Below are 144,179 nucleotides of genomic sequence, written 5' to 3' on the forward strand. Positions count from 1 at the left end.
GAAGACAAGAAGCCAGGAGCCCACACTGCTGGCCCTTAGGAGTGAGACAATGCTATAGATGTGGATTCTAATTTCCTCACAGAGGTGAGTGCCCAGCCATAGGGCAAATGTGTATGAGGCATGGCCAAGAGAACCCTTCCAAGCGATGTGCAGGGAAAAAGCACCCCTGTTCGCTGCCTACAGTTCGCCGCCACTGTCCAGCCCCGCCAGGAGACATGAGCAGAGTAGAGGGCCCAGCCACCACCCATACCAGGACGGGCAACCCCGCCAACGCCTCAAGAAAAACAAGTGCTGCCCACACCCGCTGAATGAGGGTTCATAAGAGCAGTCGAATAACTCCACCTGGAACCGCCAACACGTAACTCCAACGCGTATGACTACGCAACCCACCCAGCAATAGACTGCACTCATGAGCAAGGGTCCAATCCAGAATGGAACAGAAATGCATATGCAACACCGTACTACCCTCACAAGCCCTATAAGAACCCACGACAAACGAAGGGGCACATCAAGTAGATGACCAATACGACATCTACGACAGATACAGCAAGGAATATGTCAGGCTCATCAGTGACACATCGGATGACAGTGCAACACCAAAAGTGGCAGTCCGGATAGGTGACCTAGATAACCTTTTTGTAATAGACACCAGAGCGATGGTCAACGTCATGAACGAGAACGCCTACCATGCTATTGTGTGGGCCTACCCCTTATTTCCATCCCAGGCCCACATATTCCAGTGGGGAGCGGCACACCCGCTCCTAACCAAGGGTCCATTTCGATGAGACTTACCGCACAGAGGGCGAAGAGTATCCACCACCATTCATGTCATAGATAGCCCGATGACGAGGCGATGCCTCTTCAGCTATCGAACTGCCAGCACGCTAGGACTGATCGACATACAATATGACACGTCAGAAGTAATACAGGGACCGACACCAGGAACACACAGAGTAAGCTCGATCTCCTGCCGTGAGATGGACATTGAAGGGCTCAAATGCATGTTCCCGAAACTATTCAAAGGGATTGGCATGCTAAAAGACACGTCATATCCCTCCACATCAACCCAAGTGTTCGAACGGTGCCTCAGTACCCCTGCAGAGTTGGTTTCCAACTACAACCCCAAGTCACACATGAACAGCAGCTCCTACTCGACAATAACATCATCGAGAGGGTCGAAGACCCCACACTGTGGGTATCCCTGCTCGTGGTGGTGCCAAAAGACAACGGCCACCTGCGACTGTGCATAGACATGCGTATTCCAAACACTGCAATCCAGAGGGAATGACAGACAGGACCCAACATCGAGGATATGCTAGTGAGACTTAACCAGGCCACCTGCTTCTCTAATCTAGACTTAAATTAAGTGTATTACCAGCTGGTAATAGACCCTGCCTCCAGACCCATCACCGCCTTTGTAAACCACGAAGGACTGTTCCACTATAAGCAACTTAATTTCGGGATTTCCTCTGCCGAAGAAATATTTCCAGAGACAATCCACAGGCTGATATCCCCAGTGCCTAATGCCTTTAACTACAGCAATGACATTTACATTTTTGGCATCAATCAAGAACAACATGACACCGAAACTGAGATGGGTATGCGACATCCTCCAAGAAGCTGGACTCACACTCAACGGCCCGCAATGCGACGTTAACAGATGAAGCCTATGCTTATTTGGTGACATCGTCTCAGACTAAGGAATCACAGCCGACCCTGACAAAATGAGATAAGTGCCATTGACAGACTTGCCACTCCCACCGCGGTCACCAAGCTGCAATTGTTCCTGGGGATGGGCGGCTACTGTGCTCACTAGCTGCCAAACTATGCCACCCTCACAGACCAACTCCGAAGACTTGTCAAAAAAGATACCCCATTCATATTGAACGCACGCTGCCAGGAAGCCTTGAGCACCATCAGGGAAGAATTAGCCAACAACCGTCAACTCGCCTTCTTCAATCCGGAGTGGAACACATAACTCACAGTTGACGGCAGGCTGGTGGGCCTAGGTGCCATACTCGACCAGACGGACCCCACAGAGTCCCACAGAACATGCAATAGTTGTATACGCCAGCAGAGCCCTGTCACCCACAGAACAGGCGTACTCACAAGCCGAACGAGAAAGCCTTGCCACAGTGTGGGCATGTGAGAGGTTCCACCACTTCATAATTGGCAGAAGGTTCATGCTCATCACGGACCACCAAGCGGTACTCTCCCTATTCGGCAACTCCAAAATTAAGATGCCCCATGCATAGAAAGATGCATGCCTATCACATAACGCCTTGCCGCCAGCTGTCACGACGGAGACCTTCGTCAACAGAAGCAGAGCCGACCTCATGATACAAGCAGCAATATGCCTCATCAAAGAGAACAGATGGAAGCACATCAACACGGAACGGTTCGTCAACTGGGAGGTGGACATGAAAGACCTGCACAGGATGGCAAAAGTTCCGAAAGAACTGTCCACGACCGATCAAGGATATTACTACGAGGAAATTGCCTAGTAGTCCTGAAAGGCCTCAGGAAAGCACTAGTGAGAGTCACCGGGGGGTCGCAAACACTAAGAAAATACTGAAGAATCAAGTATGGTTCCCATACCTGGACGCAATTGTAGGGGACACCCTCGCCCATCGCATACCCTGACAGAAAACAGCGACGAACAGTCCCCCATGCCCACTTCAAATGGTACCATTACCCAATGGACCCTGACAAGGAATGGCCATGGACTTTTACGACCCTTTTGAAGGAGGGCACCTCCTAGTAATAGATGAGTAATCATGATTTCCCCTCATAAAACACATGCAATCCATGTCATTCCACCATGTGGTAGGGGTAGTCGACAAACTCTTCAGTGAGTGGGGGATTCCTAATGCGTGAAGACCGACAACGGCCCACCATTCCAAGGACAAGACTTCCATAAATTTGCAGCACATTTAGGTTTTCACCAGCCGAAGATCACACCACTTTGGCCACAAGCCAATGGCATGGTGGAGCGATTCATGGCCACCATCAAACGAAATCGATAGAAAGCCACCACGGATCAAGCGTCTCTTCCTCAACCCACGTGTCAAATGTTAAGAAGCTACCGGAACACACCACATGAGGTCACAGGGCGGACACCAATAGAGTTAATGATCAAATACAAGCCGTGAACCCGACTCCCCCAAATTGAGGACTATACACCAGAACCAGATGCAGAAATTCGGGAGAAGGACAGGGAAGAGAAAAGTAAGGCAAAGGAATGGGCAGACCACAAGAGGATAGCAAAGGAACCTCAACTACCAGTGGGCGAAGTTGTTCTCGTAAGACAAAGACAACAAAAGAAAACTGATCCGAGGTACAACCTGTAGCCACTCTTAATCACTGAAGTGAAAGGCCTGATGATTACTGCAACAGGAGAGACGGGTGAAATAACCCGGAATGTCTCATTCTTCGGCAAACTACACCAGGAAGAACTAGAAAAAATGGAGGAGACAACAGAAAAAGGGATACCCTGGAGTGGGGAAGCAAGTGACCCATCAGACAGGGCGGACTCTGGGGAGACCCACGAATCACCAGGACGGCCCCAGAGAACCATGCAGAAACCAGAAGCCTCATCGAGCAGATGTAACGGCGAACTCCCCTGATAAGCAAGGGGGAGGTGTTGTGGCTGGGAAAATGACAGAGCCCCTTTAAGAAGGAAGGAGCCAGGGGGCGGGAGGAAGGGGAGGTACAAGAGGGAAAGGAGTTAGTTCTTAGTAGAGTAATTATAAAGGAGATTGGACTTGGCATGAATTGAATAGGCTCTTGCTATTCTGTGAGAGGGCGGGAAGAGGCCCAACAGTGTTAATCCTGGTCGATCTCTCATCCCTCTGTTTAGTTGTCTGTTCAGTCGAATTCGGGATTAGTACATTTTCAATTACTGGTCTAGCTGAACACGGAAGTGAAAACTGCTCTGCATTTCCTGTATGTCAGTTGGTGCCTCTGTGTAAAATTCACCTTGAATTTATCTCCTGCTTGTAAAGATAAGGGAGTAAGGATGGGGAGAGGGAGTTGAGGGATGTGCTCCCCATCCACATAGGTTTACATGGAGGAGGGCTGAGTGGAAGGTCAAATATGCGGCAGATTTTGAAAGATGTGCCAAGTCCCGGCTGTTTCATTTGTGTGCTCGCCAGCAATTCAAAATGTTATTAACTAAAATTTGGCTGAACAGAAATCTAAATAAATGGCCCCACGCAGATCGCTTTAGGGGGGAAGAAACACAATTCGCTGCTGTGACTTGAAAGGCATGGGGCCCTGGCCCTGCTACCTTATGGGTTGTAACTAACATGGAGCATATGTTAACACAAAACGAGGGCATCTTTTGGGGTGGGGGAGAGGGGGCTGTGATTATCCACTGATGGGCACGTGCATATAATGCAAGGCTTCCTGACCTTGGCCATTGCTTCTGCCTGCTTTGCATTCATATCCAAATCAACTCTAATATTGACTTACTCCCCAAGCCAAATGCAAAAAAGGGAGTCAACAAAGAAAGCAATAGGAATGCTGCTCGGTCCCAGCAACAAAGGGGTATGGAAGGGAATACACAAAGTGTTGGGGGCTCTTACCACGCATTCATAGCGCTACGCAACAGACAGACGGAGCCATTTAGACTATGAACCTTCTTTATTTATGTCTCCAACATAACTGCCTCTCTCCCCTCCCTTTCCGCCCTCCTCCCGCTTGTGAGCCCTAAGGTTTGTTTTGGCTCTTGTGCTCATGTGGGGCTGTTGGGCCCTGGGGTTTGGCCTTTAGTTGCAATGTCCCGCCAATGTTTATTGTGCACTTTTCTTTTCTTTCTTTTTTTTTTGAGTGTCACTGGGCAGGAGACGCGGGGTTAATATTGCTAGGCCATACGTTACAGTTTTAATATTTTTTTTTTTAATGTCACATTGTGGGAGACACAGTGTTTCCCTTATTTGCGGCTTGTTTCCTTCCCGATCCCCGGCTGAGTACCTTACTTGGTGGGGTTGTGGCCGCAGCGGTCCGTTGTCTCCTCTCTTCCTGCTGCCGATGGTGGAATGAAGCGGTGGATCAGCTGGGCCTGCTGCGCTCACGCGGGTGCCGCAGGCGCAGTCTTCTCTTTTCTTGTTCGGTGACTCTGCAGCCGCTGGTCCTTCCCTCCGGAGGTGCACGGGCCTCTTTGGTGGATGCCGGGCACACAGGCCCGCGCGGTCGTGCACTCCGGATCGTTGGGCACTCGGGCTCGTCCCGACGTGCAGGCACACAGTTCTTAGGTGACTGCAGGGCACACGGGCCTCTGCTTTATCGTAGGGTGCACGGGCCTCTACTCTCTCGTAGGGCGCACGGGCCTCTACACTGCTGCAGGGCACACGGGCCTCTGCTCCCTCGTAGGGCACACAGGCCTCTACTCTGCTGCAGGGCATAGGGGCCCACCTTGGTAGCTGGGCGCACGGGCCCCTTCAGCTGCGTTGGCTACGCAAGCTCACCCACGTGGGTCTTTCCTCTACAGCAGGGCACAAGGGCCCACTCAAACTGCTGGGCGCACGGGCCCTCCTGAGCTGCTGGGCACACGGGCCCTACTAACCTGCTGGGCGCACAGGCCTTCCCGATCTGCTGCCGTCACACGAAGGTTTGTGTTGGCCTCGTCGCCAGTTGTTGGGGGCTCTTACCACGCATAGGCTGAGTAGTGTTGGTTCCCCCCCTGCTCTAGCACTTGAAACCTGTCCCCTGTGATAGCGAAATAGTGAAATGATAGCACAGACCATACCTTGTTGTGTGGAAAAATTTGTGGCCGTAGGCCTTTTTATTTTTACAGCAATCATGTCACACAATAATCATGACATCAAAATATCCTTATAATCGCTTTTGGGCACCTCGTGTCCAGGTTATGGATGCCGAGCCTTTCCTTAGGCTATCTTTTGTTGCCCTGAGGCATCCCTTCCTGGACACGTGCCGCCGCCTACGACATTTCTTCTTCTTTTACCATGTACCGTTGCAGAGTACTTGGCGTTCCTGATCCTGCTCGCCTGCGACTTTTTCTACTTCTACCAAGTACCGATGAAGAGTACTAGGCGTTTTTTGATCCTGTTCCTTATCCTTTTGCCGGGTGGGTTGGGTGGTAAAAACGTTTCTTTCTGCAAGGTCCGGGGAGCCTACCCGAGCGAGGTGAGCTCCGGACCCGTTTGTGCCTCCTTGGCTTTTGCAGGGGTATTTATACTCCCTATCTCCTTTGATGTGTTGCTGGGGGGGCGGGCTTCTTCCTGCCCCCCCCTGCTGCTTCCTTCACACCTTTGGTGGACTCCTGGCCGCACCGAGGGTGGAGGCGCCGGTTTGGCTGCCCCTCCCTCTTTGTTTCCCGCCGTTTGTCTCCCCCACCCTGCGCCTAAACCCCCAGGCCCTCCATCGTTTTATACTCTGTATGACACGGGGCCTGGGGCATAGGCTGAGTAGTGTTGGTTCCCCCCCTGCTCTTGCACTTGAAACCTGTCCCCTGTGATAGCGAAATAGTGAAATGATAGCACAGACCATACCTTGTTGTGTGGAAAAATGTGTGGCCTTAGGCCTTTTTATTTTTACAGCAATCATGTCACACAATAATCATGACATCAAAATATCCTTATAATCGCTTTTGGGCACCTCGTGTCCAGGTTATGGATGCCGAGCCTTTCCTTAGGCTATTTTTTGTTGCCCTGAGGCATCCCTTCCTGGACACGTGCCGCCACGCCTGAGTGGGTGCTGTCAACCCCCTCAGGTCCCCCCAAACAGCGAACCTATTTGCATCCACGTGCTGCTAATGCTTGAAAAATGTTGTCCGTAAATTTACCCATCCCTTTATTGGATAAATGCACCCCGTCCTGATGAAACCACTCTTGGTCATTTTGTGACAGCCCATGCCTTATGAAATGGAGACCCGTGCTCCTACAGTATTTTTCTACAGCTTTGTTCAGTTTTTTACGCGCTGTTTCAATGGCCTGCCGTCTGCGTGCCCCATACCAAATTCTGCGGGTAATTATCTCTGACATGAAAATTTCGGTTTTCCACCAACAGTGGGCTATTGCCCTTAATGATTCGCAAATGCTGCGCATCAGCGCACCCCTATTTGTCTTGACCAAATCGTTTCCCCCTAAATGGATAACCAGGTATTCGGGTGGGTCCCTAAAACCGATCAGGTCCGATAGCCGATCGTGGATGTCCTCCCAGTGCATTCCTGGGAGGCCCCACCAGGACGTTATTGTCCGTTTAAAATGTAAACCTTCTCTGAAATCCTCGATCCATCTGCCTGCTCTTGTCACGAATGAATGGCCGACTATCCATGCCGATTTGTAGGGGGTCTCATCTGTGTGGATGGATGGGAGATGAATTATATCAAATACTCTCGCACATACCTCTTGAAACATTGTGACTTCCAACCCCCAATCTTCTTTACCCCTTTTGACCCTAGCCCTCCTGCCCATGCAGAGGTGGCTGCCCCTATCCGAAAGGAGTGGGTCCCAAACTCTGCTGCATCCCACCCCGCTTTTGCTATGGTCTTCTTTAGCACAGCTTGGAATTGATACCTGCTGAGGGCCTTGCCATCCCTATGTATTAGAAGCTGCCCCCCGACGTTAGGCCGAACCTTGAGAAACTGTTTGGTAATACACCTGGGGCAGTGATCCTTTTCCCTAATGCAATTGAGCTCAATTGTCCTCCCCTTCCCTCCTTGGTTTGTTTTTGATCTTCTTAGAAATAATGACATACCCTTAGACCCTACGCTGACATCGCTCCTCGCTAGCCCGTCTCCTGCCAACGTGTTACTTGCTACGAGCTCCCCGACCCTTAATGCACCGTAGTATGCCAATGCGAATGCTGCCCTGAACAACCTACTCTCATAGTTGTCACTACATGTACTATGCAATAATTGTAACAATTTTATTACTTTCAAAAAATTCAAGGGCCTCCTGTTGTCTGGTTTCTTACCTTCTAGCCTAGCCCACCCCTTCATTATGTATTTTAACCGTTGGCTCGTTGTTGGGTCTGCCAACCCAGCAACTTTTGCCTTATATGCGACTGCGGCCAAATGTGCTGCCGCCCAGCTTTTCTTCCTCCCTTGTGTGAATGCATTCCCCAAAAAGTCACTCAACTTGGAAACTGTGATTTCACCCACATCCTTCACTTTTGATTCTCTCAACACATTATTCACATGCTTTTTATATTGCTCACCAGTTTTGTACGTTATGGCATTCCTGGCCAATCTCTCCACTACTTGCTCTTGCGGCTTTTTCTCCTCTTCTGAGTCAACCTTGTGGCTAACCGACCTCTTTGCCAAGCTTCCAGTGGTACCCATGCCTTCTTTGGCGTGGGCGTTTTGATCCTTCTTGCATCCGGCCGCAACTCTCTGAACCTGTCCCACTGAAAACGAGACAAGGCATCAGCGACCATATTTGCTTCCCCGGCGATGTGTCTCGCCCTTATGCTAACATTGTTATTCAGACAAGCCAAAGTTATCGCCCTCATTAGTTCCAGCACCAGCGGGCAGGCAGCGTTCCCATTATTTATCACATGCACTACTGCCATGTTATCTGACCACACATTTAAATCCGTGCTGTTCAGCTTTGTTTCCCATGCACATAATGCTACCCAGATCGGGAATAACTCCAATAGTGTAATGTTATTTGTCCATGCAGCCTCATGCCATGCCTCCGGCCATCTTTCCGCGCACCATTCTGTACCCAATATTGCACCAAAGCCGAAGCCTCCCGCTGCGTCTGTGAACAGCACCCTTTCGCTTTCTTCGTTTACCGGTGTGCGCCAGATCACTGCTCCATTGAATGATTTTAAGAATTCCTCCCAAACCTCCAAATCTTTCTTTACCACTCCCCCGATCCGCACCCTGTGGTGTCCCATCTTGGCGCCTTTTGTTCTTTGCTCAACCCTTCTCTGAAATATCCTCCCTTGCGGAATGACCCTCCCTGCAAAGTTCAACTTCCCCGCTAATGATTGCAACTCTCTCACTGTGGCTTTGTTTCTCCCTTTCAGCTCAGTTATTGTTTTTAGCAATTCTGTCACCTTTTCTTCCGGGATCCTGCACACCCCTACTTGGGAGTCAATTTCGATGCCCAGAAATTGTATTACTTGGGTTGGCCCCACCGTTTTCTCTTCTGCAAGCGGAAAACCCCACTCCTCTGTTAGTGTCTTGAATTTCAGCAACGTATTCATACACAGCTCTGAACCTTTTGGACCCACAAATAGAAAATCGTCTAGGTAATGGATTACCTGCGCCCCCTTCAATTCCTTTGAAAGAGCCCATTGCAGGAAGGAGCTCACCTTCTCAAAGTACGCACACGAAATGGCGCAGCCCATGGGGAGACATTTATCAACGTAATATTTGCCCTCCCAGTGCATGCATAACCATCTCTGTGACTCGCTCCTTACTGGCAATAGGCGAAATGCTGATTTAATGTCTGCTTTTGCCATCCAAGCCCCCTGCCCTGCTTTCCTCACCAACTGTACGGCTTCCAGAAAATCTGAGTAGTTTACCGACGACGCCTCTTGCGTGATGCCGTCGTTAACCGAGGCCCCCGGCGGGTATGAAAGATGGTGAATTAGCCAAAACTCGCCCGCCTCCTTTTTTGGTACCAAGCCCAAGGGTGAACATATGTACTCTTTAAAAGGGAGGTGATCATAGGGGCCCCCCATCCTCCCCAGCTCAATCTCTTTTCTGATTTTTTTGCCTACCAACTCTCTATTCTCCAATGCAGATTTCAAGTTTTTTGGAGTGTCCTGGGAACCCTGTCCCCTAAATGGAATTGTGAAACCTTCCTGGAAACCTTGTCTTATGGTTTCTGCACCTTCCTGGTCTGGAAACACCCTTAGCCACCTCTCCATGCTCTTGATTTTCACTGGTGTTGACCCCTTTTCTTCTGCGCTCTTAAATCCGTTTCTCTGGGACCCTGTACTTGCTGGAAGCCGCTCTGGTACATTTGGCGGTGATATGTTCTCCTCCGCAATTCTCGCATCTGTGATTGAATTTACATTTTTTTCCCCAACTGCATGATATTCCCTTCTCAAAATTACGGCATTGTGCTGGCTCTGACCTTGCTGTCCCGTTACTCCCTCTACCACCCCCCTGTGCTGTCGGGGGTATGTTGCTCTGCCACCCTCTCTGTGCTTCGTATTGCCTAGTCCGAAAATTCTGTTCCCTTGATCTGTCATATGGGTAATCGTATCTCCTGTTGTACCTATACTCGTTTCTATATTCGCTCTGACCATATTGTTTCCTATAATAGCTCCCTGAACTATACTGATCCCTGGCATCCCATTTTTCCTTAAGTACGTTAAAAATGTATAGATTGTAATTTTCTTCATCCCACCCTATGTCTGGGAAGCAATCCATTTCTTTCCTGAATTCATGGTCGTATTCCTTCCAGGCGTCCCCACCAAATGCCTTGTACACGCTTAAAACGCGCTGTTGATATGTTACAAGTGATGGGCCGTCTTCGGGAAATTTCTGCAAGATGATCGATGACATTATCTGGAAAGCTGCTGTCCAATTGTCAAAATTCCTTGATACAGCCGGTCTCTTTAATAGACTCTTCTCGTCCTCTTTTATGTCTTCCTTTGATATACCGTGGCCCCTTTTCTGTACCTCCAGTAGGGAGAAGATATCTATTAGCTCCTTTCTCCATATCTTCTCTTTCACTTTGTCACTGATGTGCCAAGCTTGTGCCTTCAAGGACCGACCTTGCACATCCTTGCCCATTGTTGGCCCGCCATACTTAGTCATAACTGTGTTAGGCTCTGTTATCTTCGGTGCGGGGGGCTCTGTCGTATCTACTGCTGTATTGGTATTTGACCCCTGGGTTTCGGGATTTCGGGGAATCCCCTGTGTTATGGGGGCCCCGTTGTCTGCTTGACCTCCTGCCCCATGACCTATACCTGCCTTATCATCTTTTCCCTTTTCTTTCCTTATCACCCCCTTTGTTTTCACCCAGGCCTGCAAATGATCCCTCTCCTCGTCTTCACTACTATCTGTATCCGATGCCACATTTTTGTATTCATTCATTCCCCCTTTGCCGGCTCTGGGCGACCTACCCTGGGCCGTGATGCATGCATTTAACACTTTTACCATTTTGTTAATGTTGTTATTTAATTTTACGATACCTTTCTTGTTTCCTTTCTTCCGTTTTATTTTAGGCATCTCTGGCTCTTGTCGTTCCCTTGATATTTCTCTTAACCTTTTTTGGCCTTGCGGTACTGCAGCTTCTTCATCGCTGCCCTCGGATTCCTCTAGCAGCAGAGGCGACATTGCCCTAGCCCTTTCTTCCGACTGTACAACGTCCAGTACCCATTGCGCTCCATATTCTTTTTCGGCCTTTTTGGCCCATGCACTGAATTCCTGTGCTCTTCTCGCTCTTTCATCTGCCATTCTTGCCTTACCGCCTGCTTTTCCTTTCTGGCTGTTGATTCTGAGGTATTTACCCCAGTGTGGAGGTTACCTGGCTTTGAACCGAGGACCTCTTGTTCTGCAGCCCAATTGCTCTTCCAAGAGCTATCTTGCTGCGTGAAAAGATGTCCCAATGCTTTATATTCCTTTCTTTACAACAATGTTGGGTGTTGGGTTTGATTGGACCCCTCAAAAATATATATATATATTTTTTTTTTTAGATGAGCTTCTGCTGGCTAGGCACCCCAGATGGGACCCGAACCCACAATACCTGGCTTAGGAAGCCAGTGCCTTATCCCTTAGGCACTGGGGGACCCGGCGAAAAAATTAAATGCGCGCGCCAAGGATGTTCCGGATGTTGTATTAGAACCCAGGGCTCCAACCCTCCAAGCCCAAGCCTTTAAGTGTTGAGCCGCTGGGCTGGTCCAACTGTGTTCCTTTTTTGGCTATGACTTTAAATCGTAGCCCCGCCTTTATCCGTATTGAGCCCTCTGCCGGCTCGTGTTTTCCTGAAGGCGCTGGGCGGGCGTGACTGTAGCTGTATGCGCCGCGTCCCCGACCCAGCTGGTGTCCTTCTTCCTGATCCGGAGCCGCTTCCAAGACCGCCCACCTCGCGTAGTCTTCGACGCAGCGCTGCTCCTGGCTCAAATCCCGCGGCGCCCCGTCTCCTCCGGCTCCTTCACACAGCCCCGACGTGCATCAGCTGGGATCGATGAGTCGCCTAAAGGAAGGAGGAAAAACACAGAAACGGTAAGCCTGCAGAGGCAAACGTTTCTTTCTGCAAGGTCCGGGGAGCCTACCCGAGCGAGGTGAGCTCCGGACCCTTTTGTGCCTCCTTGGCTTTTGCAGGGGTATTTATACTCCCTGTCTCCTTTGATGTGTTGCTGGGGGGGCGGGCTTCTTCCTGCCACCCCTGCTGCTTCCTTCACACCTTTGGTGGACTCCTGGCCGCACGGAGGGTGGAGGCGCCGGTTTGGCTGCCCCTCCCTCTTTGATTCCCGCCGTTTGTCTCCCCCACCCTGCGCCTAAACCCCCAGGCCCTCCATCGTGTTATACTCTGTATGACACGGGGCCTGGGGCATTCATAGCGCTACGCAACAGACAGACGGAGCCATTTAGACTATCAACCTTCTTTATTCACGTCTCCAACATAACTGCCTCTCTCCCCTTGTCCCCTTCTTTTCCGCCCTCCTCCCGCTTCCTCGTGTGTCTGTTCTTAAAGGGGCTCTGTCCCTGTTAATCACGTACAACACAAAGTAAAATGTAAATAACGCAGGAGAGTACACAACCTCAGAGATGAATCGCATGCCAGACTGCAACAGACTACAAGAAAAAGGCGGGACACATCAAGGGAGACCATGGAAAAATAGATAGGACTACAGATGTAAGAGAGAGCAAGGAGGCCACATAAATCTAAGGGTAAGAAGTAAAGAAAGGGGGGCAATGTGCATAGTTCACAACTCACGCTTTTGGCTGGTGTCACCTGCCTTGTGAACAGCTGAATTACCCACCAAGCCACTGGCACGCCCATTTGTTTCAAAACTAAATCAGGGGTTTTCACCCGCCTTTGCGACACAAATGGTTGAGAGCTATCAATTATGTGTCAAAAATGGGCTTTGGGAGTCAGCAATGAGCAGACGTTGGGAAGGAGTGTAACAGAAAGAGGCAGAAGAGAGTGAGTGAAAAAGCAAGTTAATGCAGGAAGAGCAATGGAAGGTCAGGGGGAAGGGAAGGACAGCGGGATAGGTCGGGAGTGTGGAGGGGAGCCAAGTAAGGAGGTAGCAGAGACTATACAAGTGGCATCACAGAGACAGAGTTGAGAACGAGTTACAAAGAGAGGCAAGGACATACATATATAAACAGGAAGTACCGATAGTAAGCGGGTCTTAGGGCAGTCAAAATGCCAAGTGATAGGCTGAGCAAAGGAGGAATATAAAAGCGGTGCAAAACAAAGGAAGCTAACACAGAACGACGTTCAAGAGGGTTTGGTGTGGAGGGAAGGTCCGAGGCAAGCAAAAAGGAGCAGAAAGCAGGAATAATCATGAACAGCAAGGTCTGAAAGGAACATCCAACCAGATGGAATTTAGTTGGAATGGTGAAACCAAACAGCAATCAGGCAACAAAAGTTCCCCAAACTCTTCCAAGCACAGAAACACATCAAAAAAAAAAAAAAAAGAAACACATTAACGGAGAGCTGCCTGAAAGTGCCTCAGGATGGAGTGTCCAAATAATTAACCATCATATTCCCAGACCCTAATAATAAAACACAAAAACAGATGTAAAGCAGAATACAAGAGTCAGAAATAGAGATCAACACCTTATCACGTCTGTGATAGGGTGCAAAGTACCAGACCCACTCGGAAAATGTGAGGTTACAGGGGTTTATTTGGCAGCCTGTGCAGTGATCGAGCAGAATAATAAATGGGGCAGGCATTACGTGCAACTGAAACATCAGGATCACGCACGCTCATGACTTTAACTAACCATTTGGGGGGAAATGAAAAGCTCCAAATGGGTTTTCATCAGCCTGGGAAGTTCTGGAGTTGCATACCCATGGAGGTGAAGACAACAAAATGTTTGTCCTCAAACGTCTGTATCCAACAAAAAGTCTTTAAATTACAAAGTCGCAGGATTCTCCAGCACATGGGTCTTGCCTTATCCTGGATTCCCAGCACAGTCCTCAGTCAGCATTGGTGTAAAGGGGATGTCTCTCCTTACTTCCTCTTCCCTTCTGAGATGTGTATTTTGTCCCTGTCGATCTGTTCCAAATAGTCAACCACCATAGGCATGTCTGGGTCCTGGGTCAAAGGAAGGGGCCTAGGTCATGGTTGTGGCAACTCTCAGATGCCTGTGAGTGGACTAGGGGAGCAGGGCAGAGTAAAAGACAGGCAAACGACTCTGTGGCCTTGGTTTGTAGCGCCCATCTTTGGTTCCTCTCTCCTGTTCTGTTCATTCTCCCTCTGCCTTTCAGATTCGCAAGTGTTCTGTTCGCTCTTTCTCAAATTCCCTTTCCCAATCTTCAATCATTGCTTCAACAAACTTCACATCTCTCCTATCGAGGGTTCTCTCTTTCTGTAACCACATCTGGTATGTATGCACCCAAAATTACTTCTATTTCCCATCTTCTTCTCCCCTTTGTGCACTACTGCCATTTGCACCACCTTTCTTATTCTCTTTGACACTAAAATGACGATCCTCAACTTCTACACACCTTTGAGCACCACCATACTCTGCTCTACTATCACTTTCAAGATCATCACACTTCTGAGCACCTTCTTGACACCTGTGATCACCACCCTTCTCTAAATCTTCCTTAAGAGCTTCACCCTTCTGGACATCTTCTTCACTCCTCTGAGCAACACCCTTCGCTGTGCTACTATCACCCTCAAGATCTTCACCCCTCTAGTAAAGCCCTTGCACTTGTGACCACAACACGTCTCCTTCAACTGGTGCACTCTATTGCCGCCTCTCTGTCCCTCCTGGTCTCTTGAACCAATACCCTTTTTCAGGCTGTTGGACTCCGACACCAGCCCCTCTCTCGCTCTCTGGGGTTCCTGCTCTGGCCATTCTTTTGAACTCGTAGGCACTACATCCAGCCCACTCCTGGGTCCTTTAGTATCAATGTGGCCCAGCTCCCCAGATCTCTCCTCCAGTCCTCTGGGCGGTGAATAGCATCCAATATCACTATTGTCTGCAGCTCCTTCCATCACCAACACTGACAGAGGCTTTCTGCTTTTGTAGTAATGTGTCCTTGCCTTCCCCCCTTTCTCTCGTGAAAGAGGGTTCAGGTGTGTTAGTTGGGATGGGGGTTGGCTTTCAGCCTGTGCCCCCTGGGATGGCTTACAGGACAGGTAGGAGACTTGGAATTGGCTTGTCCCTCTACTTGGTTGGTCTTGGCCGGTCCTCCTTCTGCTGGCCACATCCTGGCCTTGTATTTCGACCAGTAAGGATCTAAGTTAAGGATTAAAGTGTATCCTTTCAGTTAGCCGGTGTAGGGATTGGCTGGTGGGTCCCACCCCTAAGGATGCCTTCCCGTTCTGATGTAGTACTTGGGGCTGGCTTTTGCCTCCTTTTGAATGGTCCACTAGCGGGCTGTCAAGCCCTTACTCTGCTCCAGACGAGGACTCTCTTGGTAGATCTGTCCTTGGCTGTATGAGAGTAGAGGCCATATGCAATGGATGGCAAACTGTCTCATCTCCCTTCCAACGTCAGGCACTTCTGTTTCCCTGTGTAGATTTAGATGGGATGTCTGCACCCACTGAGGAGAGATGGGTGCACAGGTCTGTCATTTCAATAGGACCTCTATTCCTCGCTTGCCGCCAAAGGTGCAAGAGCTGCGGGTTCCCCCGCTCCAGTGGAATCTGAAATATTGTGCTTCTCCCAGATGGTATATGCAGCTCAGGTGTTTGCCTCTGTGATACAAGTCCTCTGGGCAAGTGCCTGGTTGCTTGGCTACCCTCAGAGTCTACTGTGAGCCAGGTTCCTCCATGGTCAGTCTCCCCTGCACTGCCTCGGGCCTACTGCGCACTTAGGGACTGTAACGGTTACCCACAGCCCCCTGCCTCCTTGCACTTACCCAGAGCTGCGGTGCCCAGGCTGCACTTACTCTGATTGCACTCCCCCCTTCACTATCACTGGCGCTTCCCCCTCCTCCCTTCCCAGTGCACTTTATGTCGTCGCACTTGCATGATCTGAATGACAATAGGCCTAGTAAGATTGTTTGTCTTTGTCATCCCTCTGTCTTCCCTCCCCTGTCTTGTCGTTCCTAGAAACACTTGCGTACAGGCGCGTTATAATTTACATATATCATATCATATCATGGTGACCCTGTGTGGACAGAGAATCCTAACCTCCCTGATCCTGCGTCCCATTAAGTCCCCTTCTCTCCCAAACAGACTAAAACTATTCCAAGGGTGTCAGGATGGAAATACTTACAAATTGTGAAAGCTTCTATCTAAGGGACCACCAGGTCTTCCATTAGTCTCTAATCTCATACACAGTTTTAGGGTAATAATGCCCATCGTCTGTGAGAGCAGTCAAAGTGCAAATTGACATCTGAGAGCAGACATGTAGAGAGGTTCTAGTCACAGCATACACCACCTTCAGTGGGGTATCATGTAAATACTCTCTGGATGGCACTGAGTATAGCTCTGTACCAATTATGTGTTTTCTAACATGCGTCATGCCTTTAGGAGTCAGTTACACAGAAGGAGGGTACAGACGCACTGTTTGCGTGAGGTAAACAGTGTTTTCCTCATGTGACCTCTGTCTGAGATCATGAGAATGACATTGTTGCCCTAGAAACATCGTGTGACCTGCAGTGTGCCTGTGGGAGAGATAGGTGTCAGTGCAGTGCTTCCTGTCTCAGCAGCGGGTGTAGTTGCCTGCTCAGGGGAGTATCATACAAATAAGTAGAGACATACAAGTCAGTTCCCAAAGACAGGTTGCGATCTGATATCATTCAATCGAGAGCTATCCAGATGAGAAGGTCATATGACACAACCTCTAACAGAGTATATCTTGTTTCTAGAGCAGGCAGTTAACCCCCATTCTTTCTGGACTCTGACATCAGATAGCATGACTCTAAATGAGACTCGTATAGCTTCCCAAAAAAAGATACTTTCAGTGCTTGAGCTGGCAGAGTCTCTTGGAAATGGCATAGGTCTTTGACATTAACAGAACTCAAGAGAGACCAAATCAAAGAAGGCAAATGCTGCGGCCACAGACTTTGTGTTATGTTATGTTATGTTATGTTACTTTGCATTTATATAGCGCCTTATGTACCATTGGTATGGTCTCAAGGCGCTGGTAGGTTGAACGCCCTCGGGAACCGAAGTTCAAGTCAGTAGAGAGAATAGAGAGTCAAAGGTGCGTGTGAGCACCGGATATGTGTGCAGCTGGTGTGGCATTTGTGTGATAGCTTCTTCTTAGCGGTAGGTGTGGTGGTTGAGAGATCAAGAGTATGTGTTCGTTCTGGTAGGAGGCCTGAGGAGAACACCTGGATGGAGGGTGTGTAACCAGCAGTGTTTAGTTAGCCAGTCTTGATATAACAATTGATTGGACCGCAGAGAGTCTGTTGGGAAAGGAGAGGTATGGAAAGATGCGCCTAAGAGTTTTAAGGTGGTAGTGGTAGGACTTTGAGACGTTGTTGACTTGTCGCGAGAGTATTCGGTCAGAGTCAAGGGTGCATCCAAGGTTTTTTACTGAATTAGAGGGAGTTGGTGAGTTTCCCATGGCAGATGGCCAGGGTAGTGGGTGTGGAAGAAGTTCGGAGTTGCCACATACCATGATTTCGGTTTTGGAGGGGTTTAGCAAGAGGTGGTTTCTGGTCATCCAGAGCTCTATGTCGAGGAGGCAGGAAGCGAGGTCAGGTCGGCAGTTCGGTTTTGAGTTCAGGAGTTTTAGAATTAGTTGAGTGTCATCAGCGTAGTTGGAACACAGGATGTTGTGTGAATGAATTATTCGTGGGAGGGTGACCAAGTAGAGATTGAACAGGAGGGCTGATAGGCATGCTCTTTGTGGAACTCCCGTGTCGACTGGTCGGGCTTGGGAGGAATAGGTGGAGAGTAGCGTTATTTGGTACCTATTTTTGAGGAACGAAGCTATCCATTTGAGAGCGGTTACACAAATTCCTAGGGAGGGGAGGCGGGAAAGGAGGATTGAGTGATTGATTGTATCGAAGGCGGCGGATAGGTCAAGAAGGATTAACGTGGCGCATCCCGTGGAGTCGGCCGTGATTTTAAGGTCATCCCAGATTGAGGTTAGGGTGCTTTCAGTTCCATGTCGGGCTCTGAAACCTGATTGTGCGGGGTCTAGGAGAGTGTTGGCTTCGACAAAGGCATTTAGTCGGGAGTAGGCGGTTTGGTCAATGAGTTTGGCAAGGAACCTGGTGTTTGCCTTACTCTTACTACACTAAGCTATGTTTCTGAACTGACCCACAGATCTGCAACCTTTGGCAGCTCCGACCCCCAGATCTCCCGCAGAGCTCTGCGCTAAGTCAACTATGTGTTCTTTAAGCCACCCAGGCTTGTATGCAAATTGAGGTCTGACTGCGACTTTGTCTCGCACTTGACCTTTAAGCCTACCAGCCTAGTCCTACTGCAGAGACCCGGTCGCGTCTTTCTCTATCCTACAGTCCCAAAGAGATTGTGGATTCTCTGTACCTTTCCTCCTCCTTTATACCACACATGCAAGTGAGCAGTAGATCCTCAGATCCCCCAATAGAGATTCCAAGATAAGCCCTATTTTGATAGAGGTCAAGTTATGCAGTCATGTAGTGGAATGTAAGAGAACCCAACATAAAGTCAGAAAATGGAATGTACCAAACCAGTATTGACCTTTCTGCTGAGTTCAGGCTTGTATATGGAGCGATGACCGTTAGAAATAACTGTAGAAACACGAATCAAGAAATGAATGCTCTATACAATGTCACTCTCTTGTCTTGCCAATCTGGTCACAAGGTAAATCTGTCTGTGTATGCTGGCGTTTAGTGTATCAGTTAACCTGACCTGGAGTAGTGGGAAAGGGCTGAGGGTTAAGATAAGAAATGCAGAGGTAGATGGCAAGAAGGAAAGGGAAGTAGTACATGAAATCTGGAAAGATGAACAGATTCTTTTTTTTTTTAGCAATTAGAGGATGGAAGCTAAGTGGTCAAGTTCTTAACTTTCAGACAGAGCTAAAAATCAGGGTCTGATCATTTAAACATAGTATGTGATCCTGCCCAAATCATTTAACCCAACCATGTCATGTGTGCCAAAATTGTGCGTCCACAGAAGTGAATAAGTTCACAGACTAAGGCAATAAAAAAACAAGCATTTGTAAAGTCAATAATACTGGCTAGTGTATAGGCATTGTATTCTAATTGTGTGTGTGTGTGCACTCAGAGTGAAGGTGTGCATGTGTGCATTTTGTGGGTGTATGTGGGCTACTAATGGCTATGTGCAATGTGAATGTGCACGTGTAGTTGGGATATACAGAGTTGTAAATCAATGGATCAGGTACCACACAAAGAGGGGATGTTGGGCCCGGGGTGATATAGGTAAGATCCATGCACACCCACCTGAATCTTCCTCTTCTTCAATGGCCTGCTTACCCCATGTTGCACCCTGTCAAGCGGGAGGCGACAATCACATGGCGCGTCATGGTCCAGGGGCTCTGGACTCCCTCCAACATTCATGGCCAGTGGGGCAAACCAACTTGGGGAGATGGGCCGGGGTGCCCTACCCACGCCCCTTATGAAATCCTCCAGGGCATTACTGGCACATCCTTTTCCCTATTGCAAGAACCTAGATCACCCAATAAGTAGATCCAAACCTTCAGCGAGGAAAAACACAGCTTTCGCATTAAGAAAAATCTTTCATTGGTAGCAAGACTTTGTTTCAATTCTGCCTAAGCTAGCAGGAGTCTTGTGTTTGGATAAGGCTGGGCAATGGAGAGAAATGGAAGTTTCAAGGGCTGGATAGACAGAGAAGACTTGACATTTCATTAGTGGACAGCAAAAAGATGAGAGCTAAGAGAGTCAAGGTGAAAGTGATAACACCTGAGCGTGTGAGTGAAGAGAAGCGTGTGGTGGGAGTTAAGAAGCGGAAGGAGGAGGCAACACCCTCAGAGGGTGACTCTGAACAGAAGGGGGTTGTGAGAGTTGAAAAGGTCAAGAATCAGGTGGTAATAAAACAGAGTGAGAGTGGACAAGAGGTGGTAGCCATAGAGGATGTAATAAAAACAATGGGAGAAAAAGAGAAGAAGGAGGTACAGAGAATTAAGGCAATATAGGAGGCCAAGATTGCAATAGAAAGTCAGAAGGGAAATTACAAGTACACTTGGCAACAAGTTAGTTGGACTTCAGTTTCAGTGGTGGCTGTTCATTTGGTGTTCTGTGTCATTTCTGGATTCTTTGACCTTTCACTTGTATTCTTCTGTTCTCCTCTTGAACCCCACTCCAGCTTCGCTCTCTCCCTTCCTTTCACCTTTCACTTCATCCTAGCGCTTCCTCCGGCCCTTGTCTTTGTTTCTTGCGTTTCCACCTATTCCCGACCTCACACTGGGCATGCCTTTTCTCTCTGTCACAGCAGTCCTCGCGGTACCCTTCCATGTACACACAGTGATGTGGATGTTTCCACACTGGTCTCTATCGACATCACTCTCCCGTTATTGGGATGTGAGTGACTGTAACATCTGTGCTATTCTCCCAGGGATACCATTGCTTATCCCAGAGCCACAGCTCTTGTTTATCATTTTTACCAAAGTCATAAAGGCATCTCCCAGCCCTTTGTGACTCTCGAAACGTCTGTTTGAGTCTCTCCCCAGCGGTGGTTGTTCCCCCTTACATTCGATACACCCTGGGAAGGATACATCATCTAGAAATTCCCAGGCAAGTGCATAAGAGTACAGGCTGTGAGTGCGAGAAGGGGGCATCAACCAATACTTCCTCCATAGGTAACAGAGTGGTTCACACTGATTGATTGATTGATACTTTATTTCTATCGCACTCGTACACAAGTGTTTCAGAACGTGAGAACGTGACAAGGCAAGGGAGGGGAACAGGGGAGAACAAAACAGCGATCTTACTAGGCCCAGTGACATTGAGAACACGCAAGTGCATGGGAGAGGGGGGAGGGGAAAAGTGCATTTAAGGGGGAGAGGTGGAAAGTGCGAAGTAGAGGAGGTACAGATAAATAACAATAAATAAATAATAAAGGCAACAAACAGTGGTAATGCAGCCAGCAATTTGCAAGTGCTAGGTTTAAGGCAGCAGACAGGGTAGGTCTGATAAGTGCAGGAAGGAAAAGGGGGGGCTGTATGGGTACAGATACAGACCCCAGTGCAAGGAGTGGCCGGAGGCAGTGCGGGAGGGTGGCAGGATGAGCAGGTACCTAAGCCCGGCCAGGTGCACAGTGCCAAGAGAGAACAGATCAGCAGGGGAGAGGGAGAGCGAAGGCAGAAGAAAAGAGGAAGGTCTTGAGGTGCTTCCGGAACCGGTGGCAGGGAGGCTGTTCCAGAGGGAGGCCCCAGCCGAAGACAGAGATCTACCCCCAGCTCGTTTCTTAGAAAAATGACTGACCCTGAGACAGTTGGAGGTAGAGGAGTGAAGAGCTCGAGAGGTGAGGTATTTGCGGAGGGATAGCTGAAGGTATTTTGGACCCAGGCCCCAGAAAGCCTTGTGGACAATGCAGAGGGTTTTGAATTTAATCCTTGCATCCACTGGGAGCCAGTGGAGAGATTTCAGAGCTGGAGAGATACGATCCCAGGGCTTGAGGCCAAGGACAAGTCTTGCAGTCCTGTTCTGGATTAGTTGCAGTGGGCGGAGAGTAGAGGCAGGTAGATTTAGAAAGAGGCTGTTACAATAGTCCAGCCTAGAGAGAACCAGAGCTTGGGATACCATGAGCTTCTGGGGGAAGGAGAGGAAAGGCCGAGGACCTCTCAAGAGGTGCAGTCGGAAATTTGACTTTTTAGCGACCTGCAGGAACATACTTTTATAAATAGCTAATGTGGGAAGTTGGGAAATCTCCTAATTCTATGTCAAGACAGGAGGCTTTATATTATGCAATCTTTACTACTGACACCACAGCAGCAAAGAAAAACTTTAAGAACACATTTATTCAACTGAAACTGAAACAGTATTTAATGTACTCCAAGGGAAGAATCCCCAAACCAACATGTAGGCCAGGTCATGCCCTGCAGGTAACCAACAGGCAGCGACCCACCCCCATATAAGTCCTTTCCTCAAACATCAAGTCTTCTCTCTTTGCTGCTGATGCCTCAAGCTAAGTACATTTATATTCACTCTTATTCACTCGTATACTTTGTTGCTATTGGTGTCTATGAAGTGTGGAAACGTTTGTTTATTCTATTACATTCTTTGTTGTTACAGTAAGCGCGTGTCGTTACATGGCTGCAGTGGCGTTTGTCCCTCATTTACACCGAAGTGTTACTTTTTATTGTGCGCGACCGCTGCATCAATTTATTCACCCCTCAGCCTGCAGTGGTCGCATTTGCTTGAACGCCGGGCCCAGCGTTCCATTTCCCAGAGCCCGAGTGTTCTGTTTTTCCTTTCCACAAGCGGCCTGTTCGGCAAACGGGTCTGTGTGTGTGAGGGAGTCAGCCCATCCCCCTCTCCTTATCAGACATGCTGCGTCTGTGTGGCCTGCTTGGAATTCAGGCACTGCCTGTTATTTGTAACACTGTGGGTGTTCTGCTTTCATCCCCGGCCTGCTCGGTGTCCAGGCTTTGCCTGCAATGTGATTTAAAGGCACGCTGTCCGCACAACTTGACCTGCCTTACCCTTACAGGGAGGCCATTTAGAGCAACGCTGGCGCAGCGTTTGTGTCACCACCAGTGCTTTGTGCTGGGTTTTTGCCCTACCCTTCTTAACCTGCACCTGCAAGGCTGGGCTTCACAGCATTGTTTCACTAAAAGTTTTTGTTTTGTCTAATTAGTGCTTTATTTCTTTTCCTCCCCTCCCATAATTGTGTTTTTTTTCTGTCATGGTGGCTAATAAAGGGTCTGAGGGCCCCTCTTCAGCCGATGCCAGTACGCAAGTAAGACCTTCTAAGAAAAAGAGAGGAGGGTGATGACACTGTTAACAAAGGTTCAGGGGAGGTTGCCCTACCTACCCAGCCTTCTGTGGCTCAAGTAATTCAAACTTCCCTAGACTCTGTCCTTCAGGACCTTAATTCCACGCTTTCCTCAGCCTTCGATAGGCTTATAAATAAGATTGCAGACTTTCACCCTCCGTCTGAGGAGGGCTCTTCAATGCCTGTACATGTACCCCGTAAGTGTTCCAAGAAATCTAACACTTGGAAGGACAACTCAGTCTGTCTAGCTCTCCAAGTCAAGCCTCCCCCCTCAACCCCCCCAGGTATGGGTCAGAAGCTTAAATTGGCCCAAGAGGGTTCCCTTCAGTCCCAGTCAGCTCCCGCCTGGCCAAGTCATTTGTAGCTTCTCGTTAGTGCCCCTTCAGCTCCCATGTCTTCGCAGCACAGTTCGGAGGATTCTGACTCTCCTCATAAAAGACGTAAAAAAAAGGGGGACCCCGTAGGTCTATCCCATGGGCCACTGTTCGACACTAGTGGGGTTCCATTTTTCGACCTGTCCCTTATTCAACATCCGAGGTTAGCAGAGTGGCACCCCTCGGAGGCGGTTTCTGCCTTTTTGAACCATTGGGTTAGATGTCCTTCACCCAAAGAGGATAGGAACAATCTGCGTTCCGAGTGTCCCAGACTAGTGGTCCCAGACAAAGTAGCCCTTACCCCGGACATCAACAAGTCCATGGTCTCATTCCTATCTCAGAGGGGGAAAGACCCCAAGAAGGGGGTTGATAAGGCCTGGATGTAAGAGTTGGCGGAAGATGCCGCACTATCAAATTCCCCTGTATATGTGCAAGCCCTCTGGGGCTGGGTGCAGAGGGCGGTTTGTCTGCTCGGCAATACCAATGCTGCTATTTCTAAGGAACGATGTACGTCTCTCCTTATGCGCCTCCACTCCAAAATAGCGGATATGGTGGAAGGGGGAGCAGGGCCTAAAGCCCAGGATAATTTATTCAGCGACCGATTTATCAAGGACCTTTCAGTTTATGTACATACCTTCAGTGCCTTGTATAAGGCACATGTCAACATCAAAAAAGGTTTTTGCCCCAACCTTTTTTGACAGGGCCGGAAGAGGTAGAGCCCGCTCTGCTGGCAGTTTCCCTCAGGGCTCTAGCCGTCCCCGTCAGTATGCATCCAGAGGTGAATACAATTCCTCCTCTGCTCAGGGAGCCCAGACTGAGTTCTACCCCTAAAGGGGGTTCCACTGGAAAGGACGTGCCGGCAGAGGTGCTGGTAGAGCACGAACAGCTCCAGGTAATGTCACATGTTTTAAATGTTTATTCCCTCAAAGGTGTAGGGGCCAGGTTGGCCGGGTTTTTTCCCCAATTGGAGGTACTCACATCAGGTCCCTGAGTGTTGCAAATGGTGAGAGGTTTTCAAATAGACTTTTATTCCCCCTTTTGTCAGCTCTCCTTTCCCCTTGCCCTCATGTTTGACAAGGCCAAGCAGAAATTAATAGATGCAGAGGTACGGCACCTCATTTTCAAGGGGGCAGTGGTTCCAGCCTCCTTCAGAGCCTCCTAGTTCCTGATCACAATATTTCTACTCCCGAAGCCCAAGGAGGGGTTTCGCTCAGTCATAAACTTGCGTGCCTTCAACTCATTTGTAGTGTATCAACACTTCAAGGTGGAGGGTATTCATCTCTTCAGGGGCACCCTTCTCCTGGCTTATTGGATGGTCAAGCTAGACCTCAAAGATGCATACTTGGTAGTCCTAGTCTTTCCTCCCCATCAGGAGTTTCTGCAGTTCCAATGGGGGTCTCGCACTTGTCAGTTTGCCTCCCTTCTGTTTGGCCTCTCGTCAGCCCTCTGGTGCTTCACCAAACCAATGAAGCTGGTGATGGCTCACCTCAGGTCCAAAGGGATTCATACCTGGACGACATACTCCTTCCAGCTCAGAGTTTTCAGATTCTTCAGACTCATCTAGGTTTAACAGTTTCTCTGTTACAAGCATTAGGCTTTGTTATAAACGTGAAGAAGTCCATATTCCAGCCTACGCAATGTATCCCATTTTTGGCCTTCAATATAGATTCCAAGCAGTGCATCCTTCTCCTTCCAGACTGCAGGCTCTCCAAAATACAGACGGAAATCTGCCTCCTCCTCAAGAAAGGGAAAGTCTCCCTCAGACAGCTAGCCAGGGTTGTGGGGATGTTGTCACCCTCCATTGAAGCCATCTTTGGCCCACCATTACAGGGCATTGCTGTTGCAGTGTAGTGAAGTTTGTGCTGATTGCTGTGTTTATAGGCTTGTGGTTGTGTTTGGTTAGAGTATGAGAGGTGCAGATGGGTGAAATTGTTAGTGGATTGGGTAATTGGCATAGATAACATTCACATTTCTATCCAAGTGTGGCACATGCTAACATTCACATTTCTATCCAGGCGCGGCACAGGCCGGCATCGACAGCTCAATCCAGGTGTGGCACCTGCCACCATCCACAATTCCAACTAGATGCGACTCTGGCCAATGTTTACAATTCCAACCAAGTGCGGCCCATGCTATCATTCACAATCTCATCTAAGTTTGGCACATGGTGATATTCACGATCCTAACTAGATGCGGCGCAGGTTAATGTCTAAGATTCCATCTAGGTGTGGCACATGCTAACATTCACGTTTCCAACTAAGTGTGGGACATGCTAACATTCACATTTCTATCTAAGTGTGGTACATGCTGACATTCATGATCCTAACTGGATGCGGCGCAGGCCAATGTCCAGGATTCCATCTAGGTGTGGCACATGCCAACATTCACGTTTCCAAGTATGTGCGGCCCATGCTATCATTCACAATATCATCTAAGTCTGGCACATGCTGATATTCACGATGCTAACTAGATGCGGTGCAGGCTAATGTCTAAGATTCCATCTATGTGTGGCACATGCTAACAATCACATTTCTATCTAAATGTGGTACATGCTGACATTCACAATCCTAACCAGACACAACTCTGGCTAATGTTCACAATTCCAACTCAGTGTGGGACATGCCATCTTTCACAATATCAATGCTAAGCACAGCTCTATTTGAGAGTCCCGTATAGTGGGAGAGAGGCCTACGCCTAACAGAAGAATTGAGTACAATGACAAACACATCTTGATTTGAGAGTCAATTGACAAGTTGAGTATGATACTAAGTACAGCTAGATTTGAGAGTGTGGGAGGGGGAGGCAGGGGAGAATAATCACAGTGTTTTAGATTAGTTAGTGGCTTTGTCTCCCGAGGCCAGGTTGGAACTCCTTTGGTGGCTCAGGCACATGGATGCCTGGAATCACAGAGCAATCTTTGAACCCACTCCGGATTTTATTCTGGAGTTTGATGCCAGTTTAGAAGGGTGGGGGGGGCAGAACAGGACAGGTGTCCACAGGCAGAAAGTGGTTGAGTTTAGAGTTTAGAGAAGAGGCTGCATATGAACTGTCTGTAGTTGTTAGCTGGCTTCTTTGCAGTCAAGAGTCTTCTCAAGGATCAGGGGAATTGCTGTGCCCTTCTTTGGATGGACAATATTTAAGCATTTTGGTGCATAAACCATCTTGGGGGAACTCATTCCAAGGCCCTAGCAGAGTTGGCGAGACAGGGTTTTTTAAAAAAAAATGTTGTATTTGTTAAACATGTTGCATGTGGAAAACAAAAATAAAAAACCAGAACATTTTCAACAATAAATTGTTCCCTTAACCTGACCCTGCCCCCGCCTCCTTCCCCCCCCCTCCCTGTGGCATCAAACTTAACACAACACAGGATATTGGGATTCATTACTGTTACATTAGATACAGAATTTAAGTGGGCATTCCGATCGCATACGTTATAACGCCTCTCAGTCTCACAAAGTTCTCTTCTTCTTCTGATGAGGTAGCCGGTCTCCCATGACTGAGCACCACTTTGTATTCCACTCTCTCTGCCTGTATGGCGGGGCTGCCCAGTCGGCTATGCAAGGTGAACCTTTATACATTGTCCATATCCCAGTGTTGACTGAGCGTTCCCCATTCCGTATGGAAGGAGTCCATTTTGTCATTTACCATTGCAGTACGTTTTTCCAAAACGTAAATGTCCTTAAGTTTGAGTGACCAATTTGCTTTAGAGGGGACTGCTGAGCTCTTCAATTTGTGTGCTATTGCCACCCTGGCAGCTCTCAGTGTCATCTCATAGATTTGTGGGAGCCTACCTTAATCTCTGGACTCCTCCAGTAACACCGGTAGCATTTGTAGAGGGTCAGGCGTGAAAACTATGCCCGTCACCTCTTTCATCCAACTGAGGACTTCTGACCAATACACCGGAATCTTGGGACATGTCCACCACATCTGATATGTTGTGCCTCGCTCCCCACACTCCCTAGGACAAAAAGGGGAAACCCCAGCATACATTTTGGGCAATTTCAGGGGGGCTCAGTGCCCGCCATCCAACATTTTGAAGTTGTGCTCCATTATCGCTGTGAACAGGCTCCATATGTATAGCTGCTAATCTGTCCACGGATTTCTTGGACAAGTAGTTATTATTGAGCCTGTGCCTCTGCAATTTTATGGACCTCTTGCTGCGTTTGTGAGGCACCTTTTGAAGAGCAAGATTTACAGAAAATGGTATGAGGTCTGAGTGAGGCACTACAAGTGCAGGGGAATGCAGGGTAACTAGTGAACAGAATCCACCCTAGCATGGTGGAAGCTGGGTATAAGCTTGGGTGCTGCAGGCCCATTAGTGGTCTATGTGCACAGCTGTCCCTGCTTGCAGGCTCTGTAGCTCCATTGGTCTCTTAGATGCTTTTTTGGTGCCTATGTTGATGGCCCCCTTGGATTTGAAAAATAAAGAAGATAGTGTGAGGGCCTTTATGTGTACTGGTTGCTTATTTTTGTTGATCTAGGTCAATGCCTGGACATTGCTTTCCCAGATGCCAAAACACGTACTATTAATTTGTACAGCTACTTCTTTAGAAAACTCTACAAATCCGTCTGCCCTACATCCTACCAACCGTTCCACTTGTCACGATGGCCTCGGAAAACCCCAAAATTAATCAGAGGATCAGGAGTCAGAAAGTCTTGACTCAAATAATGGAAGTAGACAAAGTTAAAGGCAAAACCCAGCTTTATCAATATCCATAAATCAGGGACAGCATATAAGCAAAAAGGTTGGCGCCCTCAGAGCTCCCATTCAAAACAACTTATTTTAAGGTGAACAATTGTCATCACTGCTGTCACGCTACAATCTTAATTACCAAAACCTACGCTCGAAGGGGATTGGTTAGTATGGAAAAATATATATGTGCTTGTTGGGTAACAAAAACATTCTAGAAAATGTTTCCATCTTCTTAGCAGCAAAACATAAAGGCAGCAAATTCCAAAAAAGAAAAGAGATTCCAGATCTCTGGCAATTATTTGAGGATTTGGAAGATCAGGAAGGTGTAAAAGAGATCCAATGTAAGGGGATATACCCCGTAACTCCTAAACTTGCTGCACGGTATACAAACCCAGTCTATAAGCCTCCAGTGGGAGAGAGAGTATCAACAACAGGATTAGCAACTATCTAGGGGAGGGGACTCAAGAACTTTTGCACCTCCGGCTCCATATAACCCACCTACAAACACTGACATGCCCATAGCCTCAATGTACCCAGAGGGTGCACAAGTAGATATAGACAATGGGCCTCATTACAAGTTTTCCGGTATGGAAACAACAGTGCCGGTAAGCTTACCGGCACCATTGTTTTCAAACTGGCAAATTATGAGTTTGCTGGTGGGTGCTGTTTCACCTGCCAGGTAGGACCCTGGCAGGCAGAACGGCACCCGCCAGCAGACTTTGACAGAAGCACCGGAAGCAGACTTTAACGCACAGTGCCGGTGCTTCCATCCTCCCCATTCCTATTGGACTCAATGGGAATGGGGAGTAACAATTGCTGCCACCTGACTTACCGGACCGCTGGGGCTGTAATGCCACGGTTATTCTGGCAGGTCAGGCAGTGGTAATTCATCACGAGTCCGGCAGCAGCTTGACTATTTTACCGGCACGGCTACCGCCAGATTCGTAATGAGGCCCAATGAATTAAGAGTGTTGCAAGGAAATCTTAGATTACAAGAACCTGAAGAAGTATCACCAGAAATAAGGGTACTGGTGCATAAAATAGGGTATTGGAAGTCAGGAGATTTTTTGTTAAGATTCAACCCTGGGGCAATAAGAAATGTTTGTGTTTTAAAAGATGATGGGGAGAGGGTATGGACGGTCCTGGGACAAGAAGTAGAACAAGCAAGGGTAAATGAATGGGAATATCAAGGTGGTAGTAATAATGAAGAGGGAGGGCAAGAAGGAGATCAAGAATAAGAGGCAGCGAGAAACCTGTCCCCGCCACAGGAGGCAGTGAGGAGGGATAGACCAATGAAATGACCAGATTTAATGGTGGTAGTACAAAATCAGAAGAATACTAGAGGGGTAGAAAACATAATAGATATGCAGATGCCTCTTATACATAAAGGAGTAGGGATAACGCGGTATGTGCTACGGCCTCAAATGGACAAAAATAATTTGATTAAAGCTCTTGCAAAGCTTAAAGCCGGTGCCAGTAAATGGATCTATGAAGTTGAAAAACAAACAGTCGGAGTACCTTTAGCACTAGGAGACCTTAAGAGTGTACTGATCGCCACAGTTGGGGACAAGGCTTGGGTCATATAGACAAGGGCTGAGTACCCACCGGTAAGTCTTGCAGATAATGAACATAGTGAAACAGCCATTAGTGAGGTATGGGCAAGGGTATGGTATGGTAAGGCTATGAAGGATGTACCCAGATACCCATGACTTACATTCTTTAATGCAGTGCACAATGGGTGATGATGAGGACCCAGTTAGGTTTATTCTTAAGTTGCAGGAAATGTGGAGAGTTGAGACAGGAGGGCAATGGGATCATTCAGTACACTTTTTCTATTTGATCGTAAATAGGGGACTACCAAAAGAGGTCCAGAAGGCACTAAATAAAATTGTGGGAATTGAAGCCCAAGGGTGGGCAGAGATAAAAAGTATAATAGTCCACCATCTGAAGAGAATCAAGGAGCGGCACAGGGAGACAGCCCAGAAGCGGCAAATGGATGAGGCAAAACTAGTGGAAAAGAAACTAAATAAGGTTGTCGTCCAAGCACCAATGATGGCACCAGTTCAGGGGGAAAGGACAGGAGAAACTCAACAAATTGTGAATGCCACAATTGCGGCACTATGGGGTGAAGGAGGACAGGGGACAGCAATGGAGTGGGGGGATAGTAACCCAACTAACAGTGGCAGTATGAAGGACCACCAAGCGGAAGAGGAGTATTTCGAGGAGCAAGAGCAGGAGGCTTTGGGGGATAGGGCCCCGGGAAGGAGGATTGGGAACATCACAGTGCTGATATTGCAGGAGATGGGAGCATTTTGCAAGGGAATGTAGGAACATGCCTGGGATGGGATTTAATTATGGGCCATCACCTCCATGGGAGGGATTCCAAGGGCCTCAAGGAATGAGACAACAGCAATTTGGGCGGGGGGTCAAAATCACTTCCCTTATGGGGCTGACAGGCAAGGGCAATGTGGGCAACAACTACAGCAGGGTGAGGGAACATAGTTTAACGGTATGGCAGGGGGAACAGGCACCCCATTCCAAGGAGTTACAATGGCAGGGGGCGGCTATTTTTCATTCCCAAGGACAAATACATATTCTGATTAGGACATCTCACAGAGAGCACTTGCGTGTCCAATCCTATTGACAACCAGCCCTTGGTGGAGGTGGAAATAGGAAACAAGCAATTTGGTAGATTCAGGTGCAACTAAAACATGCATTATGGAGGAGAACATTCCATTATCAGATAAAACTCTTGACACACAGAATTCTCTGGGGCTATTTCTATGGTTCCATACACTGAGGAGCTGGATATAAAAGTGGGAAGGAAGGTAGTACGGGCCCCCTTGTTATATTCATAGAGTTCCCCTGTGTACTTGTTGGGTAGGGTTATGCCCAGTAAACTAACTATATCATTCACAGATCAAGGGGTAGTGTGTTCCACTGCAGGGATGTGTGTAGCTCAAGCAATGGTAATAATAAATGCAGTGGCAAGGGAGTCAGTAATTTGTGGGGTTCCTGTAGTCCCAGACATATTTGTCTATGGTATCAAGGTATTAGCAAAAGTAGTGACTCAAATTACGGCAAAATGTTGGTAAGTGCCTGCAGATTTTATTTTCCGACCCAAGGTGCCACCAGAGTTGGTGGCAGGGACAATATTGTCATTAGATTTGCAAGGACTAGTAGTGTCAGACAAAAGAGTAGTCCTGATTGGAACAGACCAAGATGGGTGCAAGTGGCGCACAGTGTTATGTATAGACCCGACAGTACAATTAAAGGAAATGAATGATGAGGAGTTATTTGAGGACAGTGAACAACATGGGGAGATTATTTTGGAAATCTGCATCCCCTGTGATATCATGGTGCAGTATAGGACGGTAGCGTGCCCCCTGATGACAGTGGTGACCCCGTGTTTATTTTTTGAGGAGGACAAGCAATATGTGCCAGCACAATTATGGACTGTTAATCCACATGATGTTGGGTTACTGAGAGATGTGACCCCAGTACAGATTGCATTGAAGTCAGGAACAGTACTCCTGAGGGTGCGGCAGTACCCGTTTTCAAGGGAAGCACAGGAAGGGATAAAAGGCACTTTTCAGGCTCTATTAGAGAAAGGGATCATTGTGCCATCCACGATCCTGTGTAATACGGCCATATATCCAGTCAAGAAAGCAACAGGGGGTAGTTGGAGGATGATCCAGGGTCTATAAGCCTCATTACAAGGTTGCCGGTCCGGTAACAACAGTACTGGTAAGCTTGCCGGTACTGTTGTTACCGGACAGGCAAACTACGAGTACTGCTCATGGCTGCCTTTCCGCCCGAATGTACTGAAGAAATGAATAGTCAATTTGAGGACCTGAAAGAAGCTATTTGCACAGCCCCTGTTTTAGCAACTCCGGATCATACACCGGAGGTTTATTTATTTTCCCACTCTGATGGACAGCTCATGACAGCAGTATTGACCGAAATGAGCACAATGGGCCACAAGCCATTGGCTTATTATAGTAGGACACTCGATTCAATCAAGCAGGGATAGTTTGTTTGCGAACAAGCACTCACAGCGTCTTGCTTTGTAATAGAGAAAAGTACCACGATTGTCATGGGGTGCTCTCTTACCTTATTTGTGGAACATTCACTATTCGCCATTTTGGAAAGATCTAAATCGGCTTTGACAACTCAAAGAGCCCCTGTATATGAGATTATAATATCCAGGCCTCATATTCATATAGTCAGGTGTAGGACGGTGAACCCCACCACATTTTTTGACTGAGGGATCCACTGATGATGACCTGAAAATGCATGACTGTGCTACATATGAGTTTGAAGAAGAGGGTAAATCTAAAGCTAGTGACAGTGCATTGACAGAAGGAGAGACACTATATGTTGATGGGTCATCAACAATTGACCAGGAGACGGGATGGAGGCACACAGTGGCGGCATTGGTGCGCGGTAAAGGGGGGGAGCATGAAGTTCTGATCATGAAAAAATTACCTATGCATTATTCAGCTCAGGCATCAGAACTTGTCTCTCTCATTGAGGCATTTAAAGCCTTTCAAGGGCAGTGTGTCACCATCTACTCCGACTCAGCATATGTCACGACAACAGTGCATGTGGGTCTGTCTCAGTGGAAGAGGAGAGGGTTTCAGATGGCAAATGGCTCGCCAGTGCAGCATCCAAGGTTGTTGGAAGAACTGATTGAAGCCTTATCATGGCCCTCTGCTGTGGCAGTGGTCAAATGCGCTGCCCATAAAAATGCCACAGATGAAATCTCTAAGGGCAACGTGGCTGCAGGTAGCCAAATTGGCAGCATATCTCCCAGATACAATGTTAACAGAGTGTACAGTGACCACCCCTGTAGAAAGTGAGACCACAGTTCCATACACAGAATTACTTATATCACAGATTATAGAGTTGCAAGGGAAAGCGCCCGAGGAGGAAAAGGAGTTATGGTTGCGGAGGGGATGCAAACAGTGTCCCATTGATTTATTGGGGAGACAGGAGAGCTCTGGGAAGGTGGTGATGACCCAAGAATTACTCTCTGTGGCATTTGAGCAACTCCATTTCCCCTCCCACAGCTCCAAACAACATATTGTGACAGATATTCAGGAGGACTGGTTTGTGCCAAACCTCCAGGAGAGCATTTTAAAAAAAACACATTGTCTGACATGCCAAAGTTTTCAGCACAGGATGACATTTCTGACATTAAGAGGTACATTACCTCACCCTACAGGGCCATTCCATGAACTGCATATAGATTATGCAGATATGGGGGACAGGTACAATGGATATAGGTACCTTATTGTGGTGGTTTGCCCCTTTTCAATGTGGGTGGAGGCTGGACCATGTACACACCCAGATGCAAAGTGTCCAGTATGGTTCCTTTTCAGAGAGGTGTTTCCATAATGGGGCGTGTGCGAAGTATTGAGATCAGATAATGACACACATTTCTTTAATGCGCTATTTCAACATGTCGAGGCACTATTGGGCATAAAACATCGAATGTGCTCAATTTACCACCCTCAGGCTAATGGTGTTATGGGGAGGATAAATGGGCTTTTGAAGAGTAAACTGTCAAAATTGTGTTCCACATTGAAGAAAAACTGGATGCATTGTTATCCCTTGCCCCACTTCAGTTTACGAACACAGCCTACTAAGGACTACCATTTGACACCAAATGAAATAGTCACAGGCAGGCGCATGCAGACCCCCATAACCCTTGTGAAGGAAGCATCAGATGCACATCAAGCAGCGACAGTACTAGAAGAGGTATTTAGGGAATATTTAACAGCACTAACACATGCTATCAAATATATCTCTCGACAGATTGCGCCACCCATGAGCGAAGGACAGGACACACCGGAAGGGACAGCAACTGCAAACATATCTGCCACGACTGGACCATTATTACCTGGAAACTTCTTGTGCGTAGATGGAAGAATCCAAGATTTTTTCAAGGCTCCTATGAGGTGGTGTTCTGTACTTCTCTTGCCGTCCGTGTCGAGGAGTTAAAATATTGGGTGCATCTCTCAGATGTTGGAAGAGCACCTGGCACAAGGCAAAGCTCAATAAGGACCTAGCAAAAGAAGAAGACATTTAAAAAAAAAGAGATCCGTGCCAGAGTGGTGTGATTTTTCTTTGCGCAGATGCTGTAGACGAAGTAAACGTCGCTATGGATGTTGTTTCATATGCTCTCACAATCTTTCTTCCCGAGTCTCCTGTAGCATGTCTAAGACATCTCTTGGTTTTCTACCATGTAATAACTCAAAAGGAGAGAAACCAGTGGATGCCTGATGGGTCTTTCGCACTGCAAACAGGGCACAAGGGATCATACAATCCCAGTGTCATGATGCCTGCCCCCGGGCATCTGAACCAAGCCCATCCGCCCCACTAGCAGGCATCCAGACATTTAGTAAAACCTCAGAAGCCCCGGCTAGGGGCTATCTGGGTTCAGTCCTGGCGCCTTAGGCGCCAGGATCATAGTAGGAATCAGTCCTGGCGCCTAAGGTGCCAGGCTCATAGTCATCACTTACCTCAGGTAGACCATGCTGCACATGCATCCAGGCCAACGTGAGACCTGGAAGGGACTATTTTTCTGCAAGGACTATTTTTTTACTCGGGTGTGGCTCTAGGGACTTCTTACCTGGTACTACTTTTGAGGCTATTTAAACCATTCCCGATCTACAACACACGCTTCGCGTTTTTCTGCATTCTGCAGCGTAACGCTCACCGTGCCTGCGAACCTGCATCCAGTCTTCTGCCACGCCCGCCTCGCATCCAGAGCGCCTAGAAGAAAGGGGACCTTAATTGGGGTTTCATGAAACGAGATACGAGGCCGGATGGGGACATAATCTTACTACTAATACGCCAATGCACCTCCAAAGGCTACTGCTGATTTGGGGTTTTGAGGCTGTGGTTGGTCGTTGATTTCCCCGCAATGCCCTCAGCTATTACGAGTTTTCCCCAGTAAAGCTTGTGTACAGGAAGTGGGCATGCATAGCACTGGGGCGTGGGAAACAGCAGAAATAAGTAGGGGCAAAGAAAATACAGGGTGGATCTCCCACTGTGACACCCCCGCCACGCACAGTGTCTAAACTCAAGTGTTGGCCGTTCAGCAACAGCCACGAGAAGATTATTTGTTAAGCACCCTCCCGGAGCCTCACTGAGATGTTGCCGTACCCACGTAATAAATCACGGTCTGAGTGTGCCCTATATCTCGTGTACAGTACTGTCGGATCTAGCATGACCTGTATTTTTGCGCCTAGTGGTGAGTGCTGTGGCGGAATTGACATGGTTTTGAACTTTTAGTGTGCATCTGTGCCAGACGTTTTCAGATATAATTCATTCTCCGGCATGCTCAATTTGAAACGTTATCAACAGTGCTTTGATAGATCATTCACGTGACATCCTGCCTATAGGGAGCTGTGCCCAGATTTCGTAAAGAGCAAGTTAAAGATCTTTGATGGTAGTGGTCAGTTTGAATCCCTTGATATTGCCAATGTCTGTAGTTTGTATATGTTCATTGTTGAGGCCATTACTTTAAGAAATTTCAAAAGCCCTACTGAATGCACTGTTTGAATTATATGTTTTGCCTACATCTTGGCAGGACCTGCTAAGGGTAAGTGGTGTTTGTTTATGTGATTTAGACGTGGCCATTGTGTTGGTTGTGCCAAGGTGTGGTGCTTACTACTGGGTGCATGAAGGTATGCGTAATGATTGATGGAAACCCAGTTACTGAATAAGCCATCCGATGATAAAAAGTTAGGTTAATTTTATGTTTGCCTCAGTTCTGTGGATAGAATTCAAGTGGGCTTTCTGTGTCCTTGCTGATCTGGTAGGCTTTCTGTATGATTGCAGGATATTGAAAGGGATAGGACATTATGGTCCATTTGGTTAATGTACCTGATATGTATATGGCGTCTATGAAAGAACTATTGCAGTTCGCCGGGATGTATGAGTATTACACGTGTTCTCAATTACCAATTACCTCTGCCTTGGTGTATTGGGGCCCTCCGTCTTCCTTTTTGGTCATACATTCTTGCCTCACTGGGGTAATTGGACTTTTTTCCACAATTGTGTGGGGCAGTCGGTTGTGTCAGGTCAACTACGAAAGAGATTACAATGTGAACAGGAGCTTAGTACATGACTAGCTAAACGCCATTTTAGGTTGACTTCGGCGGGGGAGAGAACCTATGGTTCAGGGCAGGAAGGTGTGCCTGCTCGACTCGAATGCGGATGAATATGTCTTTTGCTTAGTAGCTTTCCTGCCATATAGTTCTGTTGGGGTTGACTTGGACTCTTTATTCTGTTGCTGACTGTAGTGGCCATGCTGTAATAATTTGTGGGAGGGGTTAGTCAGAGGATTGGTAATGGTTTATGCTCTGCTTCTTTACTATGGTTGGGTTGTCCATGTTGTACACGGACATTATGTTGTTATGGTTTTTTATACATTGTGTAGGAGTTTTGGGTGGGGGGTGGGGACTTGGGTTTGGAATTTACTGAAAGTTTGGTGTTTTGCGACATTATACCTTTAGTTACCTTGCTGCTGTACCTGTACAGTGTGCCATCTACTTGTTACCGTTGTTAGTATATTCTAGTGGTTTACTGCCCCTTCTGGGCATGTGCTTAACCTTTTATCTTTCCTTTCTTTTCTTTTTTCTGTTCTATCTTCCTATTCTGTTCTTTGACTGTAATTGCATATGCTATAACATGTCTCGTAACTTGAATTGTGCCATGGGTACTAAAATTGTAGATCATCTAAATATTGTCTCGTGGAATGTTAATGGACTCAACAATGTGGTCAAAAGGACTAAAATTCTATCTCACCTGCGTTCAAGCTTTTGTGACATTGCATTCCTCCAGGAGACGCATCTGGAGGACCCTGAAGCTGAAAAATTGAAAAGAGGATGGGTAGGGGATACTTACTTCTCGAATTACTCATCTAGCAGAAGAGGAGTTTCTATTCTTATCCGAAAGAATCTGCCTATATCAGTCATCAAAAGCAAAGGAGACAAAGAAGGACGGATTATTTGTGTTCTGGTGAGGGTTCAAGGTGTGGACATTCTGCTATGCAATCTATATGCACCAAATTTGGATGATCCGATCTTTTTTCATGAAGTGGCTCAAATGCTTCAAGGTTTTAATATGGACTCGATCGTGGTTGGAGGTGATTTTAATCAGGTCTTGGACTCTGCTTTAGATCGATCAAATGGGGATTGTACTAGAACCCCGCACAGGTGTAGACGTTCCTTGGAGAATTTAATGAGGGAGTTTAACTTGGCTGACATCTGGAGGCTGGAACACCCGTCGGACAGAGATTATAGCTTTCATTCACAGTGTCATGACACATATTCTAGAATTGACTTCTTTCTGACCTCTGGTCGGGTGACTTCAAGTTGCTATAATTCATCTATTGGACTTATTGCCCTGTCGGATCACGCACCTGTTTCGTTGCAATTGTCCTTACAGTACTCTCTGATTAAATCACCGAGGTGGAGAATGAACTCTTATATACTGAAAAATGACCAGATTAAGCAAGAGGTGGCAGAGGAAATTGACAACTTCATCCAAATTAATAGAACTGCCGATGTTCGAATATCAACAGTCTGGGAAGCACTGAAATGTTTTGTTAGGGGGGTGCTGATTTCTAAAACTGGCAAGGACAGAAAATTGAGAACTAAAGAAATTCAGAGACTCTCTTCTGAAGCGAAGCGCCTAGATGTTCTGTTTGCGGCAAGCAAAGATGAAAATACAAAAAATGAACTGCGAAAAACTAAATATGAACTAAATAAGCTCATTTCAAGCCAGGTTGAATATGCACTGTTTAGACAAAAGATTAACTATTTTGAGAATGGTGAGAAAGCGGGGAAGTTACTGGCACATCGGCTGAAGGTGGCTGACAGCGATCGCTTCATTGCCGCAATCAGAGGTCTTGATAACTCACTGGAGACACAACAAAAGTCTATTAACAATTCATTCCGTGGCTTCTATGAAAAACTTTACACCTCTGAACTATCCTGTGCAGATGGAGATATTGACAGCTTCCTTGATTCTCATGTTCTCTCTCGTCTGACGGCGGATGAGGCGGCAGGTTTGGAAGGGAAAGTGGAAATAGATGATGTTCAACATGCAATTTCAAGAATGTCAGTGGGTAAATCACCTGGCACGGATGGTCTCCCTAATGAATTTTATAAAGCCCTCCCTGATTCCGCACTACAGCTTCTGTGTGATGTTCTTAATGATGCATTTGAGTCTGGTTCCTTACCAGATACAATGAGACATGCATTGATTACGGTGCTGAGAAAGAAAGGCAGATCTGCTACAAGGTGCGAGAATTATCGGCCGATCAGTCTGATCAACTGCGACTGCAAAATATTGGCCAAAATCCTGGCTGTTCGCCTGAATAAAATCATTTCAACTCTGGTGCATGAGAACCAGGTAGGTTTTGTCTCTGGTAGGGCAGTGGCGGATAACATGAGACGCCTGCTATTGACAATTGAGAAGGGCCATAGTCAACCAGTTGCCAGTGCGGTCATCTCCCTAGATGCGGAAAAGGCATTTGATCGTGTTGAATGGAACTTTTTGTTCGCATGCTTGGGGAAAATGAACTTTGGACACGATTTCCAGCGTTGGGTTAAACTGTTATACAATAATACCTCTGCAAGTGTGCTGACGAATGGACTTATCTCTGATCCATTTGAGCTTCATCGTGGTACAAGGCAGGGTTGCCCTCTTTCACCTCTCTTATTTATTTTGTCTATGGAACCACTTGCAGTGAGCTTGCGGGCAGATGTAAGTCTTCTACCTGTTATTGGAAATGGTCGGGATAATTTGGTTTGGTTGTATGCTGACGATTTGCTGATTGCCCTGCAAGACCCAGCTGTTGGTATTTCGTATTTAATGCAAGATATTCAATCATTTTCCTTGGTGTCAGGATAAAAGATTAATTGGAGCAAATCAGAGATCCTGCCTATCAATGGGTTATGTCAAAGACATACATGTGTTCAGTTTCAATTCAGGTGGTGTGCTGAAAAGTTGAAGTATCTTGGAATATGGATTGGAGCGGATATAGTGAAGTTGCCAGCCATTAATTTTTCTTGGATCCTTCCGATTCTTAGATCGGATTTGGTAAGGTGGAGTCTTTTGAAATTGTCGACCTGGGGCAGAATCAACTGTTTGAAAATGAACCTGGCACCTCGGATAAATTATTTGTTAAGCATGCTCCCCATTAAGATACCTGGAAACATCTTTAAAGAGATCAATAGGATTATGCAGAACTTTATTTGGAATGGGAAACCTCCGAGGCTCGCAATTTGGAAGCTTCAACTCCCATTGAAATTGGGTGGAATGAACTTGCCTAATTTCTCAGACTACCATTTGTCGTTTTCCACTCGTCATTTGTGCAGAGTTATTGACTCTGGAGATGTACAGTCTGAACATTCTGACCTCTTATCCTGGGAATGCAGTGCTGTTTCCCAATTGGACCCGAAAGTGTTGCTGACTACTCAGAAGAACAAATCAAAAAAAGTCAGCTCTCTTACTTCATTCTTGCGAGACTGCTGGTGTGAGCTCTCGAATCGTGTGAGTGCTGACCCATATGTACACCCAGATGCCTCCATATGGAATAATCCAGCCTTGAAATATCAGGGTAAACCTCTGTTTTGGGTTGAGTGGTTTGTGGCTGGCATCAAATATATTGGAGATTTGTTTGAGGGGGACAACTGGTTGACGTACGCTCAGCTTGGCCAGATGTATGACATGTCAGAATGCTCGTTTGCTGAATATAGGAAACTGAAGATTATTATTTCAGCTTGTGTTGAGATGCCACAATTGACTGGTCAGAGTCCTGCTTGGACAGCTCTATCTGTATGCTTGAGTGCCTCACACCCTGCTTCTACCATGTATGGAATTATAAAAGCTGCTCGGAAGGGTGATCCGAGATTGCCTGCAATTTGGGCGGAGGAATTGGGGGAAGATGTTAACTTCAGATGTTGGCGGAGGTGCTGTGAAAACACTCGTTTGGTAAGTTTGGATTGGTCCCTCAGAGCTTCCCAAACTAAGTTGTTGTTCAGGGCCTATTGGACGCCGGAGAAACTATTCAGGAGACGACTTTTAGACAACAATCTTTGCTGGAAGTGTAAATGTTCGAGAGGATCTCTGAGTCATTTAATTTGGTCCTGTCCCAAGACGATGCAATTCTGGGATATGGTTTGGGAGAGGTTGAGTCTGGTCTTAGATGTCACAATCCCCATGAATGCTTCATTACTGGTTTTGGGTGATGACTCTTCTCTGGAGGAAATTGACTTTGGTAAGAGAGTTTGGTTGCTTCGTGCATGCATGGTTGCTAAAAAATTCATATTGAGGTCATGGAAATCAAGTACTTCATTTAACATTGATGACTGGGCGGAGGAGCTACTTACTGTTTCAACATATGAAAAAGCCATTTACAAACTCACTGGTGACATTGAAACATTTTGGGACATTTGGAGCTGCTTTCTTGATGCATATGGATAAACCTGATCTTTGACCTGGGGTATTATGTACTTACCCTTGAACACTCATAATCTGTATAATATCTATAGTTTGTGTGATGGTTTTTGTAATGCCCTTTTGTCTGAGGTATAGTATTTTGCATTGAAATTTTTGGTTTATGTCTTCTACTCCTACGCTCTTATTCTCTTTCTTCCTTTTCTTTTTCTTTTTCTTCTTTTCCTTTCTTCCTTCTTGTTCTATTTTTGATGGTTATATGTTTGGATTGTTCATGGCGAATTGATTACTTTGCTTTCACTTGGTTGATATGTGTGTATCTCATGGACTGCTGTTCATTTATTTATGTTTGCTTAATGTGAAAATAAAAATTTGAATTCCAAAAAGAAAGGGGAAAATAGGAGAAGAGGTTAGGTTACGGACATTAATCTAATTCCTTACCTGATTCAGGATCTTGCACCATTCCGAGCCTGAAGGGACATTACTTCGACATGCGTCGCTTCGCAGCTGCAGCGCCGCTCCATCCTCACCAGTCCACAGCATCTTCGACTCAGCACTGCCTCTATCATTTTCTTCGGCGATCTTCAACACCTGGGGAAAAAAGACAAATGAATAGCGAGGTGAGCCTAGAGAGACTACACGGACAATCATTTTACCACAAGGCTTACCTGATTTACCACCGGAGGCATTATCCTTCAATACTCCGCATCTTCTTACGCCGCATCCATGAAGGGAGGAAAAAACAACAAGTTAAACTCACGCAACTTTACCGGATAGTGTTGGGTAATACAGACTCTTACCTGAACGCCACCAGCAACCTCCAGACAGTATTTATTGCCGCAAAATCACTAAGGGGTGCAAGAGTGAGCATTGGACATATTGAACTCTTTAAACTTGGTAAACTCCAGAGTCAATAATCTTCCAGAACTCCAATACCCCAAACAAGTAAAGTAACTGGTATCTACGCGCCCCTGCAAGCCACGCAGGTTGGAGAGCTCATCCATTAAAAACATAAGGTGAGGGCACTAAGTGGGAATATCGGAGGCGGCCAGCGGGGAGAGCGGGAGCAGTGGGGAGGGGTCTGCACTCAAATCCATGGGACTAAATCCCTTTCTCCATCTACAGGAGAATATTCCTACGAGTCAAGCACACGAGACTAGGCGGGTCAGTCCAGACTGCCATCTTTGCCCTACGCTTCATGTTGGTGGAGGCCGCTGCTGTCCGGGTTCGATCGACGCCCCTGTGGAAACCAGGTGAGCATAACACCCTTTTCCTTTCCATCCTCATCTACTAACTTTCTCAGAATCATTTTGAGGGTCTTATTAAATCCCTCCACTAATCTGTCCATTTGGGGGTGGAAAACTGAGGATCTTAAGGTGGCAATGTGTCGTAATTCCTTCATTTCACCCACGAGCTTACTCATGAAATTGTAGCCCTGATCCGTTAGAATTTCCTTGGGGAAACCAACCCTAGAAAAGAATGGTAGCAGGTGTTTTAAAATGTGCTGGGTTGTGTTGTTTTGCATGGAAAAGGCTTCTCGGTACCGGGTTGCATAATCAACGATTACGGGAACATATTTATGGCCCAGTTTAGAAGTTTCCAATGGTCCAATAATATCCATCCAGATTCTAGAGAAAGGAACTTTTAGCGGTAGTGGGTTTAGAGGGGCAGTTAGGGGAATATGTGAGCTGTTTTTAGGCATATCTCACATTTCTGAATGAAGTTCCTTATGTCAGCATGGATACCTGGCCACTATAATTTCCCACTGATGTGAGCTTGGGTTATAGATTGTCCCAAGTTTCCCCCTGTGAAGTGAGAGTGTGCTATCTCTAGCACAATCTTACAATGGGTTTAGGTTATTACTGATTGAGTTTTACTTAGGCCTTCCCTAGAGGTTTCCCTTCTATATGGTAATCCGTGTTTCAGGAAGAAAAAGGGACTTCCCGTTTCTTGTCCTTCTCCCACAGGAATCACTTGCAAGAAAGCCTCTGCAAGTACTGGATCATTTAGCTGGGTGAAGGCTAAGTCGGGAAGGATGGTAGGTTCACCTTCCCCATTTGCTCCGGCGGTCGGTATCTCATCAGCCTCTCTGAAGCCTAAGTTATCTCTCTCAGCTTCCTCAGGTTCAGTTTCTTCCTCAAAACGGGGAAATAGACCTTTCCCAATAATTCCCTGTGCAATTTTGTCCCCAGGAAGTATTTCAAATGGGGTCTCGCCATAGTTCTGTAAAATAATTTTTATGCTCCCGAAAGTCTGGATCTGTATCGCCTGCTAGGACATCCAGACCAAATTTCCAGGTTAGACCAGACTTTAGCCAGTCTTATACAACAACCCGAAGGGGGTATTAGAACTAAGTCAGTGGGAATCATCCCTCTTTTCCCAGGAGGGATATTGGCCTCTCTGCTGCTATATATATCAGAGCCTATGGATTATTTTGTGGCAGTAGAGGGGTCTGAGGCTCTGTGGCTAAGTTTGTGGAATTTTAGGGTCCACAATTTGGCTCAATTGAGACGTATCCCACTCTGACACCATAAGTAAGGAAGTAATGGTATCACAAGTATGACACACACAGAAAGGTTACACATTTCAAAACCTTTATTAGATTCTTGGGGTTTGGAAAAACTCCTACGTTGCCCTATAGCTATGATGGGAGTAGTCTCTACCATCAAATAATAAAGGTAACCCAGTCCTAGTCAGTCTATGTTAAATCAAAATGGCCTATACTAACAAAACTTAGTGCCTGCCCAATCTCTTATACAAAAAGTGTGTAAAGGAGAATGTGTATGCAGAGAAAAGTCAATGTTATAACATAAAGGAACAATGTGGCTGAGTCAGCTCTCCTGTCCACGTTGGACAGCACGTAGTAAAGTGGCTCCCTAGTAAACAGGATGACACACTCTGGCTCAGGTTATCAAAATAAAGGTAGTTGGGTCGAGGACCGCTTGGCCTTCCACATTAAAGTCACTTATTCCAGCTTTCCAAAAATTCTTTCACAGTTCAATAAACGTTCACATAGGTCTCCCTCAGTCAGGCTCGGACCTATCAACCAAAAAGTACCTGATTCAACGTAGATCTCCCTCAGCCAAGCTCGGATTTCGCAATGACAGCATTTGCAGGGGTTCCCTTCCCCAAGCTTCATTCACATTCTCCAGGGGTTCCCTTGCCCTAACTTATTTCATGATTCCAGTCTCCGTCAACTGGGCTCGTTCCTTTCACTGATGTCAAAGACTTTCGAATGTGCAAGGCTTTTACCATAGACCTCCGCAGGAACACTTCGACTTTCACTTCAGTTTTCCCTTATTGTAATTTGTTGCATTATCTCTTGGTATTGGTAGTTCTATACCTCAATTACAAAGGTTAAAGGAAATCTTCCTCTTCGAGCAATCACCTTTTAACTTCCCCTTTCATCCAGGTTAATCTTGACCTTAGCGCATTTCATAGTTCATTCACTTTGCCACTTTATAACAAGACATCAAACATTTCACGGGGACTTTCAAGTGGGCTATTTCCTTTCGCCGAACCACTGCGCTATTCTATGTCACTGGCTTCCCAGTTATCTGTAATTACAAGTTCATTACTGGTTTACTTTCTTTCGTGTCTCATCAAAATGTGCGCAACCTTCAATCCTGCGATACACTGTTGCAGCTTAAATTGTTCTTGAGACAAACCGGGATTTAATTTTGTTCGCCAAGTCACCAGTTGTGTGCATTTCTTTCTTGTCTTTGCAGCTTTGAATCACGAGTCCAGATTGATACCACAGGTTTGGCCTTGCCTCCTCAACTCTGGCGTTCACCCGGGAGGGTCGCTGGTGTCCTTGAAACACAATGCAGGCTTCTTCTTGTCTAGGATTTGGCTTTGTCTGCTTTTCCTTCCCTGTTTCCTGGAGGCAACAACCTCCTGCAGGGAACTTCAGGGTTTTCCTATCACTCGCTCTGTCCCTTGATCGGTTTACCTGCTCCAGTAGGTTCGCCTTCTCCCGGAAAATCTGCTCCTTCTCGTTTCTCACCTTGCTCAGAGTGTGTCTCTATGTTCCGCTTTTTATCCATGTGGGGGAGCTAATGCGTATCAAATGTATGTGATTAAGGTCAAGTGCCTGACTTTGCCTGACCCAATTAACGGGACATGCCCAAATTAGATATGTAAGGGTTTGCCTCTTTACTCTGTCGCCTTCTTCCTCAGTCCAGTGTTTATGTAGAAAGGGGGGGGAGTTGGGACATTGGAGAATCCTACAAAATAGGATGAGGTATGGGCACGGAAAGGGGGGGATACCGCCTCCCACCATCGGTTGCCTCAGCCCCACTCCCCAAAGATCCCCCACCAAAGTGATCCTCCTGCACTTGTCCACTCCGACGGTCTGGATCCAAAGGCGATGGCCATACCCTGGCCACCTGAGAGAGATCCCTAGAGACCAGCAAGTGAGACACCCTTTGGTTTCTCACAGGTTCCCACACCCTTTAGTGCATTTTTAGGAACTATGGGTTTCAACCTAAGTTACCCAGAGTAATCCAGACGCGGACCCCTTCCTTACTGTGCTTAGAGAGGCACAGCTTCAAATCACTGAAGAGGCAGGCAAGGCCAAAACATGTGTCTGAGGTTGCTGTTGGTACTCTTGTTCAGAGTAAAATTGCCTACCATTTTGGTGCTGGACTGCCCTTTGGGTGGGACAAAGACTGATATGCAAATAGATATTTCTCCTCTGTGAAAGGTACAGTGAGCTAAAACGTTGTTTTATACCCTCCTGAGTGGGCACCTTCCCCTAGAACAGGTTATTTGGGCATGTTCGCTCTCGGTAGAGGGGCTCCCACAACGTTTTGCACATTTTTAGGAACTTTTGGTTTCACCCCAAGCTACCCAGGGTAATCCAGACGTGGACCCCTTCCTTACTGTGCTTAGAGTGGCACAGCTTCACCTCACTGATGAAGCCCGACTAGGCCAAAACACGTGTCTGGGTTGCTGTCGGTACTCTTGTTCAGAGGAGAATTGCCTAGCATTTCGGTGCTGGACTGCCATTTGGGTGGGACAAAGACTGATATGCAAATGGTTATTTCTCCTCTATGAAAGGGCAGTGATCTAAAACATGGTCGTAGACTCTCCTGAGTGGGCATCTTCCCATTGAACAGGTTATTTGTCAGTGTTCATTTTTGGTAGGAACTTTGGATTTCGCCCTAAGTTACCAAGGGTAACCCAGACGTGGACCTTGCTCACTGTGCTTAGAGAGGCACAGATTGACCTCACTGATGAGGCCCGACTAGGCCGAAACACGTGTGATATGATATGATATGATATGGCATTTATAACACGCCTATACACATTGTTTCAAGGTTGGGGTTGCTGTTGGTACTCTTGTTCAGAGGAGAATTGGCTAGCATTTCGGTACTGATCTGCCCTTTGGGTGGGACAAAGACTGATATGCAAATAGATATTTCTCCTATTTCTCCTATGTGAAATGTACAGTGAGCTTAAACGTGGTTGTAGACCCTCCTGAGTGGGCACTTTCCCATAGAACAGGTTATTTGTCAGTGTTCATTCTCGGTAGAGGGGCTCCCATACCTTTTTAGATTTTTTATCACGAGAAGAGGTATAGACCAAGCAGCTATTTGCTCCAAGTTAGGCGAGCATGACAAATTAGAAAGTGGAACCTGCTCCACCTCCGTCACAATAGATTGTCCAATTAATGTATATGGTGCTTTGCCCGTGTCATTCTGCAAACGTAGGCATAGATTTAACAATGAGTTGTTGTTGATCGGCTCCAGCATAGAGGATTTCTCCACTGCCTGTGAGGTGGAGGCAATAGACTCAGGGAAGCGGGGGGTTGGGACTTGGAGCAAATTATAGTGGTGATTTGCTCCTTTGGCTTGAGGAATGCCATGATTTGACCTCGTACTGCATCCGCATAGCACTGCTTTTCGCATACTGTTTGGACAATCCCTGTAGCAGCGGCTTGGGAGTGTAAGTTCTGCATATTTCCCTTTTTCAGCAATCTATGTACCGCCAATGCTCGATTACATGTGGCACGCAGTGCTTCTTAACTGGTATTGTTAGCAGTGGCAGGCATAGTCAACAGTTAATGTATATGGAAAGTGGACATAGACCTTTAACACACTTGTAAATCAGCTCCTCCACTAACTCCCAACTGCTGACCACTGCAGACTACTTTCCTCACCACTTGCTGCACCGTGCTGCCTTGCGAATATGAAGCTTTTAACTTCTTTGCTGGGTTTGGAAGCCGAGAGGGACCACCTCCAACAATCAGTAAAAATAGAAAAAATCTTCTGTGCTCCATGCTGCTGCCCCACTGGAGACTACTTTCCTCACCACTTGCCGCCAGAGTGCATTACAAGGTTCCAAAGTTTAAAAGGTGGACGGTGAAACCGTAGTTACAAAATATTTTCAGGATAGGATAAGAAGATTAGGATAGACAAGCGCAAGCAGATGTGGAGGGGGCTGGATATAGGTGTGGGGAAACATCTATGTTTTAAGGCTCTTTCGGAAAGTGGTGATGGAGCGTGATGTACGAATGTAAAGTGGTAGGGTATTCCATGCTCTGTGTGCCCACTGGGCAAATGCTTGTTTTTGTGTGTATGTTAGTCTGCACAGAGGAATCAGAAGACAAAACAGAATCAGTGCTTGGACTGCCATATGCAAGTCATCAGCAGGAAAAATGTGTCTGATCTTGCATAGGAGGTGTAATTGCCGAGTGCATGTTTTGGTGACAGCAGTTATGTGGTATGTGAATTAAATTTGGGGGTCGATGGCCAGGGATTTGAAAGGTGTGGCTAGGGATATGCATGACTTGTCTGTGGTGAGATCTTTGATCCAAGGGATGGGGTTGGGTTTGTGCCTGGGGGCAGGTCAGGAGGTATTCAATGTTTTAAGGGTTGACTTTGAGGAGGTGATGGGCAATCCAGGTGGTGATGGTGGAGAGACAGCTTTTGAGGGTGTGGAGTTGTGAAGGGGATGCGATTTATATTATAAGTATATTTGTGTGTCGTCTGCATATTGGTGGAAATGGATCTTGTGTTTGCTACGGTTATGTCTGAGAGATAATGCATACAGGTTGAAGAGGATTGGAGAGAGGGAGGAACATTACGGGACCATGACCTTGACTAGGGTGGGGTCTGATAGATAAGGGGGCATGGAGTCAAACTGTATTCGGTTGGTGAACCAGGAGGTGAACCAGTCCAGAAAGGTGCCTCAGAGTTTCATCCTGTGGGATAGGATGATGAGGAGAATGGTGTGGTTGATGGTATCAAAGGCTGAAGGGAGGTTGAAGAGTATGAGTAAGGCTGTATGTCCGTTGTCACTGATGTTGTGTTTCGTGTCTGCCTGTGTAGGTGAAAAACAGGCCCCAGCAGGAAGAGAAGAAAGACAAGTAGCTGAGTAAATGAGGAACCTTCTTTATTCAATTGCATCCTGAGCACCTTTCTCCTTTCTGCGAATGCGTGCCATACCCAGTGCTCATTGGTCACCGTCCATCAAACGCACCCCTCTCCTTCATGCTAGTGTGGAGTTAACCCTGTCGTGTCCAGGACACGACATCTCCCCCAGGCGAACAGAAATGCCCATGTCCCCTCAGTGATTGGCAGTCTCATATTTCTTCAATAAGGCGCTCTGGCCTTTGGGTGCACCTTACTGGTCTAGAATGTGGTTTCGTCTGGTCACCTGCTTCTTGAACGTTCTGACCACTTGCAAACTCTTTGATGAACTGCTCCCTATCATCTTCATCCACTTCTCTCTCACAATACCTCTTGAAGTGAGACACATTCCTTGTTATCACTCGATCAGGTGATTGAGCTGTTACCATCGACTCTTTGACATGTGACACTGTGAGAGGTACTGTATCAAATCGGGAGTCTGATTTTCTCTCTTGCCTGCAACAGATGAGCACTTTGTATTGACGATTCCACAGCATGTCTTTGTAGATGAGCATATATCTTCATCCCATACTTCCTTGCATGATCCACCACTGTCACATCTTGATTTCACACTGATCTGGGGAGATGAGGAAGCCGTGTCCTCAGTTTCCTCCGAACATGATGTCTGCAGGACATCTTTCTGTAGTACCATGCAGTGACAAGGAGTGTAGCTCACTTTGCTGTAATACCTTCTTGAGGCTACTCATGAACCTCTCAATCCTCCCGTTGGCCTGAACCCACAGATGAGAAATCTTCTTGTGATGAATCCCCATGTACTGCATGAATCGAGCACATTCCAGGCCACTGGATGGGGGTCTATTATTAGACTTGAGCACCTCTGGAATTCCCCAAGCTAAGAAGACGGCATACAGTTCCAGAATTATTGTGCTGGCGGCAATAGAGGAAACCAATTTAATGATAGGGAATAGGCAGTATTCGTTCATGACTACAATCCAGTATTTGCCATCTGTGAATGGTCCAAAGAAGTCAACTGAGACATGACTCCATACGGCGTCTGGTAACTCTGACATTCAAAGAGGTTGAGGGTAGTCCATCTGTGTTGTGCTCTGACACATGATCGCAAATGGGGGCTCAAATGGGAATGGGGATGGACCGGGACCGGGTTCCCTGAATGGGGAAATAGCGGGCCCTCCAAGGTCGGAATGGCCCGGTATTTCCCCATTCAGGGAACCCGGACCTGGACCCGAGTTTGGGGGTAGCCATGCCCTTATTAGGGGCATGGCTACCTCCAAACTCATAATGAGGCCCCATGTTTCTTATATACAGACCACCAGGCCCCATTGGCTCTTTCAAGGAGGACCTCTTCATGATCCTCTCTGATAAAATAAAAAATGCATTACAGGCACTCCTACTAGGAGATATGAACTTGGGCTTCAATGATCCTAAAGATGCACAAGCAACATCCATTGCCAATGTCCTTACGGAGCTTGGCTTCTCCCAAAAAATAACACAGCCAACCCATGAGAAGGGCAGAACGCTTGACTGGGTGGCTGACTATAACTTTAGTACTACCATTACCACTATCAGCCCACAGGTATGGACAGACCACTCGCTCATAGCTTTCACCTTAGATGCCAAAATCAACTTGACTCAAAACAACCTCATAGCACCTCCCACGTTAACCAGAAATAAAAAGAATATTACTACCGACAGACTCTTACCGCTCATACTCCCTACCTTAAACTCACTACCAGACACAATAAATCCATCTACCTTAGTCAACAAATTTAATAAAGCTATGACAGAAGCCCTCGACACCATTGCCCCCTTACAAATGAGGAACATTAAACCGAGAGCACACCTAAATGCCTGTTTTACGCCACATCTAAAATCACTAAGAAAAGAAAAACGTAAAAGTGAATCTATCTGGAGGCTAGCACCATCTGAAGTAAACAAAGCTAACCTTATCAAGATCTCCACGAAATACAAAACGGAAATACGGCGATCTCAAAAGGAGAGCTTTGATAACAGGATATTGCAAGCTAAATCAGTTACCAAGGAACTTTTTGCAATACTAAGGGAATTGGAGAACCCAATATCCTGTACCGATAACTGTGTTAAAGATAAGACCTAATGCTTTGACATACGGAAGGCACTCACTGACAAAATTGCTACTCTCCAAGTCAAAATCGCCAAGAAAAGCGACCTCAACCCCACAAAGTGGTAAACTACCTACTCCACCTAAACCAGCACATTGCTTCAACTTCACAAAGGTCTCTATACTGAAGGTTGGAAAAAATAATACTCTTGCTTAAACCATCCAATTGCCGAGGAGATAAATGTCCTGCCCAAATCACAAAAGATGCTGCAAATTACCTATCACCTTTCATCTATAAGCTTATCAACGCGCCATTCACCTCAGGCACTATCCCAAGAAACCTCAAGGAATCTTGGGTCCTCCGTCTCCTTAAGAAACAAACACTGGACCTTGCTATACCTACGAATTATAGGCCAATCACAATGGTGCCATTCCTCTTAAAGATACTAGATAGGGTATCTTATATACAGATTCAGAAATTCTTGGAGCAGAACCAACTTCTTGGCACCCGGCAATCAGGTTTCAGACCACAGCATGGGACTGAAACAGCATTCATTGACCTTAAGGCCCAGGTCGACGAGCTGAGATACCAAGGAAAATGTGCCTTACTACTTCTTCTGGATCTATCAGCAGCGTTTGACCTGGTGGACCATAAGGTACTCTGCAACCACCTAGAGTCCGCAGCGCATTTCTCGCAAAAAAACAAGCTATAGCATGGATTCAATCTTTCTTAAGTGAGAGAACCATGAGAGTCTTCTCCACCTCAGAAGCAGCTGATCCCATTCCCATCACTTGCGGTGTTCGTCAGGGGTCAGGCATCTCCCCTACCATGTATAACATATTTACCAAGCCCCTCTTTGATGATCTGGACTGTCTTGGTGTCACCTACACTAACTATGCAGATGACACCCAGATTCTCATCCCACTTACAGGGGATTGCAATGAGGATTTGGACTTGATGAATAGAATATACCTCATAATCCAGGCATGGATGGCACTCCATTGTCTATGCCTGAATGATGACAAAACGGAACTCATCATTCTGGGGACCACACCCAACATTATAAAACTTAGCCATAATTATACCTCCTTTGATATGGATGGCAACACGATTAAGGTTGCCAAGGAGGTAAAAACCCTCTGGCGAAACAGCCTACACATGTACACATCAGATCAGCTAAACCCTTCCTCTCTACAAGTAGCTGTACCACACTGGCAAGAGCACTTGTGCTGTCCAAGTTGGACTACTGCAACGCCCTATACCTTGGGTCCAATAACCAAATCACCAGGAAAATTCAAATACTTAAAATAACGCCCTGAGAGCAGCGTTAGGAATGACCAAAAGAGAACATATCTCGACAGCAAGGAGACAGTCTAACTGATTCTTCACTATCGACAAAATTAGACTAAAAACTGCCTCACTAACATTCAAGTGCCTTAATACCGCAGCACCTCGCAACTTGACAGAGCGGTTCAATAGAAGACTTACGCTCCGACCTACCAGAGCGGCCTACACCAACTGCCTGACATTCCCCTCCTTCCAAATGATGACAATCGGTGGCAATAACTCCCTCCAACCCATCCTTAGGGCGGACCAAACCTACCCACATTTCAGACTAAATATCATCAACTGGTTTAAAGCTAATGATCTTTAACCCCAGACCCGCTAATCCTTTACACCTCTCTCTTCATGGAAACCACCTAGCTTAAATGCACTGTTTATAGCTATAATTGTACACAATTTATATTCCATCTGCTGCATCTCCCCCGACTTTGCATTTGGTATCCTACATTCTGTATCACGCTTGCGGTGACCCCTATTGTAACCTACATTGTATTTTTGTATTGTATCTGTGTAATCCTGTAAGCTATGCTATATTTTGTATCGCACCTTGTAACTATGTAAGCTGAAAACTTCCTTGTCCTCGTGCCTTGATACCCTTTGGTCTGGTGCGTGCTACAAATAAATAAACACCCAAACAAGCAAACAAACAATACAAACAAACAAAGTATCCAGTAAACACTTTATTTCCTTCTCAACTTGAAATGAAGGTGGATGGGTATTCTCTGAGAGTGTTGTTTCACTGGGGTGACTGATTCATCAATGTGGAGTATCACGGGATCTCCCTTGAGATGTCCCAAAACTTGGAACAGAGAAGGAAACTGTTGAACCATCAGATGAGTGCACTGCATGGCATACATCATTGCTGCAATGTTCATTTCTATAGCAGTTGCACATCCTAGCAGATTGCTTCCTTGTACTTCCTCTTGGAGACCCTGAATCTCTGAGATTACTCGTTTTTCTTTGTATTGGAGCGTAGTGTGAAATATTTCATGATTTCTCAAAGGACCCTTCACAGCCCATTGAAATAATCTTAACTTAAACGGTATCAATGCGGACAAGACATCTTGTTAAACTCTGACACACACACACACACACACACATAATGATCAGTGTGGCCCCTGTGTCAATGACAAATTTGCCCTTGTGCTCTACCACCAACAGATCAGCGTCACTCACAGGGGTGCAACCAGAACAGTCATCAGGTAGGCATAGTCATTCCTGTCCCCACATCTGGGGGCGGAGATGATGGAGACCTCCCCGTTGCTGTCGAACATGATTTACCAGGTCCCTTCTCGCATGCGTATCTTGCCTTATCGCTATAGTGTTGTTTGGAGCAGATCTCATGGGTATCGAGTTGCAAATAGTTGCTAGATGATTTTCCCTGTCACAGCTGCTGCCCCTTTGACCTAATACATCCTTCATCATGCACAACAGGTAGACCACAGCAATAATATCTTCTCCTTGATGAGTATCTTCTCAGGAGAGTTTTGCTGGTATACTTGTTTTTTACCCTGTGAGACACTTGGTACACTTGCTCCCTGGTAGCTTCTTTGCCACTTGCTATCTAAGTTGCTTGGGCTTCGGCCCTGGCTTACGTTCTGGCCATGAGCAGTATTGTGGTGAGAGGAAGAGGTGCCCCCAATATTATTTTTCTAAATCAGGACAATAAACATCCTCCTATGATTCGAAGCCAAATGGCCTCTTTGTTCGAAAACATGTGAAAGTCGGACTGAGTTGCTAGTTTGCACAGACCAGTCAAGAATGCATCCATGGACACACCAGTCAGCTGGCAGGCAGCGTTGAAGCAGTGGTGCTCAGGAACAACATTCTGCAGAGAGTCAAAGCAGTCACTGAGCGCTTCTTTTAGGCTAGTGTAGGAATCCACTTGGTTCGGGGGAAAGTGGGAATGAGATATTCTACTTCGTCTCCCACTAGATTGATCCGGAGCCTTCTGGTGAACTTGTAGGATGCTTTTTCATTTAAAGCTGCAAGATGATTCTCAAATATTTTCAGCCAACACTTCCAGCGCGGGCTCAAGCACTGTTGACCACTCATATCGAAAGTTCCAAGATGACGAAATGCAGCTGTATTAGGGGCGTTTTCTACTGTATTTTCACTGTCTGCCATCTCGCTGCACAGCACTGCACAGTAATGCGCATGTGGACTCCATAGTCAGAGAGTGGTGGGCGAGTGGAGCAGTTTGAGGGAAAATATGATTTCAGTGCAAGCCTGATCTGACTTGTATAACTGCTCTGTCTTCAACAAGAAAGTGTCTTCTGATCACCTGTCTGTGTGAAAGGACTGGTGCAGTATTCAATCAAGCAAACCCCATCCTCGTTGCCAGTTTTTCTTGTCTGCCTGTGTAGGGAAACACGGAGACAAGTAAATGAGGAACCTTCTTTATTATCTTGCATGCTGAACTGCACGCATGGGCGTAATTTTAGGGGGGGACAGGGGTGTTTGTCCCCCCCCCCCCAACTTTCATGGCACACCATTTTGTCTCAATTCATTTGGCTGGGGCACCTTTTCTTCAGATGTCATGTCCCCCCCAACATTTTCAGCAAAGTTACTCCACTGACTGCACACCCTTTTCCAGGGATGTAATTTGGGGGTCGCCAGGGGTCATATCTGAGACCCCTCAGGTCTCCCTTGCTACCCCTGTGGTCTCCCTTGCTACCCCTAAATGGAGAGAAAAAAAAAATATATATATATACATATATATTTTTTTTTTCTTTTTTTTTTTTAAGGGAAGCTCTTGGGGTGTGGCCAGGACCATGTGGCTCTTTGTTTCTGGAGTGGCTGGATTTCTTGTTTAGGCCTCTTAAAAAAACAGGAGGTTCCACAAGTGTAACACTTTGAGCAGTGACTCTAAATAAGAAAGAATAGGAATAACAAATAATTTGTCTTTCTGGAATTCTATACAATAATTGCTAGACTCATTAAAGGTTTATTTCAGGCACACTTCAGGGGGCGAGTCACTAATTTAGTATGTTCTTAAACACCTCAAATTCACAATGCAGACAAACTTCCAAAAAGTATTTAGAGGGGAATAAGCATCCATTCCGGACTCTGTATATTACTTTTCGAACGTTGCAGTCATAGCATGTTTTTTTCTGCCTTGTTTCTGTTACGATCATCACAAGATATTGCGTCTCGGTCGACCTTGCTCACTTGAGTTGATAAAATCCTTGCACCTAAATGCTTGTGTACAGTGTAGAAATGTTTGACCATAGCACATCAAGTGGCCCTTGATTCTGATTGCGCTGTTGTAATGTGTCTATCTTTCCTATCTCCCTAGCATGCTGTTCAGGATGTTTGTTTGCATGTATGCAGTAACAAGTGCCCAGAGTACCGGATGCCGTATGAGTGCGCTGCTTTCCCAGCCCTACTCATAATTCTTTAATACACACTCCCAATGATATGTATATTGCCATCCTCTGAAGCCTGTAAAGTAGATCCATGGAGACTTGACATGTGGCCAACTTTGCACCAGACCTGCAGATGAACTGACCTGCTGTTAAATCTCAGTTACCAGTTTAATGGTATCCACTACAGAGTGTAATTTGCTTTCTGACTTTGAGAACATTCAGACATGTAATTGCTCATTTTACTATAGCCTGTAAGATAGATATAGATGGTAAAATAGCTCAGTGAGTTGAGCACTCACTGCTGCGATGTGTGTGAGATCTGCAGGTTAAAAGCCTGGCATGGCCAACTGTGCCTTTCATCTGTCTGAGGTCGATAAATGAGTACCAACACAGGTTGGGTGGTATTGTATGTATATTTGTTGTAGATAAACCGGTTAAGTGTAAGTGCTATATATTAACACATCATTATCATTTCGCCTTGGACGTCTGCTTGCACTCACAGTAATTTGGTAATATGGGCCTATACACACTGTTATTAACGATACAGATGGTGATCCATTCTTGTATGAAATGTATATCACATTACAGTGATATCGTAACCATAATTTTCGTAGTGTACTTAGGAGCAATGCTATGTGATGTAACGTCCTGTTTTTTCAAGGGGTGAACGGTCGCGTTCCATCACTTCCACTGATTTCACTTTGGTGTGGGGTTCGGAGGTCAAGGGCTGTGTTATGTCACTTCCAGTACCCCTGGCATTTTGGGGAAATTAAGTCTCTGCCTTTTCCTTTTTGGCTTACTGCACAAAAACCCAGACTCATTTAAAAGTGGAAAAGGTTGCTTTAATTGTAAGCCAAAGCTTACAATTAAACGCTTACCTGGCTCCATGGCCTTACAGACTAACAAAATATTTAAACAACCAATTAACTAATTACACATTTTCATTTCCCCCCAACAATTAAATAATTAAATAAAGCCATTTCCTCCCTAACTGTCCCTTGGACCCTACCATCTCCTTACCCCTTTTCCAGGCGTCCTGCTTTCTCCCTGGGGCCATGCCCCTCCAGGCTCAATGCCTGTTCCCCTGGGGTGGCCCGCTTGTGCAGACAGCACCACCCCATCCTTTCCCGTATCATTCCCCCATTGTGCTTCCCTCCCCCCACATCAAAAGGGGCCATGCCCCCGGCACCAGAAAAACCCTCCCCCGAGGTGTTCTTTCTGCCCCACCCCCCCCCAACAATATTCCTTTATTTCCAACTCTTTAACTAATCTCCCAGCCAAGAGCACAGGTACGCCAAATAGTGATTGTTCCCATAAACCGACAAGTGTACCCCATCCTCCCTAAAGATCATAAAGCCCTCATACACTATTTCCTTATGTTCCATCACCTGCACCGCCACAGAGGCACAAAACTTCACCATTTCTCTGTTTATCCCCTTTCTAGCCCGCTCTATCGCTCCCTCGCTCCTCGCTCCCCTCCACACTCTGCGCGGCAACAACTTAGTCCACAACACCTCCGCTTGAGGCCACATTTCCCGCACCCAAACTAAATCCCTTTTCATTTTCCTTAGCAGGGCCACCCCCGTATCCCTAACGAGGTCATTCTCCCCAGCGTGAATAATCAACACCTCCGGCACCACGTAGCGTTCCCGCAACCCCGCCAGCATAGGCAGCAACTGGTCCCAGCGCAGGCTCCCCAACCCTTGCCTTCTTACCACCAAATCCTTATAGCTACACCCCAGTTGCCTGCCCATACCCCTTTTCTCCGCTTCTTTCCCAACCCATTTAACAATTGAATGGCCGACAATCCACACTTGCGCCAACTCCCCCTCGTTTTGCACAGCATCTGAAAAAGAAATTACAAAATTACCACCACAATACATACAACCCCCACGCTGTTGTCAGCCAACTTCTACCCCCTTCCTTAAAATTCCCCTTTTTGAAACTCCCTGACATACCCCTTGTATCTCCCAGACCTCCAACGCCCCAAACTTTTCAACTTATCCTCCGTGAAACCCAACCTATTACCCTCCGATGCTGCGCCCATCCTGAATGAATGTGTACCAAAATCCTCGCCCTTTTCTCCTACCACCAGCAGAGCCTTCCACAATACCCCCAAAACTTGTGCCGCTGAAACCGGCGACCCATCCTCATGCTTAAACACCAAGCCTGTCTTCCCCCCACACCGCTCCTTCCACAACCTGCCTGCCAGCACTGGGCATAAATCCTTGCTTCCCTGCCCCAACAAAACCCAGGAACCCTTCCCCTTCTGGTCCGTTTTAGACTTCTTAATCCTGATGTCCAAACCCAATTCTGTAATTTGCACATCCTCCCACCGCAATCCCCCAGACCCCCCTTTTCCCCCCACCAACTCCGAAACCCGAAAAGCCCTGAAAAATAACCACGTAAAACAGGTCGCAAACAGCTCCCCCTCCCATACCGACCAGCAAACTCCCCCTACTACCTTAACTAACCTCTGCAGCAATTCGGCCGATATTGGCCTCCTCTTGTCCTTGTCCCTCTTACTTTCCCTTGCCCAACCTTCCAACATCCTACTCGCCATTTCCCCCCCACTCGGCTGGAAACCCCAAAACCATTTCCCATAAAAAGCAATTCCTGCTAACTTCCCCACTATAGTTGCTCTTGACCAGCCCTTGTCCATGAACCTCAGGAGGAAATTCATGACATCATCCCTCCTCCTCTCTTCCGCATCCCATCTGCCCTTCCAACTACTTGCTCCCCCCCCAATAAAATCCTCCCAGGCCCTCCTGTAACACTTCTTAGACGCCCCGGCCAATGAACCCTCCACCAAACCCAGCGCTCTCATCTTCCTATCTTCCACAGCTCCTCCGGAATCTGCTGCCCCTCCTGATCCGCATCTGGAGCCAATCCACAGAATCTCTGCCATTGAAAACAAGATAATGCATCAGCGATGCCATTATCCTTCCCTGGCACATGTGTTGCCTTAAACACCACATTCAATTCCATGCATCGCAGCACAAACTCCCTCATGAGTCTTGCCACCCTCTGATCCCTTGCTGACTGCCTGTTTACCACATGGACCACGCATTCATTGTCAACATTGAAATTCACTTTCCTATCCTGCAACTCCTTCCCCCACAACTCCAATGCCACCAGTAATGGGAAAAATTCAAGGAATGCTATACTCCTTCCCTCCTTCAACCACAGATCAGGCCATTTCTCCGCACACCATTTTCCCCCGGCCACCACCTTGCATGCAAAATTCAGATGCCCTACCAATCTCTCTGCATGTCAACCAGCGTCATTTTCTTGGCCCCCACCGCCCTTTCGAGCAACACCACCAGTTTGCTCACCTTGTCGTGCGGCAAGCGTGAGGTCATAGCCACTGAGTCCAGTTCAATTCCCAGAAATGTCAACACCACTGCAGGCCCTTCTGTTTTGTCTTCCACTAACGGCACACCCAACTCCTCCATCAGGTCCTGAAACAACTTTAGCATTCCTTTGCACTCTCCCTCTCTATCTGCCCCGCTAATGAACAGAAAATCGTACAGATAGTGCAGCACACTCTCCCAACCCGAGTTAAATGAAAAAACCCACTGTAGGAAGGAGCTGAATCGTTCAAACAGCGCACAGGAAATTGCGCACCCCATTGGCAAGGCTTTGTCTATGTATATGCGGTCCTCAAACTGCAAACCTAAGAACCAAAAATCCTCCGGGTGCACCGGCAATAATCTGAACGCTGCTTTGATGTCACACTTGGCCATGAAGGCCCCCCGCCCTTCTTTCCTTACCAGCTCCACTGCCTGGTCAACACTTGCATATACCACCCCACATTCTTCCTGGGCAATGAAATCATTTACTGACATGCCCTCCGGCCAAGACAAATGGTGTATTAATCGAAACTCCCCCGGAGCTTTCTTGGGCACCACCCCCAGTGGGGATATAACTAAGTCACCTGGCAGGTCATGAAATGGCCCTACGATCCTTCCCGCCGCTATTTCTTTGCTCAATTTTTGCCTTACCACTTCAACATTTTCTTTGGCTGACTTCAGATTTTCAGCCCACCCTTGGGCCCTGGTACCCCAATCTGAAACCTTGACTAAACCCCTCACTCAAAATCTTCGCCCCTTCCCTGTCTGGATAAAATTGCAACCATTTCTGCAGCACCCCCACTTTAATTGGCGTAAAAGCTTTTCCCCACAACCCCTCTGCCTGAACCTCTCCCCCCCTTCCCCCTGTTGGAAACACTGAGTAAGAGGGTGTTTTCCTCCACACTTGCTACACTCATGCCTGAACCTACACAGGGTCCTTGTGCAGCCATCCTTGTTAAACGCCCAACATAAAAACTCGTGAAAGCCTTCCTAATTACGTCCATATATTTAAGTAGGGCCACACAACGCTCAGGGAATTTTTCACAATAAACACTGGCATAAATGATAAATGCCGACGTCCAATTTTCAATAGTCACCAGTACCCTTGGGCGCGCAGCTAGCTCCCTCCCCCTCCTTAGCTCTCACTTCCCTATGGAGCAATTTAAAAACGTCTACAAATTCCCCCCCCTGAATCTTCTCCCTGGTTGCCGCCATCAAGTGCGCCGCCAACGGTTTCATTATCCCCATGTATGGCAGTTTTTTCTCTTTTCCTTTCACTTCCAACTCCTTTTCTTTCCCAGCTTGCCCCTCGAGCACCAATGGCTCCCCCACCTTGTCCGTTTGGAACTCCACTGAGCAGATGCCCTTCTCGACCCCCAAGTCTCCAATGGCTTGTACCCCCACTTCTTTCCTTAACCCTTACAAACCAGACCCTTCATTTCCCGTCCCCCCTCCTGGGACCCCTCTCTGCCATGCAGATGACCATTCCCTTTCCCGCTCACCTCTTTCCGCACCTGCCGTCTGCTGTCTTGCATCCACACCGATGCTCCTCATCTCCTTCCTTATAGGGCTCCTGCTGCGGGGACAAAACATGTCAGCAGACTCACCCAGCCAACCGTTCCCCCGCCCTCTCGCCCCCCGACCACCTTGCGCCTGCCTTTCCAGATCCCAACACCAACTTCTTCTCTCCTCCCCCTTTTCCCCCACTGTCCTATAACCATCCACCTCCCAATGCCCCCCATAATCCTCAAAACCGACTTCATCACCCGTCAAATACCATTGTGGCTGCAAGCTCGTGCCCCAGTCGAGTTGATCTTCCTCTTGCGAGCCCGGGGTGTCCACCCCGCCACTCCTTTGACGTCTTCTCGGCGGGGCCGTGGAAACCCCTGCCTGGTCCTTTTCTCTCGGGCGAGGCGTTGCGACCTCCACCATGGAGTCTTCATTGCTAGGGGCCATGCTGCACCCTCTAGGCTCTCCGTACGCTGACCGAGGAGGGGTCGTTCTCAAACCCTCTACCTCCACCTGACCAGCGGGGGCTGCGCAGCGCCCTCCGCCCTCACTCATCCTACTCGGGAGGGGCCGTTCCGCGCCCCGCCCTATCCACCTCAATTGATGGGGACCTCTCCCTCCTTCTCCCACCCACACTCTTCCGCAGGTATTTCCCCCCTCTTCCCTGCTGCCCTTGCACCCCCTTCTGTGCCCCATCCCTAGCCCCGCCATGGTTCCTTTGAGCCACCTCCATTTGAGCACTCCCTGCTTCCTTAGTGCTATCCTTCATTCCCTCCACACATGGCTGCCCACCCGAAATCATCTCTTCCCCGGACGCCCTCCTGTCTACCTCCCTCCTCATCTTCCTGCCCCTGCATTCCCACACCTCCCCTCTCCCTGCCGCGGGGGTGCAAGCCACCACAGCCGCGAGAGCCCCATCAGCTGCCGCTCTATGCTGCGGCCTACCCCCACTTGTCTCCCCCTCACCCATGACCTCCCCCACTGCCCCCTCCAGCCGGGCCTTAGTTGCCCTGCTAATTATTGCCAGGGCCTCCCTCAGAGCCCTCGTATTAACCAACCCCTTCCTGCTTGCACCTTGGCCCACCATCGTGCACCAACACTGAATGGCGCACTCAAATATGCCCCTTGTCGCTCACCCGCTACTTAAGCCCCCGAGCCGGGTCCTACCCGTGGAAAGAAGGACCCCTAGTAGCGGGGAAACCCCAAAGAAATTGCGCTAACAACTAATAACAAAAGGAGTTAAATAACTCCCGCTTTGCATCCACCCTTATTATCTCTATTCTATTTATTTTATTTATCTATATATTTTTTTATTTTTTTTATTTGCCCCTCCACCTAAAACTACCCCCCCTACCAACAAACCCTCTCTCCTAACTACCCCACTCCCTACAGTACTAGCAGGCCACAAGCCCCCCCCCAAATGCTGATAATCAACACTATCCCCCAATTCCAAAAACCCTTTGCAGCCAGGTGAAACAATCCCCCAATGCACAGCCCGCCCTGCCCCCTAGTGGCACACGATATGCACCGCAACAAACAGAAAACACCATCCAAATGGAGCGGCCCCTTTAAGGAGCCTGCTCTGCCCCCTCTGGCCGGAGGCTGCCACTGCACACAGAGCCACGCACCCAATATAGGGCCCACTGGTCTCCGCTAACCTCCCCCAGCCGCCACCCCCAGTACCAGGAGGAGCCGTGCAGCGCAGCGCAGCCCCGCGGCCGTGTGCTGCTGGAAGGGAAGTGTCCCCCGGCTCCCTGCCCTAATTACACTACCCGCCCCCTAGCCCGTGCCTGCGCTCCCCTACTAACGAGCGCAGGACCCGACACGCGCGCAGGCCCCGAAAAGCGCAGAGTCCCGCTCAACAAACCCCGCTCCCACACAGACAACCCGGATCCCCCAAAGCCCAACGCCTACAAAAGGAAAAAGCCTACTGAACCCACGCTGCCCACCCAGACGCAGCTAACCCCAGGCGGCAGCTCAGGTAAGGAGGGGGAGGGGGGTAACTTATATACGATACCCCCAACTAGACTGAACTCCCCCCCACCTTTTTATTATTATTTTTTTATTTTTTTTTATTTTTATTTTTTTTAAATTGCCTGCCACTATACCAACCACCACCCAATCTAACTACCCCCACTACCCTACCTCACCTGCTCTAACCACAACAACCTGGGCTCCAAACTCACTCAGGGAAGGCTCGGGAGCAGGCAACGGGACTTGACAATCGCCAAGTCCAACCGTCACCCTCCTCCCGAACCTTCCCTGGCCCCTTAAATACCCCAGAGGGTCGCTCTGCCCCCCACGGCCACTCGTTGGCCGTGTGCAGCGCCAAAAACATTCCCGGGGGAAACGCTTTGCGTTCCCCCCGGTGCCCTCCGTCTGCGCATGTGCGCCATACAACGCTCATTGGCTGCCATCCATCTGATGCGCCTCTTTCCTGCGCTAAGTGCGGATTTAATCCTACCGTGTCCAGGACATGATATTGTGGAGGCCATTGAGGATGTGACCTTCACAGGACCGTTATTTTTGGTTCCAATCTGTATCTGTGCAGGAAGTCCTGAAAATGCGCTTTCTTTGTCCACCTACTGATGCTGAGTACTGGGCTTCTTCCTCCCGCTGTGCAGGGGTGAACTGGCCTATAGGACACTCTGGAGATTTCCTGGTAGGCCTCTGCCCCCTGGGCCTCTTTGGAGTGATATCCTATTTTATTACAACATTTTCTGATAGTAAAAGGGTTGGGCTTGCTGAAAATGTGTAAAATGGGGCCACTTTGAACATTATTTCCGGGCCTCTAGTGGTTCCCAGTCCAACCCTGCTCCTTTGCTCCAGTGCTGAGCATTGTGTTTGTCAATGCTCCCCGCAGTACACGTCTATACAAAACCTATATAATAATACACATAGTCAAATCAATTCATGCTGTATTGTTCAGTCACGCCACTTGTAAGTCTAAATTATCCTAAAAGCAAACAAAACATAATGAATTCTGGTTAATGCCTTGAGTCTTGCTAGCCATGTGCTGTTCTAATGTTACACTAGGTCTCAGGGCCGCTCGCTAAGTGCACCTCGCAGTTTGTTTTGGTGAATACAGGAAGCAGTTTACATGGCTACGTAGGGCTCTGGTTCCTGCGTGGTATTATTGGAAAGGCCTAATACTGATTAGGGACGCTTCCCTGAGGAGAGTGAGCCCTTTGATGGTTGACTCATTTCCCGTCCCTGCTCTGTTTTAATGAGATAATGCTTCTCTCACCACTGACACACGCCCTTCAGTTCTCCCTCACTGAGGCACTGGGAGTGGAATTCCTATGCAAAAACAAGAGAATAGGAAGAATGATTCATACAGCGCAGCAGATCATTTTTGCAGTGTAAACATTTTAATTGTCGAATACTTATTTGATTTGCCACAGTGCAAGAAGTACAATTTAGCTATATGGGTATGCATTTAAAGCATTACTATTGCACTGGTAGGAAAGGTGTAAATGATGTGTGTATGAATAACAAACACCTCCTACACAACACAATTCTGCAGACTTTTTTTTGTTCTGGTACCCAAAGCAGATGGCTGAGGAGGGCGCTTTAGAGTTGCTGGCTGCCCTATCGAGATCTTTGCACTGCACTGATATGGGTCGCTCAACATTGAAAGCGGACTAGAGGGCCTGTTTAAAGAAGGACACAGCGATTACTGTTGTGGTTGGTCGCCCGGAGGATTCCTGCCCAAGCTTGGGCAGAGTCTCTTTTATTTGAAGAGCAATGATGTCAGATGTCACCTGCTTGTGAAGGCGTGCGTGCGTGCGTGCGGCTCCAACAGGAGTCAAGATCGCCCGAATGCATTATGCAAAAAGTCCCTCCACAAGTTCAGATTCATTGTAAATGTCTTAAATTGTGAAGGTGAGTGTGGATGCGGGCACCAGTTCTCACATGAATGAATGAGGTCATAGGGCCTCATTACGAATGTGGCGGAAAGGCAACAATGGCGCTGGTAGTGCTACCGGCGCCGTTGTTACCTCTCCGCCACATTACAAGTTCTCCTTGCCGGTGCCGGACTGCACGCGTGGTCTGACCAGACGTGCAGACTGTCACCTGCAAGCATAATTCGTGATTGCACCGGCACCGTTATTAATGGTGCCGGTGCAACCATGCTCCCGACCCCCATTCTGCCCTATAGGGCAGAATGGGCTTCGGCAGGCCGGCCATACTGGCACCCGGGAATGGCAATTACCGGCCCATTCATCTCATAATGGGCCGGTTAATGGCCCATTCACGAGTGCCAGGGCCGGTAGCGAGTTTGGCAGTAGACGTGCCCTTAACAAGGGCACGTCTACTGCCAAACTCGTAATGAGGCCCATAGTCTTTCAACTTGGCTGGTAAATGTCTGCCTTGTCGGAGGTGGTAGTGAGGCTTTGAGTCTCTCGGGTCACTTTGCCAGGGGGCTGGTGGTTTCACTTCCGCAGGGGGCTGGAGGTTTCGGGTTGGCTCTTCGGGGTGGAACCTCTGGCTTTGTTGGTGGTGTCAAGCTCAGTGCGTAGTCTAGCTGATCATCCTGTGAGGTCCTTCATCACACTGGGGTTCATAAATGGCCTCTTGGGTTCGCGTTAGGGTCTCCGCCATGGAGGCCCTCTTAGTCGTTTCAAGTGATGCACATTGTGAGCTGACAGTCCCTTATTTATCACCTGCGGTCACTAGTGTTCTGTGGTGGTGTCATACAGTTAGTAAAGTAGCATGTCTGTTTTCCCTTTTGGGCACCAGGACAGGGTAGCGTCAGTGGTCATCTATGAGGATGATCAGGTATCTACTGCTTGCCAGGGAACAGAAGTTGACATTCATTTTGCTCCAGGGCTGGGTATCCCTCTCCTGTATCCTGATGGGTGGATTGAGGTGTCCCCTTCCATAAGCAGAGTAGATGCATAATGCGGCTAAATAAAGACACTACAATACTGGTATGACTGTGGAACAAATTATGGTCGTGGGCTTTATTATTTACAACATTATATTACATAATAACACTCAGACTGTGCTATTGGGCATTGCGTGGTCCGGAAGAGTAGTGCCACTTATCGCCAGCCCATCTCCATAACTTCCCAGCACTCATCCCCTTTTGTTGGGTGATTCTTCATCTGGTGGTGGACTCTGTTTACAGGCCCAGGTCCCCTTCAGCGTAGAGCAAGCCGGGCAACGTGGCCTTCCATAAATCTTCAACTTTCCTTCTTTTCTGACTGCTGAACCATCTTTTCCCATGTGGGCTTCCTCTGCTCTGACCCGTACCGCCACACCTGAGTGATTCTGCGGCTGCTCAGGTTCCCTCCAAAAGAACCTTAAACACAACCACTAAGGCCTTGAAAATGTTGTTTGTAAATACATGAATGCCTGCTATAGACAGATGTCTTGATGAAACAGATCTGGGTTGGTCAGTGCTATTTCCCCATGCCTGATGAAACTCAAATGAAGAGGGAAGATCAGAATATCCTTTCCATCCCAAAAGACCCTCCAACCGGTAGAAACACCAAAGACAATATGGCTGCCGATCATATGAGCTCACATCAACACTACCACAAAATATACCCTCTCAGCAGTCCCTACAACTCTGCAGCAGTACAAACTCTACCCAGAGTGGACGAAGATACACAAGAAGGAGCTGGAAACAGTACATGGACAGAATCGACTAAAGCACAGAGAAGCCATACGTCAAGTTGTTAGAGACATCACAACGATATAGCTACGTCAGACATGAAACAAACGTTCCATCTGCACATTTGGGACACTCACACACCCAACTACACGAAGAACATATGTGTACAGCTCTAGGAGTTAGAGGACAGTGACATATACATACTATCTACACATTTATTATTTTGCATTAAACTTGCTGCAGCAACGCAGGAACGCAAGATGCAAGAAGGGCTTGTGTAAATACTTGCAGATGCTTACATGCAAATAACCCCATGGTATGGCAGGAGCACTCGGAACTGATAGCCATGACGCACTAACCTATAGACACTATGAATGACGCATATGGTAGAAGCCAGACCATGGCATAGGAACATCTGGTAGGCCACAATTGTCTTAGAGAAACCTGAAGCCTCACAGAATGCTGTGCAAGCAGAACCACTGTGGCGGGAACAAAGTCACTGCCAAGGCTGCAATGTTGTAAACAGCTTTCCTCACCCTGAACCAAATTAACACCGGCTGCAAGTGAAGGCGCTCTCTGACAAATACAGAATAATTCAGAGCTCCTGTGCTCACAAACGTGGTCTCCAAGGACGTGATCCGGCCGCGCTGATGAGGAGACAAGAATTGGTGGCTGGGAAGAGCCAACCGTCTCACGGATCAGACAATGGTCACAAAAAAGTCGTTACACTCAAGCTACAGTTCTGCGTTGGGAAACGGAGTACTATCATGGCAGCTATGGTTTACACATAGTTATACAGCAGACACCTTGTTGCACATCACCAACACATAGTTGCACATGCACCATGAACAGGTGTCTGCCAGGCTGGGAACTAAGGTTGTCCCAGGCTTGGGGGCCCACGACTCACCAATCAGAAATCATGGCCCTAGGGATGGCTAACAGGGATCACTGACCAATCACAACGTCCTCACACTGTAACAAATAGTATCAGTGACTATGTCACATGTCATCAAAACTGGCCTGCGAGCCAGATTGCAGCGAGATGGGCCTGGACTTCACTCTGCGCATGTGATCCATTCCTGTGGTTTGTTGGCTGTAATAAACCTCAGTTGCACCTTGTGTAGACCTTGCGTTCTTTTGGGCAGAGGAAGGAGTTAGGCCTTCTGTGGGTTCGGCATCCGCAGATTCCTAGAATGGCTTTGCCTGCCTGGGGGTCCACCCTAACACAGACCCATCCCTTTACAAAACATAGCCAATGTTGTGATGAGCTTTCTCCTTGACAATTCTACTACTTTATCCTATACAGGTCCCTGCCAATGCAATATGGGTATCAATTCTGACAGAAATATCTCAGTGTCCCTCCAACAATGTGCACACCTAGGGATGCACACATGGTCATCAACAATTGTCTCCTTCCCAACCGTGGCAAGCCATTCCCTCCCAAATGTGTCACCAGGTACTCTGGTGGTTCCCTGAAACCAATTAAGTCAGACAGCTTATCATGAATTGTCCCCCCACTGCATGTCCAGTGTTCCCCACCATGTGGTGATAGAGCTGCGAAAGTGCAGGCCATGTTGCTTCTCCTCCACCCATCTGCCTGCTTGGAAGGGAGTACCCTACTATTCACACCAATCTGAAAGGGCCGTGACCTGGTGAAGAAAATAGATCGTAACTATTAGATCAATTTTTCCCTTATGTATCTTTTATAACACGCTGACTTCCATCCACCAATCTCTTTCACTCTTTTGATTACCAGCCCGCTGGCCTGAATAACATTGTGTCATGTTTGTTGCTGCAAATTAAGTGGCTCAGAGAGTAGAGCGCTTCCTTTGACATCTGTGCAAGAGCTTGCTAAAGCAGGTTTGTATCCCGGCAGGACCAAAATCAGCCTTTCATCCTTCCTAGGTCGATAAACGAGCACCACACGTGGGTATAAGCAGCCCTCAGATACCTGAGGGTTCGTAGCACTATGCGAAAATATTATTATTAAATGTCTTCTAACAATTCTAATAACCTTATTAACTTTTTCTATATTCAACAGGCGATGTGCATCGGGAGTTGCTCCCTCCATCCCAGTCCAACCCTTCACGGCATATTTTACAAGTGGCTTTTGAGTAGGGTCTACTCCCTCATCTAACTTAAGATATGCCACTGTCGTGAGGTGTGACACTGCCCATGATTTCTTTTTATTTTGTAGAAGGGCCTATTCCAAAAATCTGTTAACATCTACCACACCAATGTTGGACACAATTTCACATTCTACTATCTCTTTAAAAGTTTCTAAGTTCTTAGTTTAATTCCTGCCCATTTGAGGCACACTTGCATTCTATGCCAGCTCCACCAACACCCCAGTGGGCTCATTCTCTTTTCTTCTAAACATGCTGTGCAATGACAAAGACTGATATGCAAATGGATATTTCCCATCTGTGAAAGGCACAGTGAGTAAAAGCAGTGGCTGCGAACTCTCAAGTGGTTAATAACCACTGAACAGGTTATCATGTCTGTTCTTGCGAGAGAGGGGCGCCCGCTACCTTTGTAAAACTATTTTTTAAGGAACCTGGGATTGGTAACCCTAGGTCTCCTGGGGGCAACCAGACGTGGTCTCCCTCTCACTGTGCTTAGAGAGGCATCAGCTTCACCTCACTGATGATCCCCAACAAGGGTGAAACACGTGTATGGGGTTGCTGGTGGTACTCTCGTTCAGATTGGAATTGCCATTGTATTTCGGTGCTGGACTGCCCCTGGGCAGGACAAAGACTGATATGCAAATGGATATTTCCCATCTGTGAAAGGCACAGTGAGTAAAAGCAGTGGCTGCGAACTCTCAAGTGGTTAATAACCACTGAACAGGTTATCATGTCTGTTCTTGCGAGAGAGGGGCGCCCGCTACCTTTGTAAAACTATTTTTTAAGGAACCTGGGATTGGTAACCCTAGGTCTCCTGGGGGCAACCAGACGTGGTCTCCCTCTCACTGTGCTTAGAGAGGCATCAGCTTCACCTCACTGATGATCCCCAACAAGGGTGAAACACGTGTATGGGGTTGCTGGTGGTACTCTCGTTCAGATTGGAATTGCCATTGTATTTCGGAGCTGGACTGCCCCTGGGCAGGACAAAGACTGATATGCAAATGGATATTTCCCATCTGTGAAAGGCACAGTGAGTAAAAGCAGTGGCTGCGAACTCTCAAGTGGTTAATAACCACTGAACAGGTTATCATGTCTGTTCTTGCGAGAGAGGGGCGCCCGCTACCTTTGTAAAACTAATGCTGTGCAATGAGTCTCTTTTTAAAGGGGTTCTTTTCTCTTCGTCACTTTTCTTGCCCAACCCGCCGTCTGGCGTGTTGTGCGTTCTTCCATTATTTACCATACTTTTCTTGACACTGGTGTCATCTCATCTTCTGATTCTGGCATCAAGGCCCTAAACGTTGCGCACTGAGAACGAGATACAGCTTCCTCCACATCATTCCCTTTGCCAGCAATATGCCTGGCCTTCAATTCAATGTTGTTTTCTAATGACCTTTGTTATAGCCCTTAGAACCCCAGTACTTGTTCACATGCTCTAGACTCTTTATTGAACACCCACACCACTGCCATATTTTCAGACCAAATGGCCAACTTCTTATCTTTTAGACACATCTTTCAGAGGCATAACGCGATCCATATAGGACAAATCTACAGTACTGTGATATTCCCAGTCCATCCCAAAGTGTGCCAGGGCGTGGGCCACAGCCCTGCACACCATTTCTTTTCCATTAACTGCCCCAAATCTTCTGCTGCCTGCTCGATCTGTAAACAATACTCTTTTGTTTTCATCGTTTATTGGCGTTCTCCAAACTACTGACCCATTAAAACTCCCCCCATATAGTTAAATCTTCCTTGGCACTTTTTCCCCAAGCATACATGATGACATTCCTTCACTGCTCCTTTTGTTTTAAGCTCAATACTCCTCTGAAAAATTCCCAAGAATGGAATTATGTGTGCTGAGCCAATCGTCTATTCGTGAGCCAGTGGTATTGCCCATTTGCTTGTGATTTGCATAAAGGTTTCCAGCACTCGCTCGCATAAATCAGTGCCCTCTGGCCCTGTGAAAAGGAAGCCTCTAGGTAGTCTATCACTAATGTTGCTGGCGTAATTCTTTTGAAGGTCCATTGTAAGAAAGAGCTAAACTGCTCAAATTATTCACATGATATAGCACAGCCCATCAGTAGGCATTTGTCGAAGTTAAATGTTCCTTCAAATGAAAAGATACCCATGGATGTGAGCTATTGTGTACTGAGAGTAGCCTAAAGCTTGTATCCTAATTGACTTTTTCACAATTGACCGCGGGAGAATTGAGCTCGAGAGAATTGACCTAATTTAGAAGGTCAATTAGGACATATATGCGGGGGAAACCCCAGCAGCCCCCACACAATCCAAAACCCCCTGCAACACCCCACCCAATCCCCTCATATTATTTATAATCCAAAACCAACCCAATACATATATAAAATAACTAAAATAATATAAAGGTCAATTGTGCAGAATGTCAATTAGGACCACTATAATTAGGTCAATTGTAAAAGGTCATTTTGGGTAATACCTAAACGCTGACTGTATATCTGCCTTTGCTAACAATGCCTTACCTCCGGCTCTTTTCACTAGCTCTAAGGCATCCTGGAAGCTGGTGTAAGATACTGCTGCTTCTGTGCTGGAGATCCCATCATTCACTGACCTCCCAAGGGGGTAGGAGAGGTGATGGATCAATCTAAATTCCCCACACTCTTTCTTGGGCACCAACCCCGAATGGTGAACAAATATAATTTTGAAATGGGATGCTGCTATATGGACCTTCTACTCTACCCAATTCGGACTCACTCTGCAGTTTCCTTCTCACCACCTCGGGGGCTATCAATGCTGATTTTGAGTTATTGGGGATCTCTCTTGAACTGGGACCCAGAATGGGATTATGAAACTGTGTGTGAAACCTTCTTCAATGAATCTGACACCATCTTTAAAATGCTTTCAGATTTATTGGAGATTTCACCAGGCTAAATTCGCTTCCCAGGGTTTCTTTTTTCTCTTGTTCTTTGACTACTTCTAGGGGGTTGCCCGTTGTGCATGTGCTACTGCTATGACTTGCTCCACACTTTCCACATTGGTGTCTGAACCTACATTCAGCCTCACCTAAGTACAGAAAGTTTTTTCAAACTTACAGCATATGGCTGTGCTGCTGCTTTGCCCCCCACCCCCTCACCGTTGAGGAGTGTTAGCCTGCGTTTTGCTGCATGGCCAATTGTCTCTGTCCCCAAAATGGCTTCCTCTGAAAAAAGATAATTCCTGTTCTGTTGTTGGTTAGTATTGTTGTATTTGTGTGTATTGTAGCTGCTTTGTCTACCATAATTAGCTGTGGTATGCTGGTTGTATGGTGTGCTGCCCTGCACTGTCTTTGCTTTTAATAATTAAATATGTACAGATGTGTTTCCTCCTCTTCCCATACTGGGTCTGAGTAGCTAATTAAGCCATGCATCGCCCCCAAAAGCTCTGTACACCTCTAGCATCCTGTGCCCCAAAGCTATGAGTGCCAAGTCCTCCTCTGGGAATTTCTCTAACATTATTGTTGCCAAAACATGGAAGGCCGCCAGCCAATTCTGAAAACTCGGCTCAACTGGTGCTTTCTTGGGCCTATTCTTTTCATTTTCTTTCTTATCCTTTTCGTTTATGTCAAAACCCCTTTTTTCACATTCTTAAAGGGAAACATCTCAATAAACTGCTTCCTTCATATCTTCTTTTTAACTTTCCTTTCTATATGTCATGCTAGCATTTTCCTAATCTTTCTGTGTATATCTTTACCAACGGAGTCCCTTCCTTATATTTTGTTCTAAACCTACCTTGCTTTCCTCTGTTCTTCCTTTTCACTGGTTTGCTACTTACTATTCCTTTCTTCCTTATCCATGCCCTTAGATGTTCCTGCTCTTCTTCGCTACTGCTTGTTATCTCATGACTATAGCCTCCTTCTAACTCTCGAGTCAGTAGTCTCTTTCTTCTGTTCTTTCTTTCTTTTCAACTTTTTGTTTAGTAACTTTCTAGCCACTCTATCTTTATTACCCCGCCCATACCGTAGGAGTGCAGGAACTGGCCAAAAGGCCTCTTAAAATCCCCTGGTACAGCACCTGTTATGTCTCAGTCTATGTTTTTCATCTTTGCTACCTTCTTTTCTGCTGCTCCTGATTCTCTATCCTTCTTATCTTTTCCACTGGCAGGTCCCGCACCTCGCTGCCCTCTGAGCCTTTGTCTTTGCTTTCTGGGAACATGCCTCCATCCATGCTCTTGCCTTGCCGCCTTTGGTCTTGCAGCAGTCTCTTTCTTACCCAATCAGCTGCGAATTATTTCTCAGCTGATTTGATCATTTCTATAATCTCTTCTTCTGACTGTTTCTACTTCGACATATCAAACTCGGTAGTACCACCCAGTAGTGCCCTTTCTCTCCTTTCTGAAATATGTCTCACTTCCCAAATGTGTTACCGCCAGATCCCAGTGCCCTGCCGCCATAAGGGGGTCCGGACACTTCCGCAGTGCTGCTTTGACCTTTTCGGGATTATCCGATTTGCCCTGCAGCTCAGTGATCATCACACCTGTCGGCTCTTTGCAGTGGTCGAAGTGTACAAAAAGAAAGAGTGGAAATATGCTCCCAGCTGGCCTGATGCCACTCCCCACAAACCTCATCTCCACGCTCCCTCCCATGCGGAATCCAAACCCCCAAAGAAACGCGCCTACTATTTAAGGGAATGTTCCGTGGGATCTACGTGATTACTGTGCAGCCCGAAATACCGAATCAGAAAATGTCGAATTCGAAAATCGCGCCATGCACTGATCACATAGACCACTTTCTCCTGCTTCCCACATCCCCCTACTTGCCTTTTTCGGCAGCACACTTCTGTGGGGGCCGCCGACACCCCTCTATCCCTTTGGCGTCAGTTCCTTCCCACTAATGTGGGTTGGAGCTGGCGCTACAGGGACCTTACTTCTTTTTTCTTTTTTAGAAAACGTTACTGTTCACCGCTTTCAATGTCATGGAAGCGGGGGATACCCCTGCAACTCCCAAAGCCAATTATTTGACATTATGGGCTTCGCTTTTGTTTCCCATGCCAAATGCGCATTAAACGTGCATTCGGAATTTCTTTTTCGTTTTTTTGGCCTAAAAGTGTTCAGTGCAGTGCACTGAAGTGCAAGTTTCAACCTCTTCCAACACTTTGATTTTAAAAGTAAACCATTCTGGAATGGGTTCTTTTTAAAATAAAAGTTAAGGAACAGTAAAACTTTTCTTTAAAAAATGTAGAGGAGCACTGCTCCAACTGCTCCCGGCCACGTCGACCGCTGGTCATGATGCCTGGACATCATGACTCAATAAAGGGCTTGGCACTGCACTTGTGTGGAGAGAACCCAGTCGTAGCAGCAACCACAAACTCTGCGTCCTGCTTCTCTTGTTCCCAAAACACTGTGCCGCTGCACACTAATTTAATGCGATAGTGAAACCTTAGGACCACAACAACTACTGTGACAAGACAACACAGAACAAGAAGAACCCGAATCCCACGACTATATACTCAACCCGAGAAGATGGAGTAATGGCTCAAGCCTCAGTATCCAAAAACACAGCTGATGGATTAAATCTAACAGCAAGAAGAAGACAGCCAGCGCAGCGTTGTGTGGAGAGGACCACTAATATGAGAGATTGGCGACGAGGATCTCTGAGTCCTACCTCCCCAGCCTGCCCTGTATGGTGACTTCCGCACTGGGCCTTCAAACATGATACATCACAAATCCTGATCACTGCTAAAAGGCACCATTTTCACACTCCTGTTGTGTCATTGTGAACACCACATCTGGAGGTCGCTTGGCTTGCACTCATCATGTCCAACCTGAGTAAGGAAGCCCTTCCGGCCGGTGCTGCTGCAGGTCCTGCCATGAGCATGAGCAGGTATTGAAGTTGACCATGGATAACCAGGGCCAATAACGGCAGTCTCCAGAAAGGGCTCCCGACCCGCGGGCCACCCTGACTAGCCTCAGCCATGCCAACACCTCAGACGGCTGCGTAGCAGAACCGCTGCACATTTACACGGACTGCCTGCAGGTGTCAGCACTTCGGAAGTACTGACATCTGCAGACAGCCAGTCTAACCATAGCTTCGGCTACAGGGCTGCCAGGTGACTCTGAAATCCAAAACAGGAGGAGTGGCGAGTCTCTTTTTTATTTTTATTTTATTTTATTTTTTACATTTGTATAGCGCATAAACAGCCCATGGGCATTTTGGCGCTGCTACTTGCAGGGAGCTTAGTTGCAGGGAGGTACAAAATACATATTTTACATTTTACATATTTTACATTGGTAGCACATTAATACTTCAATACAGTCAGCTAGTTGCAGGTACATTTGCAGGTTTATCAAGAGATGTGGCAAGTAGTCTCCGGGGACTGTGGTGTCGATCAAACAAACAGAGTGGCTTTTATGGCTTTGCGGAAGGCACTGAGTGAGGCTTCGGCACGAAGCGTCATAGGAAGAGCGTTCCAGTGTAGGGAGGCATGGTAGGGGAAACTAGCGCCTCCTGCCCTGGCTCTTTTTACTCTGGGCACAGTGAGCATGTTTGCGTGGGGTGTTCTCGTTGGCCTTGTAGATGTGGCATGGTGTATTCTTTATGATAGGTAAGCCTATCAAAAGTTGTTCCGGGAAAAGAGTCATCATGCAGCACAAATCCTTTGAAACAAGGCGTCATGTTGCGTGATGACTCTTTACTCGAAAACAAAAGGAGAAACTGGGCCCTCCAGCCCTCCTCCTGTTTCAGAGTACAGAGTCATCACGCAGCAGGCTGCATTTCATTCAAGGAGCCTGTGGTTTTTAACCACGCGGCACCTTGAATGAAAGGGCTGCCTGCTGCGTGTGAGAGCTGGGAAACACTGCTGTCACACCTTTGGTGCTCCCAGCTCGAGGAGCTGGGCACACCAAACGTAATAATGCCAGTGTGCCCTGGCTTTGCTGCTTTCACCAGCCTCCCTCTGCCCCCCTGGCAAGGGGGGGCTCTTGTTAGTGTGCATGGCCTAAGTACACACATGCTTAGGCCACACCCCCTAAGGCGAACCCCCTCGATTTAGCATCCCACTGAGCACGATGCCCTACAACAGTAGCCTTCCACCCCTGCCACCGTTCGCCATGATTAAAGATGCATCATCACAAGGTCTCAGGTGGATGTGATGGCTAAACATGGTGAACAATTACTTCAAAGCCACGGGAGACACAGGTCTCAGGTAATGCATTCCACCCTTCTTCACCTAGTTGGCGATTCAGCTCACTCCATAACTTTGGTCCTGACGACTTTCCTGCTGTGAAGGCTGGTCCAACAACCCATGTTCAACCTCAAATTAACATCGCTTCCGAGAGATTCAACCTGCTCCAGTCCAAACAACAGCTTGTTGAATCTCTCAACTTACAGCGAATTTCACACCGAAGTAACACAAGATTGCGCATGTGTGAAATTATACTGTAATATATTACAAAACCTTTCCTACAGAAAATCCAAGAAAAGATGCAAAATGATATCTTGGCTAACTCAAAATCGTATGACATGGACAAAGCATCTGAAAAGCTAATGCCTGAGAGAGTGCATGCAGCTTGAAAAGCCCAAGAAGTCAGGTGGAACATTTTGCCGACAAGTTTCGCCTCGCACATCACACAAGTCCAAGACACAATGGGCACATAAATAAAATCATCCCAACTCCAAATAGCCCTGCTCCCACTGTTCTGGAGACAGAGCCGGGCCCAGGCATGAGCAGTCTATATCTTCGCCCCAGGCCCTGCAATCTTTGGGGCTCCGCAGCTACATGCTGCCATGAGTATATGAAGTAACGAGGGCTGGGCTGCTTTCCGCAAAGGGCTTTTCATTGTGGCTCTTGTAGCGAGGCCGTGGTGTCAGCTCCCAACCCCCTGTGACACGATTCTAGAGACAAATCCCTCCCGTCCAAATTCCCAGCAGCCCATCAGATCCATGGGGCCTCACAGTTAGGGCTTATCATGCGCTATGTTTAAAGTAATGCTCCATGTAATAACCTTTGTTTTTGACAAGGGGCTAAAAAGGGGCATTTTATCCTGAAAGCACATACAGAAAAACTAGTTTTCCGCACAAATCTGACTTCTTTAAAGACAATCAAAATATGTTGACAAAAAAGAGTTGTGCACTACCTCTATAGTATTCATATGTCTGCATTTGGCACTTAAATTCTTTTTTGGGGGAGAATGTCATATTTTACTCGCATCAAATAAACTAAGCATGCCTTTGTCAAACAATACAAAAGGTTACAGTGTCACATTATCTTTTGTTATAATAAAGTCTTGAAAGACAGCCTACAAGTCATTGTTTATAATTTTGTGATATTGCATTCTGGTATTCTTCATGCATTCTTCAAGATGGGGCGAAAATAACGCAACATTTTTACAACATATTTCTATAAGGATTCCTATATTGCTGCAGTACTTTAATTGTGATGTGTGTACATTTCAAGGCCGATTTATAAAAAGAGTATTGTTGGAAACCAAACGTTGTGTTGAGGAGGGGAAAGGATCAGAGGGCAAATTTGATGTGAGGATTTACCAGGTCCATGGATGTGAGAAGAGAGGTTGCTGGACTGAAGATGTTCTACCTGGCCCTGTGCAGATTTTCAGGGTACAAATTGAGATTACATGTGGGTTGACACCCACAAGTAATCTGTGCTATGTACTTTTTTCACTGTGTCGACTCCATCCCCTATGGGTATTTTCAAGGCCAGCATGCAAAAAAGCTTGTATGCTCAAGTTTTCACCCACCAGGATTTGAACACACTAACCCACAATTCCACATTAAATTATCTTCAAAGCACACGTCTTGTATTGGAGTTTTGATTTCCAAAGAATATTTCAATATAGATTTGTGGTTTAAAAGGGTGCACACCTTTTATACTTTGCCAACAGTGTTCTAGGACCATCTCCTCTAGCTGTTTCTTTTAGGGGTATTGATGATTAATTATGTGAAAGACAATGCTCATTTCTATTATGAATTTTCTTCTATTAGGAAAGGCCAGTTGAATTAAATTTGTGTATTTCACTTTAGGATACGTTCAGTCCCTGTGCGTATGTTAATTGTCTCCCAAACTTTTTTCTGGACTTGAGCCCTATTGATGACATTTGAAGACCTGCGGAATTGCTTACTCTGACTGCCTCTGTACCTTTCCGGTAAATATGCTTTGTTATGATTGCACTATCCTGCAGCAAAAACACTTTGCTAGGTCTGGCCCAGGGCCAATCCATTCCCTTAGACCCTTGGAACATGCAGTCGTATTAGCTGTATTTGGATTACCTACTGTTGATCTTCATTACTCTTTGTCCTGCTCTTCCTCGTCACAGTACTTTCTTTTGCGGTACCCATCTCTACAAATGACTCAGCTCACTCGGTTGGCTACTCCATAATTAGCCTCACTCCTGATATTGCTACAGCTGTAATATTAACAGCTACAATTCAGATATTGAATTTCAGTTTATTTGATACCCATGGATAGTAATGACTAATTTTGTGAGATCATTTTCTGAGATGCAAATAAAGGGGCTCCACCAGGGACGTAATTTCACTAAAATGACAGGCGTAAGAGAAGTGACATCACATGACAGTTTGACAGTTTATGATGTCACAGGAAGTGATGTCATTTACCCCACCCCAAGTGACATCATGGGTAGTAATGGCACACAACCTTTCACCCCTTGACAAACAGGAAGTGGCATCACATAGCATTGTTCCTCAGTACACTAAGAAAAATATGGTTAAGATATCACTGTAATATGATATGCATTTCATACAAGAATGGATCACCATATGTAGTGTTAACATCAGTGTGTATAGACCCATATTACGAAATTACTGTGAATGTAAGCAGATGTCCAACACAACAACCTGGATATTGTACATCAGTCGGACTAAACTATAAACAGACAGAGCATCTCCAAGATGCCTAAACCCCAAAGCACAGACATCCAGTGCCTGTCAAGTGTCTGACCACAGACTGGAAACAGCAATTGACCAACACAGTCCAACCAGAAAAATGATGGTCTGGAGGGTTGCCCAGATCTATCTGTGCCAGTGGTTATGAATGATTTGAAATCTTCCAGCCATCACCTTTCTGTTTTGCTTATTTGATAAGTAACCCAGAGTTTTCTTGTTAGATGGAGGGAAAGGATGTGTTGCAGGTCACAGTAATTGCAGTTTATTTAATTATTTTAAAATGTAAAAGCAGCAGCAGCTCCATGACGTCACCCCTAGAAAAGGCCCATTTTATTATTTTCTTTGGTCCTTTATATCTTGCTTAATTCCAGTCTTCTCCAGCTTCTAAGCACTGCAACAATAACTGAAACCATGTTGCACTGCATCCTCTTGTTCCCAAAGCAAGTGTTTTGTCTTTGAGCTATCCTTCCAAACATATTTTCTTCTTGCTTGCGGAAGCCACAGATGGCTTATTTCAAAGGCAGAGGGCAACTTCATGTAAATTAATTATCTCACCTTGCGTCTACCTACAGTGTGCCTGTGATGCAGGTCTGGCAGTTCTGGGCTTCGTAGCAGGATTCGTAGCAGAAGCCACTGGGGCCACCCCTCTCATCACAGTCCCAGTGGCTCACTGGATGGGCAAAGGATGGTATCACATGGGCCACACACTGGTCTTGGAAGCAATACCACGCAGAGCAACAGAGGTTCGAATCCCAGAATCTTGCTTAGAAACCAAAATCAGGTATGGTATTGGGCGTGTTATAAAAAAAGATTAAATAAATAAAGCAGACAACAAGAAACACTGATGAGATTTGTGGTCATGTTGTGCTGTCACTGAGTACTGGAGGCCACATTTACCCATTCCCTGTTAGCTAGACCTAGCCCCCATGCCCTTCCTGTTGCTATAGTACTGGGTATGAGCTGCTCAGAGAGCCCCACCTCTGAACCCACCCATTCAGACGTTCTTCACTAATGGACTGCCATCCTGTTAGTGATGGTGGCTTCATGGTTTTTCCTGCATCCCTGTTATTTCTCTAGCTAATGAGATCGAGATTTCAGGTGAATAATGCTGTCGCACATTTAGCTGCATTTACAGCCGCCTTTTTCAGGTCCAACACAGATATCTGCTCTTGGCACTGCCTCTTTGTCTAGTGGCCCAGTGGTAGCAAGGACAGGTCTAGGGGTAGCAGAGGGGTAGCCACTGTTAGCAGCTGCTACCCCTGCCAACCCCAAAAAGACGTCCCTGTGCCCCACACATCTTTTTCCCGCCTGGGGCACGGCAAATCCTAAGGCCGGCCACAACAAGGGTGAGTCGAATCCCAGCAAATTAAAGCAGTCCAGCGGGAGTGTCCGTATCCCTGATGGTGGCAATGCATTGGATGCACAGCGGGCAGATTGTCGCAAGAAGTATCGGAGCTCAGAAGAAAGCAAAGCACTGTCCTAGAAAGGGGCAAGGATCGATTTTCCTCAGAGCAAACGGGCACAATAGCATAGCAGCAATGCGCATGCTGGATGGTTAGTAGCGGTCAGGATGAGATCGGAAAGTGCCAGTGGTCGAAATGGGTGGGAGCGGTTGGAAGCAGTGCTCCTCTGCTTTTTAAATACATTTTTACTGTTCATATACTTTTATTTTAAAAAGTAACCGTTCTGCAAGGGTTTCATTTTAAAATACAAGTGTAGGAAGAAGTTGAAACTTTCACTTTTAGTGCACTGCACTGAATGTTCCCTCAAACAGCAGGCACATGTGTTTGGGGGTTTGTATTGTGCATGGAAGGGGTTGTGGTGATGGGGTTTGTGAGGAAGCAGGGCAGGCCAGTAGGGAACATAGTTCCACTACTTCCTTTTGCATACTTTGACCATATACGGGGCCTGGGGTTCCAACAACATATTTTTCAAGCTACTCTTAATGGAGGTAGGACACTGGACTGGGTGGTTAGACATGGGTTAGTACGGGACAGTGCAGAGGTAAGTCCTTTTCCCTGGTCAGACCATTCTTTTTTTCAATTCTTATTAGCCCGGTCAACGCCAAATAAAAAAGTCAGAGACCCGCCAACTAAGGTGTTCTGCTGCAATTTGCGAAAACTCACTCCTGATGCCATGTCTCCTTTTTTGCCCCAATACTTAATAATCCTTCCAGCTACAATTCATCTACTAAGTTGCCAATGGCATATGAAGAAGTGATGACTTGGGCTGTCAATACTCTTGCACCATTAAAACAAAGACTAGTGAAGTCCCAATCATCTAAGATATGGTATACACCGGAAAATAAGACCCTCAAATGCCGAAGAAATCAAGCATTTAAGAGATGGAGGAAGTCGCTATCTCCAGAAGACAAAATCATCTATTCGGCAGCAGTCAAGGCACATAGAAATTCCATCTGTGAGGCCAAGAAATGCTTGAATAGAGAAAGAATCAAAGGGGCATTGTCGAGCTCTAAGGAACTTTACAAGATCTTAAGGGAACTGGAGGAGTGCTGCTGCCCCGTCTCCTCAGTTTTGAAGGACATTGACTGGTGTACGAACAGCCCAAATTATATGAGGCAAAAGATTGAGAGGATCAAGAGGACACGGTTAACAATCGCTGCCCCTTACAGGGTTTTCCCCTTCAAAGTAAAATTGTCAAATTAGATGTCTCTCTGCCCCTTTTTGAGTTCTCAAAGACAACAGAATCTGATATGCTCGATCTTCTGTTAAAAATAAAGCCCACAATTTGTAAAGGCGATAGTTTCCCTGGGACCTTTGTGAAGTCCTGTGCGTCCCTACTAAAGTCACTGATCACAAAATTCGTCAACCTTTCTTTCAGGGAGAATTTGGTGCCAACAGTTATCAAACAGGCATTGGTCTCGCCGCTCTTGAAAATACCATTGCTCAACCCTATTATGCCAGGTAACTACTGCCTTATAACGAATTCACCATTTCTTTTGAAGATCCTGGACAAGGTGGCGCACCACCAAATTCAACACTTTCTAGGACTGCATGACAACCTTGGTTGGAAGCAATCGGGTTTCAGAAGCTATCACAGCACGGAATCCACCCTCCTGTATATATAAGCACCCATCCTTCAGCATTTTGATAAGGGCAAAGTTCCCTCCTAATGTTGCTTGATCTCACAGAGGCGTTCGATCTTGTGGATCACACCATCCTGGCTGCCACACTGCAAGACTCAGCCTATTTTTCAAGAGAGGCTTCTACCGGGGTTCTCTCATTTCTATCTAATCGAACAACAAGAGTTTTCCATGAGCATATCATGGAAGAGGGATATGAGTTAGCATGTGGGGTACTGCAGGGATCCTGTCTGTCCCCAACACTGTTCAATATATTTACTCTTCCCCTCTTTGATTTACCATATTCAGAAGGCATTCTGTAAACAAACTATGCAGATGACACCCAGTGCCTTATTATTCTTGCTGGTAATCATGTGCTTGGCTTGATGACTCTAACAAATACCTAAAATTTAATTCAGAGGTGGATGATGCTAAATGGTCCAGTCTTCAACAATGCAGAGACTGAAATTATGATGGTAGGGACATCCCCAAAGGTTCGTAAATGGACTCTGCTTATTGCGCCTTTCAAGTTGCAGAGTGTGAGCTGGCAACGCTACCCAAAGTAAAAACCTTGGATGTGATAATGGATCAAGAGCTTACAATGAAAGCACATATTAGCAATCGTGTGTCTCCTTAACCCTACTACATTAAGGTATTGGCACAAATCAGGCAATTTTTGGACACAGCGGATACTGCAACACTAGCTTGTGCCATAATAGGGTCTCGCCTTGACTATTGTTCCAGTCTTCTGCAGGGCATACGTAAGGGAGAGCTTAACCGACTGCACGTTGTTCAGAATAATGCAGTATGAATAGTCAATGGCCTCCGAAGAACGGATCACGTGTCTCTGGCAAGAAGATCAGTTCACTAGCCTCCTATTAAAAAACACATTTTGTTCCAGACATTATGCATCACCCATGCATGCCTTTACGGGAAGTCCAGTGTAACTGGCAAAACATCTAGCATGGCTTCCTGCAAGGTGATCCTTAGGATCAAATAATTTGGGCTGTTGCAAGTGTCCATAGTCAAGCTATTGCAGGTAGTAGAGGGCTGCTTTTCTGTAGCAGTCCCACAGCTCTGGAATGCTCTGCCCCAGCATCTAAGAATATGCAGCACCATAGCCAACTTTAAATGCAGATTAAAGACTCTTCTCTTTGAGTGATGTTCATGGATACTCTTTTGCTGATTCCTTATATTTAATTGCTGCGTCTATGTTTTTTGTCATTTTTGTCTTGTCCTTGCGCTTTATGTCTTAGGGCTGCATTCCAACCCGTTGAAAAAAAAAATAATAAACCACTGGACTCTGAAGCATAATGCCTCTGCAGCAACAAAACAAATACCCTCTCAGAGACAGTGGATGACCCATGAGTGATTGACAGTGTGAATACTCCTCTGAGCGGGATTGGTCTCTTGTTTCCAACGGTGAAGATCTTTACATCGGTCTACTGGAGGGACGGACATTCCAAAATGTGTTGAAACCTCAGAGACCGTAGCCCATTCACATGGATTTTGCATCTAGGACCATTGGTTTTGCTTTTCCCCAGTTCATGTTGAATTTCGTGCACAAAGAAGACTTTATCATGCTTTCTCTCTTCGGATGCATGTGTTGTTTGAGCTCTGTTCCTTGTCCTTACCTTTGAATGACAGTTTTTCTGTTGGGGTCTTACAAGTAGTGTCCTTAAAGCAACATACTTTTGAAAGTGGTTCCATTTTTTGTAGTTTTTGCATGTTGCTGGGCAATCTCTTAGGCCATAGGTATCTCCACTCAGGACCGGCTCCCACTGTGGTGGAGACAGGGCTGGCCCGAGGCATTTGGGATTTGCGGTGCCTCAGCTGGGGAAAAGATGTGTGTGCCCCAGGGATGTCTTTTGGGGGATGCCAGGGGTAGAGGCTGCTACCCCTGGCTAGCCCTCCACTATCCCGTAGACCTGTCCTTGCTATCACTGGGCCACTGGACAAAGAGGCAGTGCCAAGAGCAGATATCTGTGTTGCACCTGACGAAGGCGGTTGTAATTGCAGCTAAATGTGCAACAGCTTTATTCACCTGTAATCTCAATCTCATTAGCTGGAGAAATAACAGGGATGCAGGAAAAACCATGAAGCCACCATCACTAACAGGTTGGGAGTCCATTAGTGAAGAATGCCAGAATGGGTGGGTTCAGAGGTGGTGCTGTCTGTGCAGCTCATACCCTGTACTGTAGCAACAGGAAGGGTATGGGGGCTAGGTCTAGCTAGCTGGGAATGGGTAAAAGGAGCCTGCAGTACTCAGTAACAGCACAACATGAACGCAAATCCCATCAATGTTTCTCGCTGTCTGCTTTGCACATCCAGTGAGCCATTGGGCCTGTGATGAGAGGGGTGTGCCCCAGTGACTTCTGCTACGAATCCTGCCTGGGCACTGTGTGACCTGACCCAGTTCTGCCAGATCTGCATAACAGGCACACTGTGGATAGACTCAAGGAGAGACAATTAATTTACATGACGTTGCCCTCACCCTTTGAAACAAACCATCTGTTGCATCCTCAAGCAAAAAGTAAAATTATTTGAAAGGATAGCTAATGGGCAATACTCTTGCTTTGGGAACAAGAGGATGGAGTACAACATGGGTTCAGTTCCTGTTCCAGTGCTTAGAAGCTGGATGAGGCTGGAATTAAGCAAGACATAAAGGACCAAAGCAAATAATAAAATGTACCTTTTCTGGGGGTGATGTCATGGAGCTGCTGCTGTTTATATTTTAAAGTACTTTTAAAAACTGCAATTAATGTGGCCTGCAACACATCCTTCCCCGCTATCTCCCATCTAACAAAAACAACTGTGGGTTACTTACCAAATAAGCAAAACAGAAAGGTGATGGCTGGATGTTTTCAAATCATTCATAACCACTGGCACAGCTCTGGGCAACCCTCTAGACCATTGTTTTTCCGCCTGCCAAGACACTACAGAAGGGGAAAGTCCATATGCAAATTATGCTTGATCTGACCCCAAAAGGGCCACTCTTGCCCGAACTACAAGGTTACATCACTTCTGCACGAGACCTCAAGCATCCCCAGACAAGTTCCGGTCTCATTGGGCATCATGAGTGAGGAGTAGTCTAGGTCTCTAGGCCCAGTAGGCTTTTCTAGGGGTGATGTTGTGGAGCTTCTGCTCACATTTTAAAATGTAAAAAAAACGGTGACCCGAAACACATCCTCCAACATGTCCCCTCTGACTCCCATCTAACAAAAATACATGTGGGTTATTTACCAAATAAGCAAAACAGAAAGGTGATGGCTGGAAGGTTGCAAATCATTCATAACCACTGGCACAGCTCTTGGCAAACCTCCAGACCAACTGACACAGCTCTGGGCAAGCCTGCAGACCATTGTTTTTCAGCCTGCCAAGCCACTACAGTAGGGTAAAGACCATATGCAAATTAGGCTTGGTCCCACCTAAAAAGGGGCAGTCAAGCCCGAACTGCTAGAAAACCACAAGCATCCCCAGACTTGTTTCAGCCTCTTTGGGCATCATCAGTTAGGAGTAGCCTAGGTCTCTAGGCCCAACAGGCTTTTCTAGGGGTGATGTTGTGGAGCTGCTGCTGCTGTTTACATTACCAAATAAGCAAAACAGAAAGGTGATGACTGGAAGGTTTCAAATTATTCATAACCAGTGACGCAGATCTGGGCAACCCTCCAGACCATCATTTTTCTGGTTGGACTTCTGTTGGTCAATTGCTATTTCCAGTCTGTGGCCAGATACTTGGCAGGCACTGGATTTCTGTGCTTTGGGGTTTAGGCCTCTTGGAGATGCTCTGTCTGTTTACAGTTTAGCCTGAGTGATGTACAATAGTCGAAGGTTGTTGTGTTGGACATCTGTTTACATTCACAGTAGTTTCGTAATATGAGCCTATACTCACTGATATTAACGCGAAATATGGTGATCCATTCTTGTATGAAATTCATATCATAATACAGTGATATCGTAACCATATTCTTCTTAGCGTACTGCGGAACAATGCTATGTGATGCCACTTCCTGTTTTGTCAAGGGGTGAAAGGTTGTGTGCCATTACTACCCATAATGTCACTTGAGGTGGGGCAAATGCCATCACTTCCTGTGACATCATGAGCGGTCAACTGTCATGTGATGTCACTTCTGTTACCCCTGTCATTTTTGTGAAATTACGTCCCTGGTGGAGCCCCTTTATTTGCGTCACAGAAAATGATGTCACAAAATGAATCATTACTATCCATGGGCATCAAATAAACTGACGTTCAGTATCTGAATTGTAACTGTAAATATTACAGTTGTAGCAATATCAGAAGTGGGGCTTATTTTGGAGTAGCCGACCGAGTGAGCTGAATCATTTGTAAAGATGGGTATCGCAAAAGAAAGTACTGTGACGAGGAAGACCAGGACAACAAGTAATGAAGATCGCTGGTAAGTAATCCAAATATAGCTAATGTGACTGCATGTTCCAAGGATTTAAGGGAAGGGATTGGCCCTGGGCCAGGCAGGGCAAAGTGCTTTTGCTGCAGGATAGTGCAATCATAACAAAGTCTATTTAACAGAAAGGTACTGAAGCAGTCAGAGTTAGCAATTCTGCAGGTATTCAAATGTCATCAATAGGGCTCAAGTACAGAAGAAAATGTGTGGGAGACCATTAACATATGCACAGGGACTGAACACATCCTAAAGTGAAATACACAAATTTAATTCAATTGGCCCTTCCTAATAGAAGATAATTCTAAATAAAAATGAGCATTGTCTTTCACAAAACGAATCATCAATACCCCTAAAAAAAACAGCTAGAGGAGATGTTCCCAGAACGCTGCTGGCAAAGTATAAAAGTTGTGCACCCTTTTAACCCAAAAATCTATATTGAAATATTTTATGGAAAGCAAAATTCCAATACAAGACGATATGCTTTGAAGACAATTTCATGTGGTTTTGTGGGTTCAAATCCTGGTAGGCGAAAACTTGAGCAAACAAGCTAATTTGCATGTTGGCCTCACAAATACCCATGGGGGATGGAGTCGACACTGTGAAAAAAGTACATAGTACAGATTACATGAGAGTGGACACTGTCAACCCACATGTAATCTCAATTTATACCCTGAAAGCAGCCATGGCCAGATAGAACATCTTCAGTCCAGCAACCTCTCTTCTCACATCCATGGACCTGGTAAATCATCACAACAAATTTGCACTCTGATCCTTTCCCCTCCTCAACACAACATTTGGCTTGGAACAATACTCTGACTTGAAATGTACACACGTCACAAAGTACTGCAGCAATATAGGAATCCTTATAGAAATATGTTGTACAAATGTTGCATTATTTTCACCCCATTTTGATGACTACAAATACCAGAATGCAATTCCACAAAATTATAAAAAATGGCTTGTAGGCTGTCTTTCAAGACTTAATCACAATAAATATAACGTGAAATAGGAACATTTTGTATCATTTGACAAAGGCATGCTTTATATATGATTCGAGTGAAATGTGAGATTCTCTCCCAAAAAGTATTTAAACGCCAAATGCAGACATATGAATACTATTGAGATAGTGCACAACTCTTTTTTGTTAAGATATTTTAATTGTCTTTAAAGAAGACAGATTTGTGCTGAAACTCGTTTTTCTGTATGTGCTTTAAGGATAAAATGCCACTTTTCAACCCCTTGTCCATAAGCAAGTTTCTTAAATGGACCATTGATAAGCCCTAACTATGATGCCCCACGGGTCTGATGGGCTGCTGGGAAGGTGGGCATGAGGTATTTGTCTCTCGAAGCGTGTCACATGGGGTTGGCAGCTGACAGCACGGCCTCGCTAAAACCGGCACAAAGAAAAGCACTGTGGCGGAAAGCAGCCCAACCCTCGTTACTTCTTACACTCACAGCAGCAGGTAGCTGTAGAGACCCCAAGAAAATTGACCTCAATTAGGCATCGCAATTGCGACTGCTGAGGTCTCCCTCGCTACCCCTGTGGTCTCCCTTGCCTTGCTACCCCTAAAAAGAGTTTTTAAAAAAACTTTTTTTTTCTTTTTTACATTGAGGCTCATGGGCTGTGGCCAGCAGCATGTGGCTCTTTGTTTCTCGAGTTGCTGGTTTTCTGATAGCTATAGCCGGTAAGATAGCTCAGTGGGTTAAGTGCTGGCTGCTGCAATGTGTGTGTGATCTGCAGGTTCGACTCCGAGCAAGGTCAATTCAGCCTTTCATCCTGCTGAGATTGATAAATGAGTACCAACACAGGTTGGGTGATATTGTATGTATATTTGTTCTATATGAAGCGCTTAAGCGTAAGTGCTATATTATAACAAATCATTATCGTTTAGCCTTGGACGTCTGCTTGCATTCACAGTGATATGGTAAAATGGGACTATACACACTGATATTAACGATACACATGGTGATTCATTCTTGTATGAAATGTATATCACTTTACAGTGATATTGGAACCATATTTTTCGTAGTGCTGAGTACACTGTTATGTGATGCCACTTCCTGTTTTGTTGAGGGGTGAAAGGTCGTGTTCCATAGCTTCTCGTGATGTCACTTCAGGGTGGGGTCAAATGACATCACTTCCTGTGATGTCATTAGATGTCAAGGGTCGTGTGATGTCACTTCCGCTACCCCTGGCATTTTGGTGAAATTACGTCCCTGCCCCAAGATGGCGTGGCACGGAGAAATGGCACAAACTGCCCATGCCTCGGGCCAGCCCTGTCTCCACCACAATGGGAGCAGGCCTGTTTGAGTTGGGAGGATTGCACTACTAAAATCTTTAAATTAACTGAATTTTATTAACATTTATTTGTAAATGAATTTGAAACGTTTTCGCCCGCTATTTAGGTTTTTTAGATTTGCCTTTTGGTGATAGGTATGTCATTTATATTTTACATTTTTTCATTATATTTTGTTTTATTGAGTTATATGGTTCAGTATTCTTTAGACTTGTACTCTGAGATTTAACGACTTTTGTTCTTTATTTGCTATCTTTTTTTATCTCTGTTTTACTAAAGAGTTGTTAATTTTGTAAATTCAGAATGATGTAATGTGTACAAAGTATTTTTTTCTCTTTGTGACTAAATGCACACAAAAAAAAGGTGGGATGATTTTCTTTATGTACCCATCACGCCTTGGACTTGTGCGATGGGTGAGGTGACACTTGTCGACAAAGTGTTCCATTTGACTACTTGTGGTTTTCAAGCTGCATTTACTCTCTCAGGCATTATCTTTTCAGATGCTTTGTCCATATCATACGATTTTGAGCTAGCCAAGATATCATTTTGCATCTTTTCGGTTTGTAATATATTATGGTGTAATTTCACACATGCACGGTCTTGTTTTACTTCTGTGTGAAATTCGGTGTTGACTAGTTCACAAGTTTGAGCAAAGTGGCAAAAATGTGCGTGGAATAAGTTGAGAGATTCAACAAGCTGTTGTTTGGACTGGAGCAGGTTGAATCTCTCGGAAGCGATGTTAATTTGAGGTTGAACATGGGTTGTTGGACCAGCCTTCACAGCAGCATAGCCGTCAGGACCAATGTTAGGGAGTGAGCTGAATCGCCAACTAGGTGAAGCAGGGTGGAATGAATTACCATGGGACCTGTGTCTCTCATGGCTTTGAAGTCATTGTGCACCCTGTTTAGCCATCACATCCACCCGCCACCTTGTGATGATGCATCATTAATCATGGGGAAGGGTGGCAGTGGTGGAAGGCTACTGTTGTAGGGCCTCATGCTCAGTGGGATGCTAAATCGAGGGGGGTACTCAGTGGGGGCGTGGCATAAGTATGTGTGTACTTAGGCCACACACCCTAACAAGAGCCCCTTCTCACCAATGGGGCAGAGGGAGGCTGGTGAAAGCAGTGGAGCTGGGATGCACTGGCATTATTGCCTTTGGTGCGCCCAGCCCGTGGGGGTGGGCGCACCAAAGGTGAGATACCAGTGTTCCCCAGCCCTCACACGCAGCAGGCTGTCCTTTCATTCTCGGGAGGATAGCTCAGCAGCAACGTGCTCGCCTTGGAAGCAAGATGATACGGAGCAACACATGCTCGGAAGTCATCATACAGGGCAGGGTGGGGAGGCAGGACTCAGAGATCGTCGTTGCCAATTGTTGTGGTCCTAAGGTTTCACTATCTCATATTAGTGTGCAGCGGCATAGTGCGTGGGGAACAAGAGAAGCATGAAGCCGGGTTTGTGGTTGCTGCCACGACTCAGTCCTCTCCACACAAGCACAGTGCAGAGCCCTTTATTGAGCCAGGATATCCGGGCATCATGACCAGTGGTCGAAGTGGGCAGAAGCGGTTGACTGTTCCTATACTTTTATTTTAAAAATAAACCATTCTGGAATGGTTTAGTTTTAAAATAAAAGTGTTGGAAAAAGTTGAAACTTGCACTTCAGTGCACTGCACTGTACACGTTTCAGTCGAAAAAAACAGAAAAGAAATGCTGTATGGGAATTTACTGCGCATTTGGCATGGGAAACAAAAGCGAAGGCCACATTGTTGAATAAGGGAAGCAGGGGTGTCCTCCGCTCCCCTTGTTTGGCATTATGGGCTTCGGGAGTTGAGGGGGTATCCCCTGTTTCTATGACATTGAAAGTAGTGGACAATAATGTAAAAAAAAAAGAAGAAAGGACCCAGTGGTGCCAGCTCCAACCCACGTTAGTGGGAGCGAACTGACGCGCAGGGATAGAGGGGAGTCGGTGGTCCACACACAACAAGTGTGCCGCCGTAAAAGGTAAGTGGGATGCGAGAAGCGGGAGAAAGTGGTCTATGTGATCAGTGCATGGCGCAATTTTCGAAATTTACATTTTCTGATTCAGTTATTATGTAGATCCAACTGAACAGTCTCTGAAATATCAGGTGTGTTTCTTTGGGGGTTTGGATTGCGCATGGGAGGGGGTGTGGTGGTGGGGTTTGTGGGGAGTAGGAGCAGGCCAGCAGGGAACATAGTTCCACTACTTCTTTTCGAGAGAGGAAGTTTACAGGGTTAAGACCTGGCGTGAATTCAAGAAGGAAGGCATAGCCATGTAGCTGCAGTAGCCACTTCTCAATCCAAGTTGGGGGGTGGATCAGTAATGGCTTATAATCAGTAACCAGCTTGAAAAAGTGCCCATAAGTGTAGAGGTGGAAGTGCCGGATAGGACAGCAATGGCTTACTTCCCAATCTGGGTGCACCTCTGCTCCATTGGTGTAAGCACACTGCTGGCATAGCAAACTGTTTCCGAGGGTGCCTAAGGCATCTCACTGGGTTGGGTATGACTCCAATTCCGTAGGGTAGATCATCGGTTTTCCTCTGGTACCAAACTATCCATGCGACAGGGCGTCTTTGGTGGGTTGGAACGTAGCCTGGTGGGGCTCCGTCCATTCCCATGGCATGTTGGACTTGGTTAGGTTTTGAAGTGGTTTTGTGATGGTGGATAGTTGGAGAATTAAACGTTTACAGCAATTTGCCACACCAAGGAAGCCTTGTAGCTCCAAGAGCGACTTTGGGCGTGGGGCAGTCTTTATATCATTGCCTTTCTTGAATTCAGGCTGCATGCCTTGGCAGTCAAAGATGTAGCTGAACAATTCCAGCGTGGGCTATAAGTATTCATACTTCTCATGGTGCAGAGTGAGTCCGTTGTAATGGAGGCTTTGGAAGACGGCTCATAAATGGTGGAGGTGCTCGTGCTTGCTGATAGAGTATACCAGAATGTCGTCACGTATTTTTAGAATGCCCTTGAGGCCAGTAAGTGTGCTGCATAGTGTCTTCTGAAATACATCGAGTGCGGATTTTGCCTCTGTGTGGTGGGCTGACAGCTGCATACTTTGGAGAAATGTTTAAGCTTGTTTCAGATCCTGCAGGCAAGTTGCCTAGACGACCATTATTGCAGGCTCTTTAGGCTGCCACCATAGTTGGACCATGTGCCTCGTGAGCTGGGTGTGTCTGCTTCTTTCTCTGGGTGTAGTAATTTGCATTGCCTCATGGCCTGTGAGTGGTCTACAATGTGTGCAAGTTCTGTTAGCGCTCTGTTAAATAACTAGTTCATGGAAGTTGCCCATGAGTTGGTCGGATCGTGGTTTCATGCCATCTTGAGAATTCTTTGTAGCGAAATGAGCAACTCACAATATGTTGCAGTGAAATTTCATGAGGTGCAGCACTGAATCATTTGCTCTTATATCTCGTGGTAAGGAGGCCTGTAGGATGACATTTTGTTGTGGAAGTAAAATATGAATCACTCATTTGCTACAAGATGTCTGCAGTTGTTCCAGGAGACATTTTTAAGATGGCTGACAGTGTACTATGAGCTGTTTCTTTCCTGTTGTAACATGATTCTGAAATTAGACACTTCCACTTCATCTACCATAGTTTTTAAGTTACTACCCATGTGGCGGTAATATAATGAAGTACAGATGCATTTATTCTGACTTGCTGCATAGCTCGGTCCTTTCCATGACTTTTGTCTGCTTTTGATTTTTTATGTCAGTGGGAACCCATTCCACTAGTTAATCTGTTGGATCACTCTGGTAATTCCAGTGTATGTTATGTTATTAGGGTCTGTACCGTGCAGGGCTGCCATGTACATGGTTTACAGGCACTGTGGCAGATCTGTAAGAGAGTGGGTGGATTTGATTAGTTGAGAACAGAGGGAAAGGCACAATTGCAGTGCTTTGTGTTGGGGTTGCAGATCGGAAGCACCCTGAGTTCTGCATGAGTGTACGCTTTCTAGATGTGAAATGTAGAAGGCATTGAGGGCTTGTGACTAGAGGGGCAGCCATGCTGTATTGTGTGGGAGTGTGCTGGCAAGGGGCTGAACTTGGTAGTTGTAGTTAGAGTAGGGAGAATGGCTATGTTAAATGGTTGTTCGTTTCTAAAGACAAAAAAGAAGAATGCAGCATCTTAAAGTCCAGACCATGACAATACTACCATCGCTCTCTCATGTCCCTTAACTCTCTCTGGTCTTTCAGATGTCTGAAGCACCTCAATTATGCCAGGCCTTTCAGCAACCTCAGGCTTCTTTGTCTGTTTTATCTGGCCCTTCTGCTTGCTCTGTCCCCTCAGGCACCCAAGCTATCTCAACCCTCTTATGTTTCCCAGCTCCCTCATGTTTCTCATTCCTAGCACCTCCCTTGGGCATCCTAGCTCTTTTAGGTTCCCTACTTTCTCAGAATTTTGAGCTCTCTTTTCTCTCCTTCCCCAAGTTGCTTCTTTCCTCCTCTAACTCCTGCGACAACCACCTTCATAGCGGCTCCCGGAACTTATGGACAGTGATGTAGTGGGGATTACTTGACAGGGTGGGCCTGCACCTTGTACACATGGGCATGATAGAGAGGACCCTACAAAATATAGGAGATATATTCATTTTATTGAGCCATGTTATTACCATGCTCCCGCCAACCAAGCAGAAGTTGGGCTTTCACAGGCTAATCCTTACGTTTCGTAATGTCTTCGAAGACACAAATCTACAAAATGCCCCTTGTATTGCACCAAATCTCCTCTGAGTATTACTATTGTACCTTAGGGAGTCACAACAAAAAAAACTGTGGGAGGAGGGCACCTGCTTGCAGTCATTGCTTGACAAGGGCAAGCGGCTTGTTATGCGCTTGTTTTTTGCGTTGTGTGTGATATAACAACCGATTTGAAATGACAAACACAAACATACTATTAGAAAATAAAGGGCCTCACTACGAGTTCTGTGTTAAGTGGAAAAAGTGGCAGTAATGGAATTACCCTCACTTTTACAACTCCGCTGAATTAAGGGTTATCAAAATAGGTGCTCATTCCTCACGCGCAATTAGCCCTGAAGGAATTAGCACAGATGGATTTACTGCCAAAAACATTGGTATTTCACCCAGGGCTAATCTTGTGTGATAGAGGCGGAAACACAAGTGGTCATTCTATCACTTTGCAAGTGGAAATATTGGCGCTAATTCTACCAAAAACACAGTGCAGTTACCTCCACCAAAATTGTGGAGGTAAAGGCATACACATGATGGAAAGGAGGCCACAGGGTGTGTAACACCCCCATCAATCCATTGCTTGACCGTCTAACACATGCCACCATATTAACCAAGCTCGATCGCAGGGGGGCCTATAATCTAATCCGAATCAAAAGAGGGGACGAGTGGAAGACTGCCTTTTGCATGGCTTGTACGAATACGCGGTCATGCATTTTGGCTTATGTAATGGCCCCGCAACTTTTCAGAGGTTCATGAACAATGTGTTCCATGACATCATCGATTCCTACGTTATCGTCTACTTGGACAACATTTTGATATTCTCGCCATCCCTCCAGACTAGGGGTGTACCGAATAGCAAATGTACTATCCGGCTGAATACTGAATAGTTGACCAAACTATTCGGCCGAAACCGAATAGTGAGCCGAATAGTGGTTTACTACTAGAAATGTGTCTAGTAGTAAACCACTATATATATTTCTCAAGCTTTTCCTTCTTTAAGAGTTGTTAGAAGTGTCTGATTCCACCCACTACCCAGGAGTCAATAGCAACGCAGATGGCCCTGTGGAAGGGAGCTTGGTAGCCCCAGAGGTTGTGCTGTACCTGTGCAGGTTGCCCTATGTGGGCAAACTGGGTTTCGGTCCTCCTTGGAGGGTTGGAAGACAGAACTTGTGGCTCTAGCCATTGAGTTTGTTTTTCTTTTACCCACCTCGTCACTCTATATACCCACTGGTCATTTCATTCTGTTGCTGTTACCCACCCATTCACCCTCCTCGTGATCGTTTTTCCTGTTCCCATAGTTTTCCTTCTCTCTCTCTTACGCATCAAACCCTCACACCCTAACCCTCAACGCCCCTGCCTCCATAGCTCAAAGAAAAAACCTGCCCTGTGTCCACTCCATCCGTCCCCCCTCCTTCTATCCCCCATTGTCCTCCTACTGTTGAGCAATTCCTCTTCCCCAGGAGTGAGAGGGGGCACACATGTTAAACTGCGCTCTCAATACTAACACCATGGAAACTGCTCAATGGTATTTGCATTGGTAAAGATAAGGCATGGCAGGAGAAAGGCTCTACATGCATTCGCCAGGTAGAGCACTATGGGGCGTGAACTCCTTTGAACTCCTTAAGCATCACACAGTGCCGCACAATATCCCTAAATACAGGAACACGTTGACTGCCTTCAAAACATATGACCTCAAATGGCTGTTTTTAATCAGGCTCTTTTGACTCCCATCAGAAGGCAGTAAAGCTGTGCCCAATACATGCTGTATGTTAATCTGGGCAGGCTCCTGACAAGCAGGTATGCAGTCAGAGTTTACTGCACACAATGTCATGGGCTGGGTTAATTGCTGATTAACTGCAAGGAAGCCATGAAGAGCCATTATGCCCTCAGCAGAACCATTCTGCGCACAAGAATGATATGCTAATCCTTTGTACTTTCATCTTGGAGAAGAAGGGTGTGCAGGTGGGGTCAATCCAAACCCCCGTCCCGGACCCCTCACAGATTCAATAACACGGCGCCCGTCCTCTTTCCGCTATTGAGAACCACAAACAAAATGGGCTGAGAAATTCACTTTGCAGCTCGAGAGAAAGGAGGCAACCCCTGCAAATATATCTCAGTTGCCCCAGCTGTAAATGAAAGAGCGCCTTGGTGCCAGCAAGCAGTTTGCATTTTTATGTTAGTCTGCTCTAGATAAGGCCGAGCTGGGGTAAGGTTAATAAGACTTAGCATCGACGGTATATACAATGGCTTCTGCCACAGACAGAGGCCAGGGGAAGCCATTTGCTAAATAAGAGCCGTATGCTGGAGTGTAATGGAGAATGCAGCGTTTCAGTCTCAAGCTGTTCTCCATGTCAAAGCCGCTGCTAATGGCTCAATTGTACCCTTTGACCCAGCCATTGTCATAAATCAAAGCGTGACATTAAAGGTAAGGATATCCCATCCGCTTTGTGTTTGTGAACGGTGATGCAATGACGCCACCTGCTGGCAAATAATAATAGTAGCTCACGCGTTCATGCAAGCGGTAATGAGCATAATTCAATCTTGCAGAGCAGGGTGGAACTTCGGCTTCGAGTAAGATTCCAGGAAGCATTCTGCCGAATGCCGAATAGCTGATTACAGCTGGAATTCGGCTGAATGTTTACTTGAAGCCGAAGTTCGGTACACCCATACTCCAGACACATGTTAACCATGTCCGTGAAGTGCTCCGTCGACTCAGAACGAATGCCCTATTTGCTAAACCTGAGAAGTTTCTTTTTCATGCCACAGAAGTGGATTTTCTCGGGTTCCATATCACGTCCAACGGCCTTTCCATGAATTCTGCCAAAATCGATTCGGTCCTCAAATGGCCTGTCCCCACAACTGTCAAGTCTTTGCAGTCATTCCTTGGGTTTTCAAACTTTTATAGGCGGTTCATTGCAGGTTTTTCCACCATCGCTGCCCCCCTGACTAAACTCACAAGTCCATGGAACTCTTACATTTGGACTCCAGCACAACAAGAGGTGTTTTCCACCCTGAAGGCTGCATTCACGTCGGCACCCATTTTACAGCACCCCAATGCTGACCTGCCGTTCATTGTGGTGCAGTCCTCTCCCAGACATGTCCTGCCACTGGGCTCCTCCATCCTGTAGCCTTCCACTCCCTTAAATTCACTCCTACAGAACAACACTACACTGTCACAGAAAAAGAACTCCTGGCTGTGAAGGATGCATTTCTGGTCTGGAGGCACCATCTACTAGGGGCCAAGCACCAAATCACTGTCTATTGTGATCATCGGAATCTACAGGATCTTGCAACCCTGAAATGTGTAAACAATTGGCAGGTTCAGTGGCACCTGTTTTTTTCCCGCCTATGAATTTGCTATACAACACCGCCCTGGTGTCGTCCATGGTAAAGCGGATGCACTATCACGTCTGCCAGGTGGTGATTCACTTCTGGTCTTTCCCCGACACCCTATTAGGCAAAAAGCATGTCATTTGCCTATGTCCCCCGCCGGCCTGCTTACTTGGTGCCATCCGCCAATGGGTTTCTCTTCATCCTGATGTAGCAAACGACTGGATTGTATTACCCCATGCTCCGGTCCTACGGGGCTCTCCAGATGAGTATGAGGTCAGTGGCATCCTGGGTTCTTGCCTTCATAGGGGGATCCTGTATTACCTGGTGGACTGGGCTGGGTTTGGTCCCAAAGAGAGGTCCTGGTAGCCCGCTTCTACTGTTCACGCCCTGGTCTTGGTGTCTAGGTTTCATAGGCTGTGGGCCTTGGGGGGGGTTCTGTCACTCCCTTAATAGCATGCCAAGACACTCCGGACAGACACATTATACAAAACAGTACCTGTTCCCAGGGCCCCTCCCAGCAGCAGCAACATGACCTAGCAGGTCTCCGCCGTGGCCATCAGAGCGCAAGGAGAGCCCTGTGTCATCAGGCATGGCGGCTGTGGCCTCGTTTGTGTTGGTGGTCACCATGGTATTCAAGGGGCACCCGCTTCCAATTTTGTTCCGCTCTCGTCTCACGGACCCACTCACGTGATCTACGTCGGTCCCGCTCATGTGAGCTACGGTGGTCCTGCTCACGTGATCCAGTGAGGACCTGCCCACGTGACCAACTGACCAACCAGGAAATGCTGCCGCATAAATGAACGCCGGCTGCTCCCATCAGCGCTTCTCAGCTGTTTTCTTCCGGCGAGTGGCGTGTGGATTCCGGACCTGTGTACTTCTGGTATTTTAACTGCGAATCTTGTGTACTAGACCTGCTTTGTCTTGCCCCTTGGATTTGGCGCATTTTCTGGACTGTCTTCACAGTTTCTGACTTTGCTTTGAACTCTTGGATTGCTTTGGATCACGTTTTGCCTTGATGTATCATTTGGTTCCCTGTACTTGGTGCCTTTGTTCTGCCACAGTACCCTCAGTTCTGGACCCTTCTACATCCTGATTTGGAATACAGTGACTTTCAACAGAGACTTGCAGGAACTCGATTACTTCATCTCCTGGTCAATCCTCTGCTTTCACCTTGCAGCTGCTGGTTATCCCTTCCCTATTACTTCCAGCCCTGGGTGGTTTACTGGTAGGTGACCCATTTCTGTGCCTTACTGTGGTGGTTTTCTTGTATTGCCTGTAATTAGGTCTTATACTGATTTACTGTTTCCTTTGCAGCTGCTTGGGCACCGGTGTTCCTGTTTCCGTCACCTGTGGCCTCAATAACTGGTCAGGGAGTGGGTTTTGTTCCTCGCTGACCGGTGCTTGGGGACGGAAGTATACATAGTCATCGCGGAGCTGATATCTTGACACATTCCAGGAGAGCAGTTGCTAGTTTCACACCATGGGTGAATGGTATGATGTTGGAGTGGTCACGGGTCTCCACAAGGGCCTGAAGGCTGGTGGTGATGGCAGCTGCTGGGGCAGATGCATCGGCAACCGTGTTGGTTGTGGTGCTGACTGGTGGTGGTGCAGCATCAACGGCAATGTCATTAGTGGTGGTGTCACTGCTGCAACTGTTGGGATGGAGGCAGTGTGGCTGGTGTGTGTAGCTGGGATGCTGATGTTGGCAGATTCTGTTTTGGCAGGGGTCTTCCTCCTGACATGACTGCGGGATGCAAGGGTGGAGACAGAGGTGCTAGCAGTTGCTGCTGGCACTTGGGTGCTTCCAGTGGAATGTCCCATTGACCTTGATGTGCTGGTCCTGGCTCAATCATGCTGGGTGACATTTGTGATGTCATCTTTGATGTCCTGGGTGCTAATCTTAGCAGTGAACGATGGTGGCGCGAGGTATGGTTGCTTAACTTACAATAACTGGCAAATTTCTGTTTTTTATTTATTTTACTTGTAACCATAATATCCCTTTAACACACTTTTCCCACTGAATTTGATAGGTTTTTATTAGTGCAATTTAACCATAACATCCCTTTAACAAAGTTTTTTCACTGAATTACACAGTTTTTTACCAGGATACCCTTAATTTGTGTACATTTGCCATACAACATACTGACCCCTCCTGGCCCAACATGATGGCTGCAGAGTCTGCGGACTATGCGACTGTCCACAGACATCAGGCAGCATCCACACTGCCCAAAAGCTCAGGGGTTATCTTACATTGTTGTAGCATTCAGCAAACAAACAGAAAATGTTTAAGGGCAACACATATGTATACTACAATAAAAATGAAGTAAGGCTACAAACTCTGTACTTATAAAAGCACAAGTGGAATTACATAGGTTGTGCAAAATAATGGAATGCACCAAGCCTAAAAATAACATGTGCATCTATTAAAATTACCTCAGTGCACCTTTGCATACACAGTGAGAAGAAACTGTCACAAGGAAGCCCAACGTACTAAGAGAACCATACAAAAACAGTAAGTACACTATATTTTTTCCTGTAGCAGTGGAGTTTGATGTGCGTACATGACTAATAAAACAAATTATTATTTTTACCCAGAAATGGCAAGCACTCTAGAGTGGCTCAAGGAGAATTTCCACCATGATGAAATGAGTGATGATAGCAACTCTAATGGTACACAGTACAATTTTTAAAGTAGGAAAAGTAATGCACATTTCTGCACATGCCACTGAAACATGCTTCTTTTTTAACAGTACATACTGCAAATGAGGAAAATAGGCTACTGTGCAAGAAGATGGGCAAAGACAGACCCAAATTGTAAATGTGTGAAATGAACTGATGAGCCTGTGTGCAAAAATGGACCAGCTGAACACCAATTTTGCAGACTTTAAAGTATTTGTAGAAAGGCATATAATGGGCAATATTAAGTAATACTGCCCCACTTGTACCTGTGCCTCTACTTCCTGTCCCAGCCAACCATCCCCACAAATTCAAAGAAGCTATGGTGAGACCTCAATCCCTTCCTCCCCTGATGACCAGCCTGTGCAAAGCCCCAATTCCCCTGTATATGTTTTCCATTCCGCTACCCCTTCCCTTTCCTAATTGAATGTTTTTGGTCTGTGTTAATACATTTCTATGTGTTTACTGTTGCCGTGTGTGTGTGTTTTCTAAAAAAAAAGCCCTGTTTGGAGTCCACGGACAGCGCGACTGTTCGGGCTGTCCATAATCAAAATGGAGGTGTCCTTATGGACACCGCGCCTGAACTGATATGTCTGCAAAATCATGACGCACCCTTATATGATTTGGGGACCCACACCCTGTCCTGCAGACACCTGGGCGCATGCGCATCCAATCCCCTGTGCCCTCCGAACACCGCGCCTGTGTGCAGAAGTCTGTAAAGTTGTGTCGCACTTTTAATTAGTTTGGGGTCCCGCCCCTGTTTTACGGACACCTGGGCGCATGCGCATCTCATCCCCTGTGCCCTTCGAACACTGCGCCTGTCTGCAGATGTCTGTACAGACGTGACATACTTTAATTAGTTTGGGGGTCTCGCCCCTGTCCTACGGACACCTGGGCCCATGCGCCTCTCATCCCCTGTGCCCTCCGCGCCTGTCCGCATATATCCGTAAAGTTGTGGCGTACTTTAAATTAGTTTGGGGAACCCGCCACTGTCCTATGGACACCTGGGCGCAGGCACAGATCGCATCCTGAGCAATAACTGTCCTACGGACAGCCGTCCCATCCGCAAACGTTTGTGACGTCACCATGTAACCGCAGCCACGCTCAGCGTCGGTACGTATCCTTGGACACTGTTCGTACCCCAGGATACCTAAAAAGTGCTTTATTGACCAATCCAAGGTGTTTTAGGCTGAAACTTCAACCTTGCAGAGGTCCTAGACCATGCCCTGGTCGTTCTAGAGACTTTTGCATCTTTTTGAGCCCAACTTGAGGGTCGAAGTGTCCTCAGAGTGTGCGACTGTCTGCAGAGCACTCGCCTGCACTCCTATAGAAGGCCACACCCCACTGCTGCTACTCAATCTGTTTCTGGCTGACCAGGACTACTGAGCACTGCTGCAGGTTGCTGTTTGGCTGTTTTTCAGATTGCTGTGTTCCTGGTTCCTGATTACTTTTACTTGGATAATGGAATCCATGTTTGCTCCTGCTGCTGCCTCTGCCTCAGCACTAACCCCACCCTCAGTACCACCATCGCCATCTTCTGGAGGGCTTGGGGAGGGGAACAGGCATGGTGATGTAGAGGGTGATCAAGAAGAGGAAGAGGATGAGGTAGTGGAAGTCCCTACTACCAGCTGCCAATGTGAGTCTTGGGTGTGGAGGCTCTTTACCACCGTTGGGGGGGTACCCAAGGCACGTGCAGCCAAGGTTTGCTGCACTGATGGTACTCAGTTGAGGGAAGCCTGGGCTGTACAGCTATAGGACCACCTCCATGCGGCAATACCTGTGGTCGAACCACAAGGCTGTAGTTCAGAGGGTCGCCCCCTTTGAAGGCAGTAGTAGGTTGAGTTCCTCTATCACATCCTCTGCATCTGCTCCTGTCACCACAAGAGACACTCCTGTGGGGCAACGGATCCATGACCAGGTCTCAGAGGCCATACACAATGCAGTGGACCCTTGCCTTTCGATGGTCACTGTACTGTGTAGGTGCTGCAATGCGGTACTCTGCAGGGGAGAGCAATTTCTACGTGCTTTCAAGGCTACGGTCTGAGAGCATGAGAAACACTGTCCCCTTCCTCTGTGAGGCCCACCCAACATCTTCCTCTCTCCACCTGCCTCTTCATCCCAGTGGTTGGTGCCCCTTTCCGACCCTCCTTTCCCTCCCCTCCCTTCTGTCTCATGTCTAAAAAGGCCAAAAATGTTTACAAACACAAAAATAAAAAAATAAAAAACCTGCTCTTTTTAGAGCCACCTTTCAAAGTAAAAAAATATAAGTTCCAATGCAATGGTGCAGGCCTCTGCACAGCCTGGGTAGTCTGTGCACAATGCGGTAGTCCACAGACATCTAAAAAAAATGTGGGTGATGGCACCATCTAAACCATTGCACTCTTATGCGGGAGAAAGTGGTGGCTCTGAAAAAAGCCTTTTTGTGTTGTTTTTTTGTTTTTGGAAGGTTCTTTTCGAGGTTTACAGAAAAAGTAGGCAACACACACTGGAAAAGTCTTGCTATAGTTGCAAAAACAGCTGCAAATGATTTTGAATATTTCACTAAAAAACTGATTGGTAGCAGCATCTCTGCGAAAAGTATTGGTGCTAGGAAATGTAGGAGGGTTTTGCGGCACCAATGAGAGTCACCATTTGTACAATGTTAAAAGGAATTGAAGAAAATGTTACTCAACAAATCACTCAAAAACTGTATTTGGTTTTGTTTTACTTTTTACTTATATAAACAGCCCGGATTTGAAAAAGGCGCGCGATACACGCCGAAACACGTGTCATCCAACAAGGGCTAAACGACAAGTCAAATAAATTAAGAAAAACTTTTTCAAGTGAACCGACTTTTGTGACTTCTTACTACATGTTATAATTGGCGCAAAGAGGTGCAGGCACAAACTGTCTTTTTCCCATATTTCTCAAACGGAGTTGGGGAACTCAGTGTCTCCGTGTTGACCGACACCCATGTGACAACCCAACATTAAAGGATGAAAAAATAAGCAAATATTATAGAAAGAAGACATAATTGGACCAAAAAAGCAATCAGAAACAGGTCGCGAAGACCAACCTTAAGAAGAAAAATGGCAGAATACATGGAGAACAGGGAGGAAGAAGCCAACAACCTTTTTTCACCCAGAGGTAACAATACCCATGCTTTCAGTTCAAGTGCTCCGAAAAGAGAGGACCTCAGATACAAATTTGTGAAATTAGAGCGAGCCTCTCGAAGGGAAATTGATAAGTATTGGAAAATAATCTCTCTGAAGAATTACTTATCAAAAGACCAGATCCCAAGGGGTCTTCGTATCTTGATCTTTCCGGATTTCAATAAAGAAGACGATAAAGATTTGGCAGAAAATTGGGAATCAAATCTTAATCAATGTTCAAAACAAATGTTAGAAATGTTAATTGAGCATGCACAAAGGGAACATCGAAGAACAACAGATCAAATTGAAAATATTAAGAAGGAAATAAAGGGGGCCAAAGCCTTAGATGTAACCAAAGAAAAGAACTTCCAAAAAATGTATGAAATTTTAAAAGAATACCAAGACGATATCAAATTGAGGAAACTGCGAAAATTTTATCGTGATGACAGAGACTATCAAGATGACAGGGTACATACTTTCCAAGAGAAATACAACAAAATCAGCCAAAAAGTATCCAGAGAGAGTACTCCCAACACCTCACCAGCAAGCTCAGAAGCAGAGGAAGAACCAGAAGTTAATGTGGAAGCAGCACAAGGAACAAGTAAGCCCAAAGGACAGGGCTTTCTGAACCAAATTAGACGCTAAAAGAAAGGAAATAGAAATACTCCAACTAAACAGGTCCGTTTTCAGATCACCAAAGCACCCAACACCTCACAAAATACAGCCAAAGCAGAGGCAAGAGAGGATCAGGAGGATCGAGAAACCCAGACGGTTTAGACGCATATCGACGCCTAACTCGAGCAGCATCGAAAGAAGCAGCAAAGAAACAAAAATGAACAACTTGGTGATGAATATATCAAACCAAACATTAACAGAAGATGAAATTAGTGTACTAAATAAAGGCCTATCATTTGCCCCAACAACCGACTTCAAACCTATTGAAATACATGTGGATCTTTTCAAATTTGTACGAAAATTAAAATTAAAAAAGTTTTTTGCAACGCAAGTTCATAAAAGAAAAACAACATCACATACCACAACTAAAAGTGATATAACCATCGAAGAGTTGAGCAACATTCGCCTATTAAGATCCCTACAAGAACCGGGTGACTACCCAATGCATCAAACAATTCAGGAGTTACAAGTACAACCAACCAGCTTATCCGGCAAAGAATTAAAACCCAAATCCAAGTTCACACTACAGCTATCACCGGACACCATGGAGGACGCATTCTACAAAGCCGTGACACAAGATTTATACCAATTAAGAGGTAAACCCAAAACATCAAAGAGAAGCCCTCCGAGGAACCTTACAGAAAATGAAATAAAAGCGATACCTAAGCTCCAATTGAATAAAGACCTGGTTATTAAAGAAGCGGACAAGGGTGGCAACATCATAGTAATGAATAGACTGGATTACATTAAGATGGCTATGAACCATCTAGAGAACCCCAATTGCTACGAAAAACTAACAGCCAATCCTACATTGAAGATAACACAAGAACTAACAAGCTACACAGATGCATGGCATCGCCAAGGACTAATATTAGATGAAGAGAGAGTGCACTTACGTGTAACCAAACCAACAATTCCAACCATATATTTTCTGCCAAAGGTGCATAAGAACTATGAGACTATCCCAGAAGGGAGACCAATAGTAAGTGGTATAGGATGGGCGACGGAACCTTTGGCACAATACACTGACAATGTCATAAGACCTGAAGTAATCAAAATCAAAGCATATCTAAAAGATACTACAGCTGCTATAAAAATTGTAGAAGAAATCCAGTGGCAAGATACCTATCTGCTGGCAACTTGGGATGTGAAAGACTTATATACATCTATTGAATATAAATTGGCACTAGATGTAATTGACTACACGTTCAAAGACAGATCTGCCTCTTATTTTAACCACACATGCATGCTGAAAGAAATGCTTCTGGCAACTTTGGAGAATAACATCTTCATCTTCAACAATCAATTCTTCCACCAGATTCGTGGAGTTGCAATGGGGGTTAAATACGCCCCGGCCCTCGCAAACATCGTGATGGGAATGTTTGAAGACCTATTCATATATCAATTGCAAGAATTTCAAACCAAGATAATCAAGTGGCTAAGATACATTGATGATGTACTGATTATTTGGAATGGAACACCAGAAGAACTAGAGTCCCTACTACATCAAGTAAATGAGAACCAATTTGGTTTGGAGTTCATTGGACAGAGTAGTCAGTCAGAAATCAATTTTCTGGATCTAACCATCTATGTATCCAGAGACAAACTACACACAAAAACATTCAGAAAAGAAACAGAAGTAAACTCGACACTTTATGCAACCAGTTGCCACCACAACCCAGTTATTCAGAATATTCCTAAAGGGGAGTTCATCAGAGCTAGACGAAACTGTACAGAATCATCACACTTTGAGAAAGAGTGCAACTTGCTATCAAACAGATTTACAGTCAGAGGATACCCAAGAAAATCAATCACAAATGCAAAGAAGAAAGCCAAAAGCATGACCAGACAATCAACATTATCTCAAAATATCAAAGATGTACAACAAGATAGCACGATTCAATTTATTACTGCGTATTGCACAAATAACAAAGAAATTAAGAGAGTACTAAAGAGGAACTGGTACTTATTAAAGCTGGACCCACATATATGTGAATATATACGAGATTACCCAACAATAGTATATAGAAAAGCAAAAACTTTAAAAAACATGCTAAGTCCGTCATTTTTGCCAGACAAAGAAGAAGAAATAAGACCACAGGCATGGTTACATCGACCACAGCCAGGTTTTAGAAAATGTGGCTTTTGTTCAATATGTCACTATGCGGTACCAGAAACAGATGTCTTTGCAAACCAAGATGGTGTGAAAACAAGGATCAAAGAGCAAATCAACTGTAGATCCAAATATGTCATTTATGCAGTGATATGTGTTTGCAACATGATATACATTGGTAGCACCATTCGAGAGTTGAGAACCAGCATCAGGGAACATATTTCGGCTATTGGAAGCCAAGATAAGAACCTCCCGCTATCCCTACAAAACATGGCAAAAACATCACCAGATGCAGAACAAAAAAGATATAAGGTACATTGGTCTGAAAAGAATAAAGATGGGGAAACGAGGAGGAAATCAAGAACAATGCCTATGACAGGAAGAAGCCAGATTAATCTGCCGTTTCAAAACGGTGGAACAAGGGTTAAACTCAGACAATGAAATGGTCCATTTTCTTTGATGGAAATGGAATAGAAATTGAAACTCAATCTAGAGATATTTTTATTTAAAAATGTTATTGTCTCTGTAACTGCTTTAAGTATCATTGTGAGATCTTAAACCTTAGATATGTTTTTGACCAACACAAGACCTTGGTTTTTCCATGAATACACATCGTTTTAGATTTCTTTGCAATATCATCAAGTATCAGGGTTCACACAAAATGAATATCCAAGCGCTATTTACTGTGAGAATATGGAACGAAAAATAATAAGACAGTCCTTGTAAATGTAACGATTCGAAAGAAATTATAATACGTAACAGTCAAGGGACTACCTTAACTAGAATCCTCTACATCCAACGTGGAGGTGTAGTTACGTAAGGCAATTTATAAATGAGAAGTCCCCCTTAATACGCAATAGATAATGGGACTACTATAACCAGAATCCTCCACACCCAGTGTGGAGATTCTCTCACGTGGGGCATCTTCCAAATGAGAGGTCCCTGTCTTTTTATAAAACATCAAAATAACAAGATTGTAAACACAATATCACTGCAATTCAGTAAACCAACTTTAGTTAAACACACGGACTCAAAATAGGAACTAACAGGAGTAAATAGAAGTATGCGTAACGTGAAATATCAGGAAATACAGGCAGGTATCCCAAAACATGGCCGCCAAAAAACGTGGATTGAGAGTGAAGCGGGACTAGAGGAAAAGACTCCATATTAACAAGGAGTCAACTTCAGGTAAGATGGGACCCCCGACGCGTGAGGCATGAGCACTATAGTTTTCAGGTAAGCCCTAAATCTGGGTGGGAAGCCCACCTTAAACAAGCCTGCATGTTCTCAGACGTGCTTCAATGAATTTGTTATTGGGTTAAACGAAGTCGCGAAGGAGCCTAATGTTGGCAGTACGCGTTAACAGCATGTTTATTTCTCCCGGATCAGTGGGGAGAAACACCATGTTTTCTATATCACACGGAGTCCCTTTAACGATGTTGGTAATTTAACCAAGCCTCATAAAGTACGGGGAAAAAATGAAGTCGCGAAGGAGGCAAACGTTTAAATGCGCATGCTCAGCATGTTTATTTCTCCCGGAGCAGTGGGGAGAAACATCATATTGTACCACACAGAGTCCGTATGACGAAGTGGGTAATCTAAACCAAGCCTCAGAATTACGGGAATAATATGAAATATACAAACAAATTATAGAGGGATTGTTATGAGTGACTTTGGATAATTAAGTAAAGTAGGGAATGCATGAAGGATTAATCATGGACTCAATGATAACATTAATGAATTGGGACTCAGTACAAAAATATTGGATATTTATGTAATGACAAGCACAAATGACAACATTATACCAATGTTTGTGTCTAGGAGGGATTGAGCCCTAAGACTTCGGTTAATTGATCAATTATGAGACAATTATCCCAGAGGGGGAATTAAAACTGAAATAGAAAGGGTAAGGACTGGCTCAGCCAACAAGATTTAATATAAATCCTACTTATCCTCCTTTTTTTCTCTGTAACGGATACAATCTATTCAAACATTTTTATTTTTATCTATTTTGATTAGTACACACAGGAATGCACGAGGTGAATGGCAAAGGTATCATTTTGCTTTAACTTTTTTGGGCAATTGCTATAGAGGGTTTTACTGCACCAATGAGAGTCACCATTTGTACAATGTTAAAAGGAATTGAAGAAAATGTTACTCAACAAATCACTCAAAAACTGTATTCGTTTTTGCTTTACTTTTTACTTATATAAACAGCCCGGATTTGAAAAAGGCGCGAGATACACGCCGAAACACGTGTCATCCAACAAGGGCTAAACGACAAGTCAAATAAATTAAGAAAAACTTTTTCAAGTGAACCGACTTTTGTGACTTCTTACTACGTGTTATAATTGGCGCAAAGAGGTGCAGGCACAAACTGTCTTTTTCTCATATTTCTCAAACGGAGTTGGGGAACTCAGTGTCTCCGTGTTGACCTACACCCATGCGACAACCCAACATTAAAGGATGAAAAAATAAGCAAATATTATAGAAAGAAGACATTATTAGACCAAAAAAGCAATCAGAAACAGGTCGCGAAGGTACACCTCAAAGCTATCTCCATACCAAAAAGTTCCTCCACATTACAGCAAGAAAAAATTACTTGGGAGTTAGGAAACATGTTCATGACTTTCCCAAATGCCTCATTCATCGCAAACTGCAGTGAGAATCCGGTAACATGGCCTAAACTGTTCCCTCCACAATGAACAATAATAATGGCTGGATGATAGCGCGTCACCAAAGTGGCTCAAAGGGGAAGCAAGTCCACCCTCTTGATGCCGTGCACTCCATACCAGTGCACATCCACATGATCAAATCAAAGATGTGTGGCCACTCCACAGTGCTCTGCATACACCAGCAACCAATGTATCCATGAATCCCCCAAAATCCAGACAATCTGCCTCCTGAAAGACACAGCCATAGCCATCTGCACTCCTCTCAGCAAACAAACCTTCTGCCATACTCTCTCCTTGCACACCACACCCAGGGAATCTTATTGGCCAATCCCCTGGCATTCACAGTCCCATTTCCATGCCTGCCATCCTCAAAAGCCGCAGATGTGGACATGCAATCCACAGACTACCGCGGTGTCCATGGATAAATCGTTCAATTCAAGGAGGTGTGGACAGAAGTGTAACCCAGGGTAGGAGATGTTCCCTTTAGTGGTGGCTCTGAAAACAAATACCTTGTGTTTTGTATTTTATTTGGTCTTTTCTTCCTTACAGTCTTACATGAACCTCTTCAAAGCATCCATTAGATTCTAAAAGAAAATGGCATTTCCAATGGTGGACAAAGAAATGCCAACTGCAGTGAAAAAGTTCACAATAAGAGAATTAATGTTCTCATTGTGGAAAGAGAACATCCCAGCACTATGCAAAAATTCAGACATGCCTCTGTTTACAGGACACCTTCTGGTATCTTGCTGAGGACTGAGGACAGAGGACATTGGGGTTGTTCCATTCTGCTCCCGGTGGTATGTGTGAGAACACCACCTTTGCACTGGGAAAACGCTGCATCAGTGCCTTCACCAGGTCCTTCAAGTCCTTCAGTGCACTGAGCAAACTTGGTGCACTCCTATTACCCAAATGCAGTGCTCCACAATAAAACAGAACCTCAACACCTGATTGGCTAATCCCCACAGTCCCATTTCCATGCCAGGCATGCTGAGAAGACCCGGTTGTGACATGTTCTGTCCGCGGACTACCGCGGTGTCTGCGGACCCTGTAACACAGGGGCAGCTCTTCTTCCCTTTCCACTTCACTCTTTGCAGTACTCCCTCATTGGCTACTGTTAAGCAGTTATACACCCACCGACCAATCACATCCAAGAACTCTACATCTAACTCTGTCATCACAGTTCAACACTTCAGATGTACTGTTCAACACTCAGAGCACAGGTCTCATGTTATTCCAAAGCACCTCCATCAAAAACTACTGTGAAACTCTCCAAGATTTCTACTTCCAGATTCATCCACATCTGCATCCATCAACACAAACCACAGGTATGCATATATTTTGTACAGTACATTTCCAACTCTTTTACAAATGAATGTTAACAGGGTTTCTGCCACTTACCCTGCATAACCTACTCAATAATCATACTCTCATTTGTCCCATCTCCTGACATCAAGTGGCAGTTACTTACAATGCTGTGTGCTTTCAAAGTTTTCTTTTAATGCCCACTTTCATAACAGTTCCAAACCACATATTTCAATTTTAGCAGCACTCTGTGATTTCTTTGTATAAAAAAACATTGAGAACTTTTCCAAAGCATATTCAAGTGCCAGACACTATGTGAAACTCCAAAATATCACCACAACATGCATGCTTGCTTGCTCTTATCACCCATTCTAATGTACAAACTCTTATTTTCTTCGTGCATTCTGTCACTTTTAAACCCACTTCTCTCACTAACACTTCTGCAGTAAAACTCCCACAAAGTACACAGAAAACCAAAAGTGCATGTATGTTACCAAAGTATGCCAGGGACATGGATTGCAAACTTAACAAAAGGCACTGCGCTTACAACTACTCATTTCAACACCATTTGAAGGAAAACCAAATTAATGTATGTGTATATTTACAACACTGCTGTCTATAAATTTAAATAATTTGTAAGTGCATTTGTGTAATTGCCTTTTTTAAGTGCTATTGCGGCTGTGAAGGCTCCAGGACTCTAACACTATCAGCAGCAAAACTAAGGTGCTTTACTTTGCCAAAAAATGAATATTGATGGTAAGCTCCGCCCCCCACTCCCAGCAGCCCATATCAGCCAGAGCGCATGCGCATTTGCGCGTGCGCATTTGTGTAAGTGCTTTGTTCAAGTGCTGTTGCACCTGGAGGTTTGGTGGCTGAAAAATTATTGGTAAAATCAAGCTATGTTAATGTGTTAAGGTGTTGTCACAGCAACGATTTTCTGTGCTGAATAATCTGAGATATCTGTAATACTGACTGGCGAACAATCTGGTACACTCGGATCGGCTGGGTTAGGTTCTACAACTACGTGCCTTTGTAACAGCTCCCTCTGTGCTCGAATAGAGTGCTGTTTAGCTGATGCAGCGGAATTGCGGTCCAATTGCAAATCTGGAATGCCTTCCAACTAGAAACACTAAAACTGGTGGAGCGACTCAAGCGGACGCCTTTTAAAGCAGCACAAACTACATTTCCCATAAATCCCTGCAATCTGAACGCACATGCTCGGGCCCAATCAGCAACAACAGATATTCAGCTGTTTTATACAACTGACACAGCAAAGACCATAAGCAAAGATGACAACCTGATAGCGAAACAACAAACACAATGTTTGGACACTTTGAATGTCCCCAAACCCCAACGCATAATTAACTCAACGTTGGTAGAACATTAATCAGCCTCCAAAACATTAGCGATGTTACTATGGCTTCCTTGACTGATAAGACTATATCGAATCTGCAACCACAGGGTGTATGTCAGACTAACATCAATATTAATATAAGTAAAGAATTGGCAGGGGAGGCATTGTCAGGAGGCGACTCAGCAGTTGTGGTAGTAGTTAACGACCTAATTGAGATCAATTTGCCTACAAATAATGCCAATAGTAATTCAATTGGGCAAGTAGAGGCTGCACATTCTTTTGGGTTAGTGAATAAAGGAGCTGCCCAGGAGGCACAACAAGATAATGGACAACACAAAGTGCATTCAGATATTCCAACTTCTGCACCAACTAGGAGCTCACGTCGAATTGGAAAGCAGAGGTCCATGCTATCTCAATCGCCTGTAATGTTTGAGACGTCTTGTAACAATTCCTCGCCCTTGTCCATATCCTTTTCTAATCAATTTATATCAAAACAACTATTGTTACAAAGTTTGAACAATACAGTACAGGCTGATTCAAATGTCCCCTCTGATACAATCTACACTGGTTGCGATGAATGTAGCTCTCACATCACTAACTAAATTGTATGATGTAATGGCTAACAAGTTGAAGACACAAACTGAACTTTTAGATAAAATCATGCAGTTACAGCATACCATACTATCTCAGAATGGTAAGCTATTATTGGGGGCACCACAGAGTAACCAGCCAGGTAATATGGAGGAGGAAGTGATTGAGCAGAGCGAATCATGGGAAAAACAGGTAACTGATTCTAACAGGAAAGTGACAAACCTGGTCAATATAGACAAAACGAAGAAACCCAAGATGAAAGAAAATGAATCAAGTGTAATTTAAATAATTGATACGGACTGAACTACTAGGAATGAAACTGACAAGGGGATTAATCTTGCCCAAAAGAACCCTAACGGGTCTAAACATAGAAAGAAAAAACCCAATAGCAACGAAAAGTATAATTATTAAAATGTTTCTAATACTAAAAATCCCTTCATCGTTGTACGGAAACCATCTGATTAGACAAAGAAATGTAAGAATATCAAATCAACTGAAATACATGGTCAACCCTCTTCAAAACTGTTTCTAATAAAATCTCACTAAGCCGAGAATAAGACTATTGGACACAACTCAGGCAATTGCAAAAAAAAATATGCAACATTAGCAAGAGCAAACAAAACGGAAAAACTTAAACAGATTTCCAAAATCAATTTTGGACCCATAAAAGAACCATTAGATGAGTAGCTAGAGGAAATTCACATACAAAAAACAGCGTTAAGGGAGAAGGGTGGGGAAGATAAACAGGATATACCAACTATAGCCCCAATTGACACAGCAACTCAGGGATTTAGAACTCTGGAACAGAGAAGAGAACAGATAGCAAAATCTGTATCGCTATATTTTCAAAATGAGCGGCGTTTAGGTAACAAAGTCACTTTGAAATCATCAATAGCTGATTATCAAAATGAGCAACTGCCAAATCAGAAAAGCCAAAGGTTGCTGAATCACAAACAAGGCATCCCATATAAAGAGGGTCAAGACCTGATGAAAGCCAACAACAAAAATAGAGACAACATACAGTTCCACAGCCTGATATTTCAATGTAGATCTGAACCATATCCATCATACGACCTAAACAGGACCTGTATATTAAATATATTTAATGATATTTCGAGCCTGGTTGGCCTTGTCTCTGCTGACATAAATAGAGTGGAGTTTATTAATGATACAGATCTATCTGTAGCCAGGTTGTGGATACAATCAAGTATTGTGTTCGATACAATCTGTCTAGCAAAACATGACCTATATGATCTTGGCTTTATCCTGACATATGAAGCAGCCACAATGAGTGAGATGATGGGTGAGGATCAAAACAAATATTTGGGCACGTCTAGAATAAAAGAAAGACTTGTACAAAATATTAGCAATTACGAGCACGAAATTTACAAGAAGTCCAGCTAGTGAGTTGGAACACTCGAGGGCATACCCATCCCTTTAACTCAACATCCCATGGATTGGAATACTATGATATAATAGCACTCCAGGAGACCTGGCTGACGCAAACTCCTATATGGAACGATTTTACTGTATTAACAATTCCAGCTAAAAACCAAGCAGCGACCAACAGCGGATCTCCTCGTCACAACAAAAATATCTTCTGGTTGTAAATTAGAGCGATGGGCTGAACCCAATAAATGTATTCAATTGGTTAAGAAAACAATGCAAACAAAGGTGATGCCATTAGTAAACATTTATTGGAACCATGCAGGTATTCCAATAAATACATTTTTCATGGACATTTCGATTACACTTGACATGATCACTTTAGATACATCCATCACTGCTAATGTCATAGTAGGAGATTTAAATATTCATTGTATGACAGACATAAAAGACAAAGAAGCGACTCAAAGAGCGTTATCACTGATGTCTGAAAAGTAACTCTTAATGTTGAATGGAGCATGTCTAGATGATATACCACCTCAGCCTACATGAGGTAGAAACAATCAAAAGGGAATTATTGATTATATATACATGGATAGGAACATGTTATCAATGACTGAGCATTTTACGGTAGTGGAGCAACTCCACAGTGATCACGATCAGTTGACTGCTTTGTGGCATTTGGAGACAATAACTACAGAGAAACATAATAAATATAATCCTGACTTTATTGTATCAGGAGGCCGTAATCGGTTACGATTGACGACTGACTGCCTAAAGACACGTCACAAATGCCTAATAAATAAACCTAACTTACCATCTAGTATAGTCACAAGAGATGGTTATGTGGCTGCCCTACAGATGTTTAAAGAAAAAACTCAAGCAATAGCAAAGCCACAGTTCAAACTTATTCATATATGTGATAAAACAATAAGGGAACAAAAAATGAAGGATTGCAGAGCAGCCAGAATGGCTAGAAACTTGCCATTGGCCTGTAGGTTGGAGAGATTAAAAAGTCTAAGAACATCACATAAAACTGGCATAAAAATCATAAGGCATATCTATACCAACAAGATGGGGCAGAATATGCTGTGAAAAATGGCCTCTAAGAAATCAGGGGCAATATGGCAGCTTCTTAATCAAGCTAGCCACAATACTCAGGCCCCAGTACAAATAAATGCTGTCTCAGAACAAGGCAGGCATAAATATTTTTCGGAATTATACGCACCTATTGATAAAAAAATATTTGAAACAGTATATCCAAGAGATCAGAAAATGGCTCTGGAGTTCACTCGCGAACACATTACATACTTTATATCCAAACTTAGGCTGTCTAGCGCCCCTGGGGCTGTTTGTTACGCTCACCTGGCTCCCACAGAGGCGTCAATCTGAACTGGACAGCTGCTGTCTCCACCAATGTGACGCGTAGGGCCGAGATGATGGACTGGACTGGCCCACCTAGCTTCGTTTGCTTGGCCCGTAGGAATATTCTTCTGTAAATGGAGAAAGGGAATTAACCACCCGTGGGGTTGAGTGTAAACCTCCCCACCCCCACTGTTCTCCCCACAGATCATCTTTGATGTCCCCTCTTATAGTCTCACCTGATGGTTTGAAAAGATGAGCTCTCCATCCTGCATTGAGCGCAGGGGCGCGTTGATAACCAGTTGCTTCACTGGCTCGAAGGAATTTGTGAGTTCCAGAACAAATTGACTCCGAAAAGTATGTAGTTCATAAGAGTTCACATGTCTGACTTTCACTCTTGTCCGATTCCTTGCAGTTTGCAGCTTGACCCCAGCGAAGAGTTCCTCGTGGTAGCTGACGAAGTTCAGGTAAGGATTTGGCTTATCCTACACAGTTCAATAAAATAAGGCCAGAATGTAACCTGTTGCTTGCTCCCTTATTCAGGTGTGGAGAGAAAATATGAAGTTCGGGGAATAATGCCTCTGACAGTAAAATTAGGTAAGTCTATTGTGGTGAGAAGAGTTCCCCTTGTTGTGTCCCTTCGTCTCAACTTGTTGTCCTTTTGTTCCCCTTAGGGGCCGGGGTACGGCGAGGATGCATTGGAGACTGCGCCGACTTGTGAAGAGGAATAGTACCCCCGGCGGTAATCAGGTAAGTCTATGGGGGTAGTTACTATTGCCTCTGTTTATTCCCTTGGCTCACCTTTGCTGTTCTTGTGTTCCCCTTAGGTGCCAGAGTGCGGCGGGAACGTGCAGAAGGATGCGGTGGATCGTGAGGATGCTGCGAAGGCCGGTGAGTTCAGCGCGGAGCTGCAGCAGGCGAGGCGGCGCGCGTAAAAAATGCTTCTTTCTTCCAGCTCGAAGGCGCGGTGGATCCGGTGGATTCAAGTAAGGATCGAAGGTTTTGCTCTTATTCTAACCTCTTCTCCTCCTGTTCCTCCCTTTTTCTAGGAGCTGCAGACTCGAGGCGGGCGTTGCAGAAGACTGGATGCAGGCTTGCAGACACGGTGAGCGTTACGCTGCTGGATGCAGAATAACGCAAAGCGTGTGCTGCTCTTCGGGCGTGGTTTAAACAGCGTCCAAAGTAGTCCCAGGTAAGTATTCCTCCACAGCCCCACCCGAGTAAAAAATAGTCCCTAGGTAAAATAGTCCCTTCCAAGCCTCATTTGGCTTGGAGCTCTGCAGCATGGTCTGCATCAGGTAAGCTTGCAGCATGGTCTGCATCAGGTAAGTTCTACTCTATGAGCCTGGTGCCATAGGCGCCAGGACTGTCTCTCCATATGAGCCTGGCGCCATAGGCGCCAGGACCGCACCCAAACAGCCCCTAGAAGGGGTTTTTGGGCTTGCTCAAAGTAACTTGATGCCTGCTTCCGGGGTTGCTGGACCTGGTCTGGTTCCCTGGGGGTAGGCATCATGACACTGGTGGACTATCTAATTATATCACAAAAGCAGAACCAGAGCCATGGGCAGATATATTACATAGTATCTATAACGAGATATTGCAAACTGAGATTATACCTCCCCCTTGGCCAAAGTCAATAATTATACCCGTTTTTTAAAAAGGGAAACCGCCATGAAGCTGCCAACTATAGGCCCATTGTGTTACTTGATGCCCTGGGAAAGCTGTTCACTAGACTTATGATTAGAGATATAAATCTATGGTTGCATAGAGTAAATCTGAGAGATCCGCAACACACTGGCTTTGTAGCTGGTCTGGGAACAGCTATCAACTCACTGTGAATACTGCTATTCAACTGCAAATAAAAACTGCAAAACAACATGTATACATGGTGTATGTCGATTTTAAATCTGCATTTCATCAATATCAAGGAGTAGCCTCATGGAAAAAGTACAAATGCAGGCTGTCCATCAACCCTTCTTAGCTTAATATCACAATTGCACACAAAAACCACTGTACAAATTAGACTAACAATGGAAGGAGAGCTATCAACCCCTATACCAACGTATGGAGGCCTTAAACAGGGGGTGCATATTGGCCTCCACTCTCTTTAATTTTTTTATTGCTGATCTAAGATATATTTTTAGTTTGATATTGTCGTATCTGCCAAGATTGGGTAGTTCATCCGTTGCTTCGTTATTCTATGCGGATGATCTTGTGTTACTTTCTAAGACACCCAGAGGCCTTCAAAACATGCTATCGACCCTGGGTGACTATGCCAAGCAGAATCATTTAGCAATTAATACACAGAAGACTAGGATTTTGCAATTTAAAGCACCAGCATCAAAAAATAAGAAATCACAAAAGTGGGCATTGAATTGGGTGATTCTGGAAAATGTCAGCAAGTATAAATATTTAGGGGTAACAATAAATAACCACATCGCTGATCCCCCATATTTAGACAATCTAGAGACCCAGATAATACGATCTAAATACTGTAAGTTCTCATATTCAGTAATCATAACATACTATATGCAAAAAGTGGTCCCCACTATATATTATTGTTCAGAAACTAAACCTCATAGAACTGAGATAACATGGACTAGACAAGAGGAACAATTTTGGAAAGCAGTTTTAATGCTGCGAAAGAGCCAGCCCATAATAAGGTTTGAATTAGGACTACCATTGCTGTATATTATATATGGGTGGAAAGCATATTGCATGTATAGGAAATGCCTAATGGCTGTCAAATCAACCACTATTTTATCAACATTAGCAAACTATATGCTGAACTCTGAACATGATTTTCCAAGGAAATGGAGAACATGGATTGTGGCAATGCTCGCTGAAGCGGATGTCACAGCGGATCTGCTGATCAAAAATCCAACAAGGGCTAAAATTAAAATATGGCATTTTGATTGGCTGTGCACCATTAGAACGTGAAAAAAATATAAGTCATTTAAAGATAACATACTTTTAGAAAAAAATTCAGATCAACAGAGACATACTATTTTTTTACGATTCCGACTGAATTTGTGTCATACATAAGGGATCCAAGGAAAAGGAGGTGAAATCCTACAAACAGCTGGTTTTAGTAGGTATTGCTTTAATCACCATCAGAGCGAAACTATATCCCATTTATTAACAGAATGCATTGGGCTGAAATGTCTGCAAATGAGATTCTTATTGCCCCATTTTAAGGATTATAGGACACTAACAGTGGCATCGCTATGGCAGAAATTGTATCACTGTAAATATCTGATGGTGCAAATTGCAATTGTAAATTTTGTAACTGAGATGAAATTGGAAGAGGAGCCAGAATGTAAGGATTAAGAAATATGAACACTTTGAAAGAAAAATAGCAATTGACTTTAGCATTGGAATTAAGTATATTGGTACCAAGATTAGATGCTGAATTGAAAATACCAATATACGATGTTGATGAGATATGCTATGTTCTATAACTTGTAGAACACAAATTGCTGAGATTGATTGTACTAATCCTTCCTAATCCTTCCTTTGTATGTGTAAAGAAATAGGAAATAAACTGTTTGTTTTATATTGAAAGGTTGAATATTATTTTAACCATAACAATACATTTTTTTAAAAAAAATTACAAAATGAAAGGAACAGGAAAGGATTTCTCGAACATACCGCATTAGGACTCACGTAGCAAGAATCCATTTTTGGGAAAGTTAATTAAATTGCACACACTAACATTCTTCTTTCTAATCTGTACATCTTTCTGGGATTCTGCCTTTTTCTCAGCCTACTAGGACTTGCAGTACTCCATTTCCAATACAAACAGTGCAACAACAATTCTCACACTTGGAAAACTGCAGCCCCGTAGGGCATACTTATCACAGGAGCACCAGCCCCAATACCAATGATGCTGATGCTCGCAAGTCCCCATTCCTATACAGTGCTGCACAATTGCACACACATAAAGATTAACATTTTGCAACACCTGACTTTCTAGGCCAGCATGGCCTGTAATATCCTAGTGACACTGGGGAGCTTGCTGCCAACAAGTATTTGGAATCTAGTGGCAACCCGTCTGCACCAACACCAGTTTCACAACCACATTCGTAATCACATGCAATGCTCCTAACTCTTTTTCCCAACAAATCATCCTACAGTGTAAAATAATGTGTTCTCCTACTACAATCATTTTGCCTTTAACACACATACTCACTAATTTTCTTGTTTTGCAATTGCAGTGAGGAACAGCCTCCTGAAAGCCAGAAATGTCTCTACTAGAAGATAAAACCCAGAAGAAAACAAATCTTCACATCTAACAAAGTAAGTGCAGTAGTGTAGTAGTATTCTTCCTGCTACTCATACAGTGCAGTGTTATATAGTAAAAGTATGAATAACCCGGAAGGAGACTGCGACCAATTATCAAAGAGATTTCTTTATTTTTAAAGTGCCCTTTAAATGATGACACGTGTTTCGGTCTCCCTGAGACCTTTTTCAAATCAGGGCTATTAGCCTGTCATAGCACCATAGGTCATAACAAAAAACATTTTTTCATGTTAAACATATGATATAGTCAGACATCCACATAAATAGAAGGGTTCAAAAAAATTAAACATGAGAACCAAAAAAAGAGTTTCAAATGAGATTAAATGAACATTTCAAGCTATAATACACATTCAACCTAAAATAGCCAAGTTGCCTCCTTCTGAATTACTAAAAGGCATTCATGGCAATGTAGTTTATTCACCATTAGATCTTAAAGAAAATGTACACACTCTGGGAGTGCAACGGCCAATAGATCAATCTTTGATTATCCTAGTGAATGGTGTACTTACGAAAGACAAACAAATTTGCCAATAACTAGTAGACTTAAACAAAGTTAGAGAAGCCCTACAATATCTTAAAGGGAACAATGAATACTACAAAGAAATAAACATTGAGGAAAACCTAAGGGAAACCACTGAAATAATTCAGGATTCCTCACCAACTGGCCAATTTAAACTTGTAGATCCTATTACAGCATCCAATATTTTAGACCAGTTTACAATTCACCCACTGCACTCCAAAGACAGCATAGACGATGCACTAGAAACATATAAAATGCGGCAAGTCAAAGGATCTCCAATCAGCATCTGGGGAAAAAGTGTAGAAGCACAAGTCTTTCCTCTGCTCTTTCCTACTCGAAAAGAGGGAAGGTATGAAGAAAGTTGCACACACATTGAAAACAGGTTCCAATTTTTTAAACATGTCTGCTACACAACTACTTCAAAAGGTACAAGACAAAGGTGAAGTTTTGCATTCAATTATCGCAAATCTCTTGGCAAACGTGTGGTACAAAAGAATACGGGTTCTGACATTACGCATATGTACGGTGAATGCTAACGAACCTTGGCCCACCCACATGGTTTTCCACTTTAAGTTGTGCAGAGTATGCATGGGAAGACTTGCACGACTTCCTACGCATAACAAATGAAAACAAAGCAGGGATAGACATAGAAACACCGGGAGAACTCTGCTCTCTTGACACTGTAAATGTATCAAGGTACTTCCACCACTGCTTTATTGCCATGCTGCACTTCATCTGTAATAAAGCAGTGGACTCTTGGGTGTTACGGCCTCTGGCCATGCACCCAAGAATCTAGGGTCTGACCACAACCACCACAGCATAATACGCCCATGCATCCAAGAATCTGGCCACTGACCACAACCAACACACAACAATTTGCCCTTTTCCACCAATGGCAATACCACAATACCATGTAGATTGCACTCCCCTACTCTAACAAGCTGGCGTGCAGTCACCAAATATCCTCAAACATGTTCCTCCAACTGCCCACCCAACACTACCTACTGCAATAGTTGCACACAAATTCTTGGTTGCATGGCCATATGATACTGCACTAGTTGTGCCAGAGCCTAGATTCCAGGGTGCATGGCCTATTTTGAAGCTATGCAAACATCCTCATATCATCCACATTCCACTCCCCTACCCTAATGAAGCCTGCCTGCAGTCACCACAGAAGCCATCCCCCCAAGGCCCTGTCCACAGACTACCGTGGAGGCCCGCGGACTTGTGTGCCCGCAAGCTCTTCTTCCACCTAAACAATTACATGATATCAACCATCTTTCACTCCCCGACCCTTCCTAGCCCCTCTTCCCAACACCAGATGCCCCAAACCATGTTTTACAGCCACATTCCCCACCGCGCTATCCGCCGACCGTCGCGGCTATCCGCAGATAGAACATGGCGGACGTTTCAGAAAAATATGACACACATCACGCTTTTCACCAGCCAATCAGCAGGCGCGTCTGATGTCTGCAGACATCACACAGCCCTCCAGACCAATCAGAGTCCTGTCCATGGAGTGAACAGGGAAATGGGTCCACGGAGCAGACCCAGGTATCACAAATCTTTTGAGACCTACATTTTGCCTGTTTTAAAGAAAACTACAGGATGGGCTTACACCAAATTTACAAAAGCATGCGGTCAGGACCAAGCTGCGGCTCCTACCGCAAATTTGCTGAAAATCCGTCCAGCGGTTTGGGCTGTAGGTGTGACAAAAATGTATTTTCCATTGAGTTTTTGGGACCCCCTATAACTTTGCCTCCCTTGACGAAACCTTACCAAATTTGCCAGAAAGATTCAGAGCAGGCCACATACATTTTTTTGCAAAGTTTGGTAAGGATTTATCCAGGGGGAGCGAAGTTAAAAGCCACCCAAAAAGGACTCTTCCTATGAGTTGAGCAACTTAACCATACCTACACGGCCGCTACCTGCCCCCCCATAAGTTGACAGAACCATATGGCAATACCCCTCTAATTCTGCATATTTGTGCATAATGCCCTCTCTTTCCACATGTCCAACATTATCTCCACCTAATCTGTGTTTCCTTTCGTCAATTCCTTCTCCTTATCTCTTACCTAAATCCATTTCTCCTACCTCTAATAGTTCACCCTCCATTTGGGATTATACCTGTACTCCTCTCCCTGTATTATATCCCATTGTTCATATCTGTTGGTATCTTTGCTCATACTGTTCTTAAATGTCCCTTCCACTGCAATCTTTACACTCTCTCTCTCTCTTTCTCTGTCTTCTACTTACTTCCTTTCCTTCTCCTCGTTACAGTTCTAAAGAAATGAAATATTTACATCTGTATTCCGGGCCATTCACCTTTCGTAATTGTGCCTATACATTGTCAGCGAAGTCTTTGCTTACTATAGGCTAATATAGCACTTCCAGGAGCCCTTGCAGCCATTACAGTGTGATTGTGTGTTGGAAAAATATTGAGCCAGGCACCTTCCCTTTTTTTTTGTCCAGCAATATACATGAACTCCAAAAATGGTTTCCATTCCTTGATCAAATACCTTTCTCTCTATTAATGCGAGTACTCTATGTCCACTTTAGTGCGCTTTTCTGATCAATATACCTTGTATGCTTTGGTAATCAGTTTTTCAATGCATTCTGATGCTCCCTCTCCTAATACTACAATTTTCTTCAAAGAAAACACTTGGCAAAAATCTTTGGTTTAAACACTATATTAAAAAAGATAAAAATGTAAAACCTATTTATTCAACAATTTATACTTGCCAAATATATAACAACCATAGCCTAACTCACTTCTTCATTCTCTGCCCCAAAATCCTATGTTTCCCCAATCTTTTTTCATATACACCCTTTTTTGTGCCCAAGATCACACACCCCGAATTAACCTTCTCCATAGTCCTCTTCTCTTCTACATCCACAGAATACACCTTATGAACAAATACACCTAGGCCAGCTGCTCTATATCTTGTTAGGAATCCACTATAAAATACACCCTTTTCCAAATCTCCACCCTTTACTTCACTGCTACTTCCACACTACTCCTCCAGACCTGTCACCTTACTTTCAGAACCCACAGCCATACCCTCACATAATTTAACGTTTCCTTGCATGCTTCTCAAAACAGTCTCTTCCATAAACTTCTCTTACGCCTCAAATCACACCAATGATGAAAAGAACAAGGGATACATCATCCCTTAATCCACTCTGTGCATCCTTCTCCTGTCTCTACATTTACGTTAACCGCCAATACATACCACCCAAAACAAAATGCCCTTTCTTCACATTACATTTGAACATTGCTCAATATCTGTATAATTTAATATTTATATAGCGTTTTAATCCAAAGCGCTTTACATAGCACATCTTTGCATATATTATTATTGTTACTACCCAATCAAAATTGGCACTCCCATAGGAAAACCGCTCCCTATGGGCCACTGTGTGCCCATGAGTATGGCTTCTCGAAGACCCCGTCTGGTCATTCCATATATATGGCTTTCCATATATATGCGGGGTAAATTACTACACACATACATTACACAAATAATTACATGATGGCCATCTTCCCACACTCTTGGTGGGGTAATCCTCTCCATCAGCATTAATTTACCTCACAATAAGGTTTATTTTGCAATCTTCTGGGACCTTGTCCACAGGTATCCTCTCAACTTTAATACCTCATACGATGTGTATTGATATTTGAGAGCTATACTAGGGTACTATTAGTGTTGCATTCAGTTTATACAATGCTTATGTTATGTTCTTCATGTATGACTGGTCTGTAAATGTAATATTCTTCATGTCTAAATGCATTTTTTGTCCTAGTGTATGTGTTTCTTCGTGGTGAGTGCATATGTATGTTTCTATCGTCTGTCTGGTCATTCTTGCCATCTTTAGTTCACATCATATTTATCATTTGCTGCACCTGCTTAGCACATGGGTGATATGGTTGCCTCAGTAAGTAACGTTTCTCACCTTTACAATAATGGACCGGGGAGGGGCAAGAGCTATATGTGACATGTTCATCAGTCCATCAACAGAGAAAGGGGCAATACATCTGTTCCTCAACACTTGCACGTGGAGGACACTGCTGACCTGGTCCTCCCACGGGATGACAGTGAGCGGCTCCACTGTCCCACCTCTTGCTACAGCGGTCTCCTGCTGCTGGATGGAGAGTAGGCTGTGTACCCTGGACTTTAGGTCATTCCACTGCTTTTGACAATCTTCATTGTGCTGGAGTACTGTGCCAACCGGCAAAACCCTCTCCTGTATTTCTGACCCAATGGCATTTTTCCTCTGAACAGAGGTTTCCCGCAGATAGCTCTTCCCCATGGCTTACTACCTTGTCCACAGGGACCTGCATCTCTGCCTTAATGAATTTGGGTTTTTCCCACCCACAATTCAGGCACCTTTCCATTGCCTTTTTCACCAGGCATGTTTGCCACACTTGCGGGATTGGATGGTGTGATTGGATGGTGTGACAGATTGCACAAACTAGTCTCCCAGTTCGCTTTTTATTAATTTATTTGTGGGGTCTACGGCTTTCCCTTTCTTTCTCCTCTTCTCTGGGATTCCCGTCCTACCTGAGACACCCGTAACTGCGGGTTAGTACTATTGAACGGTAACCCCAACTGTCTAAGTTCTTGTGCTTGTGCTAACAATGGTATCCTTAAGTGCAGGCTCACTCACTCCCTCAGGGACTTCCTACCTTTCCCTACACATGCCATTGATTAGTTCCCTATCAGAAATGGGAATAGTGCCAGCAGCTACCCTGTAAGACTCATCAATTCCACTTATAGTCTCACTCACCTTCCCCTTCTACTCTACCTGTTTTCCCCTTCTCTACTACCCACTGGTCTTCTTTCCCTCAGATGTATCACTCCTCCTTTCTCCTGCCTCTACCCTTTGATGTTAGCTATCTACTCCCCTTTTACTTTTCAGTACCACTCATCCCGCACTACTACCATTCCCATCTATTAATACTCTTCCTACTACTACTCTACTCTGACCACTACTTCTCCCCACCAACCACCAAAACTCCCCTCCAGCCACTATTACTCCCTTCCCACCACCACTACTCTCCTTCCATCACCACTACTTAGGAACCCTCCTTTAACCAAATAACAACCTTCTCACAGTCACTCCTAACTCTCTTTTCACTAGAAACTTAACTAATACTCACGCACACACACTCACACTGCAGAACCACTAACACTACTGAACAAATACCTCACCTTTCTTAAAAAAACTCTTCTGTGATTTGCTGCTGCCTCCTTCAGGTCTCTTGGCCCTCCTCCACCTCCACTGCTGACCTCACCCACAAATTCCTGTTTTCTTTCTCCCCTTAAGTAGCCCTCTATCAGTAACACTTGTTGGTGGATGGCATCCCTGGGCGATTCTTGTTCGCTCCCCAAGACGGTTTCATCATTCAAACAGAACAGTAGTAATCCACCTGAAGAGCAGACATGTGATGTAGGACCCCCGCAGGACCTAAAGGAAAAAAGGAGAGAGACAGACAAATAACCACTCTACCTCACGTCAAGCCACAATCCCAAGGTCAAAGAAATACCTGTGAGTTTCCAGAAGGTGAAGGAGCCAGGGATCCAAGAAGGAAAGAAGGGTGGAACTTGAACCGGAACAAGGATGAAGAAAACATAAAAGAACGCAGGGACCTCCCGGGTGACACAGGGATGAAAACTAGAAGGCTGAAGAAGGCAGTCCAAGAATAGTCAAATAAGAAATCCAATGGAATGTAGAAGGACAAGTCAAGAACAACATTCAAGACCACAGGAGTCCACACAGGTTGGAAGAAAAGCACAGCAAGACTGGGAAATAAATGCAAAGAACGTGATACAGAGACAATCCAGTAGGCAGACCGAGGGTCGGTACTCAAAGATCAGGAGACAGGGGATAATCCATAAACAATCCAGTGCTCAGGCCAAGAGTTGGTACACACAGAGCAAAAGAGCCAGGGAATAATCCAGAGACAATCCAGTAGACAGGCAAAGGGTCAGTACAGTAATCAGAAAGAGGAAACAGGGAGCAGAACAGCGTTCAAGGAGGAACACAATGCTGAATGAGGGGCTGGCCAGGAGCAAGGCAACCACAGTAAAGAAGGGAACAGTTTAGAACAGAACAGGAGGAACAGGGAATCAACAGCAGGGAACAAGCTCAACGTGGATTTACCAAAGCGCTGTCGAGCACTGAGTTCCCTTCCCTAAATGCATCTGTTACGGTTTCCTCTGCCACCCTAAGGAACGGCGTGTCATGTGACATGTGGGAGGCACAACTAGAACACGTGTGGCGATGCGAATTGGAGTCCCATTTCCCAGGCGCCACAGAAGCCGCCATCGCTCCGAGAGCGGTCTCCGTGCCCACACATAGTTGCAGCCTGGAACCGTGTCACCCTCTCCTCTCAAGGATTGGTTCTCCTTCCCTAACCAATCTAATTCACTCTGCCTGCACTAGAACATGTGGGTGCAGGGGAAATCTTTCAGAAAGGGCTTAAACAAGGCCCACCGCTCCACGGCCTTCGCCATGCAATAGCGGCAAATCAAGTCTCTGGTAGCTGTTCATTTCCTGAGGGTAGAATGCCCCCAATGCTGTCAACAAGTCTTTGTTTTGCCACTGGTGGTTTAGTGGAGTTATGTATGGATCCGCCGCCACCGGTATATCCAACTGGTACTGCGCTGCCTCTGTGATTGCTGCACACGCTTTCAGAATCTCTCTGTCTGCCTCTCGCTCTCTTTCTGACGCTCCGGGTAGCTCAGCGCTGTTTCAGGTTGGCACACAAGTTGCTCTGCAGAATTCTGACTTCTCTCAGTCAGTCTGTTCTTCTGGCCTTGGGATGGATCTGCAGCAAGAAAAGAAAGTTTGCGATCTGATTTCTGGGGAATGGTTGGAGAAAGGGTTCTGCACACATACATACGGGCACATGGGAAGATTGGGGTCTGCTTCACCAATGTACTTTTTGACAACATTGTTGGTTCTAGATCCTCTTCATCAACCCCGTTCTCCCCTGGGAGCGGGGCTTTCCCCCTCGCCCCCTTACAAGATCAGGTCTTTGGCCTTGTGACAACGGGAACAAGAAATTCGTGATTTTGGATGACTGAGTTTTTAAAGATTGCTGTCAGGGATTTCTTACTGTTGGTAATTATGCTGGCAATAATTCTGTCCATTTTCTAGCGGTAATGGTAATTCTGCAGAAAATTGGAGGATTAACTGCTCAGAGTTACTTCTCAGCACTAGTTCCACCAGAAGGCATTACTATTGGCGCAGATGGTCGGTGCGCTCACCGGTCATCTTGTAATGTGATGCTAATTCCACCAGATACCACAGTGATAACGGTTGTTCCGTCTGGCGGAATTAGCACTGCTTTCACCACCCAACTACGTAAGTAATTGTGGTTGGGTGGGGGCTTTGAACTCATGTGGGCCTGTTGCAGTGATCATCAGTCAAACATTCACCCTCACTAGCATAACCTTTCACAGGCAATAGACACTCAGATGATCCATTCTCCAGTCACTGTGTATCTTTAGGAGGCCAGCTCCCTTACCCTCCTTCAGCCCCGGCTCTTGCCATGCGAGCATTTAGTGTGTCAGATGTAAAATGTTCGATTTGAAATTGGAATCTGAGTCTCCCACTGCCTAACCAGCAACTCTTGTGTGCTCACAAGCTCTTCCCTTCTACCATAACACCACTATAGTGTAAGGTCTCCCTGGTGCAATGAGTAACCTTCACAGCATCACAGTGAGCACCGGCACTTTCACAATAGTTTCCAGTCCAAATTACACAAATACATGGCATTGGTTTTATCGCCTGCATAAAGATCAGCGAAAGAGACAGTTCTGCCAGATTCAAAAAGGCTTCTGAAGATCGACATATGTGTTCCCACTTAATTTGCAGAATTCACAGTTTTCTCTTCTGCCCCACAACATTCATTTGCATCCAACCTAACTGCTGAATGTGATCAATGTAGAGCGTGCTGAAGCTAGTAATCTGGATGGCGCTTCCACTTTCTCATCTTTGTGCACACGCCTGCGACTTCAAAATATGCAGAAACTGAGATGCCAGTTCATGTTCTATAAGTACAAGTCCTTGTAGCACAAGCCAGTTTGCATTCTGGTCAATATTATAAAATTAGGACCACGTGTTCCAGAATGCAATATGGTGCATGCCTAAAAGCCAAGACTGGTGTATTATTTCACACTTGTCATGGTAAAACTTGAGAGCTCTCCAAAGTATGCTATGGTTGTGCTACTCATAGACAAATGGCCATAGAAGAGTCTGTGTGATAGTATTCTGCTTGTCATCATTGTTTGACACATGCAAGTATGATGGTACTATGAATAAAGTGCATAACATTTTCAAGATGGTAAGTAAAGATATGAAAAGTCCTATTAACCATTGACAGTTCTGCTAGAGTAAAACACGGAAAATTCACAGATATCAGACGTGTAGTTCAAGAGTGTTTATTTTCAGAATAGTAAAGAGGCTCGCTAACGGCCGTCCCTCTCTCATCTATAGCGGCCCATTCCCTCCCTATCCCAGGCGTCCCTCAATGCCGGGATGGAATCTTGAGATCGGTAAGCCCTACTTCTAGGAATCTTGTGGTGATGGTCTACAGTCATCAAGCAACTTGTCTCTCTGAATCCCGCTGGGAACAATCTAGATGGTCCCTGACCTAAGTTCCTCAATGCTGTACAACGTGAGAACAGGTGCCTTAAAAACACTCAGTCCCCACTTAGTCTTTTCTTTCCCATACTCCTCTCCCCATTTTTCTCGATCTCACCCTTTCCTTCTCCTCCCTGCTACTCCACCCACCATCTCTTCTCTCTCTCTACCTCAGACTCTCTTTTCTGTCCTTCACATGTTTCTTTCTTCTGTCTACCTCCAGCCTCCGATCGCCTCTCTTTCGATGCTTCCACACTGTCCACCACTACTCTCTCCATCCCCTACTCTACTCTCCGACTAATACACTCCACTCTTCACACTACTACTCTCGCCAGTCCACACTACTACTAATCCATTCTCCACACTACCCAGTCCACCCACACCTTTTCTCTCTTTTTCACTCCCTCAGTCACCTTCTCATCACTCCCTACTCTCACACTATTATTCCCACTCACACACCATGCACACACACTCAGGAATGTGGCACTACTGGGGTCGGACTGGGCCTTGAATATTGGCCCCTGGAAACAGGGAAATTGGTCCATTGAACTGAAAGGGGTTTCCTGATTCCTATAAATCCATAACTTCATTGACAACGCCAATACTCTGGTTCTGACTAAAGGGGGTGGAAGGTGGACTCTAAGACAGGGTCAGGACACTGACTCAATTACAGCAAAGTTCCCAAAGATATTAAGAAAGAACTTGAAAGATGAGATGGAGCACAAATCACCTAGAGAGCCAAGTTTCGAAAGACATTGAGTACGCAATTGAAAGGAGAATTCGTGCACTGTGTAGATTCAAGGGAAATGTCTGTAAGACATTGAGCAAGCATTTGAAAAGAGAACCCTGCATGCTGGAACTTGAAATCAAAGTTCCAGTACATGCCTGAATTGGATGGTACAGCTCTGGGAGTTACAAGGAAAATCATTGCAGGTTGGAACTTAAAGATACAACTCCCAGAGATGCTTGAAAGGAGAAGTACTATATCCTAGAACTTGAAGAAAGAGATCCTAGTGGTACTGAGAATCCCACTGACTGAAAATAATGCTGCATGCTGGAACTTGGAGGCAAACCTCTTAGAGCTCTTTGGCAAAGTTACTGATAGGTGAAAAAGTGCATGTCTGAACTTGTAGTCAAAGTTCTTCTGGATATGTAATCAAATGCTTGAGAACGGACCATGTTTAGAGTTCCAGAACCCCTGACAAAATTTACTTTCAATAAAATGATTGCCCTCTATCATGAGTCTTGCATCATCCGATGAAGCCCGCTACCTCACTGTGCGAGAGCTTCAGACTTAAGAAAAAAATGCCTTTTAGCTATAATGGTGGTGTCGCACCTGCGAGGCATCTCTTTAAGCAAGAGATGCCCGTGGGCCGGCACTACCATTATGGAGAAAACATGAGGCCACTGGAAGCATAGGTCTTGTTTTCCTAATTCTGAAACTCCCGCGCATTCGCGGGAGTTTCAGTCCTCGGGAAAACGGCCTCAGCTTCCAGTGGCCTCACCCTTTCAGCCTTAATGGTGATGCTGCCCCTGCCCAGCTGGCTAGCTGGGCAGGGGCCACCATTAAGGCTGAATAGGTGAGGGCTGCCCCCTGCCAGTGTTAAGTCCTGCCTCCGCGGCCCTGCGCGCAGGGAGACAGAACGTGTAGGCCGTGTTAGGCGGCCGCAATGTTGCAGCTCCAACGGGAGAGAAAAGAATACATGCCACACTAAGAGCGGTGTCTTGCCCGGCACTGCTCCCCGTCCTCGGGGGTGGGGCTTTTATTCAGACGCCCTGCGTAACCGCGTTGCGGGACGCAGGGCGCATACAACATTCCTCCTTTATTTCAACTTAATTTAACATTAAAATGAAACATGTCCAAAACCATTTTGCAGACAAACTACGAAACCCTGGGGTCTTCCCCTCTTACAGTCTGAATGGGGCCGGCTACCACACATAGTCTTTGAGCCGAGCGCGCGGCTTGGTGGCAGTTCTTAACCTATATCACCCCCCTTTGGGGCTGAGCCCCACTGTCTCACTGGGTGCCACACCTTCCATGTCCGGCTCACCCATGTCCGGCTGGCTCCACTGCTCCCACGTCCTGTCGGCCACTTCTACCTCCTCCTGGAGGTGAGCGGGGTCTCCTTCGCTCGACTGGGATTCGTCATCTTCTTGGTGACATTCGCCAGCAGTCCACAGGTTGCGTGGCACCGCCTTGAACCACGACGCGTTTTGTGTCACCTGTTGGCGTCCTCTCTTTACCGTTACCATGGTCCCTTGTTTCTGACTGACAGTCCATGGGAGCGATTTGTAGCGGAAGTCCAGTTTGGACCTTGACAGGTTCCGCAGCATGACCACCTGGTCACCCACCTGGTGGTCGGACGGTCTCGACCTCCTCTTGGAACTCATGTGTGCGTTGGCTTTTGTTCTCCTTCTTTCAGTGCACCCTTTGTCGAATCTGTCCGGGGTCCTGCTGGGGTGATGCGGGATAGAGGACTTTATTACAGTGCCAAACATGAGGTCTGCCGGCGGAACACCCGTCGTGCTGTGAGGGGTGACCCGGTAGTTTGGTAGAAAACGGTACAGGTCGACTTTCCACGGGCTGGCATTTGCTTTCGACACTCTCAGCACTTTGTTGAGTGTCCTCATGAACCGTTCAACATCACCATTCGCCTGGGGCCATCTCGACATGATATGGTGGTTCCTTATGTTTAGTTTCTGCAGGTACTATTTGAATTCCTCACCTTGGAATGGGGCGCCATTGTCGCTCTTGATTGTGGTGGGCAGTCCATGTGTTGCAAACATCTTCTCCATGGCAGGGATGACCACCTCTGCTGCCGTGGATTCAACAACCTCGACTTCGGGATATCGGGAGTGATCGTCAATGGCCACCAGGAGGTAGAGGCCTGCTTGTAGTGTACAGAAGTCGATGCTGATAGCATCCCATCTGCCAAGACCACGTTCATCTGACTGTGTTGGTTCTGGATCCGGTGGAGCTCCAGTTATCTGGCAGGGTAAACAGGTGTTGATTAGTCTTTCGACCTTCTCGTCTATCTGTGGAAACCACACTCGGTGCCGGATTCGAGCTTTTGTCCGAGCCATCACTTGGTGGCCTACATGGGCTAATGCCACGATTCTGTCCTGGATGCTCGGCGGGATGACAATGCGATTACCCCTGAGCAGCATTCCTTGCTCTGTGATCGACAGGTCCTGTCTTATGGTGAATATCCCCGTGAGGAACGCCTTTGCTTCCACTGTCCTGTTGTGGGTGTTCTTCAAGAAGGACTTCCAATCGCCTGAGATGATGGCATCCTTCACCAGGTCGCAGCACGGGTCCTTGTGTGTTTCCAACTCAATGTCCTCGATACTGACGGCCTTTGGTCTCATAGCCCACACAACCTGGCATATGTGCTCCTCGGTCTCTTCGGCTATCTGGACTTCTTGTGGAGTCGCTGCTCGACGGTGTCTTGAGAGGAAGTCCGCCGGGTTTCCACTTCCTGGCTGATAGGCCAGTTCAAAGTTGTACTGTTGGAGATGCAACAGCCATTTGGTTATTCAGGCCGGCAGGTGAGAGGATGTGCCCATGAAGATGGGTAACAGGGGTTTGTGATCTGTAACTGCCGTGAATCTTGTCCATAGAGATAGAGGTGAAAATGAAGACACCCCCATAGTACAGCAATCGCCTCCTTCTCATTGTGCGAGTCTCGCAGCTCTGTCATTGTGAGAGCTCTTGACGCGTGTGCAATGGGCCTCTTCTCCCCTTCTTTGGTGACCTGCATGAGGATAGCCCCTAAGCCGACAGGGCTCGCGTCCACAAATAGCTCCGTTGGGAGCTCGGTGTCATAGTACGCCATCTTTGTTTCGACGGATAGCGATTCTTTGATGTTTTCAAACACCTCCTGACACTCTTGCCCACATTCCCACTTTGTGTTCAGTTTGGTAAGCTCTCACAGGGGTTCAGAGAGAGTGGCCAGATTGCGGATGAACCTCCCACAGTACATGGCCATCCCCAGGAAGCTTCTCACTTCAGTAGGTGCATTGGCGGGCTCGCAGCCTGTATGTCGGCAACCTTCTGGGGGTCTGAGGAAATGCCAGTGCTGCTGAATTTGTAGCCAAAAAAAGTTCTTTCTGTCTTGAAGAATTCACATTTCTTTTTGTGGATGGTTAACCCAGTGTCTTCTAGCCTGCCCAATAGCGTCGTTAGTCTCCTAAAATGTTCTTCCCTGTCCTGAGCATGGATCAGGATATCGTCGCTCACATTGAGGACACCTGGTATGTCCCGGATGACCTCCTGAATTGTCTGTTGAAAGACTTCGGCAGCCGATGAGATCCCAAAGCTTAGACGCTTATATCTTCGTAAACCCAGGTGTGTCGAGAAAGTGGTTATATATCGAGAGTCTCTGTGAATCTTTAGCTGGTGGTATCCTGCTTTCAGATCAACCTTGGAAAAGACTTGCGACCCGGTGAGATCGGCCACGATTTCGTCGAGCGTAGGTGTGATGTGGCACTCCTGCTTGATTGCGGTATTCAGAAGACGCTTTTTTGTGACCACTATCGGAGAGACCCATGGTGTTGGCCCAGTCACCTCCTCTATTATGCCGGCTTCTTCCAGCGCTTTAAGTTCTTTCTCTACTTGCTCACGCATGTGGAACGGGGTCCTCCTGTGTCTTACAGCCTTTGGCTGGACCGACTCGTCTATGTGGAGCCTGATTGTCTTTCCTTTCAAACACCCTATCCCGTTCAGCAGATTGGGATAATGTTCCAGGATCTTCTCGACTTCTTGCACTTCATTCATTTGATAGACGAACTTGACTAACCCCAGGTCTTCAGCCGCGTCCCCACTCAGAAGGCATTCGATCCCAGCATCTACGACGTAGATTTTTGACGGTAGTCTGTTTTCACCGTAGCTAAGGGTGGTGCGGAATCTGCCAACCACCGGTAGGGGCTTCCTGCAGCCATACGCAAACCGTAAAGTGTCTGTGTTCTTCAGATCTGGTTGTGGTTGCAGTGTCTGGAACGTGCTTGTGGGCATGATATTTACGGAGGCTCCCGTGTCTATGGTCATCCACACTTGCTGGTTTTGGAGAGTGACCAGGCATTTGCGCCTCCGGAGACCCTTTTTCTGTGTCACCTGTCCATGATCCAGGGCTGATACCAGGTAGACTTTCCTCCCTTTCTTCCATTGTTTCTTTCCGGATTCATGTTGGGTCCCTGTGACATCATCCCCTTCTTCGTCGGTCGATGAGTTTGCAGTTTCGACTCGCCTTGCATTGGCTTGCTTCTTCTTCTTTGTCCCGCTCTTCTCTTGGGGATTGTGCGGGGGCGGTAGTGGGGTGCCCGATGACCGGCATACTTTGGCATAATGGTCCTTTCTGCCACATGCCCCGCATGTTGTTCCTTGCGTGGGGCAGTTTCGCCGTCCATGTCGCGGTCCACCACACCATCCACACTCCGTAGGACCCGGGACTCGTGGCTGCCGCCTAGCTTGTGCGTAGTTGCCGCCAGCCTCATCTCTCGTGAATTGTCTATTGGTGACATGGGACACCATGGCTGTCGTGAGAGTGGGCTGTAGTTTTTGCAGAGTCGCCCCCATGTTGGCGGCCCTGGTATGTGCCAGTTCTCTTTGACGACCCAATTCAAGGATACGTGTTAGAGAGATGCCCTTCTCACTTAGTACCATCTGTCTCAGTTTCTCCGATTGGATGCCGTTGATGAGTTGCCTCCGGATTTCTTTCTCGACATCTGTGAACTCACACGATATTGCCAGCTTTCTAAGTCGTGTATGGTAGGCATCCAAGGTCTCCTCTTCTGCCTGAATGGTGGTGCAGAATATGAAGGTTTCATAGTCAGGGTTGAGTTGTGGGAGGAAGTGAGCCGTCAGGGCATCTTTTGCTTGTTGGTAGACGTCCTGGCCATCATCAATGGTTGCGAATTAAATATGCGTAGTACCTCGTCCCCCACGTTTAACAGCAGATGCGATCTCATCTTCCTGGAAGTGGTTATATCCTTGCAATCCATCGCCGTTTCGAATTTTTTGATCCATAGCTGCCATCGGGGGCCGACTGATGATGGGTCCGTAAACGGGTCAAAGGGCTGGATCATTGCCGAGGAGGTCCCTTGTGGGCGAGCCTGTGGTTATGATATCGACAGATTGGCCGCAAGTCTTGAAGGCGTGCCGGGCCTGGGGGTGGACGTGCCGGTTGCCATGGCAGGGCCTCACTGTGTCACGCTGGGGTTCACTCACCTCACCTTGATGCTGGTCCTTAGGTGATTCTGCCCCTCCATGGTTGAAAAACAACAGTCTCCTGCCTTGATAGATGGGCAGCTGTGTCGATTCAGGCGCCCACCACGTGCAGTGGTCTTGATCCCACGAGCAGGAGTGGGGCCTCCCACTTTGTGCTGTGGCACCTCTGACCCCTGGTAGGCAATGAATGGTTGTAGCCCATCAAAATGGGAGTTCATGAGGGGACCGTGTTGAGGATGAGCACACATGGTATGGACCACAGGTGCAGGATCACATTTTTTTTTTTTTGTGGGTGGGGGGGTTTTGTGTGCCCCCCCCCACCGGGTGTCCAAAAATGTCCTGTGTTGCCGTGGGTCAGCAACAGCTGGCAGAGCGCCGAGCGCGTGTGCTTGGTTCTGTTCCCCTCGTCGCCATTGTTAAGTCCTGCCTCCGCGGCCCTACGCGCGGCGAGAGAGAATGTGTAGGCCGTGTTAGGCGGCCGCAATGTCGCAGCTCCAACGGGAGCGAAAAGAATACACGCCACACTCAGAGCGTTGTCTTGCCCGGAACTGCTCCCCGTCCTCGGGTGCAGGGCTTTTATTCAGATGCCTGTGTCACCGCGTTGTGGGACGCAGGGCAGATACAACAGCAGGCAAGCCTTTTGAACATAAACGCAGAGATCAGCACCCTCTCTGCCATGGGGAGAGGGTGCTGATCTCTACAAACGGCTGCCTGGCAGGGGTGCCAGTAGCCCATTGAGCTGGGGCTCTTCAAGGGGGCGTGGCCTGACGGGCCAGTAGGACCCCCGCTGTTAGGCCACGCCCCCTTGATGAGCCCATTTTGTAGTGCCACTTAAGGCACTGGCTACTGCTGTAACTTTATACTAGCTCACGCAATTGACCAATATCTGAACTGTTGAGTAGCTGACCCAGTGTTAGGATTGTATTTTTTTATAAATGCAATTCGGAAAGTCACAGATGGCCAGGTATTAACACTTTACCCATGCAGAAGTTGCACATCTTCAAATATATGCATAGTTCTAAACAGGGCCCAAACAATCATCACCCTCTTATCACTCCATGAGCCTGTGTCACGGTTCCAGAGGGGCGCGAGTCTTCTGAGAAAGCCCCGCCATCAACAAAGAAAACAAGAAGGGGTTTCTGTCTGCCCCTGTTCTGTTGCGGCTCTCTTTCTCCAACAATGGAGGTTGCCAGAGAGACATTCACAACAACATAGCGGGCCTGCGCAACGTGACCGCATCTGAATCCGATGCGTTCCACTCGGCATCTACTCGCTAGCTGTCATGTGACACGTACCCAGTCATGCAGCACCTATGTCATTGTTATGATTTAAAAGCTTCTGAATTCCACGCAACGCTGCTTCTGATTATAGTCAATACAGCGTTCTCCGAATATTCGGACTCATCGAAAGCTTGAACCTTCTTTGTTTCCTGACTTCCCTTTGCCATTCGATTCGGTGCTTCTGACGACCGCTCATTAACGAAACCGCTGCATGCTTAAACGCATCGCCTTCACTTCATGGACGTCTTCAACCAAGACGGTACCAACCTTACCTGTACCCTTTTTCCACCTGTCTTCCCTGTGTTTTGCTCTACAAACATTCTAATAACAAACCCTGCATCCATTTCAGTTCCACTGGAAGAACGAACATTCAAAATCTGCCTCCACGTTATTTTCAGCGGGGTTACGTTTTGCTGAGGTAACACGGGACTGTGCATTACCCGTTCATTTCTAGCAACCCTCTCCTGTTCTGCTTCTACTCCTTACGACCTGGATTCATTTAACAACGCTAGGATTTGGGGACTTAATTATCTTCAGGTTACCCATATATTATCTACAGGTTTAAGAGCAGCATTGTGCACTATCAGGACACATTGCAGGACAATACAGCAGTGCACCAACCCGTACCTAGGGTGTAGTTCCTGTACTAACCTACCCTTTCTACTACCGTTAGTTTTCCCTGGATTATACTCCTACTCCATACAACAGTCCCAATTCTGGTGATACTAGTGTCCCACACTGCTAAAATACTTACAGTAAAGCTCCTTTGTATTTGTCAACCACCCTTAGTCCATGGTACTAAAGTAGCTCTTCTTTCCTGTTTCCTATTTAGAGAGGGTGGATCGGGTGAAGTTCCAGCATCTCCTGCGCACGGGTTGATCCAAGATCGAATTATATTGCGTAGGCTGGTCCTGTAAAATTGATATCTGTTGTGCTGTTGGTAATAGATCGTTTGGTCTAATCTTGTTTGCTTCCTTTGCAGCCTGGGTTACTGCAGTGTTTGCTCCCGCTCTTTCATTTGATTTTCCCTTTTGTTTGGTGATTTTGGAATCAGCAAAGGGGCGAATCTAAAGGAAGATCTCCCTCATGAGAGGAAACCTGGGCTAAGGCTAGCCCGGGTTCCACGACTACCTGGCCTGCAGGGATCCAGTTGCTTCATCATCTGAGATACTGAGTACTGACAGCCTCGAACCCCCCTACAGTTGTCACATTCAGGCCCCCAACTCCTAATTAGTTGCCCCAGTTGTTTGACTGAGCCCCATTATGACGGACCCCAAACGGCAGTCAGCCGTGATATGAAACACTAAATGCTCATTGAAAAGCTATGAATCCTTCTTTGTCAGCAATGGGCTGGTGTGGGGGAATCAGTGTTAAACTGTAATGAGGTGATATATACCCTGAGGGAAGTGACGGTCGGAAGGGCTCCAGCAAAAGCAGTTTGTAAGGCGATCGCTGCAAAGCACACATTTATAGCCACAGAACGAAAGCAACAGAGAAAGGAATACATTGCTGTGATATCAGACTGCTGACTGGCAACACGGGGGCAGTTACAGGGGGTCCCCCCTGAGGCTCGAAGTCCCTTTGAACTGAAATGGCTGAAAGGCTCTGATGCTGTCCCTGCTACAAGTACATGTTTTCGCGGATAGACCTGTCCAGCCCTCTGATTTCCTGTAGAAACATGTGCTGTGTTAGTGGCAGAAGTCACACGGGCCAGCTGTGTTCCCGTCTGGGCACAGTCTCACACTCTGGGCCCTGCCTTAATGTAATTCTCTCAACACCAGTTTTTATGTGTGATGGCTTGTAGCTTCCCGAGGAAGTTTAAGGAGCTTATGGAGTCCAATAAACATCGCAATTATAGAAGCATCTAACTAGGCAAGGCAGATTAACATCAGCGTCGCTAGTGGGGGGCTCTAAGAGGGCTAAAGCCCTGGATCATTTGGTTGTAGCCCCGGATAGAAGCTCAGGGGTTACTACCAAAAGACTAGCTACCCCCTAGTTCCGTTAGTCCTGACATTAGCGTAGCCCCAGATCTTTTCCAGACCTAGCAACACCCCTTCAGACTAAGATAGCCATGTCTGTTGAGAGCCAATTGCTGATATCTAAATGAATGCAAGCTATAGATCGCAGATCTGAATCTCCACAGCCTCCCATCCTTCTGAGGTCGACAAATTGTGCACCATTGTGTTGAGTAACAATTAATTGCAAAGCGTAGAAGCATACAATGCTGATATAAAATCAGATATTATGAAAAAGGATAAATGGCATAAAACCGGATGTTTACCGTATTACACAAAAACATGAAACACAAGTGTAAAAAAACACTGTAATGTAGGTTACTTCTTGCAGACTTTTTTGTTTAAGGTAGCAGTGCCAGAATGTCCTTAACAGATATGAAAACAGGGCGATTGGCACCAATTATTCTTCTGGAAAACACACACAAGTGACTGCCATTTTAGACTTGAAAAGTACCCTGCTCGGTTGTATCTTCCTGTCTTTGTGAATGTGTACTGAGATGTTTGCACAATGTGTTGCGCAACTGGTGCTGTGCTGTTTGGACCAAATGCAGACCATACAACTGAAGCCGTTTCTTGTATGACAGCTTCTGCCTTTTATAATGTTGTTCATGATAAAATGAGTGCCATTACATTAGGTTCCCACAGTGCTTGGAAGAAGTAGGGTTTCTGAAAGAAGGGAGTTATGATTTAGTACCTGTGCAAGAGCGATATGTGCATGTGTTTTGCAGTGGGAAGATGCATCCTGGAAGTTATTCATAGTGACAATGCTGGCATATTTTGTGTGTGCATTGTCATGAAAGTGCTATATTGGGAATTCTGGTACAGATTCTGTCCGCAGCTGCAGGAAAGTGGTTTACCTTGACCATTCTGACATAGATTCTGGCCCTAACATCATAGGAATTTACACTGGGAATGCTGGAAAATATTATGGGCGCATTTTCATGAAGAGATTTTCCGTGCAATGCTGGCATATATCGTGGGTGCAGCTACATAAAGGGAACACACAATGACAATGCTGGCATAAGTTGTGGACACATACATCTTGTCAATGATGAACAATGCTCCTGTATACTGTTTTCGACATAACATCTACTCAGTGTTTTCATGCGTAACCATTGAGAACGAATTGTAATGTGTATGGTTTGTCCCACCTCATTTTCTTTCTCAAAACCTCCGCACCATTTCAATGTATAATTAAAAAAACTCTCATGGTAGATCCCTGCCAAACTGCCCTACATCACTTAAAGCTCCCCCGCTACGCTCGGTTCCTCACGCTGATTCGTTGGAGATAGGAATTCCCCTCCATCAAAAATATTCACCAACCCTGGCCTTCACTCGTCTACAATCCAGTGCCTTCTCAGGAACAACTCACTCCCTAACACAACTAGTTGCCTCGTCTGGCATGTGTGGGTTCTGGCACATAGAGCCCAAACATACCAGGTGCCTCACCCACTGGCAAGTGCATAATACTGTTAATGGCATACCAGGTGCCACCCACCTTTGCTACTATGCTAGGTGAAAATATTAAGGTTTGATTAAAAAACGTATATATATCTTTCACCTAGTGCAGATTGCAGGCAGTGCACCCCAGTGGCAACATGATTATTGCAGGTGCGTGGGGGCCTAGGCCAGCCTGCAAGGCAGCAGCACCCCCTGGGCTTTGTCGAGTAACTTGGGGGTGGGAGGGGTTGTGCTGGGCTCGCAGGGCGCCCCTCCATTTCTGTTACGCCACTGGTGGAACATACTTATATTGATGAATGTTGCACCTGTTCTCTGTCTCACACGCACACACACTAGCCTTCAGACCGCTCACATGACCATAACAGTGAAACATAGGACCATCATTAGTCACTATTTAGACATGCAGAATTGCAGAATTAGTATCCAAATCAGCATACACTAAGACCATGACAAAACAGACAGTACACCAAAACACTTAGAATTAAACACGTGCACAGAACCCATTCGATTTTAATCTGTACACATCAACACACCAGTAAATTAATCTTGCACTTCTCCCTATGCTTCCACTAACGACTTTGAGCACTTTTCCCGGGGATCTAAGAGGTTTCCATTGGCTTTTACTGACCACATTTTGCAGACTGATTTGTCACTGTTTTGGTGCTGCAAAATGCAGAGGGAGATCCCCAGTACCCCTGCTTCCACGGCCCCCCCACCCATCCAATATTGACCCACACCTACCACCTACATTTTGCAACAGAAAATGATACAACATGTGCAGTTAGAAATGGTCAGTAAAAAGCGGTAGGTAAAAAGACTGATCATGAATTCACGAAAATGACCACAGTTCCATTATATAAAACTCAATAATACAACATACTACCCCTGCACGCTCACACCAGAAAAAATGCAACCCGCAAAGGGAAAAAGGCTCAATACTCAGCTTGCAAGGATAACAAGTATTTATTTCTACAAAATAGAAGTGCATCAGCAAAGAACTGAACGTTCTGCCATGTGAAGAATGTTATAATCACAAACAATGTCCCTGATGATGTAATTACATATAGTACAATTATATAATACGGATTGGAGGAGACCAATGCATGTAGGGCCTGCTCCATATGGGATGCCAGACCATTGGTCTGTCTTCATCTGTCCATCTTCGTCCACGTGGGCGTCACTGAGCTCATCATCTGCGGTGAAGCTGGCCTAACAAATAATTAGCTACTTGCAAAAACAATCATTGTAACAATGCGCCTGGCAGATACAAGGATGAGCCCAGAGAGAGAGCAGAGGCCACACTAACTTACATGCTCCACTCTCTCCCAGACAGATCGGCAACTGCCAAGGTCCTCCACCATAGTTTTATGCTATAATTTGATGCAACCCTGCACCTTGCTGCACAGGATCTGGGTTTGGGTGGTGCTGTGGCATGCCAGGGTCTCAGGATGAGAGCTGTATTTCTCATGTTGGGATCGTTGGGGGCAGGAGGGCCTTGCTATCTATTTCGTGGGATGGTACTGCCAAGAGGCGCTCTGCGCCCTTCTCATGACCTTGCAAGGCACATTCTTCCCAGGGCGTGAGGGCCTGTAACTTCTTGGACAATGGAGGATTATATGGATCTTTGAAACCTGCCCAGGGTGGGGGTGTTGTCTGCGCTCATGCAACGGATCTAATACTAACATTCCATGTCTGGGCCTAAATTCTAAGATGGCTGCAGTTTGACAAATGGCGTTCACACCTGCACCTACCATATAGCTTGTAATGCATGCACTAATGTGACCACGCAGCCTCCTTTATGTGCGCCCCACTGCTCCCTGGATGTGCTCTCTTAGCATTCTTTTCTCATTCGTTATCGCCTGGGGAGGGGGGAGGCCCTCTCCCCTTGCCAATAAAACACTGCTAGCCAATAAAAGTAACATAACTGTAGCTCATTGGTCTTTTTCTACCACCACATCTTACTGCTGGGGTATCATGATACACTGGCATACCAGATGAATGTATACCTCATATTTAGCGGAGACTGTTTTATGATTCGAGAGCAGTATTTTTAAATGTCTAGCCATTCGTACGGGATTTGTGTTGTGACTACACCCGGACACCGTAGGTACCCGGGTGGTCTCGTGTGTCGGTGCTCGTGCTAACAGCATGTCACCCAGGCGTGCGTGCTGTGTCACAAAGTGTTTGACAATAAATTGGGTGAGCGTGAAGTGACTCACCAGTTAATCACCACCAATGGAGTCCCTGTGTTATGGGTGGGCGTCCTGATTAGCTGCCGGAGCCCATAACAATGTGCTGTAGTGTCTGCTGGTAAAGCAGTATAAGGACACTAGATCTGTACGGTATATGATTATTGATTACATATATATATATCTTCTACATCGATAAGTATGAGGATGCAAGTGCGAGCCCTGCTCCCTCCGTCCTCCTTCCAATGGTGTCTCTCTTCCTCTGCCTGCGTCACCACACAATAGAATCCTCCCATGTCACCGCATTCTGCAGACGCGATACCACAAGTGCACAGCTTGAGCCACAGTTTCAAGACGCACACACATCCACCAAAGCAATCACAGAAGCATCTTCTTGAATGAGGTTAATTGTTTAGAGTAGGGCTGGTATTCGACCAATGAATATGCGAATAAAGCTGCACTGAAACTCAATATAGCCAGTTAACCTGAGTCATTTTCATTATTCGCTGGTTATAGCTTCACTGGTACGAGAATAGAAACTTCCCTTACAGCAGATGAAATATAATCTTAAATACAAAGTGCTTCAAGAACATCACCAAGAAAATCTCGAGTTAGCAAATATTTCACAGACTTTAGTTCTGGTCAGTCTTTTTGAACTTTGCGAGTTTCTAAACTATGTTGTGTCTTTTAGACACCTTTCTCATTCTAGGAAAGATATTTAAAAACCAAACACGCTTATCTCATAAATTATATCGCTCATTTTCAGGAAGCAAAGGACACTGGGATTAAAAAGCAACTGGTTGCATCTGATGGTCTTGTTAACTGTAATTTAACACGAAGGTGAAAGTGTTAGGGTGTTACGTCAGACTTCAGAGGGTCTTCTGTCGACAGCAGTTGTGACCTCTGTGCGCTGAATACACAAGAAAGAGGATGGTGTGATGAAAAGTATGATTCGCTGTCTTCTCCTGACAGAAAAAGCACTACTATTTATTAAACAATGTGAATGGGAAAAAGTATGCCCTTAATCAGAGCTTTAAGTGGGCAGGGGTTAGATGGGAGGAGGCCGGTAGGCTCAGAGATCTCGTTGTGAGGCGGGGCCCTGCCAGGGCTCATTAATCTCCCTGGCAGCACTGGTCGCTACAGGACAAGGCTTTTTTTTCTAAAGCTTGAAGCTCTCGCTCATGTAGGAGAGCATTAGGCTTCAGAAAAAAATGCCTTTAATCCATAATGGTGGCACTGCACCTGCGAGGCATCCCTTCAAGCAAGAGATGACTGTGGGCCGGCGCCACCATTATGGAAGAAAGGTGAGGCTGCTGGAAGCAGAGACCGTTTTTTCTAAAGCTTGAAGCTCCCGTTCATTCACGGGAGTTTCAGGCTTTAGGAAAAAGAGACCTTGGCTTCCAGTGGCCTCACCTTTTCAGCCTTAATGGTGACGTTGCCCTTCATCAGGCATGATGACTGGGAGGGGCAACACTACCATTAAGGCTGAAAAGGCAGGAGCTGTCCCCTGCCAGGCAAGCTGTTAGTAAATAAATGCAGAGATCAGCACTGAGGGTGCTGATGTCTACAAAAGGATGCCTGGCGGGGGTACCTGTAGCCCATTGTGCCAGGGCTCATCAAGAGAGTGTGGCCTAATGAGCCGGCACGCAACCCCCCCACCGAATAATGGAGATCATATATTGAATTGCTCTATAAGAAGCGCTCCCCCAGGCTCTTACAGAATATGTGCTGTGGCACCTCATTACAGGCGATTCAGGGACTCATTTTAATCACATGGGGAATCATCACGGCCTTGAGCATGCCACCTCTTAAGGGAGGCATGGGGTATGATGAAAATAACATTAGCACCATCTCAAACTGATTCATTAATAAAATCATAGGGGATAAGGAGGAATTTGAGCATGTGCCCTGGGTGGATTGGCATCTGTTACTTGAACAATAATCCTAGTGATTGGAGGATGGTGCTTTTGATTTATATTGGTGTCATGGAGCTTGGCCTGTGATCAGGTCACATTGCATGACCATCTCTCTTTGCTAACAAGAGGAGCTTTTGCGACCAGGGGTGCATTAAATCTAAGTTAGGATCTACTCAGAATTGGTTTAATGGGATTTTCTAGAGGCCCTCGACATTCCCTAAATTATTGTGTGCCCTACTGACAGGGCCAGGTGCTACCCAGTTGGCTCTCTGTTTGGGTAGGAGTGTTGGGTTGGGGCATCCCTCTGAGACATTATCAGGACAAAGTTAGACATCAGCAAAACCCACTCGATACAAACCAATATCCAGTCACAACCCACTCTGTTGATTTCAATGGAAGCAACAGATCTGCCTCCTGGAGACCAGTGGCAAGGTACAAGAAGTACTGGACAGAAAGAAGGAAAACACACTTCGACGTTTCCGTCATGCACAAATAGTGCCTGTGTCTCACTCGGCCAGAACAGCACATATAATACCAGACACTGGGAATATTAACTCGAAATCCATAAGGAAAAGGGGAGCAACAAGCCCCATTAAAAATGTCCCAGGCTTACACCCTTTTACCTGCAAAAAAGTAGCAAACGACAGAGTGAGATAAAGAGGCTGCCCAGCACACACACACTAAGGGCACATGGCATGAATTCGAAATGGCTTCCAGCCTTTTAAAAAGCCATCAGCCTGAGTTCTGAATCTCAAAGTCTCACTACTTATCAGATCACTGCAGGTAACCATACAACCACCCCAGCCAATTGGTGGAGCAGACACTTAGCCCAGGCAGTAAACATAACTTTTTTAATTCATTCTGGGAGAAAGGAAGCAGACTTGAGCTGGCAAGCTATGAGAACAGAATTAATTTGAAAACCAAAAGCGTTCTGAAGGTGTCAAGGGACCTCGAGGGACTGCAGAGATCTGGGCACCACACCACCTATATTATGAAAAGTGTACCTTATTGCAAGGGTAGCTAGTGAGGTTTTTTAATTGGAGGGGCATAAACATTTCCCATGAATGTGCACAGGCATCCGAGCATAGCAAGCGAGCCCCAAACAAATAAAGGAGATTGTGGGGTTCTCCCCAAAGAATATTGTTTAAATAATATGTTAAAATGGTTACTTTTGCAACACCCTTTTGTGAAGAATTAGGTAGAAAGGTTTTGAAGGATAACACATGAAAAACAACATAGATGCCAGATCACCAACAGTGCACAGAAGCATTTTCCAACCTCAACATTATCCGACCTGTCTACTGCCCCATGTCCCACCTTCCCTTTCTAAGTAATGACCTTGCGAAAGCAGTGGCATGCCACACTTCCAGCACATTGAAGCCAAGAGCCTACTTCAGTATTACCAATCTGGCTTCAGACACGGATACAACTCTGGAATGGCTACCATCCAGATGATCGACGATGTCCTGAACATCCTCAATGATGGCATCCTTGCCTCCTGGTTCTCCTCGACCAATCAGAAGCAATCGACACAGTAGACCACCAGAAACTCATCTACAATTCTACATCGCCACCTTGGGAACAGCGAGATTGTCCACAGCGAGTACAAATCCTATTTTGCTCATCTCCACCAATTTTCCCAAAGGGATTCCTCCATATAACCAACTCTACTCATTACCTGTGGAGTCCCACAAAGATCAATACTTTCCCATCATCTTCAACCTTTACATGGAACCATTTGGAATGCTCCTGGCTCCAGCATCCACATCCACGAATACGCAGATGATACACAGCTCTACCTCAAGATAACCTCAGTCGAAGACATTAACAAGCTCAAGGTCTGCCTCACATTGATCTAGTTCAGGACGTCCAGTGCACATCTGAAGCTCAACCTCTCCAAGACCAAATTCTTACCATTCACCAACAACACTGAACAGCCTAACATCCAGACCTAGCTCTCGGCTATGAACCTCGTGGGCTTCACATCCCAGCTGACCACCTGCGCCACATCCATTTGCTTCAACATCAATAGACACCTTTTCTTCAACAGAACATATCAAGGAAGACACAAACAGCTTCGCACCAATCCCACCACCTCCTGTGGAAAATCAAGCCCTTCATCCCAGGAATCAACTTCAGATCTGCTGTTCAAAACGTGGTGCTCTCCCACCAGGATAGTGGCACTGCCCTTCTGGAAGGTGTTCAGGTGACAACCTTGGCAACTCTGAGATGTGTTGTACATGTGCAAGCACAATTCAAGTTCAACAACATCACCTGATCCTTATCGAACTGCAACAGCTCCCACTGTGAGCATCTTCAAATCTTTCTGCATCATCTACAAGTCTGTTGCCATGAAGTGCCCAAGCTACCTTGCTGAAAAACTCTGCATCTCCGGATACCTACGATCCACCAGAAGTAAGGACATGTGCAGACTTGAACACCAGCAGGGAAGGAAGGAAAGAACCAGAAGACAGGCCTTTGTTGTCTGCGTGCCCAGACTCTATAAAGTCCTCCATGTCAACATTCAACTTGCTCCCTTTATTCTCCATTTCAGGACGGAGCTCAAGACCCTCCTCTTCAAAGAATTGCAGCTTCCTAATAACTCGGCCCATACACCTTCCACTCCCTTCCTAACCTGAGACTGGGTGATTTGCTAACCCCGTTTCCTCCCCTGGTTGCTTGTAGATGGCATGCTGCCAAATTGACCGTCCTCTCCCATTGTTAGCTCCTCACTCCCTTGTATCTCTGCTTCCCTCACCATATTCTTTCCCCTGTGTCTTGGAAAGCAGTTCGTTGCATCTCAAAGCTAGGTCAAAGCTCAATAAATGCCATAATGATAAGAATAATAATAATAATAATAATAAATCCAGTGCATTTTCATGATGCCTTTGCCCACATTATATGCTAGAATTCTGCCAGCGTAAAAGACATTGGCTCTCATTACAAGTGTGGCTGTCCAGAAACATGGGTGCTGGTAAGCTTACCAGCACCATTGTTTCTGGGCCGCCACACTATGTGTCTGCCTGCCGGAGCCGCTGCAACTGACATGTCTGATCCTGCACGGCGCAGTGGCCCCGGCAGGCAGAGTTGCCATGGAAGCAGCAGCACCCTTAGTAACGGTTCCGGTGGCACTGGGAAGTCAGGTTCTGGATTCAGTGTTACGGGGTTGGCGGCAAACTTACCGCCAACCTTTTAATGAGGCTCATTGTCATGCTGGCTGTGCCCACACATGCCTAAACTGGCTGCGCCAGTGTAGGCCAGTAGTCCCATGTAAGAACACTCATCATGTTGGCTTTTTGCATAATGCTAGTAAAAAGGCCAATGC

The sequence above is a fragment of the Ambystoma mexicanum genome, chromosome 11, assembly GCF_040938575.1.
Source record: "Ambystoma mexicanum isolate Mex_15411 chromosome 11, UKY_AmexF1_1, whole genome shotgun sequence".
NCBI lineage: Eukaryota > Metazoa > Chordata > Amphibia > Caudata > Ambystomatidae > Ambystoma > Ambystoma mexicanum.